This window comes from Jaculus jaculus, chromosome 17, assembly GCF_020740685.1.
Source record: "Jaculus jaculus isolate mJacJac1 chromosome 17, mJacJac1.mat.Y.cur, whole genome shotgun sequence".
Lineage (NCBI taxonomy): Eukaryota > Metazoa > Chordata > Mammalia > Rodentia > Dipodidae > Jaculus > Jaculus jaculus.
In genome coordinates, this window is record NC_059118.1 from 38541307 (window position 1) to 38685485 (window position 144179).

At 38.6% G+C, this 144179-nt stretch overlaps 2 protein-coding genes across 7 annotated transcripts; one reads left to right on the plus strand and one right to left on the minus strand.

The window, feature by feature from the left end:
• Window positions 1-7333: 7333 nt before the first annotated feature.
• On the minus strand, window positions 7334-63821 carry Plscr4 (phospholipid scramblase 4). 6 transcript variants are annotated; one of them, XM_045136990.1, is made up of 11 exons: window positions 63194-63821; window positions 60826-60847; window positions 42408-42435; window positions 40957-41067; window positions 31536-31759; window positions 26561-26603; window positions 25509-25735; window positions 20930-20983; window positions 10963-11124; window positions 9496-9654; window positions 7334-8591 (listed from the first exon to the last, which is right to left on the minus strand). In XM_045136990.1, exons 3-11 carry the CDS (start codon window positions 42412-42414, stop codon window positions 8541-8543), a joined length of 1038 nt encoding a protein of 345 aa, XP_044992925.1. In that variant the 5' UTR covers window positions 42415-42435; window positions 60826-60847; window positions 63194-63821; the 3' UTR covers window positions 7334-8540. The 6 variants fall into 6 exon arrangements, with proteins under 6 accessions (XP_044992925.1, XP_044992924.1, XP_044992927.1 ...); XM_045136989.1 differs by lacking the exon at window positions 60826-60847; XM_045136992.1 differs by lacking the exons at window positions 40957-41067; window positions 60826-60847.
• Window positions 16941-17748, plus strand: LOC101618134 (lymphotoxin-alpha-like). Its single transcript, XM_004663630.2, has 2 exons — window positions 16941-17139; window positions 17348-17748. Exons 1-2 carry the CDS (start codon window positions 16941-16943, stop codon window positions 17746-17748), a joined length of 600 nt encoding a protein of 199 aa, XP_004663687.2.
• Window positions 63822-144179: the final 80358 nt, after the last annotated feature.

The window sequence follows — 144179 nt, forward strand, 5'->3', positions numbered from 1 at the left end:
TGCCAACACACCTCTACCACCACAACATGGCAGGGATCAAATCAAATCTCACAGTCATCACCCTAAATATTCATGGCCTTAATTCACACATCAAGAGACACAAGCTAACAGGGTGGATCAAAAAATTGGACCCCTCAATCTGCTGCCTTCAAGAAACCCACCTTAGTACTAAAGACAGAAACCTTCTCAGGATGAAAGGGTGGAAAACAATATTCCAAGCAAATGGGAATAAGAAACAAGAATGTGTAGCTATATTAATATCAGATAAAATTGACTTCAAACCAAAAACAATCAAAAAAGACAAAGAAGGCTACTTCCTACTTATAAAGGGAACAATCCATCAAGAGGATATTACAATCATAAATCTGTATGCATCAAACACAGGGGCACCACAGTTCATAAAACAAAACCTACTTGACAATGAAACAGAAATAACCACCAATACCATCATAGCTGGGGACTTCAACACACCATTGTCAGTAATAGACAGATCATCCAAACAGAAGCTCAACAGGGAAGTAAGAGAACTCAACAAAACCATAGAGCACTTAGACCTAACAGACACCTACAGAACTTTCCATCTCAAATCCACAGACTACACATTCTTCACAGCAGCCCATGGAACATTCTCTAAAATAGACCATATACTGGGTCACAAAGACTGCCTCCACATATTTAGGAAAATCGACATAATTCCCTGCATGATATCAGATCATAATGCTGTATTCCTAGAACTCAACAACAACAACAAAAAAAAAAACAACAAGAACCCTAACGGCAACTGGAAACTGAATAGCACACTCTTAAATAATAAATGGATAGTGGATGAAATAAAAAATGAAATTGCAAAATTCCTGGAATTGAATGACAATGAGAACACATCATTCCAAAATTTATGGGACACAATGAAGGCAGTCCTCAGGGGAAACTTCATAGCACTCAATGCCTTCAAAAAAAAAGACATAAAGATCCCAAATCAATAGCCTAATCATCCAGCTAAAGGCATTGGAAAAACAAGAAAAATCCAACCCAAAGAGCTCCAGAAGGAAAGAAATAATTAAAATCAGAGCAGAAATTAATGTATTGGAAACCAAGGAAACAATTAAGGCAATTGACAAAACAAAGAGCTGGTTCTTTGAAAAAATAAACAAGATTGACAAACCTCTGGCCAATTTGATCAAGCAAAAAAAGGAGAGACTCCAAATTAACAAAATTCAAAATGAAAAAGGAGAGAGCACAACAGACATATCTGAAATTGGCAGAATCAACAGGACTTATTTCAAAAACCTCTACTCCACAAAACTGGAATATGTGGAGGAGATGGATAAATTTCTGGTTGCATATCATCTACCAAAGCTAAATTAAGAGCAGATTAATCACCTCAATGTACCCATCACACTCATGGAGATTGAAAAAGTCATAAAAAAACAGCCCAAAATGAAGAGTCCAGGACCAGATGGATTCCCAGCCGAATTTTATCAAACCTTCATGGAAGAACTCAAACCAATCTTTCTAAAATTGTGCCACACAATTGAAGAACAGGGAAAGCTACCCAACTCCTTCTATGAAGCTAGTATCACCCTAATCCCAAAACCAGGCAGAGATGCCACAAGAACAGAAAACTACCAGCCTATTTCCCTAATGAACATAGATGCAAAGATCCTGAACAAAATACTCGCAAACTGAACTGGATGCTCTAGATCTCTTCTACTTCTCCAGTGCTGCTTCAATTTCCTATACACCTCACGTTTTAGTAAAAGTGTGTATTTTGCTGAGTTTTTTTGGTCTTTTTTTCCCCCCAGTCTGCTTTGGCATGGTACCTATGCCCCCATCTTAACCAGAAATCTAAAGTATATTCTTATCAGGACATGAATGTATAAGGAAAATCTAGTATACATACATTAATCATAAATCTTTGTAGAAAAAAGAATAATAACTGGTCATTTACCACAAAATGGTGGTATTGGAGAACATTGGGTTAAGCGAAATAAATTAGGCATATAAACACAAACATCATATGTTCTTTATCACGGTGGAAGTACTTTAGATATAGGGATATGGCACACCTTTCTGAGGCAGTGCTTTCTAAAGAAAATGTAAACTGCATTACAATCTGGGGCGAGTAATTTAGGCTTGCTTATGGTATATGGATATAATGGAAATCCAGGGATATTTTCAGAGGGACTGACCTAATTTGGTGATCCTGACATAAATGCATGAAGGAGTGATGGATTTAAGCTAATCACAGGGCTTCTGGAACAGCCTGAGTTCTCTGTTTAAGGAGTGGAAGGTCATTTCTAAAAGATGGTTTCCAAGACTGAATCTGCTGGATGACTTTGACATCAGGCTACAAGTGCCTCCCCCCCAGTAATAAGACTGATTCTCCTATGGCATCAGGGCAAGCATGTCATCCTTGCAAACATTTGTACTGTATATCAGAGGCACATGGATCTATGGTAGTTATGGTACATCTCCTTAAGGTATGTTAGGTAGACTGTGAGCATTAATGTGTGCTTAAAAGTAATTTTAAAAAATTAAGGATAGCCAGAAATAAGCTGTGATTTTCTAGTGCTTAAAATATCAGTATTGATGGGCTGGAGAGATGGCTTAGCGGTTAAGTGCTTGCCTGTGAAGCCTAAGAACCCCAGTTAGAGGCTTGGTTCCCCAGGAGCCACGTTAGCCAGATGCACAAGGGGGCAAAGGCGTGTGGAGTTCGTTTGCAGTGGCTGGAAGCCGTGGCGCACCCATTCTCTCTCTGCCTCTTTCTCTGTCTCTGTCACTCTCAAGTAAATACGAATGAACAAAAAAAAATTAAAAAAAATATCAGTATTGAGACATTGCATTAAAATGTTCTAAATCTTTGAAAAATTCTTGGTGTGTTGGCAGGGAAATAAAGACTAGAGGTTTATACTTTCACTCTGGCTTTACTACTAATTCCCAGGGTAACACTGGCCAGCTGACCTGGACTTTCTTCCTCTGTAGACTAGAAAGCATAGAAGCTTGTCCTTAATGTCCTTTTAAAGTCTAAATCACTTGGATTTATTCATCAGTGTTTAGTACAGACAAATTCTTGCCTGGGAAAATGAGCATGGTTTACTAATGAAATCCATAAGCTGCTGCTGCCCCCTGTTGTATATTGTTTTATTCAGTTATCTCACTTTGGGGTGAAGCTAAAAGACTGGTTAGATATTATTATTATTATTCTAATTTCTACTTTCTAGCATTCTCTATCCACACATTCATGTAAAATTAACAGAACAGATAACATTGTAATTTCTTTGTGTCATGTACTATAATAAAATTAAAGCTCAATTATTATATTTAATGACTATTACCTATAATATCCTGAGTAAATATATTTCAAAAATTGTTCAGTGAACACTTTCCTTATAATCTCATAAAATAACTTTATCTGAGCCTGTTAGAGAAGAGCTTGAGTTATTTTAAATGAATATATTTTGCCTAACAACAATATTAGAAATACAAATCATTTTAAGGCAATTTAGGATTTAATAATATGGCAATTCAACAATAACATGTAATATCAAACAGAAAACACAGAGGACTATTACATAGTGATAATCTACAAGTTTAACATGTCCTTATATTTATGGTATATAATTTCCTCTAAACATACTATACTTTGTGCTATTTTTAAAATTAGGCAACTCCCTTTGTTGGCAAGATGAAAACTCAATAATCTTAACATTCTTTTGCTATAGAAACCCTGGAAAGTATGGCTGAAGAAAACCAGACCCTGATGGCAAAGCATGGACCCTAGGACAGTAAGGAATTCAGCAATAAAAGAACTGAGTGCCTGACTGTGAAGTGAAGGCTGAGATGCTCTCTGGATTCCCAGATGAAGGGAGTCACCAGTCATCATCACCAAAGGCTCCAATTTCCTCCACCATACTGAGGTTGGTGGTTTTATAAAAGAGTCTCCACAATAAAATGAATACCCATAAGAAGACATTCTCTAATGCATAAGGACATGTTCTAAGTGAACATCAACAAAAACTTGGCTTTTGTCATTGTTATGTGCTTCACATAGAAAAATGCAAGAATTCAAAGACTAAAATTTGGCCACATTGTTTAGGAGTTTATATTTAAGACATATACACAATGTGGAAAGCTGCAAGGAGAGGTAGAAGGCAGAAGCATGCCTCTAAGACAACCAAGAGAGGGCAGCTTCCAGCTTGCAACAAGCCATGGCTTTATGGACATATACCTGCCTGACAGATCTGTGCAGACCAGCCAATCTCAGTTTCTTCACCTCTACAATGAAGTGTCATTAAATCTGTAACACAGGCTAGTTGTAAGGATTAAATGGGTAACTTCATGCAGAACTGTATATGGCAAGTAGGAAACATGACAAAGAAGCAGGCTGCTTTTGGCACAGTCAATATTACTATCATCACCATTATCACAGGTGACTGGTCCCATCATGCCACCTACCTCATAGATGAGTTGGTTTTTATCATACATGTACAGAAGCATATCCACCTGGCTTTGAATTAAACCACACACCTTCATCTTAGGTGATTTCATGACTGGTCCTCTTATAGAGAAGTAGGAGTAAGACTGCTAAAGAAATTTAATATACAATCACTAATCTAGCTAATGATGTAGGATGGTTTTAGGATTTCTTTATTTTTATTTTATTTAAAAATTTTATACAGAGGCATGATCACAGCTATGGTACCTCCTCAACTCTCATTACACACTTTTTCAAAGAATTCTCACCACTAGCATTTACATGGACCGGAATAAAGCACTTCTCAATTCATGGTTGAAACCATAATTCTGGAACCTCTGTAGGCCTTTTAATAGCTGAGTTCCACCTGCTCATCTTCACCCCTCTGGGGGCTCATGTGTCAACCACCTTTTACCCAATCTTTCATTTTCCTTTGATCATCATCACATCAGAGAAAGACATTGCTGCACACCCTGTCTCCTTGGGGCTATCATGTCTCCATGAAGTTTTTCTACCCACTTACCTCAGAATATGGCCACAAGAACCCAGGAATATGAATTTTCAAGCAAAAAGTATGTCTCTGTTTTATTCAATAATTATCTTTACGCTATAATAATATATTGACTTGCTCCATTTTCATACCTAGCACAGTGGAATAACAGATTAGAACTGCATTCTTTCAATAAATATCATTGAGCATACTGCAACACTGTCTAGAGTCAGATGTCTCTCTTTGCCTTAGGAAGTTTTCTAGACTTTGTGAGCTGTAAGTATATACTTTTTATCTTTGCATTTTCCTATGCCTGTCAAAAGAATTTAATAGATGTTCAATAAAGTACTGGTTGATGAGATAAAACAGTAGAAAAGTATAGAAGACTTTCACTGGCTACTCTAATCAATATTTTACTAAGTTACTATTCTTTACTTCATGCAGCGAGTATGGAAGGAATGCCTATCACCCCCTTCCTTTAGATGTGCTAAGTGCTGCTTGGTGGCACATTACGCATTCTGGGACCATACTTCAATGTATCATCTGATTTTCTTTTTTCTAAGTTATACAATTTATGAATGAATAGCCTACAGGCATATGTGAGAAAGATTGTGAAGTCACTGGAAAAGTCAAGTTTAAACAGCTTTCACTACCAAACAGATGAACTTGATATTACTTTATTAAATCTAAACCTGTTGGGTTTTATAAGCTTGCATTATTCAGTATGAAGTAAAATTTGAACACTGGACTGAAGAGAAGCCAGCTTCTCCAACAGTGATGACATGCCCTGCCTGGGATTACTCTGCTTGTGATATTCTTTTAAAATTTTTTTTTTGTTTATTTCACTTGTGATATTCTTGAGATCAATGTCTACTTGGGGGAAAATTTATCTAGTAAATTAGTCTAATAACCCATTAGTTTGTACATTTCTGGAAAATCAAAAAATACTTTAAAACTTATCTTTTACAGGCAGTTACAAATTCTAACAGTTTTTATATAAAAATTTAATGACACTGAAATTATACTTAAAATTTATATACATCTTAAATATCTGTAGTAATATCTATAATTTGTTTATATAACAATGCTACTTATTATTACATAATGCCTTAGAAATATAATAGTACTTTATATAAGAAAGCAAAACACTTGAATGAGTTTATTAGATATTAACAAATTACCTCAAATATGACTTTAGAAAAAACATTCAAAATCTTAACCACTACTTCAAATATAAAACAGGATTTTGCCAATAACCATAGTATGTATTTATTTAAAAGCCAAAAAACCATGAAAACATATTGACACACCCAAATTTAAAAAACAAGTCTGTTTGTTTCTTAGTGAACCTGGCCAGTCTTATACAATAAAATACCACTATGCAATGCAAAACATGAATTATATTATAAAATATGACACAAGTTATTATCTTTACAGAAAGAAAAATTTTAACAGTAAGAGACATGTTAATATCACAAAATCTTTAAGCAGGAATGTAAATTACCCTGTCTTACATTAATAGTGTAATGCATGCCTCAGAATGTCAGGATGAGAATAAGTAAAAATAATATGTCATACATGAACTTTCTGACTTTTTATATAAAATATCAGATATTATTATACAACATATATTTGTTTATTATAATTGCATTTTAAAATCATATGTTGTTTAGAATTATTTAGAAGGCAATAGCTAATGGAAGCATTTAAAAATGAATATTACAAATAATCCAGTAAAATGTCTACCATACAAGCATTAGTATAATAAAAAGTGAAGCATCTATCTTTAACCCCCAAAAGGGCTATAAGTGATCTCAGTTTCTCAGAATAACCCCATTTTAGAACACAACCTTTATTCAATATGCCACAGAAGAATATGACATTCTATCTACTGGATGTATTACAAGACCTCAGCTCATATCCAGACAGGAGGCTGAATTGAGGGACCAGACAAACGGAGCACATTCATGCACATAGCCTGCTTACAACACACAAGTACAGTGGGGACCTTCTGATCTCCATAGCTCTTACTCGTAAGCAGCAGAACTTGCAAAAGGAACATGTTTGATGTTTCATTTCTTCTGTGTATAATATTTGTCTGACATTTAAATGAAAAGCAGTAAAGTAGTATTTACTAGTGCCAGAATGTATGCCTTTTGCTTTTATAAACTGTAACACAAAATATCACCTATCAAAATTGAAATGCATGACCCATTTCTTGCCAGTAGAACAGCCTGGTGGAGACAAGAAAGAAAGAAAGAAAGAAAGAAAGAAAGAAAGAAAGAAAGAAAGAAAGAAAGAAAGAAAGAAAGAAAGAAAGAAAGAAAGAAGGAAAGAGGGAGGGAGGGAGGGAGAGAGGTAGCGAGAGAGCGAGCGAGGGAGGGAGGGAAGAAGGAAGGAAGGAAGGAAGGAAGGAAGGAAGGAAGGAAGGAAGGAAGGAAGGAAGGAAGGAAGGGAGGGAGGGAGGGAGGAAGAAATGTTACATGGCAGAAAGCCACCCAATACATGGGCTGGAGACATGGATTAATGGTTAAGGCGCTTGCCTGCCAAGCCTAAGGACCCATGTTTGACTCTCCAGATCCCACAAAAGCACAAAAGTGAGGCAAGTGCAAGGTTGCACATGCCAACTAGGTGGCACAATTGTCTGGAGTTCAATTGCAGTGGCTGAGGCTTGGCATGCCAATCCTCTCTCTCTATCTTTCTCTTCTCTCTCTCTGAAATAAAAAGATGCACTTTGCAATATTACAGGTTTGGCTAAACATATATGTGAGGAATATATGACCAAGACAGACTAGGCATTAAATGTGTTGAGTATATTATGTGTAAATGGACAAGGTTTCTACATAGGCACTGATGCCCTCAGATGTGAGATCTTGTTTAGCTGTGGCCCTGGTTGGATCTTCCCCTGGTAGTCTCATTATGCCCTCACATACATGTAGATCCAAACTGTCCAGGTCATAGAATGAGGAAATAGGCTTTGAAATGTGAAGTGCATGATATAATAGAAATATTTATTTTTAATGAAATCAAAGCTCCCATTGAACATTGTGAACTTTTATAAACTTTTCAGAATGATGTATTTGATACATGTGTGCACCTAGCATTTTCCCTCTACAATTAAAAAAAAAACATTATTTCTTTCTCTCTCTCTACTTTTATGTTCCCAAAGATGAAGAATGACATTCCTCTCACCTGAAGTCAAGTTTGCCTTCTTGACAAAGGGGAGATTATATATACAAGCATGTTAGTATATTCATCATTTCACTATCTGTGGGAGAACCCAGGGGCTCATTTCCCCTATTTCATACTTGTAGTGCTTTAACATTTGCTATGTGATTCTCTGCTAGGTTAAGGGGCTACAGCTTTCAGAATAAACTTCTTGCCTACCATGTAGCCAGTTATTCAATTGGAGAACATGTTATAATTTTTCTTTTTGCACTCACACCATCAGTGTGGCTCTTAGACCAACACAGTAAAAACAATATGTAAACCAAAGACATACACTCGCAAATAATTGGGAGGTGGGGTGACTGTAGGCCCAATGAAAATTTTGCTCATTTTGTTGCTTTGTTGACTCTATCTGGAGTGTGAATGCTGTGAAGTAGATCTTTCAAAATACATGAAATCCTGAAATTGGAAAATGAATACTATTTAGATAGAAATGACAGAGATAATTTCATATAACACATATAATATCATTTATTATCAAGACAATATTATAACCCAGTTAAAATCAATATCAATACATATAATGAAATATTTATATAGACGATCTTTCTGTGAAGCAAGTAAAACTGATAATGTTAGTAGACAATGGGCTTCCCATCTTCAGTATCAATTTACAAAATTTTACTGTTCAAAGAAGGAAAGTTAGATAAATATGAGGATGATAACAAGGAATATACTGACAGGCAATCAGAAAGAGGATAAGCACATCAGCTTTATACTGGTTTTATTATGCCAATAATCGTGGAATAGGTATTTATAAGTAGGGAGAACCATAACTTATAGAAATGATGGCAATTATATCCAACGAATGTCTAATATCTTCCAAGCACCCCTTAATACTTTAATGTAATATATCTATCCATAACCCTAGAACCTATGTTTTTTTTTCTCTCTGATATACATGAGAGAATTAAGTTTCTAAGTGCTAATCATTTTGCAAAACATGTGCCAGGTTTCAAAACAAATTCTTCTACTTTTTTTTTTAAATAATTTTTTTTTATTTATTTATTTGAGAGCGACAGACACAGAGAGAAAGACAGATAGAGGGAGAGAGAGAGAATGGGCGCGCCAGGGCTTCCAGCCTCTGCAAACGAACTCCAGACACGTGTGCCCCCTTGTGCATCTGGCTAACGTGGGACCTGGGGAACCGAGCCTCGAACCGGGGTCCTTAGGCTTCACAGGCAAGCACTTAACCGCTAAGCCATCTCTCCAGCCCTCTTCTACTTTTTTTTAGCGAAGGTGCATAGTTTTCCTCAGAAGAAATAATGCTCTCTATTCTATTAAAAAAAAAAAAAAAACTTACAATGAGAAAGCAAGCTCCAAAAATTGTGGCTTTCATCTTCACATCTAGGTCCAAAGGGAAGTGAATCTCAAAGTGGTCAGCATTTGCCATTGTTGATAATAAGCCATTCCATTTCCTGATTATACTGCCAATGGTGAAAGCCCCATCTAGGGATTTGACCTACAATGCCAAGAATTCAATTTTATGATGACAGAAATTATTAAAGTGCATGTTTCAGTCTTCTTGGAAGCAGTTTTGCTGTGATAACACAATATAATGCAAGAAAGAACATTGCAATTAGACAATTTCAACAACAAAATTATGGCCAAGCAGGATTAATTCTTTTGAAATGTTTTAGTAATTGGGCTGGGATATATCTTAAAATTTTCACACCAGTTCTTTTTATCAATGAATTATTAGGAGACTTCATGAGAGGAGACATGATTTGAATTGATAATCTCTTTCTTATAGTGCAATGATTGGGAAATGGGAAAGAAGTCATTTCCAACAAAGTGAACATCTGCACAAAACCAGAGGACTGTACCAGATGCTGCGTAGCCCCTGTCATAGGAGACTTCATGAAACTAAAGGTCTTCAACATGGACCATGGCACTTGCCATACTAGAAACATCTGTTTTCTGACTCAAATGGCAATCAGAAATGGGAGGGATCACTCATAGCCTGCTCTGGCAATCTGGCTTGCTGACATTTTCTACAAGCCTTTTTTTTTTTTCGAGGTAGGGTCTCACTCTGGCCTACACTGACCTGGAATTCACTACGTAGTCTCAGGGCGGCCTCGCCAGCAATCCTCCTACCTCTGCGTCCCTAGTGCTGGGATTAAAGGCATGCATCACCACACTCGACCTTACAATAGCCTTTTAATAAATGAGTAATGTTTAATTATATAGTGATACAGAATGAGAAAAGTTATTAGGTATCATATGGTATCATATGAAATGGAATTATGATGAGGCTCACTGTATCAGAAAGTTTTAAGAAAGCTCTCAGAATTTCAAAGAATTTCTAATAATTTCCTTGGAAGTCCCTTCAATGAAGAATTTTTCTTTCTTGAGAAAATCTACAATATAGCCCATTATGAGTTTTACCTATGATTCTAGGAATACTCTATATATGCTGGAATTTCCTGGGCATTTGCTTTTAACTCTACCATTCTGGAAGTCACTAAAAAAGAATGATTATTTATATGCAGCCAAGTACAGAATACAATGATGAGATCAGGCTATTTACTCCCAGGAGTTCTAATGTTCTACATAGGTTACTAAGCCTGAAAGTGTTTTGAGGCAAAAAGCTCACATTTTGGGAAATGTAAGCAATCCACTAGCTATAGTATAAAAATCATCTAATCTTAACTGATCAATTCATTCTTCTCCATACAATTTCCTTCATTCACATGAAAAACTGCTTAAAACAAAAACATTTTGAGTTTTGTTAGGGAAAAAGTAGAAACAATATTTTATATGTGTTTACCTCAAAAACAGAGTCTGATCCACAGCCATAGGTTGCACATGGTCCAAGCACCCTCAACACATCCTCTTTCTTCTCATTTTGGATGCTGTAAACTGCCCTGCACAGATTCCAGTGTTCTGAAACAAACCCAATGGTGACACCAGGAGGACACTGCACTTCCAGCTGCAAAAGAAGTCACAGGGGTGAGGATGCTGTACTCATATGTGCTCACATGGGCGCTCTCTTTCCCTCCCTCCCTCCCTCCCTCCCTCCCTCCCTCCCTCCCTCTCTCTCTCTCTCTCTCTCTCTCTCTCTCTCTCTCTCTCTCTCTCTCTCTCTCTCTCCCTTACAAAGGAAACTAACGTTTGGAGGGAAAGACTCCTGTTTACTTTGGAATAAAGAACAAGCTTAACTATTGCTTTAATGTTTGTTATAAGATGCTAGTTGTGCAAGCTCAGTGTTTCAACGCTGTATGTCCAACCTTACCAGCATCCACAGAATCTCCAGGCTATTCTAGAAAGCCCATGGACAGGGCACCCACATAAAGACACGGGGTGTATGTTCCTAGCTATGCTGCAGCAATGTCTCCTGTCTCCCATCTAGGAGTTGCATGTCTTTTGACATAATCCATGAAACAGCCATCAATTAGATTTTTTTGTTTGTTTGTTTTTCAAGTTAGGGTCTCACTCTGGCCCAGGCTGACCTGGAATTCACTGTGTAGTTTCCAAGTGCCTTTGAACTCACAGTGATCCTCCTACCTCTGCCTCCTGGGTGCTGAGATTAAAGGGATGTGTCACCACGCCTGGCCCAATTAAATTTTAATTTGCTAAACCTCAGCCTCAGATATGACAATTAAAACAGAAAACCAAGAAGAAAAGAAGCATTCTGAAAATTGCATGAATATGACTGTTGCATTGATGTGACTGTGTACCACATGTCAGTGGATGCATGAGTGCACACAGCATTTACCTCCACATACATACACTACTATGGAGTGCCTAAGAGTACAGATAGTACTGACCCATAAATACACACACACACACACACACACACACACACATATATATAGAGAGAGAGGGAGAGACAGACAGAGAGAGAGAGCCTAAGACTATAGACAGTACTAAACCCTGTATACATATACACCTATGGAGTTCCAAGTGTTCAGGTAACTACTGAGTACCTAAAAGTGAAGACAGTTCTGAAACCCATATACATACACACCTATGGAGTGCCTAAGAATATAGACAATACTGAACTTTATGTAAATATACCCTTATGGAGCACCTAGGAGTGCAAATAGTACTAAATCTCATATACAAACACACATATGGAGAGGACCTAAGAGTTCTATACTCATAGGCAATCTGTAAGTGAGTATAGAACATGATATCTCTCTCTCTCTCTCAACTGCCACAAGGAATATGAAATATTCAATGTGAGTATTCTAGGAAAAAGGATAATTCACGTCCAAGAATTCATCATGCCACCCAATTTGTAAATTATTTCTGGAATTTGCCATTAATATTTTCAGATTACAATTTTCTGTCAATACCTGAAACCACAAATGGAGGTGAGTGACAAATATGTTTAAAGAATGGAATTTTTGTACATGTAAGCAATGCCAATTAAAAATATTTTAAAAACAATTGCCCACTGTTCTATTTCATTACCTGCACATTATATATTTGTTAAGCATGATCTTCCTTTGTAATAACAAGAGTTATAAATATGAATTATTTGGGGAAAGTTTAGCATGAAAGTCTGTGGATTGCCCTTCTGTCTTCATATGTACTTTCCTAAGAATCTGGAAAATAAATGCTATAGCACATAGGACAGGACCAAGTTAATTACACAGGATAAAAAAGCTAATCCTGAAAAGTTATGAATGACATGGTCCTGTTTTTTATAACTTTTATATTTTAAGTTAATTTAATTTATAAATAATAAATAAGAAACATAAAATTTTACATATTTATGGATATCATGTGATATTAGGTAATTAGTACACTGTATAATTATTAGCTTTCTATAAAATTCTCAAAATGTCAAATTACAGGACTATATAGCAAACTAGTACTTTCCCAGAGTTAGTGAAGAAGAGGAAGAAAGGAGTGTGGCAATAAAGAAAATTCATATGGTTGCAAAACAGTTTTGAATTGACTCTGTGGTAATAAAGCTATGCTACACAAACAAGATGCACACAAAATATATACAAGCATGAACATAAAGATACTGGAAAAAGTCTTGATCAGATCATTAAACAAAATTTGCTTGAGTTTGTTAAGTTTTTAATTCTTAGTCGCCCTATTCCTTTCTGTCCTCTTACAAACTCAAAATGTTGAATTTATAGGCTTTGATTTTTAAACCCAACTTATATCATGAAGAAAAATGCCTAAAATAAAAAAAGTCATCAAGGATAAGAAGTATTCATCTCTAATATAAGGTTTCTATCCACAAAGACAATAGGTGAAAAGTACTGCAAATAGATAACAGAGGAGATGGCTCAGTGGTTAAAAATACTTACTGCACAAAACCATACCTCAAATACCCAGAACCCACTTAAAGTAAGACACCAGTAGTATACTTGTCTGTAATTCCAATGTGTCTATGGCAACAGAAGGTGGAATCAAGAGATTGCCAAAGCTCATCAGCCAGCTAGTAGGCTGTTCACAGGAACAAGCCAACATGGGAGCTACTGTCTCAAACAAGGTAGAAAGCAAGCACCAACACTCTTAGGTTGTGCTCTGACATGTGTTATGGTATTTGTGCACCCATACAGACATGTATACCATAATAATATTGTGAAATTTATTGTCAGTCACCCAAAAGCCAGAGTCATGGGATGAAAGTAAACAACTGCTAAATATCCAACAAAATTAGCTTTTAAAACTAATAGAGAAATAAGAACATTTTAAAAGAAGAACAACTATGGTAATTCATAAACACCAGGGCATTACAAAGCAAAATATTTAAAAGAATCTTATACACAGATGAAGAAGAACAGACCAATTCACGGAAGCACAGGAGAGAGCATTACATGAGAAAACCTGATAAACAAAGGAGAGACAAGAAGGAATTCATCCTGTCTACCACCAGAATACCCACTATACTAACAAGGGAGGCACAAATGACTATCCAGCTAACCAGAACAGCAACCAACAAAATTATGGAATTAGTTAACTCCTCTCAGTAGCAATTTTAAATGCAATTGATCTTAACCCACCATTTAAAAGATACAGAGTAACTAACTGGATTTAAAATAAAATCCAACTCTGTTGCCTCTTATAAATGCACATCACTGGCAAAGCCAACTATCAGTTGAGAGTCAAAGAAAGGAAATCATCTACAAGCAAACAGAAGACAAAATCCCACCTTATAAAGTAGATTTCAATCCAAAACTAATCAGAAGAGAGCCATACTACATGCTAGTAAAGGGAACATACTAACAAATGGACAAATCCAGAAACTATGTAATAATTACAAACATATATGTACTGAATATTGAGCTAACCAACTTCATGAAACAAACATTGAAGGCATGAAGAGTTAGATACATCCTGCTATAAAAATAGATGGAGATATCAATATGCAACTTTCATATCTAGATCAATCTTCAGCACTAAATATCAAAGAAACTGAAAGCTAAATTAATTGGATTTGATAAATTTCTACAGAATTTCACCAAACAAATACAGAATACACATATCCTTAGTGGCCCATTGAACTTAATCTAAAATTAATTAAAGGCAACGAAACAAGCTTTAACAAATATAAAACAATTGAAATAATTCTTTGTATTTAGTCAAATCATAGTAAAATAAAACCAGACATCAACAGCAAGAAAATCCACAGAACGGAGACAAAAACTTGAAGACTGAACAATATACTTAGAATAAACAATGAGTCATTGAAGAAATCAGATAACAACTTAAGAATTTTCTAGAATCAAATAAAAGTGAAAGCTCCACTTGGCAAAATCACTGGGATATAGATGAAACAATTCTAAAAGGAAAGTTTATAGCTATGAGAGCCATCATTAAAAAAAAATTGAATTCCCATATCCCCTGCTCTGGAAGGTACATGCATGGAGTGAGTAGTCCAGAGATCTTGGTTGGTTCCACACTTCCCAGTTCCCTGGTCCCAGCAGCAGCCTTGGACTGCTTGTGGGACTGTGGAAGCAGGACTTTTGCTCTGGTTTCCTGATTGAGTGGCCTCTGGGTAGCCAAATTATTATTCACCTGAGTCAGATGGTGCATGGGCCACTGTAGGAGCTGGCCTCCTCCCCCTGGCCCTCCAGCTTCCTGGCTCCTGGTTCCCTAACCCCTGATCCCAGTGTGCTGAAGACTATGTGCCAGTGGAGTGAGTAGGCCAGGGCTCCCAGTTCCCCACTTCCCAGTTCTCCAGGAACCTTTGAGGTACTAGCAATCTCCCTAATCTGTGAATCTGTGGTTATAACCCCATCATATACCAATTCTCTTCACATTTAAAATAGAACACCCACCGAAGATTCTACAAGAACAAATATCACTTCCCCATCATTAGAATAAAACATTTCCCCAAGATGAGTAGACCACAAACAAAAAAACAAAAGTCAGAAAATAAAAAGATAACCACCAAAGATGTGTAGTGCTACAATGAAAGCATGGAGAAATCAATAGAAACTGAATCCAAAAATAAAAACCAAACAACCAATGTTACCCTGATCAAAAGAATTGCTGAATTGGAAGCAAGCCATCAAAAAACCAGCAATCATGTAAATCAAATTGAGCAGATTCATCTCGTAGAGTAATCAGTTTTTGACACTAGGCATAACTTAATTGAAGAAAACATTAGAAACCTCAAGAGTGATATAAATGAATTGAAGGTAAGTCAACAACTGGATGATCTCAATAACCACTTGAGCTTAATGAAGACTTAATCAAATGCAAGAATGAATTCCAGGAAGCATCAGAAAACCAGAACTTGAATTGAAATTGTACTTCAAAGAAGAAATGGACATAATGCAAAATAACACAACAGGAAACAAAAATGAAACAGAGCTTTTAAAAACCTCTCTACAGTCCCTCACTAACAGAGTTACTCATGTGGAAGACAGAACCTCTGAGCTGGAAGACAATACATAAGGAATTGATCAGGAGGCCAAAAACTTTGCCAAGTTCAAAAATCATGTGAATAGTATGTAAGGGAACAGTGGGACACTCTAAAACAATGAAACACCTAGATAATGGGTCTACCAGAATGAGAGGAAACCCAGCGCAGAGCCGTAGAGAACAGAGTCAACATAATTACTGCAGAAACATTTTCCCAATCTCTCAAAAAAGAGGCCCATCCAGATACAATAAGCTCATGGAACATCAAACAAACAAGATCAAAGATGCACATCATAACGAAACTCTTAACAATGAAAAGAAAGAGAGGGTGATAAAAGCAAGAGAGAAACAACTCACTAAATACAAAGGCAATCCATCAGAATGACCTCAGATTTCACAATGGAAACCCTGAAAGCCAGAAAGGCCTAGAATAGAACACTTCAAAGTCTACAAAAAGATCACTTCCAACTCAAGCTACTGTACCCAGCAAGTGTTCCTTGTAATATATTATGAAAGGAAAATTTTCAATGAAAAAAGTCAACTCTATGATTATATGAACACCAAGGCAAACCTGCAGAGACTACTCCTGAGAATTCTCTACACAGACAAGGCAAATAACCAATGTAAAGAGTCTACAAGAAGATCACAATAACTAAAATAGTCAAGGCCCCCCAAAATTATAAAACGTAAGATAGCACCAAACCCCATAAAGCACTCCATCATGGCAGGGATTAAATTGAACCTCACAGTTATAACCTTGAACATTAATGGTCTTAACTCACCCATCAAAAAACACAAAGTCCAGCCCGACCTAGAACCACCCGCGCCTGCCACACTGCCACTGCCGCTTCCTTTATAAAGGGACCCAGGCTGCCTGTGCCCAAGGGCCCAGCACAGCAGATACTCTCCATGACCCCACCGGGACATCTCTACCTCCTGAGGGTGCATGGCACCCCCCTTTTCTTCCTGGGGTTGCTGCTGGCCCTGCCTCCAGGGAAAGAGGGACTCCCTGGCCTTCGCCTGTCACCCTCAGCTGCCCAGAGGATCCATCAACATCCACAGAAGCATTTTGCCCATGGCACCCTCAAGCCTGCTGCTCACCTTGTTGGTAAACTCCCACCTCCACGGTCCCTAACTCTCCTCCTACCTGACTGACCAGGGACCCAAATGGCCATCCCACCCACCCCTAACCTCCCCTAGCCCTATAGACAGACAGCCCACTCCCATCTTCCCCTTAACAACACCCCAGGAACTCAGTGACCTGGTGACTCAAGTGTGGAGACCTCTTATGCACCTATCCTCATGACCTTTCCTAGGAGACCCCAGCATACCAAAATCACTGAGCTGGAGAGTGAACACAGATCGTGCCTTCCTTCGCCATGGCTTCTCTTTGAACAACAATTCCCTCCTGGTCCCAACCAGTGGCCTTTACTTTGTCTACTCCCAGGTGGTCTTCTCTGGCGAAGGTTGCTCCCCTGCCCCTGTGTTCCTGGCCCACGAGGTCCAGCTCTTCTCCTCCCAGTATCCCTCCCATGTGCCTCTCCTCAGCACCCAGAAGTCAGTGTGCCCGGGGCTACATGGACTGTGGGTGCGCTCGATGTACCAGGGGGCTGTGTTTCTGCTCAGCAAGGGAGACCAGCTGTCCACTCACACGGAATGTGTCTTCCATCTACACTTTAGCCCCAGTTGTGTATTCTTCGGAGCTTTTGCTCTGTAGAACTTGGAAAAATCCAGAAAGGACAAAGAGATTGGTTTCATGGCCTCACCATTTTGCTCTTTTCTGACCATTTTAAGTCACTCCCCCTCTCCTTTGCCCATCCCCATAGTCTCAAGCCTTCCCCACTAGATCTTTCAAAGAAGGAATTCCAGGCACTCCAGGAGCACACTTCCCAGAGCCACTCCAGAAGCTCATCTGAGGAGCTCAAGCCTGCCCAGAAATTTCCTACACAGAGCTTTTTGTCTGGCTTGTGGTCTCTGCGGGGCCAAGACCTGACCTGGACTAAGAGCATACAATGGGGGAGGGAGACAAGCAGGGAAGGGAGACTATTTATGAAGGGAAAGATTAAATTATTTATTTATGGAGGATGGAAAGAGGGGAGCAACAGAAAGGCCCCAGACAAAATGGAGTTAGGTAGCAGCATCTTCCTGGGGCTCACCAGGGAGAGAGAGAAGAGAGTTAGATGACAGACCAAGGGGCACTAGGAACCAACCACGGCTTGATGACACACCCACAAGGAGCCATCTGAACCTTCTATGAAGCCCAAATAAACCTCTTTTCTCTAAAAAAAAAAAAAAAAAAAAAAAAAAACCCAAAAAAAGTAACAGGATGAATCAACAAAGGGTTATTTCTATCTGCTGTCTTCAAGAAATGCTCCTCACCACTAAAGACAGACACCTCCTCTGGGTGAAAGGCTGTAAAATGATATTCCAAGCAAGTGGAAATAAGAAACAAGCAGGTATCACTATATTAATATGTGATAAAATAGACTTCAAACCAAAAGTAAGCAAACAGCACAAAGAAGGCCACATCAAGGGAATGATCCAACAAGAGCACATCACAATCATAAATCTATATGCACCAAACACAGCTGCACCACAGTTAAACAAAACCTACCTGACAACAAAACAGAAATAAATGTAAGCACCATCATAGTTGGAGACTTTAATACTCCACTATCATCAATAGACAGATCAACCAAGCAGAAAATTAACAGGGAAATAAAAGAGCTCAACAACACCACTGATCAACTAGACCTTATGGATGTCTACATAAATTTCCACCCCAACTGTACAGAATACTTATTTCTCTCAGTGGCCCATGTAACTTTCTCCAAAATAGACTATATATTAGGCCATAAAGCATGCCTCTACAAATTCAGGAAAATTGAAGTAACTACCTGCATCATATCTGATCCCAATGCTTTAAACCTAGAAGTTAAGAACAAGAGCCACATTCTGGAGACTGATCAACACATTTTGAAACAATGAATGAGTTGTGGAAGAAATCAAAAAAGAAGCTATAAAATTCCAAAAATTGAATGATAATGAAAACACAGCGTAACAAAACCTAGGGGACACAATGAAATCATCTTAGGGGAAAATTCATAGCACTAAATGCCTTCATGACAAAGATAGAGAGATCTCACATTAATAACCTAACTGCCCACCTAAAGGCATTGTAAAACAAGAAGAATCCAACCATATGAGCTCAAAGATGCAAAAACATGATCAAGATCAGAGCAGAAATTATTGAATAAGAAACTAAGAAAACAATTTTAAAAATTGATGAAATGAAGAACTAGTTCTTTGGAAAAATAAACAAGATTGATAACCCCTAGCCAATTTAATCAAGTAAAAAAAAAAAGAAGATGTCTCAAATTAACAAAATAAGAAATGAAAAAGGAATAGATGTTAAGACCCTATTGCCAAAGACTCCACATACTTGGGCTACAAGGCCACTGAAAAATCCTCCTGGAACTCAGCTGATAACCTCCTCCGTGTAGACCAGCTAACAGAAAGCTGGAAGAAGCCATTCTACATGCAGTTCAATGGGAGAGATAGAAAACACCAGTGAAGATACTCAACAGTGGACTCTGCAAGCATTATATTTGGCCAGCCAGGCCAAATGAGCCAACAGGTGCAATAGTGGCACATCTATCATGGTGGAAACCAACTGCCCTCTAATTGGACTGGAGGCCTGTTCCATAGGAGGGAACACTTTCCTGATACTGTAAACTTAAAACAGGGGTAGTCATGATCCCTAGGGTTGTATCGTCTGCTGTTGTCTGGCTAAATGTATATACTATGTTCATCAAACTGCCCAGTAAGCACTTCTCTTAATGTTCACACCCTTATATTAATGCTACTCTCACTTTTGGTAGAGAATCTTCTCTTTTCAGATGGCAGTGATCTTGGGGTGACTCAGAAGGCATCATTGTGCTAGAAAGAAGTGACAGGAGTGCTCAGTACTACAATATCTCTATCACACCTTCCAAGGCTCAGGGTTTATTGTGGAAGAGGTGGCAGAAAGAATATAAGAGCCAAAGGAAGGGTAGGACTCCTTACAACATGCTCCCCCCAGACACAAAATGGCCTGGATATCCATGATCTCACAGTGCCTGACACTACCTACACAAGACCATCATAATAGGAGGAAAAGATCATGACATCAAAATAAAAGACTGATTGAGATGGGGAGAATGGAGTTTCAAAGGGGAAAGTGGGGGAGGGAGGGTATTACCGTGGAATATATTTTAATGATCATGGAAGTTGCTAAATAAAATATTTGAAAGAAATGAAAAAGGAGAGATCACTACAGACATCAATGAAATTGGAAGAAGCATCAGGGCACACATCCAAAACCTCTACTACACAAAATTAAATAATCTGGAAGAAATGGATAAATTCCTAGACACATACTACCTACCAAACTAAGCTCAGAGAAGATTAATCTCCTAAACAAACATATCACATCCATGGAGATTGAAAAATATTCAAAAACCTCCCCAAAAAGAAAAGTCTAGGACTGGTGACTTCTCAGCCCAATTCTATCAAACCTTCAATGAAGAACTGAAATGATTTTTTCTCAAACTGCTTTGTATAATTGGAGAGCAAGGAACCCTCCCCAATTCCTTTAATGAAGCTACTATCACCCTAATACTAAAACCAGAGATTCAATAAGAAAAGAAAACTATAGGTTTATATCCCTGATGAATTTAGATGCACAGGTCCTGAAGAAAATCCTTGCAAGCCAAATTCAACAGCGTATAAAAAGCTTTATCTACCTTGGTCAAGTAGGCTTCATCCTATGGATGCAGGGATGGTCTAACATATGGATATTGGTCACCGTAATACAATACATAAATAAACTGAACCATTAGAACCACATGATCATCTACCTTTATGCAGAGAAGGCCTTTGACAAAATACAGCACCACTTCATGATCAAAACACTGGAAAGAACAGACATAGAGGGTTTATATTTCAACACAATAAATGTTATATACAAAGCACCCAAAACCCAATAATACTTAATTGGAAAAGACTCAAGAAATTCCCAGTGAGATCAGGAACATGACAGAGGTGCCCACAATCATCACTGCTCATTGGATTAGTACTAGAAATCCTAGCTCACACAAGAAGATAGGGGAAAGAAATATGAGGGATAAAAGTTAGAAAGGAAAAGGTCAAGTTATCCCCATTTGCAGATGACATGATCCTATACATAAATGACCCCACACTCTCCATTTCAAAACTTCTAAAGGTGTTAAATTCCGTCAGTAAAGTGGAAGGATATAAAATCAATGCAAAAATCAGTAGCCTTTCTATATGCAAAGAACAAATATACAGAAATAAATCAGTGAGGCTGTCCCATTTTCAATATCAACAACAAAAAAAAATTAAATACTTGGAATAACACTAACAAAGGATGTGAAGGAACTATATCATGAAAACATAAAAATACTCAAGAAAGAAATAGAGGAGGACTTGAGATGATGGAAAGACCTCCCATGTTCCTGAATAGGTAAAATCAATACTGTGAAAATGGCGATTCTACTGGACATGGTGGCTCACGCCTTTAATCCAGCACTTGGGAGGCAGAGGTAGGAGGATCACCATGAGTTCAAGGCCACCCTAAGACTACATAGTGAGTTCCAGATCAGCCTGGGATTGAGACCCTATCTAGAAAAACCAAAAAAAAAAAAAAGGAAATTCTACTAGAAGCAATAAACAGATTTAATGCAATTAATGCAATATTAATGAAAGTCCTTCACAGAGATAGAAAAAATGTTCTTAAAATTCATATGGAATGGCAGCAGGCCTCATATATCCAAACATATCGTCAGCAAGAGAACACTTCTGGAGGTATCACCTTATCCAGTCTAAAGCTATATTACAAAGCCATAGTAACAAAAACAGCATGGTATTGGAATAAAAACAGAAACATAGACCAATGAAACCGAATTAAGACCCAAACCTTAGGTCAAGTAACTATAGCTACTTGATCTTTGACAAAGGTGCCATTAAAGCAGAGTGATTTCTGTTCAACAAAAGATGATGGACAAATTGGATAGCTATAGGTAGAAGAATTAAATTAGACTCACTCATCTCACCATATACAAAAATCAAGTCCAAATGGATTAAAAACCTTAATATAAGACCTATAACTCTACTGGAAGAAAAAATTGGAGGAACTTCCCACAATATAGGAGTTGGGAAAGACTTTAAACAGAAGCCTAGTAGCCCAGGAAATTAAACAATCTCTCAAACAATGGGATATCATTAAGCTAAAAAGGTTTTGCACAGACAAACATACCATAAACAGAGCCAATAGATTATCCACTGAGTGTGAGAAAATATTCACAAGCTAGACCACTGACAGAAGCCTAATATCTAAAATCTGCAAACTCAAAAATCTAAACAATAAAAAAAAAAAAATCAAACAACACACTCCAAAAATGGTGCAGAGAACTGAATAGGGAGCTCTCAGATGGAGAAATACAAATGGCTAACACACACTTAAGAAAATGTTTAACCTAACCATTAGGGAAATGTAAATTAAAACAACCATGAGATTCCACCTTATTCCAGTCAGGATGGCAATCACTAAAATTTCTAAGAACAACAAATGTTGATGCAGATGGGGGGAAAGAAGAACTCTTCTCCACTGTTGATGGGAATGTAAACTTGTATAACCACTATGGGAATCATTATGGTGATTCCTCAAAAGTGTGAACATAGAGCTACCAACAGACTCAATTATTCCCTACTGGGCATTTATCTGAAGTGCTCCATGCATCACTACAGAGACATTTGCTCAACCATATTTATAGCTGCTCAATTCATTATAGCTAAGAACTGGAATCACCCCAGGTGCTCATCATTGGATGATAAAGTTGTGGTAGATTTACACAATGGAATTCTACTCAGCAGTAAGAAAAACTGATATAATGAAATATGTAGTAAAATGGACAGACTTGGAACAGATCATACTCAGCAAACTCACACAATCACAGAAAGACAAACGCTACATGGTGTCACTTACCTCTGGTTCCTAACCTGGACATGCTGGAGTTTTTGACATACATGATATGCAACTCAAGGCCCAGACAACACAGATGGAAGGGTTTGGGGGGATGGGAAGGAGTGGGAGGAACAAACAGAAATCTAAATCCAAAATGAACTGGTTACCATAAAAACCTTTATCCTTGGAGATAGACTAAATGATATAATCTTCAAAAGGTATGAGGAGGGAGTACCTGAAAAGAACTGCCCTGGAGAGAGTGAGATGAAGCCTAAGCTTAATTTTTTTCCCCTCTGGCTTATAACTCTCAGTACCATAAATTTATTGCTACACATTGAGCTGTTGATTGGAGAGACCTTCAAGGTCTCCAAATCAAGAGAGCTTTCTGTCAAAGCACTTGATTACTCATCTGCGGCAAAAGGTAAGACCCTATTGCTGAAACACCATATGCTGCTGGCACAGAACATGGAGAGACCTGGCTGGAACTCAAAAGAAAGCCAGCGCCCAGACAGCCTGTCTAGTGCTTCAAAGCATTACAAGAGCTACTGTGGGAAAAATGGCCAATAAGGCTCTGCGAAACCAGAGGTCTAAGCTACTTAGCAGCAAACACCCTGACAGGATGTACATGCCAGTGTAATAGTGGCACACAGTCTTGGTGGGTAATCAATAGCTTTCTGATTGCCTAAGAGATCTGTTCAGTATAAAGGAACCTTTATCTGGAATTGGGAACCAGATCAGAATCCTATGGAGACAAAGATGATTCTCTCCAGTGTCAAGCTCTCACTAGTCTCTGGCTAAAAGAGAGGTTATGTACATCAAATTTTCCCTAAATTAATAATGCTTATTCCATTTACACTATTCTAACTTCACTGTCCCTTGGAGAATATGTTCTTTTTCAGAAGGTAGTGAGACCTGAGGAGATAAACTGCCCCTCACACTTTAGCCAACTCAGAGCTGTAAGCACTCCATCCTCTCCTTCTGCCCAAGTGCCCTCTTCTTACAGAGCCAGCTCAGGTTCACTCTCTCCCTAAGGATTGTGATGTATCCCAGAAAGAAAGGCAGTCTTGGAGAGTTGCTCAGGGTGTTGAGGACAAACAGCCCCCTATCTCACATCATTGTGACTGGAGGTATGCCTCATCACATTGGCCCTTACATTTTGGGCTTGTGTTTTAAGTTCTACATCTGTTAGCATATAAGTAGGCAGTTGTTCAATGTGTCTTAGGTGGGGAAGGCCACTGCATTCTGAAAGCTCTCCTAACTAGGATATCTTGCCAGTCTTCCTGATAGGCCTTATTCTAGGACCTAACCCTATATTCTTGGGACAATGTGTGACTTCCTTTTGGTCTCTAGCAGAGGTCTTAGTACTGGGCATTCTCTGCTTGTATGCAGGATGGCACCAGGCATCCTTTATCTTGCCCATTTTCCCCATCTTCTTCTGTTAATCTTGTGTGGTCCAGCCGGCTGCCTGGGGCCTCTCCTTGCCCTATCTATCATGCTGCCCTGTGCAGGATCTGTCCTGTGTGAAGTGTGAGCAACTGAGGACATGGTGAAACAGCTGGCAGGCCCAGGGAGGAAGGCTGACCCAGCTCAGCAAAGGCACCAAACCCACACAATTTGTAAATCTTTGATGATGAGCATTTAAAGGGCACAACCTAATGAAGGTATTGGGGGAATGTCTGGCTGGGAATGTAGGCTAAACATTTTTATTAAAATGCTTCTGTGTTTTTAGTTAAAAGAATACATCCTAGAAACAGACCAAAGTAGAAAGTTACAAAATGTGAACATCATAATTAAATTCATTTCAACTCTTAGTTATTCCATGAGGCATGGTCCTACCCTTTGAAGGCTAAGACCTTCAGTAAACTGTCCAAAGTAAATTATGTACGGGGAATCTCTGGAATTCAGACACTGGTTGGCCTCTTTCTCAACGATTCTTTTCCCAGTAACACTTTCCCTGGACCTGCACAGGTGACGGGACACTGAGGGAACCACCTGTTGGCACATGTGCACTCTCCTTCCAGCTCTGCTGGCTGCACAGACATTCCCATCAGTCAGGTGCTCCATTGGCTTGTTGCACTCCTGCATTTGCAGAAGGGTGTGCGTCATAATGGAGAGTGCAAAGCACCAGAAGTCCTTTCCAGTTCCTAACATGATCTCATCTGGGAACTTGTAGGTACTTGTCCACTTCTGTGAGCTCCTACTAGCAGATACAGCTGACAGAGGTTCAGTGTTGTTCACCAAACAGCCTCAATTTGAACATGGCCCACCAACTAGCAGTTGAAGTGCATGACCACCCCCCGCCATGAAGTTCTGTGTAGTTGACACAACTCAGTTTCCTTCCTCCTCCCTACTCTGTTCTGCTGATGGTCCTTCCTATGCAGATCAGTGAGGAGACAACTAGGCTCTAAAGCGTGGGGTCAGGGTGACTGTGTGAATGGACTTCCACTCTCTACCTCTTGCCTGGCGGATGGGCAGCAACAGCAGCAGCAGGAGTATCGGAAAGGCCTCTGCATGGTCATGACCTCTCGGCCCAGGTAGTCAGTGACACGAAGCACGAAGGGTCTCAGACTGCGATAGCTATTCCTGGTGAAGTTGTCTGTGTCTTCGGTCACAGTGTAAATCATCTGGTCGAGGTTGTTTTTGATGTCATATCTATTATTAGTTTCAAAATGTGTCAACACTGAAAGGAAAGGAGAAAGAGAAAGAAAGAATGAGGACCAGGAGAAATAGCCCTCAAGCATTATTTGATTTAAAAAAAGGAAGAAGTCCTGTTTAGTATTTTCAGTGCTTAATTGGATCTTTTTAAGTTTCAGTGAAATATACAAATGTATTAGAATGCCAAAACCTATTCATGTGTCTTATGAGTATTTGCTAGTATAAAATTATTTCAAAAAGCATGTAAAAGCAAAGGTTAACATAATATTTCTAGAGCATTATAAAAGAGAAAACTTTATAAAATTCTATTACTCTCTTGGCCCCTGTCTGGTCACTGGCTATTGTGCCCTGGGTAATTCACTCCATCATTTGTACTCCTGGCACTCATCTGCAAGGGCAGATGTGGAGAAGGACGAATGGGCAATAGTATAAAGAGCCTGACCAGGTAAGAAGTAAGTCCTTTTTGGGTCTAAAAATTATGGGTCTTTGATATGATATATATATAAATTAAATTACGTAACATAATTTACTTCATCTTTTTTTTTTTTTTTTTTTTTTTTTTGGTTTTTCGAGGTAGGGTCTCACTCTGGCTCAGGCTGACCTGAAATTCACTATGTAGTCTCAGGGTAGCCTCGTACTCTTGGCGATCCTCCTACCTCTGCCTCCCGAGTGCTGGGATTAAAGGTGTGTGCCACCACGCCCGGCTCTACTTCATCATTTTTAAATATAAGAAAATGAAGTATATTCTCTCTTTGAACCACTACAAAATTATCAACAAAAAGGAACTAGATAACAGATAATGAAAATTTCCATCTGATTAAAATACTGAACAGAACAAAATCATACATACATTCCAGAGGCTCAAAATGCTGAAGAACATGTATATTGTCCAACTGTGGGGGCAGAACAGAGTAATTAGGAAACAGAAAAAGTAGAATTAAGTCTAGTTAACATTAAGCTAGAATTAAATCTAATTAACATTAGAAAAGAAAATGATGACATAGACATTTAAATGTGTCAGTCAATACCAAAATACCTCTTTAAAAATGCAGAAACTATCTGCATCTGATCAGGGTCCAGGTAAGGAAAACACTTTCCTTAGTTTCATCTTAAAAATCAAACAGCTGACTTCTAGATAAGAAATTCCCTGTTTGCTGCAAGGATATCATGTAGAGGAAGGTGTGTGTGTGGTAGTTTGAATTCTCCCAATAGATTCAGTTTTAGTATGATAATTGAAAGGATGTCCCCCAATTGATTCAGTTTTTTTTTTTTTTTTTTTTTTTGAGTGACAGTAGAGGATTTTTTTGTTTATCTGGGGGTAAAAAATAGATTCAGTTTTATTAAAGTTTCTTGGATATCCAGTCTCCTTGCTGGAGGAGGTGTCACTGTGGGCAGATCCTGGGGTCTAGCCCTAAGGTGTTTGTTACTGGGAGCTCATGAATTCCAGCCTAAAAAAGTGCTTGGGTTCTGCCTGGCGTTCCTAGGGTATGCTTGCTTTTGCTCACGCTGGTTGCTTTGCTTTCTCTCTGCTTGGATCTGTGAAAAGGGGACAGCTTCTATCATTATGGAACTTCCCCTGAATCTGTGAAAGTCAGGAAATTCCATTCCTCCTATAAACTCTTTGCTCTGAAAGTTTATCCTAGTAACCTGAAGCAGAGTGCAACATACATGCATAAATGCATGCATGCACGTGAGAGAGTATGTGTGCATACAGAAAGATAAGCTGTTTCTACATTAGGCACTCTGAGATGTCCTCCTGAGAGATGTGCTATGATGGGTCAGGAGGGCTTCACATGGAACTCACACAGCAGATGATGCTCTCTATGGTTTAGGAAAAGCAAATGAGCCAGGGTAATCTCATGTGGCCCCTCAATGTTATAGTACTTCCCTAGTACACAATTGCTTCACTTGAGCTAGTAATACCAGGGTCTTGTCCAAGTGCACAGTTAATACATGTAGTAAACTCGTGCAAAGGATTGGAGAAAGGGGAGGTAACATAATTAGATGGCAATCTATGAATAGAAGGGTAAGAAATACCCCTGTGGGAAATCCCATTTTAACTTTAAAGGAGCCACTCTGAAAATAGACAGTTTGAAGGATCATTCTACCAGGAAAAACAGCCTCCCTTATGACAGAATGATCATTATCTACACAATTTGAAATAATTCACATTATTTGACATTTCCTAATCTATAAGCCCAGAACACTGCCTGAAAGATATTTCATCAAAGATTAATTGAATAAATTTAAAAATTCCATGAATATAGGATAAATATGATTAAAAACAAATAGTCATGGATGTATGCTATTAGTTACAAGAGGATATAGAAGAACACATACCATTTTTAGTTAAAATTTTTCATGCATTTAAAACACAGTTCATAAACTGGGCATAGTGGCACACACCTTTAATCCCAGCACTCAGGGGGCAGAGGTAGGTGGATCGCTGTGAATTTGAGGCCACCCTGAGAATACAGAGTGAATTCCAGGTTAGTCTTGGCTAGAGTGAGACCCTACCTTGAAAAACCAAATAATAATAATAATAATAATAATAATAATAATAATACAGTTGAGATGGCCAAATAATATAAGATGTCAAAAAGTGGCTACTAAGGGCTAGAGAGATGGCTCAGAATTTAAAGGTACTTGCTTGTATAATCTGACACCCTGGGTAGATTCCTAAACAGTAAAGCCAGATGCACAAAGTGGTGCATGCATCTGGAGTTTGTTTGCAATGGCAAGAGACCCTAGTGTACTCATTCTCTCTCTCCTTTTCTCTCTCTACCCTTGAAAATAAAAATTGGCTGCTGAGATAGTTTACTGTACCTTTTCTAAAACACCATGACAGCAAAAAAAAATAGAAGTAAAACATAATATTCACTACTTGGTAAAAGTGTCCACTGCAGGGAAAATGGTTCAATCCTGTTAATACAGAAGTTTCCCCGGTAGGAGTTTATGCTATTGAAGAGCAGTAATTTTTTTTTGTTTGTTTGTTTGTTTTTTGACAAACAGGTGGATTCACTGGAAAAAAAAATATTCTAGAAATAATCCTGCTGTGGATTGTTGAGGACTCCTGGAAGTGTTGGCAAAGCATCACAGGATATGCACATGAGATCTCAAATGCTTAGCTGGAAAATGCGTGGCTTAGTCATTCACATTCACAAGTGTTTTTAAACACTGTTTGTAGCTCAGAGCTACTAATACCCATTAATCTATTACCTATAATACTTGAAAACATTCTATCAGGAGAACCTACCTGGGGACAGAACCATTATTATCTACATAATTTAAGAAACATTTAGATTCCTAGACCTTTCCTAAACTGTGACCCCAGAACACTACCCTGTGTACTAAAGTCATTATGGTCATCAAAACTATTAGTCATAAATTCCCACAACACCTTGACAGATTGGCATTGTTAGAATAATCTTATAGAGGACAAAATTCAAGGACTAAGAGTTTAAGGAAGTTGTTTATTGCTGGAAAGGGTTACAGATAAAGTAAAGAATATGTTAGTCTAGCTCCAAACCTATTTTGTTTCTCTATATTAATAAGCTCCTTAAATATCTGAAATGGAAAACAGAACTCATAAAATATGAATTTGAGGGTCCTAAGAGCTCATTGCTGAAGTAGACGTAAAACATATCCAACATGGCTCAGGGTTTGTGGAAAAGGGGGTGGAAGGATAGTAAGAGCCACAGGTTAAAACATCATGCCCAGAGGCATTGTCTTCCCCCCCAAACTGACTGCTGCTCCCACAACAGATACCCCACAACCCAATGGGGAATACCTGCAACCCCATTGAGAGGGCCCCCAGGGGGGTGGGGACAGGCATGACATAAAAGAGGGTACCAGCACATGATGTATCCATAAGAAATATGTTGTTAATAATTATTATTTTTAAAATGTAATTTACCTTATCAGAGTAATAGAAATTGATAAACTTTTTTCATATTTAAATAGAACCACACAATTTTAAAGGGAAAGACATGAATTCCAAGATTTCAAATATCCAGAACAATTTCTGCGTTTTTCATGAAGTACAAAAATAAGGATTGGTTTTCCATTTGTGTGTGTGTGTGCATGTGTGTACATGCATTTGTATGCCATGGTGCATATGTGGAGATCAGAGGACAAATTTGTGTATCAGGCCTCACCTTACACTTTGTTTGAGGCATGTATCTCACTGTTTACTGAAGCATCAGTCAAGCTATCAGGTCTAAACTTTTAGGACATTCTTCTGTTTTCACCTCTCTTCTTGCTGTAGGTGTGCTGGGATTACAGAAGCATACTTTACATAGTTCTGGAGATCCAAATTCAGGTAATTACACTTTCATGTCAAGTGCTTGATCCTCTAAATCTTCTCCCCAGCATAAGAGATGGGGATTTCTAAACTTAATCCACTATAAACATGTGTGAAAGCTTTTAAAATTATGCATACATTTATTCTAACACTATCAGAAAGATAAAGATATTTTATTAAATTTGCCAAAACCACTTCATAAAAAATTGGCTCATAAAATTAAAAGTTTCCTAATGTAACTCTCTTGATTCTCACCTATCAACAATGTGATTGTGTACTCTGCTTTCCAGCATATAGGGTTAACAGGCCTTTATCTTTTCATACAACTGAAGAGAGAAACAGGTCAGCTCCAAGGGCACTTTGATAAGCGCCCAGGAGAAATGGGTTGGGAATGCTTTTGCTAAAAATGTATTTCAACACTTCTGTTTTTCAAGATTCAAATATTTCAGAAAGTTTTCTACCACTAGTTTTGTCTTGTTTACATTAGCAGGGTTCCTTCTTTGTTGAGTGTTCAACATGAGTCTTTAAATAATGCCATTTATATACAAATTTTGTATAATATACCATCTTTTATTCTGGCTCTAGAGTTTACATATATATGAGAATTAGGGAATCACTAGTATAAGAAGGGCTCTATGGAATGTGGCTCTGAGAAACACCTTATATAGATCCTGTTTTGGTGGCAGGGTTAGTTTTCCTCACTAGAAGGGGAAGACAAGCAATGGCTGGGCCTCAGCAACCCCTATGATTAGTGCTTTCTTAGTTTGCTTTTCTTGACATCAACTCTTTACTTCTAAGTGAATGACACAAGCAACATGACACAACTGACATCTAGTTTAGTTATTTTTTCTCTTTTTATGCTTTACACATGCGTTTACGTTCATATCTGGGTGTGTGACTGCGTGTGCATGTGCATGTGTGTGTGTGCATATGGAGGCTTGAGGTTGACACCATGCATCTTTCGCAGTTTCTCTCCATGTTATTTGTTGAAACAGGGTTTTTCAATGAACCCACAGCTCACCAACTTGCCTAGATTAGTCAGCTTATCCTCAAGAGTCCCCATCTCCACCTCCTGAGCTTTAGGATAGCAGGTACGCACTACCTCAGCCAGCATTTACATAGATTCTTGGGATTCACTATGTAGTCTTAAGGTGGCCTTGAACTCATGGTGATCCTCTGACCTCTTTATTTTTTTTGTACTTTTCGAGGTAGAGTCTCACTCATGCTTGTATGCCAAACACTTTACCAACTCCCTCCTAATTCTGATTTTTTTCTAATTTCCCTTAGGAGAACATACTGGATAGCTTAAAGTCAGACCAAATCCTTTGTCAATAACTTGCCCATACTACTACATCCTTAACTCCTTGTTCCACTTCTGAAATAGTGCCACCATCCACACATCACAGAATTTGTCAATTCTGTGACCCACCTCAACTAGTCACTCCACCCAGCCTCTTGTCCCCTGTCCTTGGGACTCCATGGTCTCACACTGCCTAACAACAACTGGGGTTTAAGGAGGTACCTGAGCTAAGCCTTCCAGGCCGGCAGGGCAGTTTAGCATGGGAAGTGGCCCTGGCATCCACATTACTGGAACAGGTTGATGCAGCGCAGGATACTTGCCAGGCTGATAGTGGATAGGATGAGAACCTCCAGCTGGTAGGTTCAAGGGAACTGCACCTGAATGCTGTTGACTGTAGCACCCCATAGGTATGCCTGTAGGAAGATGGACAGCTGGTCCAGTGGGGCCTGTGTTCACAAACAAATCCAAGTGTTATACACATCACAACTTCAGCTATTGGGAGTCAATATGACTTCAACACACACAAAAAGTGGCTCATGCACAATGCTCTAGAGCACTGTGCTCCATTTCCAGCAATGTACTATGGGAATTATTTACATATTAAGTCATTTGATCCTCTTAAACATCAGGAGATAGTCATTCTCATTTCAGAAACATAAATATAAGGTTTAACTCCTGAGGAACATGACAGAATCTCATGAGGTTCTTTTTGAGGGATATAAAATTTTATTGTTTATTGTTTAAACATCATACACATACAGTTAAGGTCTACTTTATTTCAAAGTGGTGTCCTGCCTTTAATTTACCACTTGTTCACTTTTTCATATCCTACCATCCAGATCTCAGTCTGTTTTTCAAACTGGATATCTTTCAGCTTCAGTTTCTTAAGGTCATTTCTTCAGAGTTCTTCAGAGTTGGGATAACATCATCACAATACCCCAGGCATAGTGGTTTCACCAACAACCATTTCCTGCTCATGTTTCTGAAAGTAAGTTCAGGTGTCAGATCTGGTGAGTACCCCCTCCTGACTTAAGGTAGGCACTTTTCCGCTGTATCCTTACAAGGAGCCAGAACATCTCTGTCAGTTCCTGTGTAGACCCCATTCGTGATGGCTCCATTCTCATGACCTGTGAACATCTCCACCATGGGAATGAACTATAGGAAAGAACTGTGGGAACACTGCTTATGGACCTTACAAATAACTTTTCTGAGACTATTAGTGTTAGATGATAAAATCCTTACTTGTATCTTGCCCTGGAGTTAGTTTTACTACCATGAAATCCACTTGCTTAAAACAATAGCTTTTCTCTGTCTTGGCGCTTTGGTGGCCTCAACAGCAAAGATGATCAACACTGATAAAAACTGTTTAGAGATGTTGACTTATCTTAAGCCATACTCTTTCCCAGATTCCTAAGTGGCCTGGTCAAACTCTTGACCCAGAAAAAGTGTGCATGCATGAGGAATGCTGACTATAGCACTGAACACAACTCAGTAACAAATTGCTCACATGAAGGCCACAGATCTGTTGAAGGCCACTGGTGGGTTTAGTGTACGTTTGTGTGTGTGTGTTCTATATCTGCAGAGTCCAGCAGGTCACACCCTACATCCCTTCATTTTACAAATGATTAAGGATTATTCAAAGTCAGAAGTTCTTTGCCTTTCTCCAGGCAATTTTCAACTGATTCATGCATTATTGTCTTTTTAGCTGTTCAATAAAAATGCCAATGAATGGCTACGAGAAAAATCTGCAGCCGCAGAACATCAGAGCAGTGGTAATGGCAGTTGCACCAGGTTTGCCCTCGGTTTAAGCAACTCCAAGGGCCGGCTTCTTTTTCCTCAGGCTCTGCTACTAGAAGCTGCTAGCTCACTCTTGGGTAATTCCAAGGGTTAGTTTTCTATACCTCAAGTTCTGCTTCTAGAAACAGCTTGTGCACTCTTAATGACTTCAAGGGCTAGTTTCTGAAATTGCAGGAATGTGCCCCCATATTGGGCACTCCATAGACCACTGCAAAAAGGCTTTAGGGAGGGGGTGATTTCCACATTAGTCCATAGTACTTATCCTACCACTATTTCTCATATCCCACTATCAATCAGAGATATGATAAATTCTATCTTGGTCATTATACAACAGTTAAAAGTCCTGGGTTTCTTTGAAGAGAAGCATTTCATAATGCATGGAGATAAAAACATGCATAGCTTAACCTTGCTTTCTCTGCATGTCTCCACAATGAAGCACACTCACTGCCCCATTCCTTCTCATAGCACAGTAAGAATCTATTGTGTAGATATACTATTTTCATTCAATTTTTATTTACTTACTTATTTGACAGAGATGAAGAGGGACAGAGAGCATGTGTGTGTTCCAGGGCCTCTACTCACTACAAACCAACTCCAGGCGCATGTGCCACCTTGTGCATCTGGCTTATGTGGGTTCTGGGGAATCGAGTCTTGGTCCTTTGGCTTTGCAGACAAATGCCTTAACAGTTAAGCCATCCCTCCAGCCCTATTTTCATTTTTTAAATTCAGTTGGTGGAGACTTGGATTTCTTTCCTTTTAATATAAAAATACTGCTGTGAACATCCATGTACAAGGTAGATGTTAACATACAGTTTTGATTATTGTCCTAGGAGTAAAATTAACTGAGGTATTTAGTAACTCCATGCTTAACTTTTAAAAATATGTTTTTTTTTTATTTATTTGAGAGAAGAAGAGAGACAGAAAGAAAGTACAAGTGTTCCAGGGACTCTTGCCACTGAAAACAATCTCCAGACACATGTGCCATTTTGTGTGTCTGGCTTTATACAGGTACTGGGGAGATGAACCCTGGGATGTGAGACTTGGCTAACAAGTCCTTTAGCCACTGAGCCATCTGTTCTACCCTACATATTTAACATGTTATAAAACTGTCTTATTGTTTTCTATAAGTGCTTCCTTTTACACTTATGCTTGCAAGACATGAGAGCATTTCCTGTCAATTTGTAGGCTGTTTCCTCTTTCTTAGCCATACCCTTTGACACACATTTTATTTGTATAAATTTCAGTAGTGTTTACTTTTCTTTGGTTGCTTAGACTGCAGCTGTCATAGCTAAGCATCTGTTGCATGCTCTAAAGTTGTGACTATGAACACCTACGTCTTCACAGCTTTATGGTTTCACTTTTACATGTCTAATCTTATTGAGTTAATTTTTGTATACAGTAAGAGAAAGTTTTGGATTAATCCCTATGTATGTTGATATTCTGTTGTCTTCACACCATGTGTTAAAGCCTTTTCCCTTTGAGCTGTCAAAATCAAGCATCCACATGTGATATTTCTGGATATGCCCCATATATCTGTATTTTTGCTGCTTTCACTTTCTGTACCTTCAAAGAAAATTTGTAAAGTGTGAGCTAGGAGTTTATCAGTTAATAACAAGATTGCTTGATTAGTTTATTTGTTTCAAGTTACAACAAAATTGACAAAACATGATACTGAATTTGTAGCTCTGTTCGTGGACTATTACAATTTAACAAAATTTACATTCATTTTTACATTTTTACTTATTTTTGAGAGAGACAGAGAAGAGAAAAGAGACTGAAAGAGAAAGAGAGGACCTCTAGCCACTGCAAATGAACTCCAGATGCATGCACCATCTTGCACATCTGGCTTTCATGGATAATGGAGAATTGAATCTGGACCCTTAGGCTTCACAGGCAAGTCCCTTAACTGCTAAGCCATATTTCCAGACCAAAATTTACTTTTGAAATCTATAAACATTGTGTAGGTTATTTATGATTTAACATTTTCACAGTTTATTTATTTATTTACGAGAGAGAGAGAGAGAGAGAGAGAGAGAGAGAGAGAAAGAGAGAGGGAGAAAGGAAGATATATTGAGAAATAGAGATTGGGTGCACCAGAGCCTGCAGACAAACTCCAGATGCATGTACCACCTTGTGCATCTGGCTTACATGGGTTGAGGGGAATTGAACTTGGGTCCTTTTCAGGCAAGTGCCTTAATCACTAAGCTATCTCTCCAGCCCTCAATATTTTTTTTTTGTAGTTCTCAATATGCAAGTCTTATACTTCTTTTATTAAATTTGTTTCTGATTTTTGGAGTCATTGTTTGTAGAACTCTATGTGTACTTTCTTTTCAGATTATTTAACACTAATGCAGAAAAAAATTTACTTGGATTTCTATATGTTGGTTTTGTACCACACTGCTGAATCTATTTTAATGCTATTTATATGCTTGTGTTTATACTTAATGATTGTGTGTGTACGTGCGCATGTGCCATGTCATCTACAGGTACAGATAGTTTTACTAAATGTTTTCAATCTGTTTGCACTTCTTTTTCTTGCTTAGTTAACCAACATTTTCACTGTAGGGGAAAGAGCATTTCAGGTGAAATAAGCTCAAGACAAAGAAATACAAATATTACTTGTTTTCTCTCATATGTGGAGGCTAGAGGGAAAGGGAAGACATGAAAATCAAAGTACAATGGAGGTATAAGAGAAAGGGACAGAGGGGAAGGAAGGGGACATTGAAGCATAACATAAGGCTGAACATGATCAAAGTACACTGTCCACATTTGTGAAGGTTTCACAATGAAAGGACATTGACAATGCATGTTGGTAAATGTTTTGTTTCTTAATTTTGTTGAGATTTTCAAAGAACCAGCTTTGTTCATTTTTCTTGCTATTAACTTTTCTTTGCATGCATTTTTCCTCTTAACTTTACTACTATTTGCAAAATTGGGTTACTGAGTTGAGACCCTCATTCGTCTCTAATGTCAACATTTATGGCAACAAGGGTTTCATGGTACGTTAGCTACAGCTCATAAATTCTGGCATATTGTGTTCAGCTTTCATTTGTTTCATTTTATTTTCTATTTTCCTTTAAGAAATCTTTATGCTCCTCAGTAACATAAAATAGTGTCCTTCACTTTTCTGACATTTGTGAATTTCTAACTGGATTCCCTTATAGTACTTTTCTGTTGATTTTCACATTATATATTTGGATATGTGTCTTTATTGAGATATGTGTTATAATTTTCATGTGTTATTAAAGGACTGATACTGTTATTATTATGAGATGCCCCTAGTAATAATTTTGTTCTTAAACTCAGTTTTGAGATGCATAGTTATTTCATGAATTCTTTTTGTATCTCATTAATTTTTATCAACCTCTAAGACACTGTTTTGATGTACTGTCTCACAAACTGAAATACAAGTTAATTTAACTACACAAATTTCAATTTTTAACACTAGTCAATTGGATTAAGATAAAAATATAGATTATTTTAAAAGATGTCACTACTGTACTCATCACACTGAGAACTACCTGGTTTGCTACATATGCACAGATCTATACAGATGTGCATAGGCACTACTCACTATGGGTTAAGTAGATAATTGTCACAAATGATTGAAAGCAACTAATTTAAAGAATATTTTATTGCCCACTATAAAGAAGACAAAGACCTTATTCTGGAATGGAGAAAATGTTAAGGCACTGTGATACATAATCACATAAAATTTTGTTTTTATCATGGTTGGTGATCTTTTCAACTTCTTTCTCAAGGGCAAAGCCACCCATATATAGGTTAAACTACAGTTTCCTTCTGAAGGTTTGTCTGTCCCTGTAACATAAATATATGCACATGCATGTATATATCCTGGTAAGCAAAACCCACCTGTCAGTCCAAGAGTTAGATGGTGAGGTTCATACCTCATATACAGGTAAGTATGCTAAGGGAGTAAGACTGCAATCTTGGAAGCCCACTGGAACTGCATAATTCCACAAGTGGTGTTATTTCACCAGTTAACTCAGATTTGGGATCCTATAGCAGGGGGACTATTATCTTTTAAATCAAACATCAACACCACATCTGCTGTTGGGCAAACTGATACCCCTGAAAAATGAGAACAGTCGTATTGGCAGTGATTCTAAAGAAGTCACTCTGAAAAATGAAAAAAAATAAAAATAATAAAAGACTATACTCTCACCCAAAGCTCCTTCCCCCAAAAACAACAACAACAAAAACCTGGATCCTGTACACTATGTTGATCTGGAAGAACCTATTAAACAAAGCTATGGGCTTATTAAAAATGTAGAAAAACAAATATCAAACAATAAACTTACATTCAACTCACTGTTTTAATGGATTAAGAAAATCTTGCTAACTTTGTACTAAACCTGTTGTGTAGGGGCTATTACTATCCTTAATAACACTGGGTAAAATACAGGCACAGAGATTGAATAGCTTGCTGAAGGTCACCAGCCAATACATGGAAGAACTAGACTTTAAATGTTTTGAATGTGAAGGCATTCTTGTGAATCCTCCCTTTGAGAATAGCAGAAACCACTGGATTATAATCTTATCTAAAGTATGTTAATTCTTGCTGGATCAGAAGCAAGGGGTTAAAAAATCAAGGGATTCTGTGGAGTGTTTGGGCTTGGATACTAGCAAAGCATCTATAATCAGAGGCTACTTGAAAATCCTTATGTCCTTCATGGACATCTCCGGTGATAGTTAAAAAGTGGTCTAGAATTACCCTGTGCTGAGAAAATCACTCACCACAAGACAGAGTCAATATTCAGAGCTTCCAGAAGTTCTTTGGACTAAGAAACAGCACAAATAGCCTTTTCTGAAAGCAAATTGGACAGAAGGTCAAATCCCTGTGATGAGGACATTAAAGGAAGAACAGTCTTTGAAGCACAATGGAATGTGGGACATTTGATTACTAATTAAAAGCTCACTCATAAAAGTCATGAATTGTGAAGCTATCTCTCCCAATACTATCTCAAAACCTGGTAACATGATAAACACTCATTGATCTAAGACATATTTACTATACAAGTCTCAAGGACCAGCTGTTGTGATTGTGGCTAGCAACAGAAAGATGGACAAACAACTGTCCTCAAGGCTTCCCACTCTCTGGGAAATGTTTGGGTTTGTCAGAACAAGGAACACTCAAGCTATCTGGTATAGTCACAGGTAGATACACTGTGTATCATGGGATTAAAGAGGAGGAGACTTGGTTTATGTAGACAAGATCCACTAATATATCAATGACAATATATTTCCACAGGGAGGAAAGGTTTTACTAGAACACAGACTGGAACAAGCAGAAGAACAGATGGCTCAGTATTGCAGGGGTGAAGGTGGCCATAATCAAGAAAACCAATGATCACTACTAATGCTAGAGAGGCTGTGGGCAAAGGGGAATTCTGATACACTGTTGGTGAAATTGTAAACTGGTGAAACCACTAAGGAAATCATTGTTGTTCGAAAAGCTAAGGGCACATACCCATAGGACTCAATATCCTATCAGAGATACTTTTACATCTATATTCATTACTGCTCTGTTCATACCAGCTAGGAAATGGAAACAATTTAGGTGTATATTAATTGATGATTATATAATGAAAATGTGGTACCTATACACAACGGAGTTCTACTTTGCTGTAAAGAAAGTTGAAGAAATTTCTACCAAAATGAATGGAACTGGAAAAAATATATACTAACTAAGGTAACTCAAGCCCAGAAAGGCAAAAATGATATGCTATCTCTCATATGCAGATCCTAACATTTAATGTTAATTGGTCTATATGCATACAAGAGGATATCAGAGTAAGGTAAAGGCTAGGACTGGAGACAAGAGAATAGGTGAGGAGAGCAAGAGGTGATGTGGGGGAATGGAGAATACAAAAGGAAATTTCTGGTATGAAAGTGGAAATCAGGCTATGGTGGAATAAAGGTCATAGGGAAGAAAATAGATAGTGGAAAAAGAGAAGGAAAAAGAATTTGTTTGAAAACACTATGTGAAACCTAATTTAGTGTATGCTAGTAAATAAATAAAGCTGACAAAAAATTCTCTCAACTTAAAAAAGTATATAATTAAATTTAAATAAATTAGGGCTGGAGAGATGGCTTAGCAATTAAGGGGCTTGCTTGTGAAGCCTAAGGGCCTAGGTTTGATTCCCCATAACCATGTAACCTAGATGCACATGGTGGTGCATGCATCTGGGGTTCATTTACAGTGGCTGGAAGCCCTGATGGACCCATTCTCTCTCTCTTTCTGTCTCTCACAAATAAAAATAAAATCCTTTAAAAATTAAATAAATTAAGTAAAACTAAGTACTTCAAATACATTAGTTCAAGTTTCCTACTGTGAATGATAAGAACTCAATTTGTGTCCTGAGAATATATGTCTAACCACTGGGTGGCAATTATATGAATTTTTACTATGTTACAATTAGGTGTATACCTTACACTTTATGTTTTCAAACTATCAATCTGTAGTGAATTGACTCAGGTGTCCCCCGTAACTTAGGTGTTCTAAATGCTAGATTCCCAGCTGATGGAGATTTGGGAATTAATCCCTCCGTGAGGCAGTATATTGCTGGGGGTGGGCTTATGGGTGTTATATCCAGTGTCCCCTTGGCAGTATTTGGCATACTCTCCTGTTGCTGTTGTCCATCTGATGTTGGCCAGGAGGTGATGTCTACCCTCTGCTCATGCCATCATTTTCCCCTGCCATCATGGAGCTTCCCCTTGAGTCTGTAAGCCAAACTAAACCTTTATTTTTCCCACAAGCTGCTCTTGGTCAGGTGATTTCTGCCAGCAATGTGAACCTGACTGCAACACCATCTAATTTGGAGGGTGCTCCTACTCTCATCATTTTTTGGAGGGGCCAGAGGCCAAACCCAGAGATTTTCTTTTAGTAGGCAAGACCTTGACCACTGAGCTGAGTTCCCCACCTTTATAATTTTTTGATAGGCCCAAAAATATCTCTATAGAGGAAAAAGGTACATTTTCAGATGAGCAGAACCTGAATTATAACAATGTTTTCTTCCTGGATGTGGCAGAGCTTCTAGTGTAAATTAGCCTCTTGGATCTGGAGAGGTGTAGATAATATAGCGTACACACATTTTTAAAAATTATTTATTTATTTATTTTCAAGCAGAGAGAGATTGAGAGAAGAGAGACAGACACAGAGAAAATGGGCATGCTAGGGCCTCTATCCACTGCAAATGAACTCCAGACGCATGTGCCCCTTGTGCATCTGGCTTATGTGGGCCCTGGAGAACTGAACCTGGGTCCTTTGGCTTTGCAGACAAATGCCTTAGCCACTAGGCCATCTCTCCAACCCTATGTATATTTTTGAGTCCATTATATATATCCTAGATATCAAACCCTTGTCAGGACTATTGAAGTTTTGTGGCAGGAAAACTTTTCCTTCTCAATCACACCTTTCCTCAAATCCTTGGCAAGGTCAGACAGAGCCATCGTCTGCACTCCCACAACATTTTCTCATGATTCACACAGAGCACAGGGACAATGAACACAACATTGACTCCATGATCCTCACAGAACACAGGAACAGTGATCACAACATTGGCTCCATGATCCACACAGAAACTAGGGACCATGAACACCACATTGACTCCATGATCTACACAGAACATAGGGATGATACAACTATTTAAACATCTTCCTTTTTCAATAGATAGTGTACCCTGTGAAGACAGAAATACTTTCTGACATCATTATCTATGTGTCCCCCTATACTTATTTGTTTAATCAGTTAACTTAAAAGGTAACTTTAAGCATCACTATGGTTTTCTGGAGCAGGACATTTCTTTATGAATAGGTACCTCACCTGGTAGGTAATGAGAAATGTAGTCAGGAGGGGCTTCAGGCTCTGTGTATGTAGATTTTATTTGATTTGCCATTGCATTTATAGGGTGCCCAGGTGTTGTGGGGACTATACCTTAAGAGATAAAGAGGAGAGAGAACTCACAAAGAAAGTGATTATATACTCATAAACTGAACTTACTTTTTTCTGAATTATATGTATTAAGGCATGTAATCAATGTCAAGTATGCTCATACTTCTTAGGAAAAGCATATTAACTTACTAAAGAATTCTAATCTGAACATAGTTTTAAAGATAAACAAAGGAATGGCATGATACTGATGCTTTAGACGTGGCTCAGTTGATGCACAAGCCTGAGGACCTGAGTGCAATCCCAGCACCCACGCACAAAAGCAGACATGGCCACTCATGTGTGTAACCCCCTTCTGATTAAGACAGAGACGGGAGGATCCCTGGGTCTCATTGGTCAGCCAGCCTAACTGAAGCACTGCCAGCTCTAGTCTCAGTGAAAGACTAGCTCCATGGACTAAGGTGGAGGCATGACAGAAGAGACATCCAGCGTCTACCTCAGGCTTCTTCATATACATGCATGGGTGAAGGGGGCTGCGTCTGTACACCCCATACATATTCGTTAGTTCCCATCCTCACACACAATGAGAAATTACATTGTGTTTATGATCACTGTGTGAGCTTGGGCACTAGTGCTTTAGCTAACTCTTCCCACATAGGAAATCTCTGGCAACAGTGAAGATTCTTTCTCATACTGTGATAAAGCAAATATAGCCATCTTTGATTTTTCGTTACTTTTGGAAATGTCGAATCTAGGTAAATTGAAAACATTGAATGGCAAATACTCAGTAACTTGAAGGCTAATGTAATCACATCCATCTCAAAGAAGATTCAATTCACTCCACATCTACAGTGACTCATATTCTTGCTATGAATGTGAACCTGATTGCAGTGTTAGGTGACTGCTGCTAGATAGTATTAAGGTAGATCTTCATGACATTACACCTTATGCTCTAAGAGATTAGAGGGATTCTTAACTCAATGTAATGAAATTTCTGAATTTCTGAAAATCTGGATGACTTTTCTCTGAGACAAAACAAAAGTTCCATAACTATGGTGTTTCCCTCTTTCTACCATGTATAGAACAGTGCAGAGTTTTGATTTGGCTTGGCTCTGTCCTGGCCAGGTAATCCATTTCCTTGCCTCTTCACTGTTGCCACTTTTCTTTACACATGTGCTCTCCCAGCAGACACTTAGTAATTGTTCAGTGCACACGTGCAAACATGAGAAATCTTCAATCATTTTATCACAAAGATAGCGTGTTCATATAACATATGTATAAAAATCCAGATGCTAATTAATGTCAAAATGAAATACTTTTCAAAGAAAACAATCATATAATTAACATGTGAAAATAAAATATTTTTTAAATTCATAAAAATATACCTGACATTTTGATGGTTTCCAATTATACCTGAAAGAGAAAATATTTCATACATTTATATGTATACCATATATGTATGACTATATATATGTATGTATATTATTTATTGACATACATGACAAATTGGATTAATGTTTTAGCTGTCAGGTACTTTAAATCTCTCATATAGAAGGCACTACTTCATAGGCCAACAGAATATCAAGACAACAGACTCTGTGTTGCAATTCATCTTATAGTGCAGTGAGATCTGTAGTGGTCATCCAGATGGAGCAGATCCTGGGAGGAATTAGAAGTGGTCACAGGCTGGGTTGGAATCTCACTTCTAGGATATTGTGAGAAAGATGGTAGAAGAAACATAAGAACTAATAGCAGGAACCATGAGTTCAACTTGGGGCATGTTATATTTAATAAAAGGACAAAGGAAGATAAATTTTTAATGGGAAATGTGCATATGTGAACATTGTACTCCAGAAAAGGGAACTAGAGATTGAGATGAAATGTGAAATAAGTGTATGATGGAGGAAATGAAAGAGGGAAAGAGAGAGAGGGAGAGAGAGAGAGAGAATTGGTGCCCCAGAGCCTTTCAGCCGCTGTGAATGAATTCCAGATGTATGGGCATGTGTGGCATTGCATGCTTGCATCACTTGCAACTGGCTATACCTGGGATCTGGAGGACTTCCCCAGGAGTTATTAAGCTTTGCAGGCAAGTGCCTTAATTGTCAAGTCATCTGTCCATCCCTGAGTACTTTTTACTTCTTTAACAACATTTGTCCCATGTGTAAATGGCTGACCCTGCTAGAAGTAAGCACCACCAGGCACAGTTAGCAATACTACAGTATATAAGTTTTTTGAGAGAGAGAGAGAAAGAGGGAGGGAGGGAAAGACAGACATAAGAGAGAGAGAGTAAGTGCACCAGGGCCTTCAGCTACTGCAAAATCTCAAGATGCATGTGTCACCATGTGCATCTGACTTCATGTGGGCACTAGGGAAACAAACCCAAGTCCTTAGCCTTTGCAGGCAAGTGCCTTAAACACTAAGTCATATCTCCAGCCCAATATTACTGTTTTTATTAAATGAAATTGAAAGCATGTTTAGTGGCCATCAGTGATAACCTGCTTAAATTCTGATCTCTTTATACAATGTAATAGTATATTACAACGGTCTATAGCCACATGTATTGATAATGATGAATCTCGAAATTCCCATGCTGAGCAGAAAAAGCAAGGGAGGGCTGGAGATATGGCTTAGAAGTTGAGGTGCATACCTGCCAAGCATAAGGACCCATGTTCAACACCCCAGGTCCCAAGTAAGTCCGATGTACAAGTTGATGCAAGTGGGCAAGGTTGCACCTGCACACAAGGTGGCACACACATCTGGAGTTGAATTGCAATTAATGCAGGCCCTGACACACCAATTCTCTCTCTGTGTCTCTCTCATACAATAAAAGAAAAGAATCAAGTGATTGAAAACTAGAGACAGTATGATTCCACTTAAGAATTCTCAGTAGGAGCCAGGTGTGGTGGCACACGCCTTTAATCCCAGCACTTGAGAGGCAGGGGTAGGAGGATCAACGTGAGTTCGAGGCCACCCTGAGACTCCATAGTGAATTCCAGGTCAGCCTAAGCTAGAGTGAGACCCTACCTCGAAAAACCAAAAAAAAAAAAAAAAAAGGGCTGGAGAGATGGCTTAGCGGTTAAGCGCTTGCCTGTGAAGCCTACGGACCCCGGTTCGAGGCTTGGTTCCCCAGGTCCCACGTTAGCCAGATGCACAAGGGGGCGCACGTGTCTGGAGTTCGTTTGCAGAGGCTGGAAGCCCTGGCGCGCCCATTCTCTACCTCTCCCTCTATCTGTCTTTCTCTCTGTGTCTGTCTCTCTCAAATAAATAAACAAATAAATATTTTTAAAAAAAAAAGAATGCTCAGTAGGAAGTCTACACAAAAAACTTTCTGTTAGATAGATAGATGATGGATAGATAGATAGGTAGTTATATATGTATGTAAACTTTGTTTGAAGGTAATAAAAAATATGGAAAATGGTTCCATAAGGGATAGAAGTGATAAGGGGCAAGTGTTTGGCAGAGGTCTTCGAAAAGCGCTAAGCTCCTATCCAAAGTTCTTGTTCTGTGAGATTGATAAAAACAGGGGGATACGTTGTCCTTAGTATTTAAAGGGTACATATAGGTTTGGGATGTGTATTTATATGCATGGCACTATTTTACATCATCTGACAATTATGCATGTTGAGTATAGCTTTCTGTTAATTATTGGTCTGTTGTTTATTACTATGGATAGTTGAGAACTATCAAAGAAAAAAATCAATTAGAGCAGAATACATGCATGTTTGTTTAAATGAGTTCAGACTTTCTGTCATCTACCTGTCCATCAATCCATCCATCCTTCTATCTGTCCATCTATCCATACATCCATCCATCCACCCACTTGAGTATGCATCACCTACCCATATTTCACAGTAATAAGCTATATGGTACAGCACTTAAGTGTTACATATTCATAACTGATAAATCTAGGGGAAAACAGATATTGATATTTTGCTTTCAAAATAAAATTGAAGAAAAAGGGTTCTGAACCTGATGCAATATTTCTGGGTACTGGCATCAAAATCTGCACTTTCATCAGAGCCCCAGGTGATTCTTACCTGAGACACTCCTGATGCTGACATATACATGATAAACTACTCCATTCTCCTATCTTTCCCAGTTAATTTATCTGTAACTTTTGAGACAGGGTGGCTACTAAATGCTATATAGCAGCATATGACAGCCTATACATACATGACCCAGGTCTGCCCCTGAGTTAGGGAATAATGATGATTAGGCTATTTTCATGTAATTTTGTGTATCACTGGCATGCTGATGGTCAGATTAACCAAGGACTATTGTGAAGACAGACAATTCTATTTGGACAGTGTCTGTCACAGAGGAAATCTCTGGTTAACCTTTATTTGTACTATCAATTTACTGGAAACAAATGCTAATGGATGAAGAACTGAGGCTCAATGTACAACTATAGAAATACTGTCTAAAAGACTCTGCCTGGGGGCAGGGAGGAGGAAAATGATGGTACCAACACATGATGCATCCATACAAAATTTCTATTCAAGCCGGGCGTGGTGTCGCACGCCTTTAATCCCAGCACTCGGGAGGCAGAGGTAGGAGGATCTCTGAGAGTTTGAGGCCACCCTGAGACTACATAGTGAATTCCAGTTCAGCCTGAGCCAGAGTGAGACCCTACCTTGAAAAACCAAAAAAAAAAAAAAAAGTTTCTATTCAATTAAAAAAATACTCTGCTGTTTATCCCTTCCACATGTCCTGTGGAGCAACTGTGCATCAAAGTCTTGAACAGACTGTGCCTAATCCCTCGAGTGAGGCAAGCTCTAGCAAACATACTTTAAATGCCTTGTTTTTATGAGGCAAAGGAACTACAAAAGAAGAAAATGCAGACATTGCTAGAGGGCTTTTATCTATTTGTGGACAAATGGATGAGAAATGAGTCAGAACACAGCCTCATTGTTCCAGGATTTATGTATCTTGCAATAGATTTTTTTTTTTTTTAACAGGCTCTTGCTGTGTGATCTAGGCTTACCTGGAACACACTGTGTAGCCCAGGCCTCAAACAGAGGTCCTCTTACCTTAACCTCCAAATTACAGGATTACAGCTATGAACCATATAGAATGTGGTGGATCTTGTGGCTTCCTTTTCTCTCTGCTCTACCATGACTCAAGATTGAATACACATGAGTTTGTAAGAAGTACACAGAAGAAATAGCTAAATAAACCATCCCTTTTCTGGTTAGACAACTAAGATGCCTGGAAAATGGGCAAACAGGTAGGACATTCTGCAGGGACAGAAGCTTGAGAAAACTCCCACATGAAGCTGTTTATGAACTCTGGCTCTTTCGTGAGGCTTCAGACACCAATCTGACTCTAAGAAACAGTGTCTAACAAAAACAATGAGCTGCAGAATGTGAACAAAGTAGAAGTCTGAGACTGAGCACTGGGTGTGTTCACATAGTTATACTTGAATATCCTGGCAAAAACTGGAAATGACTCTGGCACAAAAATCTTGATGATACATAGAAGGCTGGTAAAAATGCATGGATACAACCCAACTGGGTGAAATTCCTGTCAAAATGGTTAGCAAATCAACTCTATTTGTGGCAGTCAAAGAAATCTTAGGGTCTGCTAAAATCATAGTCAAATTCCAAGAATATAACATAAAATAATGAAAATGTCAATTCCTAGAAAATATCAGAAGATGTAAACATCACAATCACATAGATACTGAAATTACCTAAAAAATAATACAAAACAGTTACATTTAAGGGACAGAGGAAACTTTAAAGTCTCTGCAAAGAAAAAAAAGAACAAAGGAGCAAATGTAAATTTTAGAACTGAAAATATAATAATTTAAATATAACTCCATGAGCTCAATCAACAAATGGAGATGATATGGAAAAAGTTACTAGCTTGATGACAAATCAGTAAGAATAAGCCAATCTGAAGAACGGAAAGACAAATTAAAGAAAAAATGAACTCAGCCAAGAAAGCAGCTCAATTACAGAATGGAAAAATGTATGCTCAGCATGATGAGGTCCTGGGGTTGATCCCCAGCACTGAAACGATCAAAATTCCCTACACAAGTTCCTAGGAAAAGCCACTACAAACTGACTTGTTAAGAAATAGGACCAGTTGAATGAAATAGCAGCAAGAGAGTGAATCAGTACTTAACACCTTTGCCACACAGAGAAACTATGCACAAAGGCCCTCAATGATGACAAAGTGTTCAATTAAAGAATGAAAGTTGACAGGACTTCCAGGTAAGATGGCTGCATAACAGTTATACCAAATCAGCCTAGGGAGGGATCTAAGCAAAACCACAGCAACATACGCTTTTCTACTGAAAAGTGAAGGTGTACTGGTTTTTATCGGCCACAGCGGAGAAGCAGGAGAAACCAAGATCTACCAGAAAGGAGGAAACTGTCTAGCATCCCATGGAAGCACTTGCAGCCTGCACAGATCCACGCCCGCCCAGCAGAGACCAAACAAGGGGATTTTCCAGCCTCCTCAAACCTAAAGGGGAGACAACAGAGATCACCGAAGGAGCTGCTGAATGGGATACAGGTGGGATGAGCTGAGTAGTTCACCAGTACAACTCCAGGCTTTTTGCACTCTTTCATCCCCCAACCATCAGACCCACAAACCTCCTGAGAATGCATTAATTCCCATGACAGGGCATCCTGCACAGCTGATCAAGGTATCAGCTCCACAGCAGAACACATAAGGATCGAGGTGGGCACTCAGCATTGGCGAGATTGGAAGCCATCCCAAAAGGTAATGAGGCCAACTGACAAAACTACAGGTACATAGGCCTCCATTGGAAGTGCTAATCTCTCCTTCCATGTTAGGGCAGGTTATGGGTTACATTTTTGTGTTGTTTTTCTTTTTTGTTTTTTAACCATTTTCAATTAAGCTGTATTTGGGAGTTGAATATTGTTGCCTTTGAAGTTTTCGGATTCATAGGGACTTTGTCTTTTTCTTCTGTTATTATTGGGCAGGGTCTGACTCAGACCCAGGCTGACCTGGAACCCATTTCAGAACAGAAATCTAAACCTCTCAGGAGACAGAATTAAGGGTGTAGAGCAACACACACCCTTAGGGATTTTGGCTTTATGAGGTTATCTGTTTCAATTACCACATTTGCATACTCTGTGCTGGGTTTTGTTGAATGTGTATATTTCTCAGTTGAATTTTAGAATTTTGCCAGTAAATTGCTCCACCCAACTCACTAGGGTACTTGAATCATGGGCAAACTCAACACCTAGGATTACTTCTGCGGTTGGATTGGAGTACAAGAGCTACACTCAGCACCTTAAACTCCTACTCCGAAGGTAAATAAAGTTGGATTTCCAAGTTAAGAGCACTGAAGATCATTATTAGAAAACCCAAGCATCTAATAAAAAATCTCTATAATACAAGCAACACAAAGAATCAAGGCAATAAATCCCTGCCAAAAATTATAAATCCATCAGAAATGACCTCCAATGAGACTGTTTTAGATGAAATGCCTAACAAAGTTTTTTTTAAAAAAGATTTTATTTATACTCAAAGGAATCAAAAAAGGGCTGGAGAAATGTCTTAGCAGTTAAGTGCTTGCCTGTGAAGCCTAAGGACCCCGGTTCAAGGTTCCATTCCCCAAGGCCCACATTATCCATATGCACAAGGAGGGACACATATCTGGAGTTCATTTACAGTGGCTGGAAGCCCTGGTGTGCCCATTCTCTCCCTCTCTCTCCTCTCTCTCTCTCTCTCTCACACACACACTCAAATAAATAAATAAAATAAGCAAACCAAAAAAAAAAAAAAAAAAAAGGAATTAAAGAAGAAAACAATAGAATTAAAGAAGAAAACAAACTCCTGACAGAATTGTAAGAGAACACAGGAAGCCAGCTTAGTGAAATAAGGAGGTCATTATAAGACATGACTAAGGAAATAGAAATATTGAAGAAAAAACAGGCATAAATTCCAGCATTGAAAAACACAGAAAAAAAACAAACAAAAACAAAAAAAAAACCCTCTGTGGAAAGTCTCACCATACAATGGACAAAGAATAGAGCAGAATAGCTCAACTAGAAGACCAGATGTCAGATCTAATACAGTCCAAAAAAGAGAAAGATAAGCTAATAGTAAGTTATGAATGGGAATTTCAAGATATTCAGGACACTATGAAAAGATCAAACATAGGAATTCAGGGTATAGTAGAAGAAGGTGAATTTCAATCCAAAGGCATAGTAGGCATTTTCAACAAAATCATAGAGGAAAATCTCCTCCAAATTGGTAAAGAAATACCAATGCATATACAGGGAGCTTTTAGAGCATGAAACAGACAAAACCTGGAAAGAACCTCTCTTACCATGTTATAATTAAACTAGTAAACACACAAACCAAAGAATATATATTGGAGGCAGTTAAAGAGAAAAAGCAAGTCACCTATAAAGGCAAGCCCTTCAGGATCAGAGTAGATTACTCAAGATAAGCTTTAAAAGCCAAAAAGGCTTGAAATAATGTACTCCAAGTTCTGAAAAATAGCAACTGTCAACCAAGATTATTTTATCCCACAAAGCTATCTATCCAAATTGAAGGAAAAATAAAGACATTACACAACAAAAACAGGCTAAAGGAATTTATGACAACCAAGCCAGCTCCACAGAAAATACTTGAAGGAATCCTTCACATTGAAGAGAAAGCAAAACACACACATGAGAAAACAGGAAAAAATAAACCATACTAAAGTTACAGTTGAAATAAGAGAGTAAAGGGAAGCTAGGAAGCACTACAAAACAATAAGAATGACAAGAATAAACACATACCTTTCAATAATAACTCTTAATATCAATGACCTCAATCCCCCAAGCAAAAGAAACAGGTTTGTAGACTGGATGAAAAGGCAAGATCCTGCTGTTTGTTGTCTCCAAGAAACTCAGCTTTCAATAAAAGATTGACACTGTCTCAGGGTGAAAGGATGGGAAACAGTATTTCAAGAAAATGGGCCAAGGAAACAAGCAGTGGTTGCTATCCTAGTATCTGACAGGATAGACTTCCAACTAACATTAGTGAGGAATGATATAGAAGGTCATGTTATACTGATCAAAGGAACACTCCAACAGGAGGATATTATAATCCTAAACATGTATGCACCTAAAATGGGGGCTCCCGATTTCATCAAACAATCACTATTAGACTTAAGGTCACGGATAACATAAAATGTAATTGTATTGGGTGACTTCAATACCTCTCTCTCATCTATTGACAAGTCATCATGGCAAAAAATAGAGACATTGGTATTAAACAATGTCATGGAATCAGTGGATCTAACAGATATCTACAGAACATTCCATCAAAATGCTGCAGAAAATACATTTTTCTCAGCAGCACATGGAATATTCTCCAAAATAGACTATATATTAGGACACAAAGCAAATTTTAGACGATACTAGGAAATGGAAAGACATCCCATGTTCTTGGATTAGAAGAATCAATATAGTGAAAATGTCAATCTTACCAAAAGCAATTTACACATTTAATGCAATATCCATTAAAATTCCAATGACATTCTTCATGGAAATAGAAAAAACAATCCTAAAATTCTTTTGGAAGCACAAAAGAACCTCGAAAAGCCAAAACAATTTTGAGCAAGAAAAATAAGGTGATGAGCCAGGCATAGTGGCATATGCCTTTAATCCCAGCACTTGGGAGGCAGAGATAGGAGGATCACCATGAATTTGAGGGCAGCGTAAGACAACATAGTGGAGTCCAGGTCAGCATGAGCTGGAGACCCCACTTCGAACAACCAAAATAAATAAATAAATAAAACAAAATAAAATAAAATAAATAAAAATTAAAAAAAATAATAAGGCTGATAGTATCAATATACCCAATTTTAAGCTATATTACAAAGCCATAGTAACAAAAACAGCATGGTACTGACACAAAAGCAGACAGGTAAGATCAACAGAACAGAATAGAGGACCCAGATGTTAATCCAGGCAGCTACAGCCATCTGAGTTTTGACAAAACCTGCCAAAAATATTCATTGGAGAAAAAAAGCCTCTTTAACAAGTCGTGCTAGGAAACCTGTATGTCTATATGTAGAAGGATGAAAATAGAACCTTGTCTTTCTTGAGGCACAAGACTCAATTCCAGCTGGATCAGGGACCTTAATATCAGACCTGGAATTCTGGAACTATTAGAGGAAAAGGTAGAGGAAAGCCTTCAACATATTGGCATACGTAATGACTTTATGAATATAACTCAAATTGCTCAGGAAATGAATCCACCAATTAACCCCTGGGATATTATGAAATTAAAAGCTTTTGTACAGCAAAGGAACACTGTGAATAGAATATAGAGACAGCCTAAAGAATGGGAGAAAAATCTGCCAGCTATACATCTGACCAATGATTAATATCCAGAATATACAAAGAACTCAAAAAACAAAACAATACGAAATCAAACAACCCAATTAAAAAATGGGCTATGGAACTAAATAGAGAGTTCTCAAAAGGAAAAATATAGATGACATACAAACATCTAAAGAGGTGTTCTACATTCTTAGCCATCAGGGAAATACAAATTATAACTACTTTGAGATTCCGTCTCACTCCTGTCAGAATGGCTATCATCAAGAAAATAAATGATGATAAGTGTTGGCAATGATGCAGAAAATGGGAAACCCTTCTTGTTGTTGGGAATGTAATCTGGTACAGCCACTGTGGAAATCAGTGTAGAGGACCTTGAGATACCTGAAAATAGATTTACAATAAGACCCAGATATAGCACTCCTAGGCATATATCCTACATGACTCTTCTCACTACCTTAGAGATACTTGCACAACCATGTTTATTCAAGGACCTTCCACCTCAGTGAAATTTCTAGGAGTTCAATGGTGTTGGGCATGCAGAAATATTCCTTCTAAGGTGAAGAATAAGTTGTTGCATTTGGCCCCTCCTACCACTAGGAAAGAAGAAAATCTAGTGGGCCTATTTGGATTTTGGAAACAGCACATTCCTCCCTTGGGTGTCTTACTCCATCCCGGGTACCAAGTGACTCAGAAAGCTACTAGTTTTCAGTGGGGCCCAGAAAAAGAGAAGGCTCTTCAACAGATGCAGGCTGCTGTGGAGGCTACTCTGCCGTTTGGGCCATATAATCCAACAGATCCAATGGTACTTGAGGTTTCAGTGGCAGACAAGGATGGCCCCCATTGGAGGCCCTTGGGATTTTGGAGCAAGGCCCTGCCATCATCTTCAATTATTCTCCCTTTGAGAGACAGCTCTTTGCCTGCTATTGGGCGTTAGTGGAAAATGAACGTTTGACAATGGGCCATCAAGTAACTCTGTGACCTGAGCTGCCCATTATGAGCTGGGTGTTATCTGATCCACCAGGCCATAAAGTTGGACATACACAGCAGCAGTCCATCATTATTGGAAGTGGTATATACGTGATCAGCTCGAGAAGGCCCTGAAGGTATGTAAGTTACATGAGGAAGTTGCCCAAATGCCTATTGGTTGCTACTCTTGTTGTAATGCCTTCTGTCCCCAAGCATGCACCTATGGCACCATGGGGTGTGCCCTATGATCAACTGACTGAGAAGGAAAGGACTGGGGCATGGTTTACAGATAGTTTATCACGTTATGCAGGCACCTCCCAGATGTGGACAGCTGCAGCATTTCAGCCCCTTTCTGGGACAACTCTGAAGGACTGTGGTGAAGGGAAGTCTTCACAATGGGCAGAACTTTGGACAGTGCACATAGTTGTGCATTTTACTTGGAAAGAAAAATGGCCAGATGTGGAGTTATACACTGATTCATGGGCTGTGGCCAATAGTTTGGCTGGATGGTCTGGGACTTGGAAGGAGCACAATTGGAAAATTGGTGAGAAGAACATTTGGGGAAGATGTGGCTACAACTCTCTGAGTGGACAAAGAATGATATAAAGATACTTGTGTCCAATGTTAATGCTCATCTGAAGGTGACCTCATTGGCCATTGGAGGATGACTTTAATAATCAAGTAGATAAGTTGACCCATTTTGTGGATAGTGGTCAACCTCTTTCATCAGCCACCCCTGTCATTGTCCAGTGGGCCCAAGAACAAAGTGGTCATGGTGGCAGAGATGCAGGACCCAACAGCATGGAATTCCACTAACTAAGGCTGACCTGGCTAAGGCTACTGCTGAGTGCCAAATTTGCCAGCAGCAAAGACCAGCTCTGAGCCCCCGATATGGTAGTATTCCTTGGGGTGACCAGCCAGCAACCTGGTGGCAGGTTGACTACATTGGATCACTTCTGTCATGGAAAGGGAAGCATTTTGTCCTTATAGGCATACACACATATTCTGGGTATGCATTTGCTTTTCCTGTACATAGTGCTTCTACCAAAACTACAATCCATCCATGGGCTTACAGAATGCCTTATCCACCATCATGGCATGCCACACAGCATTGCTTCTGACCAAGGAACCCATTTCAATGCCAAGGAAGTAAGACAGTGGGCGATGATCATGGAATTCACTGGGCTTACCATGTGCCCTACCATCCTGAAGAAGCTGGCTTTATAGAATAGTGGAATGGCTTTTTAAAGAAACAGCTACAGGGCCAACTAGGTGACAATAGCTTGGAGTGCTGGGGCAGTGTCCTCCAGCTGGCTCTATATGCTCTGAATCAGCATCCTATATATGGTACTGTTTCTCCTATAGCCCAGGTTCATGGGTCCAGGAATCAAGGGGTGGAAATGGGAATGGTTCCACTTACCATCATCACTCCAAGTGACCCATTAGCTAAATTTTTGCTTCCTATTCCCACAACCTTACGCTCTGCTGGCCTATAAGTGTTGGTTCCAGAGGAGGGAGTGCTTTTGCCAGGAGACACGAAGAACATTCCATTGAACTGGAAGCTAAGACTTCCTCCTGGTCACTTTGGGTTCCTAATGCCCTTGAGTGAACAGGCTGAGAAAGAAGTTACAGTGATAGCAGGAGTGATTGATCCAGATTATGAGGGGAAAATTGGACTGCTCCTCCACAGTGAAGGTAAGGAAAAGTATATCTGGAGTTCAGGAGATCCTTTAAAGCAATTTTTTAGTGTTACCATGCCCTGTTATCAAAGTCAATGGACGATTGTAACAGCCCAATAGAAGTAGTGTGATAAATGGCCAGATCCTTCAGGAATGAAGGTATGGGTCACCCCTCCAGGTAAAGAACCAAGACCTGCTGAGGTGCTTGCTGAAGGTGGAGGAAATACAGAATGGGTAGTAGTAAAAGGCAGTTACAAATACCAGCTAAGGCCACGTGACCAATTACAGAAATGAGGATTGTAATTACAATGTTTCTACCCTACGCTGATACAGAGTGTTTGTACATATCTACACCAATATTAAGATTATATCACTAGCTAACTGTTGAATTTATATTAGACCGATTATATTAGAGACTAAGCTTTGTGTTGGGGGAAGATTTTGCAGTTCTGGTTTGTATGTGGGATAGTTATACATGTTAGGTGGAATTATGTGCTTGTTACTCTTTTCATTTGGAAATTAAGTATGATGTAAGGATATATGATTTGGTGCCAAGTTGACAAGGGGTGGACTTGTGATAGTTAAGGTGATGTCAACTTGATCTGTTTAATAATCCACAGATATCCCTTTTGGGTGGGTCTCGAAGGTTGCTTCCAGGAAGGATCAACTAAAGGAGGAAGTCCTTCCCCCAGAGTGAGCCCTTCCCCCAGAGCGGGTGTCCCCACTCAGAGGGGGACTTCATATAAGGAAGCTCTGGGTGAAAAGTGCCCTTCCTTCCACTTGGCTGCCAGAGCTGCTTGCTGCCTTCCAGCGTGGATTGAAGACCAGCATAGACTGAAGAGCAGCATAAAGAGAAGACCCGCATGGATTGAAACTCAGGGCTCCTTAGGAAGCCTCCAGGCCTTCTGGTGCCATCTGCCATGCCGGATCAGGACTTCTGAGTCATCTGGCCAGGTGGACTGAGCAGCTACCAGGTTCTGTGATTCTTGGGCCTGCAACTGCTGTTGGACTACTGTAAGCTAATCCAATAAATTCCCTTTTTAAACTAATTCATTCTAGCAGTTCTGTTTCTCTAGAGAACCCTGCCTAACACATGGATGGATCTAGAAAGGACTATACGAAGTAAATTAACCCAGGCCCAGAAAGCCAAACAATGCATGTTCTTTCTCACATGTGCAGCATAGCTACAAATGTGTAGACTTGTGTGTGAGCTGGAACCAGTGAGGGAGGAGAAGGAGGGACTTAAGAGTATAGGTATTGTATTTATTTATATATATAAGTAGAAGAACAGATGACATGGAGTGGAATGGCCTAATCAAGACCAGGAGTAGAGACTGAGTAAAAAAGGGTAGATGGGAGGGTCTATCAAAATTCAAGATATTATGAATAAGACATATATAAATTTACTTTTTTGGATAATGGTACATTCAGAAGCCATAGATTGTTACTAAAAAAAATATTCAGAGCCAGAGATGGGATACCTTCTAGTGAAAAAAAATGGACAGTGGAAACCTCAACTTTGGCCAGACAGGCCAATTGACTGAATGGGTGCAATAGTGACATGTCTGCACTGGGGGAAACCAACTGCTCTTTAATTGGACTGGAGGCCCGCTCTATAGGAGGGAATACATGCCTAGTACTGAAAACCAGATCAAAAGCCTATGGCAGGGTAGGTCATGAATCTTAGGGGTAAAAAGCCTGCTCTTGTCAGGTAAAATGCATATAATATGCTCACCAAACTGCCCAGTAAGCTCTGCACTTAATATCCATATTCATATATTACTGCTACTCTCAATTTTGGTTAGAAAAGCTTCTCTTTTCACATAGGGGTGACCACTGGGAAGATCTCAAAGGAAACACAGTGCTGAGAAGAAGCGATGGAGGAGTACTCAGTAATGAAACATCTCTAACACACCCTCCAAGGCTCAGGTCCATTGCAGAAGTGGTGGCAGAAAGAATGTAAGGGCCAAAGGAAGGGTACGACTCCTTACAATGCAACTGTCCAGACAGAAATTGACCTTGATATCCAGACCTCGCAGTGCCTAGCAGTACCTTCATAAAACCCTCATAATAGGAGAAAAAGATGATGACATTAATATAAAAGAGAGACTAATGGAGAGTGGGAGGGGATATGATGAAGAGTGGAGTTGTGAAGGGGAAAGTGGGGGACAGAAAGGAATTATGGTTTATTGTCTGTAAGGATAGAAGTTGTCAATAATGAAATTATACATTAAAAAATAAGATTGAATGTTGGGCTAGGAGATGATTAATGGTTCTTGTTTGCAAAGGCCACTGGCCTGCGGTAAATTACCCAGCACCCATGTAATGTGCTACAACTGGGAGCATCCCATCTCACAAAGTGGGGCATAGACACCCTGAGATTGTCCTAGGACCTCCACTTGTGTGTGTGTCTGCGTGCATGCAAAATAAATAAGTAAAATAAGTAGGTTTTCTTAAAAGGAACAAATGATAATCTTCTTCAAGCTCTGCCAGAAATAACAGTGAATGCTTCCCAATTAACTTTGTCAAAACAACGTGATTCTGATATCATAGTCACACAAAGACACCACAAAAAAGGACAGGAATTTATACATAAAAATCCTCAACAAAATACTAGGAACTGAATCCAGGAATCTAAAAGGACACTACATTATGACCAGATATACTTTATCTTAATTACAAAACAGCTTGTATTAAATAGTCAACCAATGCACCATAGTTCTAAGTAAAAAACTAAAATTCATGTTATCTCAATACATTGGAGAAAAAGCATTTGGTAGAATCTAATGCTATTTACTGATTTAAACAAAGTCAAACACTTATCAATTTAGAAAAGGAAAGAACCTTTCATATACTAGTCCAAGGCCTCATGAAGCGCTCCACAGCTAGCATCATATTGACTAAGAAAAATGCTACCCCTAAGAGCAGACATACCACAGACTATGCACCATCTCCACCTCCATGCAGGTTTGCACTGCAGGGCCCTGCTATCACAATTATTTTGGGAAAAAGAGGGGAAGCATCTGCACTAGAAATGAAAATGTTAATTTCTACATTCCATGTAAAGCTTAAAGGTTTTTGAGTTAGCCATTACTAATGGACAAGCTCAGCAAGATGACCAACAAGAGGCCTTGAAACCACAACAGACAGCAAGAACAATCACAGAGACATTACCCATGAATGTTTTCTAAAATCTCTTGGGTAAACCTAAATAATTATTTCCCTTTATATCAAATTCCAAAAGAGCTTTAAAATATGCTGCAATATTTGGCTTCAAGTGACACATTCTCCTGGTCAGAGAAAGAATATAGACTGGAAACAGCGATAACTATAAAACTGGTGGTATGGCCACAGCAAAAGTGCCTGACAGTGAAAAATAGTTACTAGTGGATTTATACATGCCTCAGGATGCTTACTATCTTACGTAATCTAGGATATTATAGCATAGTTTTTCAATTTATGAAAACTAGGAGAGAACATTTCAAAATACAAATAACATTTCCTTTTAAATTATCTATAAAACATACAGTATAGTCTGAATTTTAAAAAGCCAACAGAAACAAAGCTGATATGCTCTCTTTCATAGTGAATTCATAGCTAAGTAGTCCTTCAAGTTCACCAAAGACAAAAGTTCAATTATATGGAGTTAGACAGTGTGGGCTCATTTCCCCAGTACCCACAATAATGACAGATGAACAAGTAACCATGCATTTGGAGTTAAATAAGTAAATAAATATACTTTAAAAGTTCAAGTACAATTCTCTTTATTGGTTTTAAGCTGTTTCCTTGAATCCTGTGATGTGTTGTTTAGCTTTAAGGGTTTCAGTGAAAAGAGGATTTAATATGAACAGATTAAGGGCCAGTGACTGAGAATTCAGTCATCCCTCTTCAGAAATGTGCTGTTCCAAGGGCTGGAATTAGAGAAACTTCTCAAAGCAGGTAGCAGTGACAGAGTCCCACACTGTGGCAATCACATATGTAGTAACTATTTTTTGGAGATGGATTAAATCTCTCATGAGAACAACACATGTAGCATGTATTCACATAGCTGTGTTTGCATCAACTCACGCAAACAAGAAATTTGGGATTGGTTTATAATGAAAAACTAAAAATGTTGAAAAAAAATCTAATTTGTTTTGTAGTGTGTCTTTTATCACTTATTCCTTATTTTATTCACACCATGAATCCTTCCAGTGAAAAAGTGAATTGTAGACTAGTTCTTTCTCTCATCTATCTATCTATCTATCTATCTATCTATCTATCTATCTATCCATCCATCCATCCATCCATCCATCCATCCATCCATATATAAATATAGATATGAGATATATACCTCATATATATATAAATATATATACACATACATATATATATATATACATATGTATCTATACATACATGTGTGTGTGTGTGTGTGTGTGTGTGTGTGTGTGTATGAGAGATTATACTCTCTATCCCCTCAACCTTGCTCTTGCTCTGGGGGCCCTACTCAGTGGGGTTATGGTATTTACTGTGGATCATGAAGGCCTCAGTCAGTCCCTGTGAGATAGAAGGGAACCAGCCTTAGGTACTCCTACTCTGTGGCTCTTAAATCTTTACACCTCTCTTCTGCAATGTTCCTTGGGCCACGGCAGCTCTTCTTCTTTCTGAAGTCTGAGTTTCTTGATCATGAGATTCTGACTTGGTTTCTAATACCAGATATACATTCTCTCCCACTGAGCAGGCCTCATGCCTAATAGTTGGTTACCATGGGGGCTGTGTGCCACTTGCACAGGGTGTTCTTGACTAGGTGGTTGATTTTGTATTATATGGGGTCCCCTACTTATTCATGCTATTGGTGACTGTTGTCCTCCAGCACCTTCCATAGGTCTTCCAGCACGATTAGGGCTAACCAGTTGGAAGCTAGTTTCCATTTCAGTTCTAGCATGATATTTGGATGGTGGCACCTGTAATCCCACTGCTGGGGTGGTAGGGATGTTGAACCCTGGGTATCACAGTCTAGCCAAATTGGTGAGCTCTCAGCTCACTGAGAATCACTGCCTCAAGAAATAAAGTGAAGAGCGACTGAGGACAATGTTGGTCTCTGGCCACATATACATGTGCATACACATGCACGAGCACCCACCCATGTGTCCACACACAAACATGCATACATGCACACACATTAGACACACATACACATGCCTTCCCCACAAAAAAGAATGGTGTTAGAAATCTCTCTCATCCAAGAGAATAAACACTATAAGGATGAATTTAGTATGTCTGGTAAAATGTGTAGTGTGACTATTTCTATTTTTGTACTTTTAAGAAGTTAAACTCTTTAGACAATATTTTATACTTTATTCACTATTATAAAACTGTAATAAGGGCTGGAGAGATGGCTTAGTGGTTAAGCACTTGTCTGTGAAGCCTAAGGACCCTAGTTTAAGGCTCGATTCTCCAGGACCCACATTAGCCAGATGCACAAGGGGGCGCACGCATCTGGAGTTCATTTGCAGTGGCTAGAGACCCTGGGATGCCCATTCTCTCTCTCTTTCTATGCCTCTCTCTCTCTCTCTCTCTGCCTCTTTCTCTCTCTGTCTGTCACTCTCAAATAAATTAAAAAAAAAAAAAACTTAAAAAGAAACTCAATAGTTAAGTGTTTTCCATGCAAACATAACAAACATTGGACCTGAGATGCCTGAGTTCAATTACCCAGAATCCATTAAAAACTGGATAAAACTATGCATATCTGAATCTCCAGGCCTATGATCTGAGACCATGGAGTTGCCAGGGCACACAAAAACAGCTCCAGAATAAGTCAGAAGCTCTGCCTTCAGAAAAAACGCAGATAAGGAATGGATGGTGACACCTGAGGTTCTCCTTTGGCCTCCACATGCACAAGGGATGTCACATCTGCACATGCACATATATACACCACACATCATAGCCATTGATACTCAAGAATGAGAAAAAGGGAAGGTTCCCCCCCCCAAAAAAAAAGGAAGAAAAAAGAAAGAAAGAAAGAAACTTTCCAAGAAAAAAATAATGAAGAGAAGATTTGGAACAGCTTCTGGAAAGATACTACATATCTTCTATAGTGTATGTTAAGTAAGATAGCACATCTCTCCATAATGGATAATAACTAGGATGCTACATATCTTCTATAGTGTATGATAATAAAGAAACAAGGAAGCTGGGTGTGGTGGAGCATGCCTTTAATTCCAGTACTCAGGAGGCAGAGGTAGGAGGATCACCATTATTTCGAGGCCACCCTGAGACTACATAATGCATTTCAGGTCAGCATGAGCTAGAGTGAAACCCTACCTCGAAACATAAAAAATAAAAAATAAAGAAAGAAACCAGGAGGAAGCATATAACATACCAGCCATAGACACTCTCAATTTTCCCATTATAATATCAGGTTTTTTAAAATATTTATTTATTTGCGAGCAACAGACACACACACACACACACACACACAGAGAGAGAGAGAGAGAGAGAGAGAGAGAGAATGGGTGCACCAGGGCTTCCAGCCACTGAAAACGAACTCTAGACAGGTACGCCCCTTTGTGCATCCAGCTAACTTGGGTCCTGGGGAATCAAGCCTCGAACCGGGGTCCTTAGGCTTCACAGGCAAGCGCTTAACCGCTAAGCCATCTCTCCGGCCCCAGTTTTTCTTTTTTTAACATGCATACATTATAGAAATATGTAATAAACCACAAATATCCAAAATAGTGTAGTTCATTCAGAATTCCACATTGTTTATGTTACTGCATATACACTTGTGTGTATATATCTGTTTTACCTGCTTGGTTCTGTTTATATGTTTGGGCTTATTTCCATGTTCAAACACTTACCAAATGTTTGTGTTTAGTCCTCCTTTGAATGCAGCATAAATTAAACATCCAAAATAAGGTTTCAGAAATGCTTACTGAACTACAAAGTCTCCTGCGATGAACATCTTTGATACAGACAGTCTTTGACAGAGACTTTTACTTTGTATATTTTTGAGGGCAATTTGCAGGTCTGTTTCCAATAAATGCACAAACATTTGATATTATCAATAGCCATCCCCTTATAGAACTTTTTGGCCTACGCACATCTCTATTGAAAGCTTGAAGATTCACATTTCCTTTATCCTTCCATCAGCACCATCAACTGGCTCAAGATTAGCTCAACAGGCAAACTTGATGCCTTACTTTAAATTGCATTTTTTTTTCAATAACCAGTGTGGCTGAGAGTATTTGCATATGATTTGCATGCATTTATCTTGCTTTGAATTCATCATCAATGGTGTTGGTAATTTGAAAGGCCATCAATCCACATTCTAGGTATATTAGCAAAACTATCATTTTTTTTGTTGATGTTTCTTGCTTGTATCTAGTTTTGCATTTATGTCTTAGTAAAATTACATTCTTAAATGGACTGAGATTTGCATATAATGTTCTTCCCATACTTTATATTTTCTTTTAGGCTTCATGAATTTAGAGTCAAATCAGTAAGACTACATTTGGAATTAACAAAAAGTAAAACTTCCAGTCCTATTATGAGTTTATACAAATAAATACCACATGGTCTATGCATGGTTAATATTAAATGTTATTTCTTCCTCCCCTTCTGATTTAAAATGTCTGCATATCAAATGTCATACTGCTTTCATTCTTCAATCTAACTTCCTCACTTTCCTTGGAATGTCTGGTAGTATATGTGTTCAACTATTTTTTAATGCCTTATAATACTATTTTCTTAATTATGAACATTATTTTATGAACAAATTGTGTGTTAGATCCATTCTCATACTGCTACCCTGTCTTATATCTCTTCTTCCCCACCCTGATTCCATGTAGGGTCCTGCTCAGTAGGGTTGTTGGTATTCTAAATTTCCATAACTTTAATTGAAATGTGACCACAATTCCCTCATATAAGCTTAATAGCCACTTAAAAAACATCAGTTAGGGTTCTACTTAATTTAAACATTATTTGATGAAAAAGATATTTCTGTTTAAGAAAATGTTACATATTTTCTTGTATTCTAACATGTAGCAAAATTTAAATTTTTGAAGCTTTTTATCTTTTAAAAATATGTTTTTAAACTTGGTGTTATTGTATGCAAATTAAAGTTTGTTTTCTTTCAGCATATTTTCTAGTTTATATATGGTGGGTCCTTTAATGATTGGTATAAAAAAATGTGATTCAACTGGAAACAGCAGAATTTTCTTATTCTTCCTGTGAGCTTATCAGTCAAAGTGTGTACCTGCATTATAGAAGTGAAAATGTATCCTTTTTTCTAAGAAAAATGTTGTTCTGCTCTGGCTGGTGTTACTGATGTACACATCATCTACGGTAATATGTTACAAAATTTAATGGGAATACCTAATCTTGCAATTGGCCATGACAGCAGTCTGGGAGATGGGTGGTTATCTGTTTACTTCTTCTGCAGTGCATGCACTTAACATCCTAAATCCGTGTTCTTAGACTTACCTTGTGAACCAAACCCTATGGAAGAATATAGACATCTGTATTTATACTACTGAATCCATTTTTAAAATGCAACATAAAAACAGAACTAAACTATGGATCTTAGGAGGAAAGTCACAAAAAATAAAATAAAATAAAGAAAGAAAGAGAAAGAAAAAGTAAAAAGAATCGTAAGTAGTGAAAGGATAATGTCTTGCCAGGGAATTTTGTAAAAATATATCAGAAAACCCTTTTGGCTGCGAATGGCCTGGCCCTGAGCACGGCATGGAAGAGTGAGAGGCCACAGGAACCCTCAGGTGGACCCTGGCTCCTGGGAGAGATGCAAAGTCCTAGGGGGGCCTCAGTCCTGCGCACTGCTCTTGACCACGGGCAGCACAACCCCTGCCCAGCGCTGGGAACCTCCACGAATGGCGAGACTCCAGCAACAAACTTGCGCAACCACCTGCGGATGTGGATGTGGATGTGGCGCGGGCTTGGTGAGCCTGGAGCCGGCCTCTGCACCGCGCACGCCACGGGACACCGAGCCCCTCGTGCCCACGGGACACCGAGAAGACGCGCACACTTCCACCCAGGACAGCGAGCCCGTCGTGCTCCTACCTGTGACCGTCGAGACACCCAGAGGCTGGAGACCTTCCTCCCCACCCAGGACACCGAGCCCCCCCATCCCCTCAGTCACGCAGTTAGACTGAGGTCCCCGCATCCCCACCTGAGAGCCGAGACCCGCGCGCCCTGTCCAGCCCCGCTCACCTGCACCCGATGCCGCCACAGCCTTGCTCAGAGTCCTGGATCGAAGGTGGTGGTTCCCAGTTCTGGACACAACCTGGCCAGCTCCCAGAAGGGCGGGGCGCGCTGAAGTTCCCCAAATCCAAACCCAGGAGGAGGGAAAGTGAAAGCAAGTAGTCCCCGCTCAAATGTCAGTGCAGAGCCCTCAGAGGCAGCCCGCCGCTGCCTCAGGTGGATGGGGCCGCCCAGGGCGGGAGAAAGCCTTGCTGCCTGGTGGCTGCGTGAGAGAGGAAAACAAACAAAACCAAAAAAAGCAGCCCTCCCAGGGCCACATCTGCTCCCCAGCCCTGAGCTGGAGAACAGGCCCTGGCACTCCAGGGCTGGCTGCAGGCTTGATTTGTTTTCCACAGGGCTGAAGGAGCCAATTTGATCTGGAACTGAGGGAGAAAGGAGAAAGAAAAGAGAGAAAGGGGGAAATGGAAGCAGGCCTCCTGCTGCTCTCTACACTGAGAAAGAGCCTTGCTAGGCACAACATTTCTGTCAAACTAAAGAAGGTTCAGCTCTTCTGGGGCTCCTGGGGAGACTGCCACAAGCAGTCAGGAAGTGGGAGAGCTCAAAAGCCCCCTGACGGAATTACATTTGGACAGAACCATGTTTGAACGCTGAAGAGTCTTGGCACTGCTCCACTCTGGGAGTTTACTTGGGAAAGGCATGTGGGAGTGGAGTTCGGGGATTTTCCATTTTCTTTTGTATGCATGTGATTTGCTAGCATTTGTGTCAGATTTAACAATTAATATTGTACTACTCAGTAATCATTGCCCATATACAGAAATGTCACTTTATTAAAAGTGCTTAACAAAGAAGCTGACACCAAAGCCATAGTGAAATGCAGTAAAAAAAAAAAAAAAAAAAAAAAAAAAAAATTAGCTTTATTTTAAGTTTGCAAGAGGGGCCAAAATATTGAGCTCATGAATATAAATATCTATAGTACCCCATGAATAATGCAAAAAATTTAAGATCAAAGCATATATAGTAAAACATTGTTTTAGCTACAAAACATATATCTGAAAGTAATCACATACCCCAACGCAGTCTTTGAATGGCTGGAAAATGACTAAAACTCAAGTCTTTGTGAATTTCATGAACTGGTGATCCCGATCTGAACACTTCCAGGATGACAAACACGGTTGCTACGTTGATCCTTAGTGCTCTTCAGCAGTGCCACGTTAAAACTAGATAATCATGTGCATAATTCCCTGTACTTTACTTTGTCTTACAAATCCACCTAATTGTCAATGCCCCTGAGACTGGCAATAAGTATGTATGTGCACATATGTGGTTGGTCCTAGGGATCCAACCAGGAATAGCATAGGTGGGTCATACAGTAGATCTATTTTTAGCATTTTTTAGGAACTTCCACACTGATTTTCATAGTGGCTGCACCAATTTACATTCTTACCAGTAATGTCTAAGCATCCTTTTCCCCCCACATCCTAACCAGCATTCATTGTCGTTGGTTTTCTTAATGATAGCCATTTTGACTGGAGTGAGATGGACTCTCAAAGCAGTTTTGACTTTGCACTTCCATGGTGGCTAAGGATGTTAAACATTTTTTAAAAAATATTTACTAACCATTTGTAGTTCTTTTATAAGCTGTTTATTCTATAGCTCATTTATTACTTGGATTATACTTTTAGTGTTGAATTGTTTCAGCTCTTTATGTAGATATTGATCCTCAGCCAGATATATAGTTAACAGTGATTTCTTTCCTGTTCTGTAGAGTTGCTCTTTACACTGGTGATTGGTTCTTTTGGTATGCATTAGCATTTAATATCATATAATCCCATTTGTCAATTATTAGGTTTATTTCCTGTGCTATTAGATTTATTTGATGAAAATCCATTATGCCTACATCTTATGTAATAATTTATTTATATTTTACTCTAGCATTTTCAGTTTCAGTTCTCATATTAAAATCTTTGATTTGGTTTTAAATTGTTTTTTGTTCAGGGTGAGAGATATGGATCTATTCTTGTTCTTCACCTGTGGAAATCCATTTTCTTCCCTACTGTTTATTGAAGAGTCTCTGGCCCCTAGCCCAAGAGTATGTGTTTGATATCTTTCTTGAAAATTAGTGGATCTATTCATGTGAGTTTACTTTTGAGCCTTCTATTCTTGACTGTTTTTTGCTGGTCATGTTTCTATGGCTCTGTAATACAACTTGAAAAATGCAATAAATAGAAATTGGTATGGTGATACTCAGCACTGTTCTTTCTGGTAAGTTTTATTTTGTATATTCCTGGGCTATTGTTCTACCATATGAGTTTTAGAATTGCATTTTCTAGTTCTGCAAAGAATTTTATTGAAACATTAGTGGGCATTTTGTTGAATGTATAGATTGGTTTTGGTAAGAGAGCCATTTAAAATATACTAATTCTGCTAATACATGAGTATGAGAGTTCCTTCAGTCTTCTAGGGTATTCTTCAACATATTAATATTGGGTTTTAAAGTTTCATTCTATAGCTCTTTCACTTTCTTAGTTATGTTTATTCCTAAGTGATTTTTAAAACATTTAATTTTTTTATTTATTTGAGAGAGAGAGAGAGAGGGAGAGGGAGGGAGGGAAAGGGAATGTGAATATGCAGAGCTCCCAGCCACTGCAAATGAACTCCAGATGCATGCACCATCTTGTGTCTTATGTGGGTCCAGGTGTGGATCCTTTGGCTTTTCAAGCAAGTGCCTTAAACACTAAGCAATCTCCTGAGCACCCTAAGTATTTTTTTTGATTTTTCATATTTTTAATTAATTAATATTTTATTAACAACATCCATGATTGCAAATTATATCCCATGGTAATTCCTTCCCTCCCACCACTTTCCCCTTTGAGACTCCACGGTGCATCCTATCCTCTCCCCATCCCCCTCTCAATAAGTCTCTCTTCTTTTTTTATTTAATTATCTTTTCCTGCTATTATGATGGTCTTGTGTAGGTAGTGTCAGGCACTGTGAGGTCATGAATATCCAGCCCATTTGGTGTCTAGAGGAGCAAGTTGTAAAGAGTCCTACCCTTCCTTTGTCTCTTACATTCTTTCGGCCACCTCTTCCTCAATGGATCCTGAGCCTTGGAAGGTGTGATAAGATATTGCACTTCTGAACATTCCTCTGTCACTTCTTTCTAGCACCATGATGCCTTCTGAGTCATTCCAAGGTCACTGCCATCTGAAAAGAGAAGGTTCTCCAGCCTAAATGTCCCTCAACTGATGAGTGGATAATGAAGATTTGGCACATTTATACAATGGAGTTCTACTCAGCAGTAAAGAAAAATGAAGTTATGAAATTTGCAGAAAAATGGATGGACCTGGAAAGGATTATACTAAGTGAGGTAACCCAGGCCCAGAAAGCCAAGCACCACATGTTCTCTCTCATATGTGGATACTAGCTACAGATGACTGGGCTCTGCGTGAGAATGAAAATACTTAGTAGCAGAGGCCAGTAAGTTAAAAAGGAGACATAAAGGGCAGAGAAAGGAAGGGAGGAGGATACTTAATAGGTTGATATTGTATATATGTAAGTACAATGATTGTGATGGGGAGGTAATATGATGGAGAATGGAATTTCAAAGGGGAAAGTGTGGGGGGTGGGGAGGGAGGGAATTACCATGGGATTTTTTTAAAAATCATGGAAAATGCTAATAAAAATTTTAAAAATTAAAAAAAAAAAGGGAAGGTTCTCTACCAAAAGTGAGAGTAGCATTAATTTATGGGTATGAACATTAAGAGAAGTGCTTACTGGGCAGTTTGAAGAGCGTAGTATATACATTTAGCCAGACAGCTGCAGATATTATGCCCCTAGGGCTCATGACTACCCCTGTTGTAGGTTTTCAGTATCAAAAATGTATTCCCTCTCATGGAGTGGGTCTCCAGTCCAATTAGAGAACAGTTGGTTTCCTCCATGACATATTTGCCACTATTGCACCTGTTGGCTCATTTGGCCTGGATGGCCAAATATAATCCTTTCAGTGTCCACTGTTGAGTATCTTCATTAGTGATTTCTCTTTCTCCCATTGAACTGCATGCAGATTGGCTTCTTCCAGCTTTCTGTCAGCTGGTCTACATGGAGGAGGTTATCAGCTCAGTTCCAGCAGGATTTCTCAGTGGCCTTGCAGTGCAAGTATGGAGAGTCTTCAGCAAATGGGTCTTACCATGTATTCCTGGTGGAAATCAAGGGGCTTGGCAATGGCCTGTAATGTTTTGGTGCATCCAGGATCTCCCTGTCTAAGATTTCACTGGAAAGGTATCCCATTCCCGGCACTGAAAATTTTCTAATAATAATCTACAGCTCCTGAGTATTCCATTGTCTAAAACTGTAGTTTTCCATCTGATTCATTTATACCCTCTTAGATTTTGATTAGCCCTCCTTCCATCTTTCCTTTACTCAATCTCTTCCCCTGACCTCACGTAGGCCTTTTTACCCACATTAATCTATTCTTCTACTCACAATACATACAATACCATCCTTTTAAGTACCCCCCCTCCCTTCCTTTCTATTACCTTTTTGTCTCCTTTCTAGCTTACTGGCCTCAGCTACTGAGTTTTCTTCCTACTCACACAGAAATTCAATAACATATTGCAAGGATCCACATATGAGAGAGAACATGTGATGTTTGGCTTTCTGAGCCTGGGTTACCTCACTTAGTATAATTCTTTCCAGATCCATCCATTTTCCTGCAAAGTTCACAACTACATTTTTCTTTAAAGCTGAGTAGAATTCTATTGTGTAAATGTGTCCTATCTTCATTATCCACTCATCAGTTGAGTGACATCTAAGCTGTTCAATTTCCCAGCTCTTGTGAATAGAGCAGCAATCAACATGGTTGAGCAAGTATCTCTAAGGTAATGAGATGAGTCCTTAGGATATATGCCTAAGACTGCTATAGTTGGGTCATATGGTAGATCTATTTTTAGCTGTCTTAGGAACCTCCACACTGATTTCCACATTGGATGGACCAGAATGCATTCCCACCAACAGTGTAGAAGTGTTCCTCTTTTTCCATATCCGCATTTATGGTCATTTGTTTTCATCATGATAGTTAATCTGATAGGAGTGAGATGGAATCTCAATGTAGTTTACATCTGCATTTCCCTGATGACTAGGGATGTAGAACAGTTTTAGATATTTATATGCCATCTGTTTTTATTCTTTTAAGAACTCTCTATTTAGTTCCATAGCCAATTTTAATTGGGTTGTTTGATTTCTTATTATTTAATTTTTTGAGTTCTTTGTATATCCTAGATATTAATCCTCTATCAGATGAGTAGGGCAAAGATTTTTTTTTTCCCATTCTGTAGACTGCCTGTTTGCTTTATTCACGGTGTCTTTTGTCATACAAAATCTTTGTAATTTCATGAAGTCCCAGTGGTTACCCGTGGTTTCATTGCCTGAGCAATTGGGGTTATATTCACAAAGTCTTTGCCAACACCAATATGTTGAAAGGTTTCACCTACTTTTTCTTCTAGCAGTTTCAGAGTTTCAGGTCTGATAATAAGGTTTTTAATCCATTTGGACTTCATTCTTGTGCATGGAGAGAGAGAAGAATCTATTTTCATCCTTCTACAGATACATAGCCAGTTTTCACAGCACCATTTGCTAAAGAGGCTGTCTTTTCTCCAATGAGTATTTTTGGCATTTTTGTTGAACATGAGGTAGCTACCCAGATTACATCTGGGTGCTCTATTCTGTTCCATTGATCTACATGTCTGCTTTTGTTCCAGTACCATGTTGTTTTTGTTACTATGGCTCTGTAGCATAGGATAAAGTCAGATATGGTGATACCACCAGCATTATTTTTGTTGATCAATATTGTTTTATATATCCAAGATTTTTTGTGCTTCCAAATGAACTTTTGGATTTTTTTTTTTATTTCCGTGAAGAATGCCACTGGGATTTTGATGGGGATTGCATTAAATGTGTAGATTATTTTTAGTAAGATTGCCATTTTCACAATATTGTTTCTTCCGATTCAAGAACAAGGGATGTCTTTCCATTTCCCAGTGTCTTCTTGCTTGAGTATTTTAAAGTTTTCGTTGTGGAGGTTCTTCACTTCCTTAGGTTTATTGCAAGGCACTTTTTTTTTGATGCAATTATGAATAGGAGTACTTCTCTTATCTCAACCTCTGTGTGTTTGTTGTTAGCTGTAGAAAAGCTACTGACTTCTGTGTGTTTATTTTGTATCCTACTATCTGACTGTAGGCATTTATCAGCTCTAACAGTCTTTAGGGTCCTTTATGGATAGAATCATGTCATCTGCAAATAATGATAACTTGACCTCTTCCTTTCCAATTTGTAACCCTTATTATGTGTCTTTTGCCTTATTGCTATGGCTAATATTTCCACTATTATATTCAATAAAAGTGGGGACAATAGTCACCCTTGTCTTGTTCCTGATTTTAGTGGAAAAGATTTAAGTTTTTCCCCCTTTGGTAATATGTTGGCTGTAGGCTTGTCATGAGTAGCCTTAATTATGTTGAGATATGTTCCTTCTCTTCCCAGTCTCGGTAGGACTTTTATCATGAAGGGATGTTGGATTTCGTCGAATGCTTTCTCTGCATCTACTGAGATGAATATGTGATTTTTGTCCTTCAGTCCATTTATATAATACATTACATTTATCAATTTGTGTATGTTGAACTATCCCTGCATCTCTGGGATAAAGCCTATTTGGTCGGGGCGAATTATCTTTCTGCTATATTCTTGTATTCTGTTTGCCAATATTTTGTTGAGAATTTTAGCATCTATGTGAGGAAAATTATAATTTTCTTTTTTTGTTCTATCTTTACCTGGTTTTATATCAGGGTGATGCTGGCTTTGTTGCAAGAGTTTGGTATGATTCCTTCTTTTTCTATTTGATGGAAAAGTTTAAAAAGCATTTGTGTTAGTTCTTCCCTGAAGGTCTGGTAAGAGTCACCAGTGAATCCATCTGGGCCTGGACTTTTTTTTAGTTGGGAGATTTTTGATAACTGCTTGGATCTCCATACTTGTTATAGGTCAATTTAAGTGATTATTCTCATCTTGGTTTAAATTATGTAGGTCATATAAATCAAGGAAATCATCCATTTCTTTCAGATTTTAAAACTTAGTGAGTATATGTTCTTATAGTATGTTCCTATGACTTTTTGAATTTCTCTAGTACCTGTTGTGAAGCTGCATTTTTCATTTCTAATTTTATTAATTTTTGTCTCTTTTCTCTTTCTTTTGGTCATATTTTCTAAGGGTTTATCAATCTTGCTTATCATTTCAAAGAACCAACTCTTTGTTTCATTGATTGTTTATTTGTTGCTATTTCATTAATTTCTGCCCTAATATTTATTATTTCTTCCCTTCTACTAATTTTTGGTTTGCCTTGTTCTTCTTTTTCCAAGGTTTCAAGGTGAAGCATTAGGTTGTTTACTTGAGACATTTCTAATTTCTTAATATAGACAATTAAACCCATAAACTTCCCTCTTAGTACTGCCTTAATTGTATCCCAAAAGCTTTGGTATGTTGTGTTCTCATTATCATTTGAATCTATGAATTTTTTTGATTTCCTTCTTGATTTCTTCATTGACCCATTCATCATTTAGTAGTGTGTTGTTTAGTTTCCATGATTTTGTGTATGTTCTATAGCTTTTTTTTTTTTTTTGCTATTGATTTGTACTTTGATTCCATTGTGGTCAGATAGAATTATTTCAATTTTCCTGTATTTGTTAAGATTTGCTTTGTGTCCTAATATATGGTCTATTTTAGAGAATGTTCCATGTGCTGTGGAAAAGAATGTATATTTGCAACATTTGGATGAAATGTCCTTTATATATCTGTTAGGTCCATTTCTTATATGACCTCATTTAATCCAGATGCCTCTTTGTTTATTTTTTGCTGAGATGACCTATCAATTGATGACAGTGTGGTGTTGAAGTCACCCACTACAGCTGTGTTGGTGTTATCTGTGACCTTAGTTCTAATAGAGTTTGTAATGTCCTCCTGTTGGAGTGTGCCTTTTAATCAATATAAAGTGAACTTCCTTATTTTTACGAACTAATGTTGGACTGAAGTCTACCTTGTCAGATATTAGGATAGCTACCCCTGCTTGTTTTCTAAGCCCATTTGCTTGAAACACTGTTTTCCAACATCTCACCCTAAGATAGTGTCCATCCTTTGTAGAAATGTGAATTTCTTGGTGGGAACATGTTAAAGGATCCTGCTTTTTATACAATATGCAAACTTATGTCTTTTGGTTGGGGCATTGATCATTGCTATTAAGAGATATTATTGAAAGATGTATATTTCTTTGGCCATTTTTTGTAGTTCTTCCTATTTTACCTTTGCTTTATTATGTTAACTCATATTTGAATATGGTTTGTTTTTTCCAGGTTCCTTATACATGTGTTTTTCTGTTTCTTCAGCAGGGAGGATTCTTTCAAGTATTTTCTGCAGAGCTGGTTTTGTCTTCAAATATTACTTTAGCCTATTTTTTTGTTTTGTTTTGTTTTTGTATAGAGTAACCTTGTTTGGCAGTTGTTATCTTTCAGAACTTGGAATGCTTACTATGCCTTTAGAGTGAAATACTTCTCCTTCTCTCCTACCCTGAATTCTTATGTTTATTCTTTTCATAGTGTCCAGAAATCTTGAAATTCCCATTCATTCTTTCCTATTAGCTTGTCTTTCTACTTTTGGACTGTATTAGAACTTCCACCTGGTCTTCTAGTTTAGATATTCTGTCCTCTCCTTCATCCATTCTACTAGTGAGACATTCTACCAAGTTTTTTTATTTTGTTGACCATGATCTTCATTGCCAGTAATTCTGACTGCATTTTCTTTATAATTTCTATTTCCTTACTTATGTCTTTATTGACCTCTTTATTTCAGCCAATTGGTTTCCTGTGTCTTCTTTGATTTCCTCTTTCATTCCTTTGATTTCCTCTTTGATTTCTTTGAGAATATTTATAAGCATTCTTTTGAAATCTTTCTCATGCATTTCCTCTAACTCATTCTCACTGGAGGTCATTTTTGATGCATTAATACTTTTTGTTGGATTTATATTGTCTTGATTTTTGGTGTTTCTTGTGTTATAATGCACATATTTTTACATCTTGGATTAATTTAATGCTTGCATTTTCTAATTAGCTGCAGTATTATAAGAGGTATCAATCAATCTAATGTTACATATCTTCAGGGTAGGAGCTTAAGGTGGTAGTGTGGCTCTTAAGATTCTGAGAGAATCTACAAAAGTGACCCTAGATGTTGGGTTTGCCTGCTATGATAGTATTCAAGTAGGTTGTTTGGAACAAAATATAGGCAGATTCCAAAATTTAACTAAACAATATACACATTCAATTAAAAAATAGCACAGAGTATTTATAGTGTAGGTACTATGACAACCAGATCCTCCAACAAAATCACAGTCCCTTAGGATGTGTGTTGCCCCACACCCTTAATCCTGTCAATACCTTAGGAGACTAAAATTTCTGGTCTGTTGAGGGTTCAAAATCAGGTTGTGACCAAGTGAGACCCTTCCCTAATGAACAACAGAAGAATAAACAAAGGCACTACAAATCAGGAAGAAACAAATGACAAGCACAAAATATAGCTTATTTAAGAACGGCAAATCTGACAATCCACCAGATTTAACATATAATTTATCCGATATGGAAGGCGGAATTAGCACTTCTGAATCATGCCTATATACTAGGCTTATTTGGCAGGTACTGACCTGGTGTAATCTCAGTTACCTTTTGGGATGATTTTAGTCTCAGTTTTGCTGCTCTCCTGCTTATGTCCCTCTTTGCTGTGCTGTGGGTTCAAGTAGGCTGGGTGGGTTTCTGGATAGCTGCTCTGGTCACCAGCTCTGGATACTATGAGCTCTCTTTCCCAGGTCTTTTGTCCTTGCTGGCACTTGAGCTGGCAGTGGGGGAGGGGAGGCTGTGTTCAGTGGCTCTACTTCTTTCACTGGTTCACGTGATCCTCCACCTCATGAGCTGTTCCTCCTTTGGTCACTGTGGTCCTCCCTTAACATTTCTTGCGTTTGTGAGGAGGAGCTTTGGTGTGGATGGAAAATCCCCTCACCTGGCTTTTCCTTTGGCTAAAGCCAACCCTTGCAGTTTGGTCCCTTCAGACCTGGTTCTGCCACTGCTGGAGCTTCTTTTGCCTGCCTATGTGGGCTCTAGATGCTCTGGATCTTTCCTACTTCTCTGCTGCAGTTGGTAACTTCTTTTATACCTCTCACTTTTTAGTAGAACAGCATATTTTGGTGTTTTTTTTTCCCCTCCCTTAGACTGATTGGACGTGGTTCCTACGCCACCATCTTAGCTGGAAAACTCTTTTTTTAAAAAAAAAAATATTGTAAATAGGGTATTCCCCTATTGTCTTTCTTGGAAAGTTTGTTAGGTGAATATAGAAAGCCTAAACTTTTTTAAATATAAATTTTTTATTTTACTACAATCCTGAAGGTGTTTGCAAATCCTCATCATTTTCTACTGGATTCTTGATGGCCTCCTAAATATAGTATCATACTAACTGAAAGGAGTGATAACTTGACTTATTCCTTTACTATTTGTATTCTATTTCCTTGTGTTTTATTACTGATGTAACCAAATCTTGAACACTATACAGAATGAAAATAATAAGAAGGTCACCTTTGTCTCATTCCAGACTTTAGAAGAAAGGTTGTTTTTTTTTTTTTTTTCCCTACATAGTATAATGTTGGCTGTAGGTTGGTTATATCACCATTATTATGTTGAAATATGTTTCTTCTATTTCTTATTTCTTCAACACTAATAACATAAAGGGATGATGAACTTTGAAAAGATCTTTTTGTGCATCTATGGAGATAATACTGTCATTTCTTTTGTCTTTTATTTCTTTTATCTGTGTTGAACCAATCTTTCATCCCAGACATAAAACCAATTTGGTCATGGAGAAGCAACATAGAAAGCTAGGAAAACTATAGTGACATAGGGAGGGGAAAGAGGCCATAAAAATGGGGTCTGGTTAAAACTTCTTGGCAGTTGAAAAGAGAATTTTAGCAAAATGAATAATTACTGCTTAACTAGTTTGAATAACATGTTTTCCTTGATTTCTTTCTTTGAGAATTCATTATTGGCATAATAAAGGCTACTGATTCTGTTTTAACAAATAATGGTTTTAACCAGTGGGAAAACATATATAAGAGCAGAATATTTAAGAAATCTATTAATGTAGTAAGTATATGTTTTGTCAAGCAAAACAAAGTCTTTATCAGCTGTAAAAGATATAATGTAACATTTAATTATAACTTAATAATAAGTTTTAAGTTCCTTCTTGTTACCCATTTTGTGAACATTAGTAGACTAATCTCTATGAGGTCTATTATTTGTTGTTACAGAATCAGGCACTTTGTAAACATTTTAAGAATAGAATTATATTTATGAAAACTTGAATTTTGACCTTAGAACTTTAACATACTTAATAGTACACTTGTGGTAGTTTCATTCAGGTGTTCCCCCATACACTTAAGTGTTCTGAATACTAGATTTACAGCTGATGGAAATTTGGGAATTAATGCTTCCTGGAACAGTGCATTGTTGGAGTCAGGCTTATGGCTATTATATCCAGTTTCCCCTTGCCAGTGTTTGGCACACTCTTTTGTTGCTGTTGTCTATCTGATGTTGGAGAGGAGGTAATCACCCTCTGCTCATGTAATCATTTCCCATTGCCATCGTGGATCGTCCTCTCAAGTCTGTAGCCTTTTTTTCCACAAGATGCTTTTGGTCAGGTGATTTCTGCCAGTAATGTGAACTTGACTAAAACAGTAAAGTTGGTACCAGAGGAGTGGGATGGCTGATAGACTGTGTGGCTTTGGCCTTTTACAGCTGATTTTCAAGAGGAATGGGAAAGGATTGGAATCTTGGCTAAAAGATGCCTTGCAGTTCTGTCAGTGGAGCTTGATGGGCTATTCTGGTCAGAGTTGAAAGTCTTGAATGCAATAAGAACTACGGACTGTGAGGCTTGTCTTGTGAGGGTGAGAAACATCTTTGCCTGACTGGAGTAGGAGCAGTTTGTGTGAGAGGCTTGCCTGTGTCCTGAGAATTTGTGCATGATTGTATTGCATAGTAATGGACTGGTGTGATCAGTGGCATATGGCACAGAAATGAAATCTTTGGGCAGAAGCTGCTGCCCATTCAGCTGGAATTATATGGGAGATTACAAACTTTGAGATATGGCCAGCTGACCTACATTGGAGAAACAGGAAAAATACAGACTCTTTTGAAGGAGCTTTAATGGTCAAGAAGTGTCCCATTCTCCAAAGTCTGGTTTACTCACTCCCTTCCCCAGATGAACAACTTGGCACCCCACCTGGTACTGTGCAGTATAAGAAACGCAGAAAGCTGGACATGGTGGCACATGCCTTTAATTCTAGCACTCAGGAGGCAGAGGTAGGAGGATCACTGAGAGTTCGAGGCCACCCTGAGACTACATAGTTAATTCCAGGTCAATCTGGACCAGAGTGAGACCCTACCTCGAAAAACAAAAGCAAACAAAAAAAATTCAGAAAAGAGAAGGTCATTGAATTTGCAGCATGGTCTTTGTTTTGTAAATGGCCATGGGCAGTGGGAAGCAGGTTTGCTGCATTACCTGCATGTAGACCTGATGGAGCTGTCAGAATGGATCATGTGTTGCAGCGGAGACCCAATGTAGATGATGGGACCACAAGACTGTTGCTTAGGATAGCTGTCCACCACAGATGAAGTTTTCCAGAACTGTGAGTAGCCCAGCAGCAGGGGCAGGATTGGAACTCCAGAGTCTTATTCCTGGTTAGAATTATCAGACTTGGAGAAATGTCACTAGCTAGAGTTGTTGGACTTGGAGCTAAATAGTTTGATGTTTGCCCTCTTTAAATCGTGTATTGGTTGAATATTTCTTTGCTATGCCTAATGTCACCTTTTGCAGTGTAAATGTTTATTCTGTGCCATTATGGGTTTTTGTTGGGGGGGGGGGCATTGTTTTTGGTATTGTGGCTCAGTTAAAAGACTCTGGACTATGAAGATATTTGAACATCATTGGGAGTGATAAAAACTATTGGTACTTTTAAATTTGGATGAATGCATTGTATTGTACATCAGGTATGGTTATCAGTTTATGGGGGTCAGGGGCAGAATGTGGTGGTTTGAATCAGGTGTGCCCCATAATCTTAGCTGTTGTGAATGCTAAGTTCCCAGCTCATGGAAATTGGGAATTAATGCCTCCTGGAGGCAGTGTATTGTTGGGTGTTGGGAGCCAGTTTATGGGTATGATAGCCTGTTTCCCCATGCCAGTGATTGGCCCGCTCTCTTGTTTCTGTTGTCCACCTCACAACGTTGAGGAAGTGGTGTCCATCCTCTGCTCATGCCATTGTTTTCCCCTGCGATGGATAGAGCTTCCCTTCAAGACTGTAAGCCAAAATAAACCCCCTTTATTCCCACAAGTTGCTCTTGGTCAGGTGCTTTCTGCCAGCAATGTGAACCTGACTGCAACAATACTCATGTTATCTTTTTGCTTAACTTTTAAATATATCTCAGTGAGAAATTTATTAACTTTTTTACAACCCTTTTAGTTTATCAGCACACATTATATATTATATATCCCTACACAGGACCAGACCTCTGGGCAGAAGGCAGTGGCTTTTTTCCTTTTAATGTTACCAGATACAAGGGAAATTGAGTCTGTATTTTATTGACCTCCAACCTTCATGACTATCTTTTAGAAGTGGAGAGAGACCCCCAAGTTCTTTTGGGAGATGGATGCCTGATTGGCATCTGACTTCTTTAGGCTGAAGTAGAACAAAGGAAAAAGAATTGATGTCTCTGTTCTTGTTAACTTTTAGGCATTGGAGAATAATCCAAGGGGACAGAGATACATGGAATTAGGAGGTTATAAGACCCTCTGAGGTAGATTGATAGAACTGTAAATATCAAGAGGGACATTTACATTAATTTTATACTTTTTACTTTTATGTCACACTTAGATAAACTTTAAATAAACAGACAAAACTAGTTAAAACATAACTCGATTTTCTTTCTTTTATATTACTACATAAGGATATAATTTGTATGTAAGCAACACATGTTGGTACCATCCTTTCCCTCCTCCCTGCCCTTTTTCTGAAAAGACCTTTTTCATTGGGGATGCAGGTCAATCTTGTGGGGATTGTGGGTCATGCATTATGGGGGCAGCAGTCAGTTATGGGAGAGAGGTAATTGTCTCTGTGCAAAATGTCCCAACTTATGTCTCTAACCCCCCTCTTTTGAAAAATTCCCTGGACCATGCTGGGAGCATTTTAAATCTACTTCAATGATGGGCAGGTAGGAGCATCTAGATGTCTGGTTGGGTAGGTGTTGAGTGTCCTCAGTATCTTTCTCTATCACCCTTGTTCTGATATCAACTTAACTAAGAGAGCAGTGTTCTTGCTTATTTCTCCAAGTCCTCTGTGGTTTGAGTTGGGGCCAGGGTGGAATGCACTGGGTCATTTATCTCCTCAAGTCAAGTTCCCATCTGAAAAACAGAAGCAGATTCTCCAATGCAGAGTGAAGTCAGCACCAGTCAAATGGGATAACCATTATTAATTTAGAGAGAATTAAAAGGGTTTAGATACTTTTTTTTTTTTTTTTTTTTTGATTTTTGAGGTAGGGTCTCACTCTAGCCCAGGCTGACCTGTAATATACGGTGTAGTCTCAGGGTGGCCTCGAACTCACGGTGATCCTCCTACCTCTGCCTCCCAAGTGCTGGGATTAAAGGTGTGTGCCACCACTCCCGGCTCTAGATACTTTTATCGTCTAAGATTAGTGGGAGCTTGAGAATGGAAAGCAGAATCATTATCTGGATATGATTCTGACTTTTTCCCAATTCCTCATATGGTTTCCATTCCATTGAGCAGATCTGTTAACCAACCCAAGAGTAGTTGGACCCATTCATTGTTTGCAAGTGTGTTGTTTAGTCTCCAGGAGTTGGTGGAGCTCTTGATGTGTCTCTTATTGTTAAATTCTATCTTAAGGCATTGCAATATGACATGATGCAGGAAGTTACTTCAATTTTCCTGACTTTATGAAGTCATGCTTTATGGTATAATATATGGTCAATTTGGGAGAAGGTTCCATGGTCTGCTGAGATTGTGCATTCTGGAGAGTTAGGGTGGAAAGTTCTGTAGATATTCTTTAGGCCTTGTTGTTTTATGATTTTATTCAACTCTATTATCTCCCTGTTGATTTTCTGCTTGGATGATCTGTCTATTGATGATAGTTTAAAGTATTGAAATCTTCAACCATGATGGTGTTGGTGTTTTTTTCTGTTTTATTGTTTAGTAGATTTTGTTTTATAAACTGTGGTACCCCTGTGTTTGGGGCATGTATACTTATGATTGTGATGTGTTCATGTTGGATTATTCCTTTGATGAGTAAGAAATGGCCGCCTTTGTCCTTTTTGATTACTTTTGGTTTGAAGTCTATTTTATCTATTTAATGTTGAAATACCCAGTTTTTATTTCCACTTGCTTGGAATATCATTTTCCAACCTTTCACCCTTAGGAGGTGTAGCAGACAGCTTCAAGATTGCTGAGATAAACTTCCAGACCAGGCACAGTTATGGAGGAAGGGATTTATTGAAGCTTACAGATCCAGCGAAAGTTCCATAATGGCAAAAGAAGCTAGCCTGCCTTCACAGGCCCAAACAGAGATAAAGAAGTACAAGCCAAAAGGTCAAAAGCCACAGCACACTTCAGGAACTCCTGCTAGACACACTTTGCATATCTTTAGATTGAAATTGGAAACCCACAGCCACACCTTAAGATCACCCAGTGATATTGCCTCCAGCCAGGTGGCTATAGATGCAAACTACAAATAAACAACTGACTATATTGGGGGCCATCTATTCTATTCAAACCACCATGTATGTTTATGATTGTGATGTGTTCATGTTGGATCATTTCCTTGATGAGTAAGAAATGGCCTTCTTTGTCCTTTTTGATTGCTTTTGGTTTGAAGTCTATTTTGTCAGATATTAATGATAAAATACCCAGTTTTTATTTCCACTTGCTTGGAATATCATTTTCTAACATTTCACCCATAGGAGGTGACTATCTTTAGTGGTGAGGTGGGTTTCTTGAAGATAGCAGATAGAAGGGTGTAGTTCTTTTGATCTATCCAGATAGCCTGTGTCTTTTGATAGGTGAGTTAATATCATTAATATTTAAAGTTACTACTGTGAGGTTTCTATCAATCCCTGCCACAATGATGTGTTTTATGTGGTTGGGTGCTTACTTGTGTTATGTACTGTTTGGAGCCTGGTCTATTTTGGTTATTGTGATCTTCTTGTTGGCTCCTGAGATTCATTGTTTGACTATTCAGTGTGGAGTAGTCCCTCAAGTATTCCCTGCAGGTGTGGCTTTGTATTCATAAAATTATGGAGTTGAATTTTTTTTTCAGAATTTTTTTTCTTTCCCTGTCTATTATACAGGATACTTTTACTGGAGAAAACAGCTTGGGTTGGGAGCCTTAGGTTTTCAAATTTTGAAGTGTTCTATTCCAGGTCCTTTTGGCTTTCAGGGTTTCCATTCAGAAATCTGATGTTATTCTAATGGAATTGCCTTTGTATATTGTGAATTGCTTCTCTCTTGCTGCTTTTAACACAGTTTTTGTTTGTTTGTTTGTTTGTTTCATTGTTAAGGGTTTTAATTATGATGTGTCTTGGAGAGTTTCTTTTTTTGGTCCTGCCTGTTTGGTGTTTTGTGGGCTTCTTATATCTGGATGGGCCTCTCTTTTGCAAGATTTGGAAAATTTCATTCAATAATTTTGTTGAGTATGTTTTGTATACCCCTGGTCTGGATTTTCTCTCCTTCTGGTATACCCATGATCTGGATGTTTGGTCATTTTAGTTTCCCGTAGTTCCCTCTTATTCTAGTCACTTGATTTTTTGAACTTATCAATGTTTTTGACATCCAGACCAATTTCTTCTGTCTTATCTTCCAGGTCAGAAGCTGTCTTCTGCATAAGTAACTCTATTGGTGAGTGGTTCTAGTGAGGTCTTCATAAATTCTATTTGATTTTTGTTTTCTTTGTGTTGTTTTGTATAATCTCTTTTTTGATGCATGATTTCAATTCAAATTTTGATTTCCTTGAGGCTTCTTGTAGTTCATTCTTGCATTTGATCAAGTCTTCATTAAGCTTAATCAACTGGTTGTTGAGGTCTTCCATTTTTTGACCTACCTTCAATTTGTTCATATGTCTTTGGAGGGTTCTAATGCTTTCTTACATAAAGTTAAGCCTACTGTCAAAAGCTGAATGCTCTAAGAGACCAATCTGTTCAATTTCATTAATATGGTTGTTGGTTCTTTGATAGTTTGCTTCAAATTCAGCAATTTCTTTTTTATCATGGTCTCATTGGTTGTTGTGTTTTCATTTGGGAATGAATTTCTATTGATTTCTCTATTACTTCATTGGAGGCTTCTGTAGTAGGACAAGGCATCCTTGATGGAGCCCTCCAGGACATAGAGCAGTGCAGGCAACCTAGACTAGGGAGCTGGGTGGAGCCCTGATACAGTGGCCTACTCACTCTAGAGGGTTGTGGCCACCCTCACACTGATGTGCAAGGAATTCAGACCCAGGCTATGGAAGAAGCCCAGAAATGGGTCTGGCCTACTCACTCCAGACTGCTGTGCCCACCCACACACTGACTATGCAAGGAACTAAGACCCAGGTAGTGGGGAGGGGACTAGAAATGGGTACAACCTACTCACTCTAGACCACTGTGCCCACACACACACACTGACTATGCAAGGAACTCAGACGTTGATTTTCTTTTTTTTTTTTTTTTAATTTTTTATTTATTTATTTGAGAGCGACGGACATAGAGAGAAAGACAGATAGAGGGAGAGAGAGAATGGGCGCGCCAGGGCTTCCAGCCTCTGCGAACGAACTCCAGACGCATGCACCCCCTTGTGCATCTGGCTAATGTGGGACCTGGAGAACCGAGCCTCGAACCGGGGTCCTTAGGCTTCACAGGCAAGCGCTTAACCGCTAAGCCATCTCTCCAGCCCTTGATTTTCTTAATGTAAGGAATGTGTAAGAGGAAAACAACACCAGAATTGATCTATACAGACAGACTGTTTATTGAGAAGTGCAGTGAGGCTGCAGAAGCCTTCCCATGGGATGAAGGCTGAGCCCTTGAGTCAGGCTGGGGTTCAAACTTATAAGGAGCATCCTAAGAAAACCAGACTGAACCACTTTCCGGTCCAAGGGAAGTAGATAAGGAACTGAAGTTATTTGTGTCCTGACTCAGAATTAGCTTTTAAGCAAAACTGTCTACGGAGGATATCTCACCAAATGGTTTCTGAGCTAATCAGAGGAGTTGTCGGACTTGTAGAGACTGAATGCCTCTGCTACTTCTTTATGGCCTTCTAATCTTAGGGATAGTTATTAACACTTTAGGTCTCTCTAGTTTTTAGGGAAGACTATTAACCCTTCAGATATTGACTCAGTTTTTCCAGTTGTCAAAGTTTAACATAGTAGGAAACCTATCTATGCCTGAATTTTAACCTTGATGTGAGGCATGCCAATATAAATAAATGTACTTACTTATTACAAATTAAGTTTGAATTATATATACAATTAAGGCAAGAGAACATACTTTCATGAGTGCTAAACTCATTAGTCAAGAGGTGGATTATGTTAATTCAGTTAACACACTTTATTCACTTTTCACACATGTTAATTAAGCCAGGTTCCTTTTTCCCTTTATCCTCTCAACTACCCTAGCCTCTTGGCTTTAGCCCCTTTGCAAACCCACCCCCCCAGTACTCACATGGGACTGCACTTGGGACATCCAGGGTCAGGCCTTGCTCCTCTCCCTTCCAGGCTGCAGAGGTGTCCCAGGGGCTGCTTCTTCTCATGGTGGGTATCAACACAGAGAGAGATGTGGAGTCTATCTCTCTGAGTTGAGTGACAATTTTCTGAGTTTTAACTGGGGTTTTTAATACCCATTTTTTCCTCAGTCATCCTGGCTACTGATAGCCACCTAAGGGTTAGCTCATTTGCATATAAGCTCCCAGAAGGTCTCTGGTCACTCTCTGGTTTTGGCCCCTGGTTGCCATAGTGACCTTGTCACTACTGCTGAGTGAGTGCCCCATTTTTACTTCTAACTATCGTTCTTAACACATGCAGAGAAACAACTTTTTATGTTAACCCAGTTTACGTTAACTAATTAATTAAGTGAAAACACACTTTATAATTGTAATTTTGATGGTCCCTTTCTGTATTTTATCATTTCCATTATGATTATAAAAGTTTAGAAATCCACCTTAAAGCCACAGAAGCTGTGGCTCAACAGAACACACTTATATTATATCTTAACAATTATAAATATAGGCAAACAATGGCAACAATTTTGTATTTTGTTGGTAAAATCAAATTAATGACTTCTTTAAATATTTAAGTCATAATAAATGTTCAGAAGGCATTGTTTGAAGCAGGATTAAGGTTTGTTACATAAACATGACTATTGTTATAGTAAGCATGAACAACCATAAGATCAAAAGTACAGGAGTAAATTATTTTATTTTTATATGTAGTAAGCATGTATTTAGCAATTTAACATCATTTGAAATTGCATCTATAAACATCATAACACTTAATGACCATAAGCAACTAATCCTAAATTTACTTACATATAAAGGCAGACAACATGAAGCATAGAATACATAACATAACATGACTGACCAGTATTAGACAAAACAAAGAACAACAAACAGCATTAGAAAGAGACATCCCAGTTCAAGATTTTAGTTATACTTTAAATTGAGAGTCTGCATGTCTAATATAGTCTTTCCTCAGGTATCCTATCAATTATTTTAATGTAAAGCAGTTGAGCCATCTTCCTTAAGTTTTCTAATGTGTTTAAAAACAGCAGTTTCAGTAACCTAAAATGTGCCTCTGGTCCTATACTTTTAACTTGCTTGAGGTTTTTCCAACCTAAAATATTTTTTTGTTAAAAAATACTTTATTAATGATTGACAATGGGGACATAGACAACATAATGGGCATAAAACATGAAAATTATGCTTAATACCACATTTTTGTAGCTACTTTTGTTCACTGATCTTTTTTGACTTATTTTATTTGAGAGAGAGGGAGAAAGAACCTGCTGTATGTGTATAGAGAAAATGGTTGTGACAAGACCCTTAGCTGTTAGAAATGAACTCCAAGACACACGTGCCACTTTGTGCATCTGGCTTATGTGGGTCCTGAGGAATTGAACCTGTGTCCCTTGGCTCTGCAGGCAAGTGGCTTAACCACTAAGTCGCCTCTCTAGCCCATCCTAAGGATCTTGATGTTTCATAAAGTCAAGGAAAAAAAAAGGAGACCAGAGACCTCTTCTCAGGACTTTAAAGGCTATTAATTATGGTTAAAACTTCTAAGATAATTCTTTTTTCTTCTGTTTTCTTATTAGATATGAACATATTTACTATGTAAACAACACATGTTGGTAACATCATTTCCCTCCTCCATGCCCCTTTTCTGAAGAGGTCTTCCTCATTGGGCATGCAGGTCAATCCCATGGGAATTGAGGGTCATGCATTATGGGGTGGGCAATGCCTCTGTGCAAAAGGTCCCAACTTGTGGCTCTAATAATATTTCTACCTACTTTTTGGCAAAATTCCCTGAGCCATGCTGGGAGCATTTTATGTCTACTTCAGTGATGGGCACTTAGGAGCCTCTGGTTCTCTGGTTCTAGTTTTGAGGGTAAGTTTCATTATGTTAAGAAAATGTAGCAGAGCAAAAAGTAGGCATTACATCTTGTCACTAGCTGGGAGGTGGTACCAAGGGCTAATTGGCAAGTGAACATCCAGTAGGGCTGGACTAAGGCAGCCTTCCCATAGTCTTAGTATATCCTTCTAGGGGAGTTGTTGCCAGTTCTACAGACAATGTAGTATTAATTCTTCCTGGGAAAGTTGGAGAGTGAAACACTATGGGATGTGATGGTGGTAGGATAGCTGTTTCTAAGGGTGGGAAGGCTAATTCCTCAGGCAAACTAAAACTAACAGAATCTGAGAGCTTAATGCCCTAACTTCATCTGGACCTTTCCACATATCTCCATCCTAAGTTACAGAATCCCATTATTTTTTAATCAGTGCCCTTACTTTAACTTATGACATTCCTTGAGATTGGAACTTGAACTCACATTATAAGTCAGTTTATATTGCAGTGAGGGCTTGGGTCTGGTTTTCTATAGCTTAAGTCCTATGGCTGGAGAAAAGTCTCTTCCAGGACACTCTTAGAAACATTCAAATCATTTATGTGTATCTTGAGCTTGGCATATTCATCTCTGATCCTATTCTTTTACTTTATTACTTTATCCAGAAATGCTAGAAGCCACTGGCCAGCATCTTTTTTCAGTTCCCAAATAAACTAAAAAATTTTGTATACAGAGTCAATAAATTCTTTGCTTCTAACAAGAGTGACTCAAGATTGTCAAATACACCACTCTTGAATAGTTCTTTAAAATATTCAAAAATGAAATTAAACATAATAAACAAAGTAAATAATTCATACCATGGATTACCAGTGTTCTCACTACAGGGAAGTCTTTAGTAGCACTAGAATTAGAGTACCAGATCACACCATAAACATGAGAGTGAGCTGGCTACTGAATACCCAGCAGGACTAGATTGATAAACTTCAAGGTCTTCCCAGCAGTAGCATATGTCCTCCAACAAGGGACTATCTCTCAAAGGGTCTACAAGTTGGTGATTGAGTATGAATTTAATCATAAACACATGAGGGCTTTGGGGGACATTTCATATTCAAAGTTTCACAGAGAATAAAGTGGCACAGGCCTTTAATGCCAGCAGTCGGGAGGCCATCCTGTGACTACTTAGTGAATTTCAGGTCAGCCTAATCTAAAGTGAGACCCTACCTCACAAAACATAAATAAATAAATAAATAAAATAAAATAACCTACATAGATTTAACTACACAAATAGTTGGTCCTAGCAAAAGATTAACAATATTGATCAACTCTTGTGCAAGTTAATGAGAAGGAAGGGAGAAGACCCAAATTAATAAAAGCAAGCTGTTACAGTAAGACTCCAATGAAATTCAGAAGCTCTAAGGGAATACTTTGAAAACTTATACTATAATAAACTAGAAAATTTAGAGGAAATTGGTAAATATCTAAGTGCATACAGCCTACTAAAATAAAAGTTAGAATATATGAGCAACCTAAACAGATCACTAACAAAGCAAGAAAATTGAAACAGTAATTAAATATTCTCCCACAAAGAAGACCCCCTGGCCAGATGGATTTACTTCTGAATGCTACCAAACCTTCAAGGAAGACTCAACATTAACACTTTTCAAAATGTTCCACAGAAAATAGAAATGGAAGGAACATTCCCAGTTGCAGTCTATAAAGACAGCATAACTCTTTATACCAAAATTGGATGAAAATAAAACAAAAAGAAAACTATAACTCCTAAATTAACATAAATGCAAAAGTCCTCAACAAAACACTTCCAAACCAAATACAAGAGCACATTAAAAAGATCCTACATCACCACCACATTTGTTTCATTGCTGGAATGCAAGGTTGGTTCAACATGTGCAAATCAATAAAGGTAATACATCATATTATTAGACTTCAATACAAGATCATATCTATCAATGCAGAAATGGATTTGTTTTCAAAATTTAATGTCTTCACAGAACTCTTATTTTAAAAGACTACAGCCATACTCTGGGGAATGTCTTACTTTCCTTTTACAATCCTGTCATTCTCCTGACATGCATGATTAAAGTACATATCAAAATATCAGGTCTGGAGGGATTGCTTAGCAGTTAAGATGTCTACCTGCAAAGACGAAGGACCCAGGTTTGTTTCCCCAGTACCCACATAAGGCAGATGCATATGGAGGCTCATATGTCTAGAGTTTGTTTGCAGTGGCTGCAGTCCCTGTGGTGCTCACATTCTCTCTATCTGTCTCTGTTTCTCAAATAATAACATTAAATAAAATATTTTTAAAAATCCCATATGTGTATACAGTTTCTCAAAGTCAATACTTAGTTGTTTTTTTTTTAAATGGGACAAAGTTTACATTTCATTTCTTTTCTGCAATTTTTCATATACTGTAGTGTTGAAAAAAAGGGAGTGATTTTGAAAACATATGTGTCTACAAGTGTAATTTATAAACTTTTAAGGATGTAAACTTATTTTTGCTGTCTATTTCAAAGTGACTTTGATACATAAATGAAAGTTAGTTGCATCTCCAAAAAGATGCTAGTAAAGAATAAAAAAGAATGATGGAACTGTTTGAAGAACATCTGGAACTCATACAAGCTATATAAATATTTCCTCAAGAAGCAGCACAAAAGAATTAATTCACAAGAAAAAAAATCTCTCTGTTTAAAGTGAAATTTTATTAAATAAATGAGTTTTCTTTTTAAATCAAAAATAATCCTGTGGTTTAGAGAACATAACAAAGTGCTTTCTATGCAAGTATGAGTATCTGAGTTCAGATTCCCAGCACCCAGGTAAAAAGTAGACACTGTAACCAACATCTCTAATTCCAGTGAATATATATCTATGGAAAGTTGGAAGGAAGAGGTGAGAGAATACTTGTGGGACGGCTAATGTAGCAAACACAACAGTGAACAATGAGACACTATTCCTCAAACAAGTTAGAAGCGAGGGTCTACATTTGAGGTTTTCCTTTGACTTCTACATTCATGCTGTGACATACATGCATTTGTTCTCTCTCTTTTTCTCTCTCTATGCTTTTCTCTCACACAGACAATAATACTATTTAGATACAGAAATGATATATAGATAGTGGAAACCCAATATGATAGAGAGGTTTCATATTAGATTTTTGTTGTTTCTTTTAAACATATTTGTTGTGGTTGTTTGGGTTCATTTTGTTGAGTTAGTATCTCCTATAAAACCCATAATGGCCTTTAACTTGTAATTCTACTGCTTTGTGTCAGAAGTGCTGGTAATTCAAAGCTTCATCACTCCTGGCTCAATATGACAGTATTGAGAGATGTCATCTTTAGGTAGCAAATTAAGTAATGAAGTCTCTGTGACCTCATAAAAGATTTTGAAGAGGGTAGCCTTCCCTTTAGCTATGTAAAGATGTGGGAATAAGTAGTCATTTGTGAGCAGGATAGAAGCAAGCATTTATCAGACATTCAGTTTGGTACTGTTCTTGTACTTCCCTTCCTCCAGGATTATAAATTATAAAGTGCTATTGTTTTTGATTTGCCTAATCTAAGGTAATTTTTTTAAGTAGTAGCAGTAGTGGACAAAAAAGATAAATCCAGGCTGGAGTTATGGCTTAAGTGGTTAAGGCCTTTGCCTGCAAAGCCAGAGGAACCAGGTTTGATTCTCCTGGACCCATGTTAGCCAGGTGTACAAGGGGGCAAACACATCTGGAGTTCATCTACAATGGCTGGAGGCCCTGGCATGCCCATTATCTCTCTCTCCTTCTTTCACTGTCAAATAAATAAATAAATAAAAATAAAATCCATTTTTTAAAAAAGATAAATGAAACATGCATATGTATATATATGCTACATTCACTAGATGTATTCATAAAGGCATGGAGTAAAAGGGAAACACACAGTACTGTTATAAACCTACACTATATGGATTGAGGTGTAGCAAGAATAAGAAAAGTATGCTTTTGAGAATAAAGTAAGCTGGTCCTACTTATAGTGGCAGTAAGACCCGAATCAAGGTATTTCTTGAATTTATAACTTTCGTCTAATTGGTATTATGGCATATTATTCAAAAAGAAAAGAACCATAAAATCACTATTTAAAAAGGTGTGCTTTGTTCTTTGAAATTTAATTTTGTTATGTTTCCTGGCATAGTACTAAGTACAGCCCAGTGACAGAAAATATTACATCTCCTTAATTATCTATGGCTTTATTGATATAATTAATCCTGACCACTATTATTATACTGAGCAGAGAAGAGGGTATCTTTTTTTGTACATATTGGATAACTTTTCTCATTATCTCTTCATTTGGGGCCTGCTTTAAGTTGATGGATATATGTATTTATGGAATATGTCAAATATTTTTATTTATACTTAATTCATTAATGGTTTGGCTGTCTCATCATCATTTATTTTTGTATTCTTTCAAAAAGGCCATAATTCTAGATGGAATCCCACATTATTTTGAGGAACTAGGAAATGATAGACTTTGGCATTCCTTAAATCAAAGAGAGAAGGAAATGCTTATTGAAGTAAGGAAAGTAAGTTATTGGTATATTTGACTGTAGAGGTACCAAGTAATAAAGAGGCTGTGACTAGAAAAGACACAGGATGACATAAAGTGTCACTATATTTTTGGTTCAAATGGGCAAGGCTTCATCCTATGTTGGCAGCAAAACCCAGCAACACTGTGTACAAATTTGTACAAATTTTGTAGCATGGGAGATGCAATGCTGAGGGGTTTGTGTCATCTTGATCCTTGGTTTTTTTTTTATACATTTTTTTAAATTTTTATTTATTTATTTGAGAGCGACAGACACAGAGAGAAAGACAGATAGAGGGAGAGAGAGAGAATGGGCCCGCCAGGGCCTCCAGCCTCTGCATACGAACTCCAGACGCGTGCGCCCCCTTGTGCATCTGGCTAACATGGGACCTGGGGAACCGAGCCTCGAACCGGGGTCCTTAGGCTTCACAGGCAAGTGCTTAACCACTAAGCCATCTCTCCAGCCCTTGATCCTTGGTTTTAGAGAGCTGCTGAAGCTGAACATTGTGAGGTGGGTCAGAGGTCATGCAAACAGATATGAGAGACCATTACATGAACTGATGAAAATATAACTTGAGTTAGAATGGAGACACCCAAGATACTAAAGATGCTAGGACCATGGGACATCAGCTGAGAAAAGCTGTAGTCACAGAGTAAAGCCAGCCCATCAGATTTGGAGAAGCAAGACTAAGCAAGCCCTTTGACACTCAGCTGATGTTATTACAGTTTCCAGGTGCTGGACATGTAGCTACAGGTTTTAATATCTGAACTGCAGTGTTTCAGTCTTACTTTGGTCCAGCCTTTCCCTGCTATGATCCCATTCATCTCAATTGGAATGGGAATATTTACTGTGTGTCATTATATGTTAGGAGTATATATCTTGACTTTTGGTTTTATAGGGGGCTCATAGTTAAAAGATTGCCTTGTGTGTCAGAGTTGATTTTAACCTTTTCAATAGTATTTAGACAGTTAAGGTCTATGGGGACTTTTGAAGTTTGATTGAATACATTTTGCATTATGAGATAATAATGAATTTATGGGGGCCAGGAGTGGGGTGTTATGGTTTGAATGTCTTCCATAGGCTTATGTGTTTGATCATTTAATCCTCAACTGGTGGTACTGTTTGGGGAGGTTTTGGAACTTTTGGGAGGTGGAGATTTGCTTAAGGAAGTAGGTCACTGGGTGGGCCTTGAAGTTTTATATCCTGTTCCCCCTCTTCATGACTCTTGAGGCAGTGTGACCAACCCAACTCATGCTGGATGCTATGCATTCTCCACCAAAACTGAATGTATTTCTTTGAAACTGTAAGGCATAATAAAACCTGTCCTTCCTTAAGCTGCTTCTTTCCAGGTATGTCATCACAGTCATTAGTAAGTAACTTCTACTTTATTATTTTCTTTCAATTATGAGAATGTATCAATGAAGAAAGTATTATGAAGCCGGGTGTGGTGGTACAAATCTGTAATCCCAGAGCTAGAGAGAATAAGGCAAGTGAGTTTTACATTTGAGGCCAGCTAGGACAAGAGAGTTTCATGCTAGCCTGAGTAACAGGGAGGCCCTATATCAAAAACCAAAAATGAAAAAGACCAAAAAAAAAAAAAAAGTGGAACTGGATCATGATAAATTACTAATGGTGGGTTACTGAGCCCAAAATTGTAGAAGGGTGGAGACTTTGCAGTCACCCGAGTTCCATTCTTCAGCTCTATGTGCTATGTCTCCTCAATCACTGCGCAATGGAAGCTTCAGGTTTCATGTTGACCATAGTCTGGATAACTGAGCCCCAGATGGTTAGGCTGCTGGAGAACCTGAGACAAGTGTTCACACATGAAAAATGAGAGGAAACTGAAGCATTGGCAAAGGCTTTATCAAGAGGTTATATTTTCTTAGTCTAGCAACACCAGCATTTTTCTGTGATCACTGGACATAAAGATCATATCCCTCACTCAGATGTCTTTCAGTGGTTATCACCTATCTTTCTGAAAACACTATAATTTTCTTACATAAAATTATTTTATTTACTCTTAAATTGATTTTCTCTCAAGAAATATTATTTATACCAGACACAGAAAATGGAAAAACAAGTACAAAAGGCAAATGTTAGAAATAACAGAGCCAATGCTAGAAATAGGAAATGGATGGTGAATTCATGAAGATGATTTATTATTCTTTTATTGAGACCATAATTTCGATGGATAAATCATATGCTGGTCTCATCTTTTCTCTCCTCCCTGACCCCTTTGCAGAGGGGGCCATCCTCAGTGGGATCACTGGTTATTCCTCATGGGGTTGTGGGCTATGTATTATGGGAGCATCAGTCAGTTACTGGGGGAGGCAATGCCTATGGCATGACATCCCAACCCGTGTCTCTTAAAATCTTTCTGCTCCCTCTTCCACAAAATTCCCTGAGCCTTGTTGGGTATGTTTTAAGTCAACTTCCATGATGAGCTATCAAGAGCCTCTGGATTTTTGCTTTGGTATGTGTTGAGTATCCTCAGTATCTGTCTCCTTCACCCTGGTGTTGATTGTCAGGTTCATCATGAAAGCAGCACTCTTGCTCTTCTCCCCACTTCCTCTGTGGTTTCCCCCATGCCTTGACGGAGATGCAAGGGATAAACATCTCCTCGTGTCTCGCTACCTTCTGAAAAAGAAAAGCAGATCATTCGATGGAGAATGAAGTCAGCATAGGTTAAAATTGGATAAGCATTATTAATTTTGGGAGAGTTTGAGGGTTTACATTTTAATTAATATTTTAAAATATAAGAAATATAGGTGATACTTTTAGATGGGGAGAGTAAAGATAAAAAGACTAATAATTTCACAATTAATGTGTTAATTTTACATGTAAACCTTCTTTTAGAAATATATTAAAATGCTTTTTAAATCTAAGGGGTAAAATAAATACCTAAGAAGAGTCAAGGAACATATAGAAAGTTCAATTTTAAATATAATTCACAGTAACAGAGCCAAATAATATTATTTTGCAATGACTCAATTACAACTTTTTATAAGCAATGCCCACTAACTTTCAAAACCTGATTTGCTTGCCAACCATTCATTGCTTTATACTCACAAATATTGGGCAATTTTCCAGTATTTTGCAAATCTATTTCATACTCAATCTTGATAGCATAACATTTTCTATGTGGTGCAATTGTTTTTCATTTTACATTTGAGACAGGGTTGTATTTGTAACCCTAGCTTGCCTGGTTCTAGTTATGTAGTTCAGTGTGACTCAAAATTATATAAATCCCCAGCCATAACCTTATGAATAGTGGGAAAATATGTGTGAACAACCACAATTGGCTTGCAATGAGTTTTATATTCCATTTAAATTTTTATTTATGAGAGAGAGAGAGAAAGAAACAGAACAGGCATGTCATAACCTCTAGCCAGTGCAAACAAGTTCCAGATATGTGCATCACCTTGTGCATCTGGCTTTACATGGGTACTGGGGAATCAAACCTAGGTCCTTTTTGCTTTGCCAGCAAGCACCTTAACTACAAAGCCATCTCCTCTAGTCCTAATTTTACATTCTTCAGACATAAATTTACTTGGAACAGGTTTGTATATAAGCCTTAAACATAAATAATACAAAATCACAATTGAAAATTAACTTTGATCCAGGCACAATGGCCCACATCTTTAATCCCAGCACTCAGGAGGCAGAGGTAAAAAGATTTCTGTAGGTTCAAGGCCAGCCTGAGACTTCACAGTGAGGTCCAGGTTAGTCTGGGCTAGAGTGAGACCCTACCTCAAAAACAATTACAACAAAAATTTATTCTGATTATTGTTCATAAATTTTCATAATCCACTTGCACATACTATTTTTTTCTTTATTATTATTATTAACAACATATTCTATATGGATGCATCATGTGCTAATACCCTCTTTTCCTCATCTTTGCGCCCATTTCACTGGGACCCATACTCAGTGGAGTTGCAAGTATTTCCTATGGGGTTGTTATGCGTAGTGGGAGCAAGAGTGACAAACAGTATATGCCTTCTGTGTTCCTTCTGTGCTACAGTTCCCTCTATGGCAATATTGTTTGCATATCATTTTTCTGATCAAGTTTATGTTGCTGTCTGGGTTTAGAGCTCAATGGGTTGGTGTGACAGGGAAACTCTATTCATTCCCACTCATTTTATATATTTAGTCAGATATCTTCCTTCAATTTCTCCTGCCCTTTAATCTTGTTAAGTTCATAAGGAAAATGCTCAGTGTTTTCTCAGATTTGAAAACAATTCATAAAAATTCATGCTATGAAAATTCAAACAGTACTGAAGGATGGGTGTTTGTTCACCAGGCAAAGACCCAAAGAATCAGATTCAACCATGAACATGAAACACAGATGAAAGTTTAACTCACCCTTTATGTCAAGATCACATTTGTTAATTCCAAACCAAACAAATTATGGGTATGGTGGTACACACCTATCATTCCTTATATTAGACACTTTACTCTTTGTGACTGAGTACCTGACCACAAGTAGCTGAAAGAAGGAAGGGCTTATTTTGGCTCACAGTTCCATGGCCTACTTTCCATCACAGCAAGGAAGGCATGACAGCACTATAATAAATGATATGAAGTCTTCTGTTTCAATGATATGCCAGACATCCTCTGGCCTCAGTGTCTCTGTGAAACCATGGAGAAAGATGTTGTGAGTCTCTTGATCTTGTATATTTCATGCCTACAAAACCATTATCATATGAACAGTGTGGCCAATTTCTGTAGCCTACCTGAAATGGAGTTGTCCTTGGATAAAAGCTGTTTTTCTAAATTGCTGGATCTGTGGAAACACTTATATAGGCAGCTGTTTTTGAGCAAGGAACCCCTTCTGCATCTTTGTTAATGATTTCTTCCTTTGAAAGCCAAGTCTGAGCTTCAAAGGGTGGAGTCTTGCCATCAGTATAACTTTTCTGTTGTTACAGTGAAGACAGCAAGGCCCCTAGTTCATGCTGTTACTCTCTTCAGTCTCTGTGCCAGTGATAGCTGCGTTGCCAGGTTCAGTCTTCTTGTCAGGAGCTTTAAATTTGCTCACAAACCTTTCCTCTCTTAAACTTCACTTTTTTCACATCTTTTGCTCACTTTCACTATAGATCTGAACAAAGCAGAGACTGTTTTGAAATTTCCTCACCAAACAAATTAGTCCATTCTATGTTAATTTAAATTCTATCTTACTCAAGTTCTAAGAACACAGACAGAATGCACCCACATTCTCTGCCAGAACATGCCACAAACTTCCTCTAGCCTGGTTCCCAGTAGAATCCTTGCTCCCCTCTTAAACCTCATGGACTAGGCACAACTGCCTGTGTTTATCTCAGCATTATGGTTTTCCAAGCTTCCTGTTAACAGAAGGGCTCCTTAAGCTCTGCTTAAAGCATTATATGTCTTCTCTAGCCCAGAGAAGCCAAAATAATCTACTTCTTTCCCAAAAATAAGTTCCACAGGTCACAGTCACAGCCCCAGCTCTTGGTACCAATTTTTAGTCTTGTGTTCACAAACAGCAGATAAAGGAAGGAAGATTTTACTTTGGCTTACAGTTTCAAAGAGATATTTTTTATCATAGTAGGGAAGACATGGCCATAAGGAGCAGAAGGCTGGCTGGTCCCATTGCATTCAGTGAGAAAGCAGAGGGCTGACAGGTTATAAAACCTTAAAGCCCATCTCCAATGACCCTCTGATTCCAGAAAGGCTCCAATTACTATTGCTTTCTCAACCTCCCAGAACAGTGCCACCAGCCAGAGACCAAGTATCCAGACACTTGAGCTTATGGGTGACATATTAAAACCACAACCTCCCTCTAATTTACAGAATTGAAGCAAGAGGGTTACAAGTTTGAAGTTAGCCTAAAGAACTTAGCTAGCAATATAGTCTGGTCACCTCCATCTAAGTTAACTAAACTATACCAGACATCCCATCTTCTTGGCCACACATGCCTTTGTAGATTAAAAATGTGCACCAGACAACTGCCTCCTTTCTTTCTTCTTGTCCACACTGGCCTTTCCATAGCTATGACTTTGAAATGTTCAGCTCTTATATCTTTGTATCATCAACTCTTATTTTGGCTCCTGACCCTTTTGCCAAAATTTAGGCTTACTGCTCCCATCTAAAATGAGACATTATTTTCATTATTTTCTAACCTACCATCTGGTAATTTTTCTACTCTTCTCAACACCAAAACAATAAACATTTATTCTATTTGCCATTGATTTTCAACAACTTAAAATATTAATTTCTTGATATACTATGGAGATGCTACTGCTATAGTATATTAATGACATACACTTTATGGGATCCTGTTTTTATTGTTTTAGTTTTTCTGGTGTTATTCTAACTTTTCTTGGGAAGAAATCAACAAACATGTATTTACTCCAGAAAGGATGCCAATGACAGATAAAAGAAATCATTCTACCCAAATCTAGCTTGGTAAACTAATGGCTTTAATTAGGGTAATTTACAGGAACATGGACAACTTACAAATGACTATACCACCACAGCAGTATTTCCCTCTTCCTCAGCAATTGTTAACTACTTATATATCCTCAGCTAGGAAGAGGATGGAATGCACCTGGTAATCCATCCTTGTCCAGAGAAGAGCATGTTACTGGTTCCAATCATATGACAGTCACATATGAGTAATTATAGCTGCTCTGATTTCATGATAGCAATGATTAGCCCATGCCCGCATAACAAAGTTCCATATCACTCTGGGTTTCCACTCCTATTATCACACCCGCCTGATTTTCATATTTATACAAAATGTTTTGCTTTAATTACATATCCTTCCCACACAATTCTTAAATACCATTTCTTCCTAGGATACATTACTTCACTAAGATTTGCTGAGTATCTTTGTAATGTTTTCAATGATTACTGACATGTTCAAAATTCCTAAACTCCTCTCTACAAGTAGACTCCTGACCTCAAGTGCATCATTCCAGTTGATCAGCCTACTGGTCATTCCCATCTGGGTGCTACATGGCATCCCAAATTCAACAGGTTCACAAAATCCTCATTTTACCTCAGATGTTTTCTCGTATATTCTCTGTCTTGATGGGCAGTACCATCCTCTTCCTTAAAAATTCTTTTTTATTTTATTTCACTAGCCTATTTCTAATCAATTGTTTGGGGAAATATATCTCACTGACTAAATATTTCTGAAATACTTTCTACTTTACACCCTTAATATTGCTAAAGTACTCAAACTGTCTGTATTCTATTTATGGTCATAATAATGTAACCAGACACACCTATAATCACATAAACCTTCTTTCACTCATTTGGTGACACTGATAGGATGCCATCTCTGGGCCCTCTGTCACCTTATGACCCATCACCCCCTAAGCCTGAATTCATCAGAACACAACTATGAGTGAACTCCCCATGCAAGATGATATTTGCCATTTCTCTTCCTCAGCTCATGCCATCTCCTTTTTTAATGGACATTTGGGGTATCTTTTGGAGTATTAGAGCATCTCTTGGCCTTGGGTGGGTAGTAACTCAGGACCTCAGGTACTGGATGGTCAAAGTTTCCACTGAGTCAGTGGTCTTCTGAGTTCTTATGAAACACAGAGACCAAAGGATAAAATTTAGAAAGATCTAATTATGGAGCTTACAGTATTGAGGTTAAGAAGAAGAAAGAATACAGATCCCTGCCCAAGAGGAGGCAGGACTGTGGCTCCCAGAAAATGAGAAAGCACCTTTAGAGATCCAGATTGAAGTCTTTTAAGGAAATTTCAGCCTCATGCCAGGTTTCTAGGTAGAGGATCTGATTTCCTATGGAAAAGCAATCTTTCCAAGAATCTTAATCCCCCAGCAGGGTGTAAACTTATCTTTTCTAGGAAAGGGAAACTCCTTTAGGAAAGATAAGGAAAGGCTAAAGTCTTCTCACTTTTCAGATCTAGGGCAAAGGACTTTATAGGCTCAAAGGCTTCTACTTTTTGTGCTGTCATCCCTAAACACTCATGCATTCAGAACTTCATCCCATTGGGGATTTCATTCCATCTCTTTACCTGGACACTCCATCTTCAGTCTTGGCTGACTGTACTCACAAAGCTTCCCTACCCTCTTCTCCCTGCGGCTTCCTTTATGTCCAGTGATTTACATAATTCTGGTGTCTCCACCACAGCTTTTCCTTGTTAGCGTTCTGACTCAGCACATTGCATTTAAGTTGAAGGTTCAAGTCTGTTTTCCGTCACATGGACACAAAGATGTGTTTGTGTTAGCCCCTGTGTGATCCCAATTGTTAGCATAGTGGCTGACACATGGATGGATTCAGCATAAGCTTCATAAATGGGTGCATGCATCCTGTCTTTTAACTAGAATGCTTAAGTAGCTATTGAGAGCTAAATGGGTACTGGCATAGTCCCTATGACCAGAAACATATTGTTTGCTTAAACATTTTATCTTCACATTGTTTTAATAATATTGATGTCAAAGAAAATTTAAAGTCATCCTAAAAACAAACAACATGGGCTGGAGAGATGGCTTAGCGGTTAAGCGCTTGCCTATGAAGCCTAAGGACCCCAGTTCGAGGCTTGGTTCCCCAGGTCCCACGTTAGCCAGATGCACAAGGAGGCGCACGCATCTGGAATTCGTTTGCAGAGGTTGGAAGCCCTGGTGCGCCCATTCTCTCTCTCCCTCTATCTGTCTTTCTCTCTGTATCTGTCACTCTCAAATAAATAAACAAATAAACAAATAAAAATTTAAAAAAAACAAACAACACGTTGACAAAATATTTGTTAAATTGTTTCAGTGTCAATGATTATAATTATTTTCTCCATTACTATGCTACAAGTCCAAAGATGGGATTAAGACCATTTTTGCATTTAACTATGTGTACATATACCTGTTCCTTTATCCTGAAGTAGTTTTGCAAACAAAATTAGAATGTTCTTGGCCATAACAAAAATAGATAAATATTATTATGCTTATTGGAAAATTAGCCATGTCTAGGCATGTTTGAATAATAGTACATAATAAGAACACTTAGTTTTCATTTAGTATTTTCTGTGGTCGCCTAAGCCTGTACCAAGTTTTAAATGATTACCTGAGATAACTGACTTGAATAAATCAATATATGAGGAAGATTTGTATTAGTAAGGAAAATTACAACCCATATATTTAAAAGTAGTTCTAAAAGAAGAACATTTTTGAATAAGATTTCTAAGAAGTATTTTGTATGAATCTCACCACTAATACAATCAGTTCTAGGATTACTGTTTGATTCCTATTTTGAATATTTCAGAACAAAAAGTACACTTACTTTCTCATACTAGGCAGGGCTTACATAATGCTTTGCCTATTAAGAAGTTTAGGATTATCCCTCCTACTATCTCCTATTGCTATTGTCCACCTTATGTTGGACAGGATGTGATGTCCACTCTATGTTCATCCATCATTTTCCTCTCCATCATGGAGGTTCCCCTCAAGTCTATAATCCAAAATAAACCCTTTTTCCCCAAAGCTGCTCCTGCTCAGGTGAATTCTTCCAGCAGTGTGAACCTGAATGAAACATCAATGGTCAGTGGATCCTATCTTACTGTTAGCTCTATATACCCACAGAGATTTTACATGATCATCTAAGTGTATTAGAAGTATTCCATTCCTAGTTTATTGCCACATTTACCCTTGATTATTTTTATCTACACCAACCATATTATTTAAAAAGTCAGAAAAATTGATGCAAAATCATGTTACAAAATTTTGTTTTCAATATGAATAGTTGTGTGGGATTTAGTATATTCAAAATATTGTGCAGCCGTTACCAGTGAGCATTACAAACAGACAGAGAGCACACAATAGGCTGGCATTCTCGCCAGACTTTGCCTTCTCCTATGTTCCTGGCCTGTCAGCTTCCCAATTCCATTTCCATGTGTTTTCCTGACCTTTTCTCCTGTTTTTCACTTACCACTTGCTTCTTCCCTAGAAGACTAGATGGTTTTCTAGACCAGGCCAGCTGGCTCTCTCAGGATGGTCTTCTAGACCAAGTTCACTGGCTCTCTTGTGGTTCACTTCTTCTTCACTTCTTCAGTAGGATGATCCCTAGGAGAAGACCACCCCCAGGCTCAACCAGATGAGTGCTTTATATACTTGCTTCCTAATTTTGTTTGTTGGACTCAGTGTTTGATAATCTATAGTAACTTGGTGAATTTGGAATTTGTCTTGAAAGTGAAGGAAATGCAGGAAATGTTTAAAGGAGAATTTTGAGCCTCAGTTTAGAAGCTGGGCATGTCTACAAATTTCTGCAAAGCTGCACATGGAAACAGGAAGCAGTGCCTAGTAAGGCATATGTGGCTCCTGACTAGGTGACTCCCCAAAGATCCAAATGGATGGTGGAACTGACTAGGAGTATCCCCTAAAATCCTCAAAGATCCATATTGAGATCCTCAGCATGAGACACTGAGTAGGGGACTCCCTAAAGATTCAGATGAATGGTCTGATACACGGAGTTCATTTTGAAGAGGGGGAGAGTCCAGAGGATCCTTCTTGTTTTGCCACTTTGGTAGGGACATTGCTAACATTAAATGGGCAGCTAAGAATATATGCTAGGACTCCTGTAGTGCACAGAGTAGTCTTGCTGGTGATCTTCATAACTTCAAATGCCTAAGAGGGAACATGAAAAAGAAATACATATCAAGTTCTTAATGAGTCTAACAAGTTGATCACTTTATGTCCTATCCCCTCTTTGCTTTGAGGCTGCCTTTAGCTGTACACCTGCCCTAACCAGTGTCATGGGCAGTCACCTCTGACATGGCCTGCTGGCCAAGTTCTTCATAGCGAACAGAATCTGAGGAGGAGAGTCTGAGACCTCTCAGCTCACGATGAACTGAGTGAGTAGACTGAGGCCAGCCATGCTTGAGGTGCTTCCCTAGCTGTGGAAAAGCATTCAAGTTTTAGACCAGCCAGTAAAAAAGAGACTTCAAAATCCAGAACTAGATTTCACCTACTGCTTTGCAAGTCATTGACAGAAAGGTGTCTTTGAGGTTACCAAAGCTCCTTATGCCTTTATTTCTCCTCACTGTAAAAAAGAGGGCTGTCCTGGAGGTTTGCTGTGGATTTAAATGCACTTAAAAATACAAAATATGGGACTGCAGAGACGGCTTAGCGGTTAGGGTGCTTGCTTGCAAAGCCAAACTACCCAGGTCCAATTACCCAGTACCCACATAAAACCAGATGCAAAAGGTGTCACATGCATCTGGAAGTCATTTGCAGTGGCTGAAGGCACATACATAAAGACATTAAAAAATACAAAATGAGTTCAAAAAGATCTACTTGCAGTTTAGTAATATGTTAGTTTTTTGCAGAAGTCTCCATCACTGATAACCTGTCTTGGAATAGAAAGGGCAGAGGCCACAATAATCCTACTTGCTTGTTTCTTTCTGATAAAATGAGAGGAAGAACCACTTGTGACCATTACATTCAGTGAGGTAAGCCATTCAGAGAAAGAGCATGTGCTCTTATTGGACATACCCCAAATAGCTACAATTGGATGCAGACAGTGGCCTGTTCACCAGGGGCTGGAGAAAGTGGCAAAGGGGAGCTACTCTTTGACAGAATTTCAGATTTGCAGGGTGAATGTCAGAGAGCTCTGCTATATAAAATTGTGGCTGTTGTTAACAGTTTAATAGTATTTAAAAGTTTTGAATATAGACCTTGTATTAACATTTCTTACCACAGTTATTTTTGCAGCAATTACTATTATTATTATTTTTTAGTTTGTAATTCCTACTGTTGTTTTCCCAAACTAACTTACTTAGTAATGTTACTTATGGTATAGGCTCAAGGATATACCTTCCTAATGCAAGAGCAATTCACAGGCAGAGAGTTAAAATTAATGTTTTTGTTTTTGCAGTATCTTAGGACAAAGCCCTTGGAGATGGCACTACACACTAGCAGAACTTACTATCCCTCCTGGTGCACTCATTTCTTAGTAGAATAAGGATAGCAGTAGTAGTCTAGCTCAAGGAATAGATATTTAGAATATTGGTGCCAGTTTCATAAGGATGTGATGGGAAACCAGCTCTCAAGCATATACAGACAATGTAGGAAGTTGTCAGGCCACCCAGAAAGGTGCCACAGACAAGAACTAGCAACCCTGTTTCTCTGTAAAATGAATAAATACTATATATTCTTAAAAATGATTCAAATGTATGTAATTTAAATCCATCTATCTATGAGGACCAAAGAGTAATGGTGAACATTACCATGAAGTGTAGATTATTAAGAAAATATAATGCATATTATATGTGATCCTTATCTTAAATATGCAATTCTATTTAAATAATAAGAATACTTTTTCTGAGTGGCCTTTTATAGTGAACCTAAACTCACTAGTAGCTCATAACTGGGAATGAGGTATGAAATTGACAGCCAAGAGAACAAAGGAATAAGATATTCAAAAAATTTAATTAATGTACTTATTTGTCTAAAATTAATAGCAAGATTTTAAAGTGACATTTTGTACATTCTTATTTTACTGAATTCTGTTATTCATAACCTCATAAAAGTAATTTCACACATAACTGGCATGTGTTTTTGGTACTCAAATGGACTTTGAATTTGTGTGCTCTCTTCTTCCCTTCCTTCTCTCTCTTTCTCTTTTCTTCCTCCCTCCTTCCTCTTCCTCTCTGTTTACCTCCCTTACTTTTCTTTCTCTACCCCTCCTCCTTTCCTTCCTCCCTTGCTGTTTAGAATGATAGCCAGGTCCTTGTGCATACTAAGCCACCACCCACCACTCAACTGTATCCCTGGTTCTTCTTGTGGTCAAATTCAACAGTTGCTAGTTAATGGAGATAGGATTCAGACTGTCTATCCCATATTCCCATGTTTGTAATTTCCAACCAATTAGTTAGAAAACATCGATTTGCTTCCATCTTTGAAGTGGTATGAAGAACACCTGGCTACAGCAGGCTTCATGAGCTTAGGAGTTGTGCAGTGGCAGTGGTCCTCTACATATAGGTTAATGTGTTCTTGTCTTAATCTTAATTTTTTTTTGAAACAAAGGACTTCATTTTCATTTCTCAGGGACCAACAAATTATGTAGCCAGTTCTGTTTCTATATGAGATCTAGACAGTTCTTTCAATGTCTGTATGTTGGACATCAATTTAAGATCTTCAGATCAACTAGAAAAGCTTAGGATTGCTCCTTTGCTTTGTCATTACTTAAAACAACAACACCTCTTAGATTTCCATTTCTCCTTCCCAGGAGTGCACTCATATGATGCTGAAGTGCTGTTCCCCATGTCCTGGCTCCTGGAGCTCTCTGAGGACACCCACTGGTGCTTCTGTAGAGGTCTAAAAACCTCTTCATTTGGCTTGTACAAACAACAGGAAGCAATGTGACTTCCTCTAATTTTCAAAGATATGCTTTTCCCCTTATTAGAATTCATCTCCAAAATGACAAAGTATGAGGTTGGCAGAGAGAAGAAAGGACACAAAAGGGAGAGAAGGAGTGAGAGGAATAGGGTAGGGATAGGAGGTGGAGAGGAAGAGAAGTAGAACAGCATTCAGTGTCAATAGATGAGATATCTTGTCTAGAAAGGTTGCATTACTCTTCCATTGCGTTCTAAAGAAATCTCATTTAAGCTGGGCATGGTGGCGCATGCCTTTAATCCCAGCACTCGGGAGGCAGAGGTAGGAGGATTGCCATGAGCTCAAGGCCACCCTGAGACTCCATAGTGAATTCCAGGTCAGGGGCTAGAGTGAGACCCTACCTCAAGAAACCAAAAAAAAAAAAAAAAAAGAAAAAAAAGAAATCTCATTTAAATCTCTTTCATTGTCCTTACTACCAAGTAGACATTAAAAAGTAGACATAAAATGTGGTCCTTCATTTAGGTTAAGTAGAGAAATATTGCCCAAGTCATACTTTTATCCTCAGACTACAAATATTTTAGAAAATTTTGATGTAGTATTTGGAGAAGTTCAATGCAGTGGATTGACAAAGTTTCCCTGTTAACAGCCTTTGGCATTTATATACATTCCCATCAAAATTATGTGACTTTCAGGGAATTTCATGAAAACTTTCCCTAACTAAAGTTTAATGAAACTCTAAAATGAATGTCTAAGTGCTTCATTCTCTAAAAGCAATGTTTCCAATTAGTTTCTTCTTCTGGGTTTTATTTTACCAGTGCAATTTAACTAACATTTTAGCTAAAGAGAAAGAGAGCTATTGATTAAATTGATGTCTTAGCATAAGATAAAATGAAACACTATGAGAATAAATCCTCTTTCAGTAGCATTTGACAAAGGCCCTGCTAACTAGCCAGCTGCAAATGTGCTCTACAGGCAGTGGGATCATATGGTTCTTTCTGCCCTCTCTTTTCCTTAGGCATTTGATTTTATTTTTCCAATATCATGAAACTTACCTGTTACATAAACATGTTTTTGAAAGTCTTAACATGATTAAGACCATCATCTTCCAGAAGAGGAATGCTTTCCCCAAATAGTTACAGTTTTCAAAAACAATAAGACTGACATTCAAACTAATAACAATAATTTTAAAAGAAATTATAATTCTAATTTTATCTCAATTTTCTCAGGGAACTGTAATTGTCTCTCTTCCATGAGATGTGACAGAGTTAGCTAGCATAGGTGCTCAAGGGCCAATTGCAAATATCTCTTCTCAAGTTTGCATTCATATGTAATAACCACTGTTAGATGTCTATCTCTTCTATGAGGTGTGACAGAGCTAACTAGTATAGGTGCTCAAGGGACAATTACAAATACCTCTTCTCAAGTTTGCATTCATATGTAATAACCACTGTTACATGTTATATTACAGAACAAAAATATTGTCAGTAAAATACTAACAAATGAAGAAAGTGCATGAAAAATTAGGAAAAGGAGGTTTAAGTGGTTTAAATCAGATGTTGCATATAAACTTATGGGACTCCAGTTCAGTTCCCCAGGGCCCATGTAAGACAGGTGCCCAATCTAGAGTTCGTTTGCAGTGGCTGAATGTCCTGATATGCCCATTCTCCCTTTCTCTCTCTCTCTCTCACTCTTTCATTGTCTCTCCCTCAAATAAGTAAATAAAATAAAAGAAAAATAAAAGAAAGAACATATGTGAACATATGTGAACTGATCATGAATGGTATTCATAAACTAGGGTCACAAAGACATTACATTTCTTCTGCTCATTTGGAGTTGACATTCCCATGATTTTCCCTGGTCAAGGAATTGTAACTGCATTTCTGGACAGAATTATAAGGATCACTCTTGCAAGTTGCTGCTTCTCCTTCCTTTTTTCTATTTTTTTTTATGCCTTAACCTTTTGGAAGCATGGTTCAGAATGAGCTCCAACATGTGACCTTGAGTGAGTTTGATGAGCAAATGTGTCCTGATGACCTGTTCTGGCAAATAGTATAATGAAGTAATGATTATTTATTCTCATAGGCCACTAAGACATTAGGGTTACAGGTATCTACAGCAGAACATGCCCTTCCCTGTTTGCCAGTCTGTTCATATGATTCACATGGTCTAATAAGATAATCTGCTTCTCCCCTTAGATGCCATTTTTGGTCTCCTGTCTGTAACAGTCCATGTAAGTCCTGTCTTACCCACTTATGTCACTTAATGGATCACATAGGAATTTGAGTCTTTTCTGTATCCTCTACTGAGGATAATTATACTTGACTGGGAGCATATGGAAGGCTAAAATATCCATTGAATTCCCAAAATAAATTACAAACAACTTGAAAACCAGTTTAAAATGACAACATATATTATTCTATTAAGTTTTTATCACAGTAATTGGAAGACTTTCATTCATGTTGGGAAAATAATAGAAAGCATGGGTCATTTGAGAACTGAAAGAGAGAAAAAAAGATATAGTGCAGTCTGGATCTATGTTTTGTGTGTGTGACTGTTACTAAGGAGACATGAACAAATGTCTCATCACCCTAGATTAGCCATTGGTAGTAGACCAAAGAAAGGAACCTATCTAGGGAAGCCTGGTGAACCAAGGGGTTTATTGTGGTTACTTTCAGGACCATGGGGGAGGGGTTACTTACAGCAGGCTGAGTGACAGCTCATGAAAGCTGCATCACTGGGATTCTCTGCCTAACTTGAAGGCAACTCCATCAAATCTTGCCCTTTCCTGCTTATGTAGGTGAGAACTGACGGTGAGAATAATTTTATGAGTTCTCTTCTCTCCAGAAGGAAAATGTTCAATCCAGAGGAAAGGGCTTTGTAATAAACTGCTAGTTTAAAGGATACTTGTTCTTATCTCTAATCAAGTCATGCTAAATTATAGGAAGGTAATAACAAATGATTATTTTTTAATTTTTTTGACAGCTTCTATAATTATAGATAATTAGCCATGATAATTCCCTCTCCTCCCCCACTTTCCCCTTCATAACTCCACTCTCCATCATATCCCCTCCCACTCTCCATTAGTGTCTCTTTAATTTTAATGTCATCATCTCTTTCTCCTATTATGAGGGTCTTGTGAATGTATTGCTAGGCACTGCGAGGTCATGGATATTGAGGCCAATTTCTGTTTGTAGAGTTGCATTATAAGGTGTGGTACCCTTCCTTTGGCTCTTACATTCTTTCTGCCAGCTCTTCTCAATGGGCCCTGAGCCTTGGAGGGTGTGATATAGATGTTTCCGTGCCGGACACTCCTCCATCACATCTTCTCAGTGTTATGGTACCTTTTGGGTCATCTAGTGGTCATCGCCATCTGCAAAGAGTAGTTTCTGTAATCAAAAGTGAGAGTAGCATTAATATTTGAATATGAATATTAAGTGTAGTGATTTGAGGGAAATTTGGTGAGAATAATTTATGAATTTAGCCAAAAAAGCACAGGTTTTTTACCCCTAAGGCTCATGACCTCCCCTGTCATAGGCTTTTGATTAGGTTTTAAATACCAGGCATGTATTCCCTCCTATAGAACAGGACTCTAGTTCAATTAGAGAACAGTTGGTTTCTCTTAGAGCAGACATGCCACTATTACACCCATTTAGTCATTTGGCCTATCTAGCCAAACTTGAGGCTTCTGGTGTCCACTGTTTTCACCACTGATGACTTCTGTCTTCTATAGGGGTTCCAGCTTTCAGTTGGCTGGTCTACAAGGAGAAGGTTTTTACCTCAGCATCAGCTTGATTTTCCAGTGATCTTGCCACCCAGGCATGTGAAGTCTTTAGCAGGAGTGTCTTACCATCTGTAACTCATGGGAAATCAAGGGCCTTAGCAATTGCCTGTGATGTTTTGGAGGCAACAGGGATCTCCCTGCCCAACAAGTCACTGGAAGGCATCCCATTCTTGGCACTGAAAATTTTCTAGTAGCATTCTATGGCTTCTGGATGTGCTATTATCAAAACACATAGCCCATCCCATGTCTTATTCAGAATATTTTGAATTGTGATTGATCCTTCACCCAACACTTCTCTTAACCAATCTCTTCCCCTGGCCTCACTTAGGCCATTCCCCTCCCTGTAATCTGTTCTTCTACTTACATATATACAATACCACCCCCTTTAGTCCTTCCCTCTCCTCCCTCCCTTATAGCCTTTTTTCTATCTTACTGGCCTCTGCTACCAATTTTTGGTTCCAGCACATGCATAAGTCTATACATTTGCAGCTAGGATCCACATATGAGAGAGAACATACAATGTTAGGCTTTCTGGGCTTGGGTTACCTCACTTAGTATAATCCTTTCCAGATCCATCCATTTCTGTGCAAATTTCATTTTTCTTTAAAGCTGAATAGAATGCCATTGTGTAAATGTACCACATCTTTATTATCCATTCATCTGTTGAGGGACATCTAGGCTGGTTCCATTTCCTAGCTATTGTGAATAGAGCAGCAATAAACATGGTTGTGCAAGTATCTCTAAAGTAGTGAGATGAATCATTAGGATATATGCCTATATCATTAGGATATAGAGGTGTGCTATAGCTGGGCCATATGGCAAATCTACTTTTAGCTGTATCAAGAACCTCCACACTGATTTCCACAATGGCTGTAGTAGATTACATTCCCAATAGTGTACAAGTGTTCATCTTTTTCTGCATCCTTGCCAACATTTATCATTGTTTTCTTGATGGTAGCCATTCGGACAGGAATGAGATGGAATCTCAAAGTAGTTTTAATTTGCATTTCCCTGATGACTAAGTATGTAGAACACTTTTTTAGATGTTTATGCACCATCTGTAATTCTTCCTTTGAGAACTCTTTGTTTAGTTCCATAGCCCATTTTTTATTTGGGTTGGCTGATTTACTGTTTTGTTTTTTGAGTTTTGGTATATTCTGGATATTAATCCTCTGTCAGATCTATAGCTGGAAAAGGTTTTCTCCCATTCAGTAGGGTGTCTTTTTTGATGGATTTACAGTGTCCTTTGTTGTACAAAAGCTTTGTTATTTCATGGGATCCCAGTGGTTGATTAGTGGTTTTATTTCCTGAGCAATTGGGGTTATATTCAGCAAGTCATTGCCTATGCCAATATGCTGAAGAGGTTCCCCTTCCCTTTCCTCTAGTAGTTCCAGAGTTCCAGGTCTAATATTACAGTCCCTGAACCATTTGTACTTCATTCTTTTGCATGGAGAAAGACAAGGATTTATTTTCATTCTTCTACATATAGATACCCAATTTTCCAGTTCCACTCGTTGAAGAGGCTGTCTTTTATCCAATGAATATTTTGGGCATTTTTGACAAAATTAGATGGTTGTAGCTTCCTTGATTAACATCTGGGTCTTCTATTTTGTTCCATTGATCTATGCGTATGTCTGTGTGCCAGTACCATGGTGTTTTGTTACTATGGCTTTGTAATGTAGCTTAAAATAGAGTATGGTGATACCACCAGTCCTATTTTTGTTGCTCAACATTGTTTTGGCTATTTGAGGTTTTTTGTTTATTTGTTTTGTGCTTCCAAAAGAACTTTATGATTGTTTTTTCTCTTTCTGTGATGAATGTCATTGGAATTTTAATGGGGGTTGCATTAAATGTGCTGCTTGCTTTTGGTAACATTGACATTTTCGCAATATTGATTCTTTCAGTCGAAGACCATGGGATGTCTTTCCATTTCCTAGTGTCTTCTGCAAGTTCTCACTTCTTTGATTTCTTAGAATATAGACAAAATCATTTTTTAAAAAATATTTGTCAGACCCAGACGTACTGGTACATGCCTTTAACCCCAGCACTTGGGAGGCAGAGGTAAGAGAATTGCCATGAGTTCAAGGCCACCCTGAGACTCCATAGTGAACTCCAGGTCAGCCTGGGCTAGGCTAGAGTAAAACACTACCTCAAAAAAACAAAAAAAGAAAAATTGTCAGGCATTACATCTAAAATAATCTCATTGATTGATATTTCTGATGGGTTAATATTTTCTGGTGTGATTGTACTGTCTTGATGTTTTGTGTTTCTTTTGTATTATAATATTGCTATATTTGCATCCTGAGTTGATTTGATGCTTGGGTTTTCCCATAATTATCTGTGGTGCTTTTAGATTTGGAAATCTAACTTTCTGTACCTTCAGAGTAGCAGTTTAAGCTGTCAAGTATAGCTATTATACTCCAATCAAACAGCATAAGTAATCCGGGTGTTGAGTTTGTCTGCTATTCAAGTATTCTAGTGGGCTAGGTGGAGCAATTTACTGGCAATTGCTAAAATTTAACTGAGTAGTATACACATTCAATAAATATCAACACAGAGTATTCAAGTGTGGGGATTGAAACAAACAGATAACCTTATAAAGCCCAAATCCCTAAAGGTGTGTGATGCTCTATACACTTTTCCTGTCAGGTGCCAATGGGAGCTGAATGCATTCTCTGGAAGTTGTGGTGCTGTTATTTGGGGGATGGGAGAGTGCAGGAAGCCTGGACTTGTACTAGAACTGCTCAGGGGTCCCACCCGTGTCCCCTTCAGCAGCTCCTCCTCTAGTCTCTCCTGTCTCCCCTTCAGGGTTCTTGACTTTGCAAGGAGGCTAATGAGGTTGGAAAATCCCCTTGTTTGGTCTCTGCTCCTACAACTGGGTGCAGATTGGGCACACACATCCATAAGGATCCATGTAGATCAGGTCCAGATCCAAAAGTGCCTAGGTAGGATTCTGGCCAGTTTCCTCCTTTCTGATAGATCTGAGACTTTCCTGTTTCTCCACTATGGCCAATAAAAACCTATACACCTTTACTTTTTTGGACAAAGAGTGAATTTTGTTGTGGTTTTGCTTAAATCCCTCCCTAGGTTGGATTTGTATGACTCTTATGCAGGCATCTTACCCATAATTCTAATGATAAATTATTATTTCTTCATTTTACTTTGACACAAATATTCCCTGGAAAGAAAACTTTTAAAAATATATTATGTAGTTCATATTTTGTTTATTTCTTCTTGTTACTTGGATCACACTTAGGACCTCAATCATGTTAATTAAGCAACTGCTCTGCCACTGTGCCGTATCCCAAACCTTTAGATCTACTTTAAATAAATTGCTCAAATGAATTTATCAATGTCTAATTGTATTTTGAAATATTTAATTTAATTTATTTATTTGAGAAAGAAAGAGGCAGAGAGAATGAGGGAGAGAGGGAGAGAGAGAGAAAGAAAGAGAGAGATGAACAGAGAGAGAATGGGTGCAGCAGGGGTCTCAGCCACCGCAAACAATCTCCAGATGCATGTGCCACCTTGTGTATCTGGCTTATGTGAGTCCTGTGGAATTGAACCTAGGTCGTTTGATTTTGCAGGCAAGCACCTTAACTGCTAAGACATATCTCCAGCTCTCCTAGACATGTTTTTAAATAAACATCTGGGTATGGCCACACACGTCTGTGACCTTAGTCCACTGGGCAGCAGAAACTGAAGAATCACTGGAGGTCATGTGAAAATGACAAGCTCTGGGACTAGGAAGAAACTAGCTTAAGAGTGGGAGAAGAGTGGTTAGAACACTGCACTAATGTTCTGCTCTGGTTGCTACAGGTGAGCACAGCCCCTGTATGTGAGCACATGGAGTGACATGTAGGGCCATACACATGCATACATACACCACACACATACAAATGCACTCAAGAAAGAAAAATAATAGTGTGATTTATGTATCTTTTAAATTTCATGATAAGAAGAATATGTTTTAGAATTATAGTTAAGGTGAACGAAGTTCTCTCTCTCTCTCTCTTCCCTTTCTCTCCCTCTCTCTCAAATAAATAAACAAATAAATGTAAATAAATGAAATAAATGTTTTGCTTTTTCTTTGATGATAACTGAAGCTCCCAGAAAAATGTTAATAAAAGGAAGCTGCATCTATGTTACAGATTCTATAATTCCAAGTGATTGAACTTCATGGTTATGGAAATTTGAAATGCTGCAAACCAGAACCCAATTATCTTGGACTATTTTTAGTATTTTTAAAAGCCATTCATTGCGCACTCCTATGTCTAATCTGCTATACTTGTAACTATCAAAATTTTAAAATGTATTTTAACAAACTAATAACTCCCACCAATCTAAAATCCAAGAGTTCCATCAGATAGCATGTGAGGTACATAATGCAGATTTTGTTCTTGTAACCCATCTATGATGTACGCAGAAATGTACTTGAAAAGTTTCTTGATTTGTAACTTTTTCATTCTCTTACTATAAAAATTAGAGGTTATAGACTAGAGAGATGGCTTAGTGGTTAAAATACTTGCCTATGAAGACTACAGGTTTGATTCCCAAGAGCACATGTAAGCCAGCTACATATGGTAATGCATGCATCTGGAGTTTGTATGCAGTGGCTAGAGGCCCTGGCACACCCATTCTTTCTCTCATACACTGCCTAATAGATAAATAAATAATTACAAAAGTTTTTTTTTTTCTTTTTAAAATGAGAGGTTGTATAATAGGAGAAGTGGAGAAAAGACTGGAGCACAAGCATGGTTACAATTGTTTTGTACTTTTCTTTGCAAGTAGAGATGGTGTGTTAGAGAATTCCTGACCTCTCCTAGTTCCCTCATTTACTTTTCAGTGCCCTGGGATGAAAACTTGATCTAGAGAGTTAGAAGGAAACATGGGCTGTTAGTAGCTCAATCCTGTTTCTCTGGAGACATAGGCCCCCTTGTAGTGTACACATATCACTAGCTGCTATATGAAGTAAGTTGTACACTGGCTGGCCTCTAGAAGACATGACTGTAGTTTCTCACCTTCACCTAAATATGCAAATGTGAGGATAATTCTGCTGTTGATACAAAACAAAACCACACAGTATAAATAGCTTCATTAGGATAAATATGACATTTGCATCATCCTTTTGTCTATTTCTCAGGGGACTTCACAGGCAAAGGACAGTAATGATATAATGGCATCTCTCCATAGGCCAACAACATCAATAAACTTTCCCTTAGACCACCACAAAGCTGTCAAGTGAAGAAAATGGTACCATCTTTCCCTGATTTCTATGTCCAGGCATATATTAAATAAAAAGTACAAATTACATGTAGACACATATGTAAAATCATAACAATTATAATAGGTGGGATAATAAACAAGTTATTCAAGGAAATGAAGTACATAACAACAGTCCCAGAGTAATTTTCTTAGCTGATTAAAACTACTTAACTATTTGAGGCTTCAATAAAGCATTGCCACATGCTCTACTGTGCCTCTCTCAGGCTAGTAGGTCACATGTGAAGAGAGATGTCTAGTGCCCATTCAGCATGCCCTCCCCTAGTAAAATCATTGTCTTGATTTGGTTCTGCCCATGCTCATGTTTATCTGATATGCTTTATACAATCAAAAATTAAGTTTCCTCAGTGTAGTTGAACCTGCCAATAAATATCCTTTTATATAAAATCTGAAAATAGATATTTTAATAAAAGAAACTGAACTCAATTTGAGTGGTGGCTGTGAGAGGAATGATCTGGGTAATAATGATGAATGAATGAATGAATGAATGAATGAATGAAATGAAGCACACCCCTGTCATTCATGACATAGGCATTGTAGATGTTTTGGTTTTATAATAGTTGCTCATTCTTTGTTCCTGCTTACAAGACTGTCAAATGATGAGTGTTGATGATAGAAAATCTTCTTATTTACGGGTGTTAAAACAAATAAACAGAACAATTTAGAGCATTCAAAAAATAGAAACTGAGGTTTAAAAGCTTTAGTGTACATGCCCAGTAAAGGAATAACTGGGTCTGTTGGTAACTCTATAGTCAGCTTTTTTAGGAGTCACCATATTGCTTTCCAAACTGGTTATACCATCTTAAATTTCCATCAACAGTGGATGAGGGTTCCTATTTCTCATCCACACCAGCATTTATTTTCATTTGATTTTTTGATGTTGGCTGTCCATACTGGGGTAAGGTGAAATCTCTTAGTTGTTTTAATTTGCCTTTCCTCATGATTAGGAATGATGAACATTTTCTTAAGTGTGTGTGTTTGCCATTTGTATTTCATCCTCTGTGAACTGCCTGTCCAGCTCTTTGTTCCATTTTGTGAGTGGGTTGTTTGACTATTTATTGTTTATGTTTTGGAGTTCTTTGTAAATTCTAGAGATTAGACCTCTGTCAGTTGGATAATCAGCAACTCTTTTATCCCATTCTGTGGGTAATCTATTGGCTTTGCTTATTGTCTGTTAAGAAGCTCTTCAGCTTCATATGATCCCATTGGTTGAGTGACTGTTTAAGATCATGAGCTACTGGGTTTTTTTTCTATTCCCATATCATGGAAAGTTCTTCCTATATTTTCTTCCAAGAGTAGCTGAGTTTCTAGTCTTATATTGAGGTCTTTGATCTATTTGGATTTAAGTGTTGTGCATGGCGAGATGTGTGGATCAAGTTTCAATTTCCTGAATGCGGTTATCCAATTTTTCCAGCATCATTTATTGAAAATGCTGTTTTTTTTTTCAAGCCTATATTGTTAAGGCCTTTGTCAAATATCGAGTAGCCGTAGTTGGTTGACCCAAAGTCTGGGTCCTCAATTCTATTTCATTGGTCTATACTTCTGTTTTTATGTCAGTACCATGCTGTTTTTATTACTATGGCTTTGTAACATAGCTTTAGATCAGGTATGGTGATGCCTACAGACATATTTCTTATGCTGAGGATATGCTCGGATATCCAAGGCCTTCTGCCTTTCCATATGAAATCTGATATCATTTTTTCTATCTCTGTGAAGAACAATGTTGGGATTTTAATTGGAAGAGCATTAAATCTGTATATTGCCTTTGGTAGGATTGCCATCTTCACAATGTTAATTCTGCCTATCCAGGAGCATGGGAGGTCATTCCATTTTATCAAGTCCTCCTCAATATTTTTTTTTGAGTGTTTTTATGGTTTCATTGTATAGATCTTTCACTTCCTTGGTTAACATTATTCCAAGGTATTTTATTTTATTTTTTGTTGCTTTTGAAAATGGGACAATGTCCTTCATTTCTTTCCCTATATCTTTGTCACTTGAATCTAGAAAGGCTAGTGATTTTTGTGCATTGATTTTGTATCCTGCTACTTTGCTATAGGAGTTATATCACCTTCAAGAGTTTTGGGATGAAGACTCTCGGGTCTCTTACATATACAATCATGTCATCAGTGAATAGAGCTAACCTAACTTCTTCCTTTCCAAATTGTATCCATTTTATTTCTTTCTCCTGTCTTATTGCTTGAGCTAGGACTTCCAGTACTATATTGAAGAACAGAGGTGAGAGTGGACAACCCTGTCTTGTTCCTGATCTTAATGGGAATTCCTCCAGTTTCTCTCCATTAAAAATTATTTGGGTATTAGGAGCTTTGTATATTTCCTTTATTATGTTATGAATCAACCATGCCAATTCTTTTCAATGTTTTGATCATAAAGTGATGTTGTATTTTTTTCAAAGGCCTTTTTTGCATTTATTGAAATGACCATGTGGTTTTTGTGTTTAACCTTTTTTTATGTAGTATATTACATTGTGATGTGTTGTTGGATTCAGTTTGCGAGGATTTTGTTCAGGATCTTTGCATCTAAGTTCATCAGGGAAATAGGCTGGTAGTTTTCTTTTCTTGTGGCATCTCTGCCTGGTTTTGGAATTAGGATGATTCTAGCTTCATAGAAGGAGTTGGAGAGCTTTCCCTGTTCTCCAATTTGAAGAAAAAATGGTTGAGCCTGGAACAAATCATTCTCAGTGAACTTACCCAATCACAGAAAGATAATCACCACATAGTCTCACTCATCCATAGCACCTAACCTGAATCTACCCAAGGTGCTGACATACCCAGCAAGCACCTCGAGGACTAGACAATAGAGTGGGTGGGGATGGAGGTGAGGGTAAGGGAAGGGGTGGGGGACACAAATCTCAACCCAAACAGCAATGGTAACATACAATTCTACATCCTAAAAGACAGACCAAATGGTTGAACCTTCACCAGCCCTTAGAGGGAACACCTGAGTCACAACGTACTGGAGAAGGTATGGTGAAGACTGACCTTAATCTTCTAGCACTTCTCTCTCTCTCTATCACTCTTTCTCTCTCTCTTCTCTCTAATTTGTTTATATTAGTTATCTTTTTCTTCCTTCTCTCAGTGAGCACTGATCTGTAATTCCCAATACCAGCATGTGGCTCTCATCCACAATGAGCTTTTGATCAGAGAGACCTACAAGGTTTCCTAAAAGAAATACAGATTTATGTCAGAATACTTGATGAGCCACCAAAGATAGTGGTAAGACCCTACTGCTGAAGACACCATATGTGGTTGACAAGTAAAATGGAATGACATGGCTGGAAGCTGGAAGAGAATCAGTCATCAGACAGTCAGTGTGTCTAGTGCCAGAAGGTGCTACATGGGCGACTAGGGGAAAATGACCAATATCTGTCCAAGCAACTCATGGTCTAATCTACTTAGCAGCAAATAACCTGTTGTGATGCTCACACAAGTGCAATAGTCATGCACAACCATGGTGGGAAACCAACTGCTCTTGATTTGGCTAACTGATCAACAAGACCCATAGCCCGAGCTAGGAAACAACTCAGAACCATATCCAAACATGAGCCCACTCTCCATTATCAAGCTACCACCAATTGTGGGCTACAAGAGGGTCTGCATCTATTAAACTCTCTATAAAAAAAATAAGGTTATCCCATTTGTTTGGTGCTAACTTTACTCTCCATTGGAGAATCTCTTCTCCTTTTCAGATAGATGTAGATCCTAAGGAGAGAACCACCCCATCATACTTCAAAAGGGCCCCAGCTGAAACTAAGAATAATTGGCAAAACAGGAAAAGGTGCTGTTTTCTTGGTGAACCAGGTACCAGCACAAGGGTGAAGGAGATCAACACAGAGAACAATCAACTCCTACCAAATCAGATATCCAAAGACACAGAGGCTCCCAACACCTCATCACTGAAGCAGACTTAAAATGAACCCAACATCCTCAGGAAAATTTTGCTGAAGAGAGGAAAGAATGTCAGAGCCACCCACAAGTTGGGTCATGATATGCAGAGACATTTCTTCTACCCATAACTATGGGTTAACTCCACAATTCATGACCCATATGCCTCAATAAGGAGTGGCCATGGGGAGGGTGTGACATGGATGAGCTTAACAATGGTGCCAATTTGACTGTATTCACTGAGTACAAAACTAAATAATAAAAAATACATAAATTATAAAAATAAAATAATTAAAAAAGTAGAAACTGAATTTTAATTTTCATTAATTAAAACATGATATAAAAGATGGTACACTGAAATATTTAGATGTCTGTTGGGCCCTGAAAGGCCCAGGTGTGAGGCCTAGTGGAACTTCCAGAACCTAGCTAAAGTTTGGTGACCTGTCTCTGGCCAGCTATGACTCAGCAAGATGCCTAATGGCTTCTGGCCTGCTACTTCCGTGTGGTAATTGTAATTACCATTTCAATAGTTAAAGTTTACTATTGGCCCTTACTTCTTCCCCCACCCTAAAATCCCCACCTTCATCCCCAACATGATATAGACAACTGCTCAGAGTAATAAAGCGAATTGTTTCTGCGAGTTCCTGTATTGAAAAGACTCCTTAGTGTGGTTTTTCTCTGGTGGCCAGGAGAGGTTTCTGAGTCGTCAGACGTTCATCATCCTTCTTCAACCCCTAGGGAGGAACCAGCAGGCCTGGTCCTTCCCTTGGCACTACCTGACCGGGAAGGAGCCCCGCAGATGTCTGTTGTGGGGAGAAACAGAGGGTCTGTAGCTATTATTACTTTTTCTTGATTCCCATTCTAACTTTGGGTTCATCTCTTAAACAGTTTTTTCATGTTGCACAAGAAAGTAGAGCAGGTACTCAATATTTTTCTAAAATATTTTATTCTTGTTTATTTTCTGCCTATATTACCTCTAGCAGTATATGCTAAGGAAACAAGCATATTTAATGAAAGGGAGCCATGCACTAGGGCTTCCTCCACTCACAGGCACATTTTCACACGTATGGTGGGTGGGCTATGGTTGTTAAGGCTTTAGGCAGCAATGATTTTACAAAGAAAACAATCATTCTAATTTTCTCTGTTCTCCCCATCAGCTCTTCTTATATAGGTAACAGATCCTCACATTGTTTATTTTCTAAATTTGTTCTACTTAGACCTAGATTTTGACAAAAACCTAGCAAATAATAGTCACTGGCTTGTTAACTAAGACAGTTGAAATAACGTGCTTTTGAAATGATCAAGAAAGTTATGGTTTCACTAATTATCCCAAGATAATTTTTCTTTGCCTGGACACAAAATAGTACTATCCTATTAATTTATTGACTAATAAATGTAATAAGATTAATAAAATATAATAAATGTAAACATTTTCAAAGGAACTGAAATTCCATAGTATAACATCATATATGTATCTCACACAGAAAACATAATGTAGGTAACATTTTAAATGATTTCCAGCAACAACAATTCCAAAGTGGAACATTATTTTAATTTTAATGATGATGACATAACATTCTTTCCTCTGCTCTTGAAAGCCTATTTTTGTGAATACAAATAATGTTATTTTATTTAAATATTTTTTATTAGATATGGACATATTAGTATATAAACAAGACATGTTGGTAGCATCCTTTGCCTCCACCCTGCCCCTTTTTTGAGGAGGCATTCTTTATTGGGGATGCAGGTCAACCCCACAGACATTGTGGTTCATGCATTAGGGTTAGGTAACTATTCAGTTATGGGGAAGAGGCAATGTCTGCACAAAAGTTCCCAACTTGTGGCTCTAAAAATCTTTCTGCCCTCTCTTCTGTAAAATTTCCTGGGCCATTCTGGGAGCATTTAAAGTCTACTTTAGTGATGGGCACTTAGGAGCATCTATATGTGTGGTATGGTAGGTGATGAGTGTCTTCAGTATCTTTATCTATCACCTTTGTGCAGAATTCTTGCTCATTTCCCTAATTCCTCTGCAGTTTGAGATGGGGCCAGGTAGAGCATGCTGGGTCGTTTATCTCAAGTTTAGTTCCCAACTGAAAAAAAAAAAAAAAAAGAAGAAGCAGATTCTCCAATGGAGAGTGAAGTCAGCACCAGTTAAATGGGATAACCATTATTAAGGTTAGAGAGAATTAAAGGGGTTTAGACACTTTTATAGTCTAGGGTTAGTGGCAACTTCACAGTGGAAAGTAGAATCATTATCTGGATATGATTCTGGCTTGTTTTCTACTTCCAGATATGGTTTCCTTTCCACTGAGCAGATCTGTTAGCCAATCATGTTACCCATCATGGCTGTGTGACACTATTTTTTTTTCTTGGTGAATGATAGTTTATTGAGAACATGAGATAACTTGTAAGCCTGTGTGACTCAGTAGCTGCTATGTCACCAAAAAGATCCCTCCCCCCCACCAGCATGAGTGATTACTCATGAAAGCTACACTGATTGAGTTTTGCCTTCAGTTGGACATCTACCTGTGAAGGACTCTCACACCTCTCAAGATTTCATGCACTTGGGGAGCAGGAGGAGGCTGGGAAAGACTAGAATTCTAGGCCAGAGTCTACACACCATCACTATGACCATGGACCTATTGTCATCCGCCTCTTACATACTCTCATGTGCAACTGGTGAGCAGCAAGGAAAAACAACAAGTCCTAGGTGAGGGTCTGGAGAGTACCACCAGTACCACAGCACTAATTATCACTGTTTTTCTTTGTTTATTACACTGCCATTACTATAGAGCCAAATGATTCTGTATGTAGTTCACTACAGCAGTCTCTGTTCCATCATGGCCAATGGTCATGGTTTGCCTTGAGAAAATTGTTAACTCACTATAACATATATGCCATACTAACTTATGTTGGTTAATTTTTTGACTGTCAACTCAATTGGATTAATGAGACTTATGAACCATCCCTCTATATTTTGATGGCATTTCCAGAGACAATTAGGATATAAGTATTCTGGCCTAATTAATGGATTTCTCTCTGGATGGATTTATAATATAATAGCATTTGGAAGGTGGTGGAATGTAGAAGGGAGACCTAATTGTAGGAAGTGGATCATTGGGGGCATTTCTTGGGGACCTTATCTTTTCCTGACCTCTTCTTGTATACACCTTTCTATCTGCTTTTTGTCCATCATGAATTGATAACCTTCTCCACCACAGGTTCTCACCATCAAGATATCATCTCCATTACCATGAGGTCAAACAACTACAGATTGAACCCTCTGAAATTGTGAACCAAAACAATTCTTCCCCACTTCATGTTGCTGGGGGAAGTATTTTATCACAGTAATAGAAAGTAACTGATACAACTTGCTAATAACCTTGGTGAACACCAAACAGATGAAGAAAATTCACCACTATCCATCATGTAGTCTGGGGGTAATTCAAATATTGACTCAAAAGAACAAATCCAAAACTATTACAGGAAATCAAGATACTAGATAGAAATGACTATGGGCATTTGAAAAAGTAAAGTAAGAGAGTGAAAAGTATGGATGACTGCAAAATAGAGATGAAAGATGAATCTCCATGACCAGTGCTGCTTTTATGCCAAATAAGGCAGAAAAGGCAACGGAAGGTACACAATCCTGTACTGCCTGGAACTTTTTTAAAATTAGTTACATATATAGTGTGTATAGAACCATGATGGTACCATTGTTCACATTCTCCATGTCATCCCCCGTGCCAAGGATTATGGATTTTGCACTGTGGGGGTGGCCTTCAGTTATAGGGGAGAGGCAATGTCTCTGTGCATAATGACCCAACTTATAACTCTAAAAATCTTTCTGCCCCCTCTTCCACGAATTTCCCTGAGCCATGTTAGGTTCATTTTAGGTCTATTTAAGTGACAGGAAGTCTTAGGAATCTCTGTGTCTCTGGTTATCTAATTTGATATGAGTTGAGTGTTTTCTGTGTCTGTCTCCTTCACCCTTGTGCTGGTAACAGGTTCACTGAGAAAGCATCTTTTGCTCACTACCTCACTAGCTCTATGGCTTTAGCTGGTGCTCGGGGGAGTGTGATGGGCTGATTCTCTCCTCAGGTTTTGTATACATCTGAAAAAGAGAAGCAAATTCTCCAAAGGAGTGTTAAGTCAGTGCAAAATACATGGATACCTATCATTGTTTTAGAGAGAATTTAATAGGTAGGCCCTCTTGTGGCCCACTATTGGTGGGAGCTTGATATTTGAGAGAAGACTCATTTTTGGATATGGTTCCGACTTGTTTCCCCATTACAAGTATGGGTTCCATTCCACTGAGTGGGTCTGTTAGCCAATTCAAGAGCAGTTGGTAACCCACCATGGCTATGTGCCACTATTGCACTTGTGTGAGCATTATGTCAGGTTGTTTGTTTCTGAGTTAGACTTTGAGTTGCTTCAACAGATGTTGCCCATTTTCCCCCAGTAGCTCATAACTAGATGGGCTAATTATCTGAGGATTGGCTCTCTTCCAGGTTACAACCAGGTCTCTCCATGGTCCATGCCAACAGTGTTTGATGTCTTCAGCAGTAGGGTCTTACCATTAACCTCTGGTGGGTAATCAAGTGCTCTGACAGAAGTCTGTCTTGTTTGTTTTGGGAGAACTAGTAGGTCTCTCTGATCAACAGCTCATTGTGTATATAAATGATATCCTGGTAAAGGAAATTACAGGGCAGCACCAAGGGACAAGAAAAAGACAGTGAAGAAAGATAAACAGGAGAAATTTAAGGTTAGTTTAGTTTTTTTTTTTTTTCCCCTCACCCTCTCCAGGGCCCTTTGATTCAGGTGCTCCTGCTAAGGTCCTCTTGAGGGTTCCACCTTTTAGTCTTACTTCTAGGATACAGGTTTCTATGGTACCAGATCAATTGGAGTTCAGTTTTGTGTCTCCCCCAAACCTTTCCCCTCTCTGTTGTCCATGCTTCCAGATGCTATTCAGGTATGTCAGAAACTTGGGCTGATCCAGGTTAGGAACTACAGATGAGTGAGACTGTGAGATGGTTGTCTTTCTGTGGTTGCATGAGTTCACTTAGAATGAGCTATTCCAAGTTCAACCATTTTTCAACAAAATTCATTGTTTCTTTCTTTCTTTTTTTTTTTTTTTTTTTTTTACTACTGAGTGGAATTCCATTGTGTAGACACACCACATCTTGGTTATCCATTCATCCAAATGATGAACACCTGGGTTGATTACAGTTTTTAGCTATTATGAATTAAGCAGCTATAAACATGGTTGAACAAATCTCTGTGAACTGATATGTGGAGTTTTTAGGGTAAATGCCCAGTAAGAGAATAACAGGGTCTGTTGGTAATTCTATATTCATCCTTTTCAGGAGTCTCCATATTGATTTCCATAGTGGCTGTATCAGAAAAGCCTATGTTTTAGCCATCATTTCAGGCCAGTTTCTGGCAGTGTTGCTTATTAGACAAACAGGTAGAAGGTAATTGGAAGAACTGAATGAAGCAGAATTAAATTCTTTTTATAAGCAGGGCTAAACCATGTGGAAAGTTGGGGAGATCCATGGAGCAAAATGGAGTGATTTGAAACACCAAACCAAAAGCAGCTTATTGGAGGATAGGGTTTATTTTGGCTTACAGACTCAATGATGGCTGGGGGAAACAATGACATGAGCAAGAGCTGTACATCACCTCCTGGCTAACATCAGGTGCACAACAGCAGTAGGAGAGTGTGTCAAACACTGGCAAAGCAAAGCTGGCTATAACACCCATAAGCCCACTCCCAACAACACACCTCCAGGATGTTCCAGTTTCCCAATTACTGTCACCTAGGAACCCAGCATTCAGAATACACAAATTAATGGAGACACCTAATTGAAACCACCACATTCTGCCCCTGGCCTCCATAAAATGATATAACTCACCATGATGTAAAAAGCAATGTATTCAATCCAACTTTAAATGTCCCCATAGTTTTTATAAATCCCAATACTGATCAAACATTCCATAGTCCAAGGTCTGTTAACTGAGCCCTCAACCCCCCACCCTAAAAGCATAATGATACAGAATAAACATTTACACTCTAAAAGATGAGATTAGGCATAGCAAACAAAGAATGAACCAATACAAGATTTTAAAACAAAGAGGGCAAACCTCAATTTCTGTAACTTCTAGTCCAACAACTGTAACCACTGAAAAGTCTCTGGAATTCCAATTCCACCTCTCCAGCTTGGCTGCTCATAGTCTAAGGTAAACTCCATCTTATACAAGCAGCTCTCTTTGGCAGCCATTCCATAGTCCTGACATCTCCATTAGGTCTCCTTGAAAACCCAGTATTCATACTCTGATTCCATTGGGTCTCCATGCAGGGCCTTCAACAACCCTGCTTCACTTTGCCCATGGACATTTCTAAAATGCAAAAACCCGATGCACATCCCATGACCCTTTCTTTCTTGCATTGATTATACTTCATAGTACCAGGTAAGCTACCAAATTTTAATCCCGGGGGAAATAAAGCTGACTTGGAAGCACAGAACTCTCATTATTTCAGGCCCCTTAATTTCAAGTGTCAATATTCTCAAATAATTGCAGCTGAATAGGCAGCAATTTTGGCCCAATGACTTAATTTCTTTGTTTTCCATATCCATCTACTCATACCAGTCCATTTACATGCAATGCAACTTTGCACAAGTTGGTGATACCAACTTCAATTGGGACCCCAGCAGGAATAAGAGGAAATCTCTTGTAGAGTTTATCTCATAATGGGACCTCAGTACCTTGAAGTTTTCCAGAAAAAAAAAAACAACAAAAACTCAACTTCCAAACACATGAAGTAACATACCACCCCTCACTTTTGTTTCTGTACCTCTTGATTTCTTTTCTTTTTCCTTAATTTCTTTCTTTTTCTTTTTCTTTTTTTTTTCAATGTAGTGTCTCACTGTAGCTCCGGCTGACCTAGAATTCAGTATGTAGTCTTAGGGTGGACTTGAACTCATGACGGTCCTCTTATCTCAGCCTCCCAAGTGCTGGGATTAAAGGTGTGTACCACTACACCCGGCTCTACACCCCTGAATTTCTATGTTAGCATACATAATAACCAAATATCACACAGACATGAAACAATCACAGAACACTGTAGTTACAATATATCCTCTGCAGCCAGCATTAAATAATGTTGATGGGGATTTGTGGCAAGTTGAGTGACCTTGTGCAAAACACTTAGCTTTTGCTTACTCTTCTGTATAATGAGAAATATTATAGTATATATATATATATATATATATATATATATATATATATATAAATATTATATTATATTATATCTACTTTATAGATTTGTTATAAGAATCAAAGTAATGCAGTTCTTCCAGTAAAGATGGTGGCGTAGGTACCTCACCAAAGCAGCCTAGGGGGGAAAAGGACCAAAAAAACTCAGCAAAATACAAACTTTTACTAAAAAGTGAGGTGTATAGGAAATTGAAGTGGCAGCGGAGAAGTAGAAGAGATCCAGAGCATCCAGAGCCCACACAGGCAGGCAAAAGCAGCTCCAGCAGCTCGGCCAAGCGCTGCGATGGCGGTGCACCAGAAAGCCTCCACGCTCGGATTCAGCCACAGGAAAAGCCAAGTGCGGGAGCTTCCACTCACACCTGTGCTCTCCACAGCTCAGGAAATGTGAAGGGAGAGCAGAAGTGAGCAATGGAGGAGCAGACCGTGAGGTAGAAGAACACGTGGACCAGTGAGAGAACCAGAGCAGCTGCGGCTCCCCCCCTACCCCACCGCCTGAGCCTAGCTCCTGTGAACAGAGCAGTGGTCCCAGGACCTAGCCACGCCAACTTGAGCCAACAGCGGGACCCAAGCAGGAGCAGAGTTTGGCAGCAACATCAGTGGCTCCAGCACCAGTAACGGCAGCCCCAGCAGTAGCAGCTCCAGTTGCGGCAGCACCGGCAGACCCAGCAACAGCAGACCAAGGAGCGGCAGCATTGGCAGACTCAGCAGCAGCAGCTTCAGTGGCAGCAGTGGCAGGGGACACAGCAGCAGCAGCTTCAGCAGCAGTGGTGGCTCCAGCAGTGGCAGCTACAGCAGCAGCAGAGGCAGCAGCAGCGGTGGGTCCAGTACCAGCAGCTTCAGCAGCAGTGGCTACCGACCCAGCAGGGGCAGCTTGAGCAGCAGCAGTCCCAGCAGCAGGGGTGCTGATCTGCAGGGCCACACTTGCCAGGCTTGGTTTGCCCCACAGGAAAAGCCAGTGCCCAGCTCCAGAAATCAGAACAGCAGCCCGAAGACACAGGCAGCAACTTGACTGAGACGAAAATCATCCAATGTAACTGGGATTGCACCAGGGAAGGGTCTCACTTGGTCGCCAGCTGACTTGGATCCCTCAACAGACCAGAAATCTTACCCTCTTTGTTGATAGAGATCTGGTCATTATAATAACTACTCTTGCATACATACTTGGGGCTGTTTTCAATTGAATATGTACAGTGTTTAGTTAAATTTTAGAATCTAACTGTATTTTATTCCACTCAGCCTGCTTGAATACTCCTATAGCAGGGAAACTCAACCACTAAGAACATCTTTGTAGATACTCTGAGAGTCTTAAGAGCCACACCTAACACGTTAAGCTCCTACCCTGAAAATATATTACATCAAATCAATTGATACAGCTAAGAATACCCAGCTAGCTAGAAAATCCAAGCATTAACTTAATCCAAGATGCAAAAATATATACATTATAACACAAGAAACACTAAAAAGCAAGACGATATAAATCCACCTAAAAGTATTAATGCATCAGAAATGTCCTCCAGTGAGAATGAGTTAGAGGAAATGCTTGAGAAAAAGTTCAAAAGAATGATTATAAATATGTTCAAAGAGGTCAAAGAACAAATCAAAAGAATCAAAGAGGAAATCAAAGGAATCAAAGAAGATGGAGGACACCAGTTTAATGAAATAAAGAAGGCAATACAAGACATAAATAAGGAAATAGAAATAATAAAGAAAAACCAGTCAGAATTACTAGAAATGAAGAACACAGTTAATGAAATAAAAAACTCTGTAGAAAATCTCACCAGTAGGATGGATGAGGGAGAGGACAGAATATCTAAGCTAGAAGACCAGGTGGCAGATCTAATACAGTCCAACAAAGAGAAAGACAAACTTATAGAAAAGTATCAGTGGGAATTTCAAGATATTTGGGACACTATGAAAAGATACAATATAAGAATTCAGGGCATAGTAGAAGGAGAAGAATTCCACTCCAAAGGCATAGTAGGCATCTTCAACAAATTCATAGAAGAAAACTTTCCCCAATGTGGAAAGAGGTGCCAATGCAGGTACAGGAAGCCTTTAGAACCCCAGCCAGACAAAACCTGGAAAGAATCTCTCCTCGCCATATTATAATCAAACTTCCAAACACACACACCAAAGAAAAAATATTGAAAGCAGTTAGAGGGAAAAATCAAGTTACCTATAAAAGCAAGCCCATCAAGATTACAGCAGATTATTCAACACAAACTTTAAAAGCCAGAAGGGCTTGGAGTGATATATTCCAAGTTCTGAAAGATTACAACTGTCAACCAAGGTTACTTTATCCAGCAAAGTTATCCATTCAAATAGACGGAGAAATAAGGATATTCCATGACAAAAGCAGGTTAAAGGAATATTTGAAGACAAAACCAGCTCTACAGAAATTACTTGATAGAATACTCCATGCTTAAGAAAAGGAAAAGCACACATATAAGGAACCTAGAAAAAACAAGCAATACTCAAATACTAGTGAATACAAAAGAGTACAGGTAGAACTGGAACCACAAAAAAAAAAAAAATGGCAAACATAAATATACACCTTTCAATAATATCTCTTAATATCAACGGCATCAATGCCCCAACAAAAAGGCATAGGTTTTCAGACTGGGTTAAAAAGCAGGATCCTACAATTTGTTGTCTCCAAGAAACTCACCTTTCTACAGAGGATAGACATTATCTTAGGGTGAAAGGTTGGAAGACGGTGTTTCAAGAAAATGGGCCTAGAAAAAATGCAGGGGTTGCTATCCTAATATCAGACAAGGTAGACTTTAGTCCAACGTTAGTCAAGAAAGATAAGGAAGGTCACTTTATATTGATTAAGGGCACACTCCAACAGGAGGACATTACAATCCTAAACATATATGCACCTAACATGGGGGCTCCCAAATTCGTCAAACAAACACTATTAGAACTAAGGTCACAGATAACACCAAACACAGTGGTTGTGGGTGACTTTAACACCCCACTCTCATCAATTGACAGGTCATCCCGGGAAAAAATAAACAGAGAGGCAACTGGACTAAATGAGGTCATAGAAGGAATGGACTTAACAGATATATACAGGACATTCCATCCAAAGGCTACAGAATATACATTCTTTTCAGCAGCACATGGAACATTCTCTAAAATAGACCATATAATAGGACACAAATCAAATCTTAACAAATTCAGGAAAATTGAAATAATTTCTTGCATTCTATCTGACCATAATGGAATTAAACTACAAATCAGTAGCAAGAAAGGCTATAGAGCATACACAAAATCATGGAAACTAAACAATACACTACTAAATGATGAATGGGTCAATGAAGAAATCAAGAAGGAAATCAAAAAATTTATAGAGTCAAATGACAATGAGAAAACAACATACCAAAATCTCTAGGACACAATGAAGGAAGTTCTAACAGGTAAATTTATAACTTTAAGTGCCTATATTAAGAAGTTAGAAAGCTCGCAAGTAAACGACCTAATGCTTCACCTTAAAGCCTTGAAAAAAGAAGAACAAGGCAAACCAAAAATCAGTAGACAGGAAGAAATAATAAAGATTAGGGCAGAAATTAATGAAATAGAAACAAAAAGAACAATCCAAAGAATTAATGAAACAAAGAGTTGGTTCTTTGAAAGGATAAACAAGATTGATAAACCCTTAGCAAATCTGACCAAAAGAAAGAAAGAAGAAACACAAATTAATAAAATCAAAGATGAACAAGGTAACGTCACAACAGATTCCAGAGATATTCAAAAAATCATAGGGACAAACTATAAAAGCATATACTCAACAAAGTATGAAAATCTGAAAGAAATGGATGATTTCCTTGATCTATATGACCTACCTAAATTAAATCAAAATGAGATTAATCAATTAAATAGACCTATAACAAACATGGAGATCTGAACAGTTATCAATAATCTCCCAACTAAAAAAAGCCCAGGCCCTGATGGATTCACTGCTGAATTTTACCAGACTTTTAAGGAAGAGCTAACACCATTGCTTCTTAAGCTTCTCCAGGAAATAGGAAAAGAAGGAATTCTACCAAACTCCTTCTATGAGGCCAGCATCACACTGATACCAAAACCAGGCAAAGATAGAACAAAAAAAGAAAATTACAGACCATTCTCCCTCATGAACATAGATGCAAAAATTCTCAACAAAATATTGGCAAACAGCATACAAGAGTATATCAAAAAGATCATTCACCCTGACCAAGTATGCTTTATCCCAGAGATGCAGGGATGGTTCAACATAAGCAAATCTATAAATGTAATACATTACATAAATGGGTTGAAGGACAAAAATCAAATGATCATCTCATTAGACGCAGAGAAAGCATTTGACAAAATCCAACATCCCTTCATGATAAAAGTCCTACAGAGACTGGGAATATAAGGAACATATCTCAATATAATAAAGGCTATTTATGACAAGCCTACAGCCAACATATTACTACATGGGGAAATATTGAAAGCTTTTCCACTAAAATCAGGAACAAGACAAGGGTGTTCACTGTCCCCACTTTTATTTAATATAGTTTTGGTAGTCTTAGCCATAGCAATAAGGCAAGAGATACACATAAAAGGGATACAAATTGTAAAGGAAGAGATCAAGTTATCATTATTTGCAGATGACATGATTCTATACATAAAGGACCCTAAAGACTCTACAAGCAAACTGTTAGAGCTGATCAAAACCTACAGCAATGTAGCAGGATACAAAATAAATACACAGAAATCAGTAGCCTTCCTACATGCTAACAACAAACACACAGAGGTTGAAATCAGAGAATCAGTCCCATTCACAATTGCATCAAAAAAAATAAAGTACCTTGGTATAAACCTAACCAACGAAGTAAAGAATCTCTACAATGAGAACTTTAAAACACTCATGCAAGAAATTGCAGAGGACACTAGAAAGTGGAGAAACATCCCTTGTTCCTGGATTGGAAGAATCAATATTGTCAAAATGGCAATCTTACCTAAAGCAATCTACACTTTTAATGCAATCCCTATCAAAATTCCAAAGGCTTTCTTCATAGAAATAGAAAAAACACTCCAAAATTTCATTTGGAATCACAAAAAGCCTCGAATATCTAAAATAATACTGAGCAACAAAAATGAGGCTGGTGGTATCACCATACCTGATTTTAACTTTTACTACAGAGCCATAGTAACAAAAACAGCATGGTACTGGCACAAAAACAGACATTTAGATCAGCGTAACAGAATAGAGGACCCAGATGTAAGCTCAAGTAGCTATAGCCACCTGATATTCGAAAAAATGCCAAAAATACTCATTGGAGAAGAGACAGCCTCTTCAGTAAATGGTGTTTTGAAAACTGCATATATATCTGCAGAAGGATGAAAATAGACTTTTCTCTCTCGCCATGCACAAGAATTAAGTCCAAATGGATTAAAAACCTTAACATCAAACCTGAAAGTCTGAAACTGCTAGAGCAAAAAGTAGGGGAAACCCTTCAACATATTGGTCTTGGCAAAGACTTTCTGAATACAACCCCAATTGCTCAGGCAATAAAACCACAGATTAATCACTGGGACCTCATGAAATTACAAAGATTTTTCCCTGCAAAGGACACAGTGAAAAAAGCAAAGAGGCAACCCACAGTATGGGAAAAAAATCTTTGCCAGCTATATATCTGATAGAGGATTAATAGCTAGGATATACAAAGAACTCAAAAAGTTAAATAATAACGAATCAAACAAGCCAATCAAAAAAATGGGCTATGGAACTAAATAGAGAGTTCTCAAAGGAAGAAATATGAATGGCATATAAGCATCTAAAAAAATGTTCTACATCACTAGTCATCAGGGAAATGCAGATTAAAACTACATTGAGATTCCATCTCACTCTTGTCAGATTGGCCACCATCATGAAAACTAATGATCATAAATGTTGGTGGGGATGTGGAAAAAGAGGAACCCATCTACACTGCTGGTGGGAATGCAATCTGGTCCAGCCATTGTGGAAAACAGTGTGGAGGTTCCTAAAACAGCTAAAGATTGATCTACCATATGACCCAGCTATAGCACTCCTAGGCATATATCCAAAGGACTCATCTCATTTCCTTAGAAGTACGTGCTCAACCATGTTTGTTGCTGCTCAATTTATAATAGCTGGGAAATGGAACCAGCCTAGATATCCCTCAACAGATGAGTGGATAATGAAGATGTGGCACATTTATACAATGGAGTTCTACTCAGCAGTAAAGAAAAATGAAGTTATGAAATTTGCAGAAGAATGGATGGACCTGGAAAGGATTATACTAAGTGAGGTAACCCAGGCCCAGAAAGCCAAGCGCCACATGTTCTCTCTTATATTTGGATCCTAGCTACAGATGATTGGGCTTCTGCGTGAGAATGAAAATACTTAGTAGAAGAGGCCAGTAAGTTAAAAAGGAGACATAAAGGGCAGAGAAAGGAAGGGAGGAGGATACTTAATAGGTTTATATTGTATATATGTAATTACAATGATTTTAATGGGGAGATAATATGATGGAGAATGGAATTTCAAATGGGAAAGTGTGGGGGTGGGTAGGGAGGGAATTTCCATGGGATATATTTTATAATCATGGAAAATGTTAATGAAAATTAAAAAAAAAAAGAATCAAAGTAATGCATGGAGAGTACTTAGAACTATAACTAAACCTGGAACATAGGCCACACTAAGAAAAGGTGGCTGATATGCTGGCATCACCATTATTACAGGCTTTGTTCACATTATCCTGCCTATATCTTGATTAGGTTAGTGTTCCACCAAATGTACCCAGAGTCATCTGTCTGGTTTGGAATTTTCATTACTGAAGTGAACATAGAAACTACATGTCATCTCAAAAGTAGATAATATTACATGCCTAGATTATTTGTAGAGGAAAGGCAGAACTAAGATGTGTGGAAAAAATTAATGATCAACCATTAAAGGCAATATAATATGTGTTCCTTGAATTGGCTATTTAATTTTTGTTTATATGAAGCTACTATAATTTTCAATGTAAATCATTTGCTTCATAAACATTTCAAGTTTATATGTTTATTTACATATTTCAGTTTCCTAGAATCAAAAATAATGTAGCATATATAGATGTATCTCTAAATCTGTCATAAGATCCACACATGGTTGAGTAAATTGAATAGTATATTTTTACCTCAGAGAGGATGTGTCTTTGCATTTGTAGCGGTGAATACCCACTACAACTCCACTCTGGTCAATTGGGAAGACAGACTTAGGACAAACTACATTACTAGGTTTCTTTTAGAATATTAAGACTCTCTAGTTCTTCTTCACCTAACTATTACTTATATGAGTCATTTCTTCCAAGAGCTTTCATGCTTATTTTCTCTCCAGTGCTCTGTACTAAGATGGAAGGCAGGAAGGAAAGAAGCATGGACTCCTCAGGACCCCATCTGCTTATGACCTCCCAATGACCTACATTTTTGTCTCTGGAATTGATATCTCTCTCCTGATTTCCTTGTGCAATCCATGTTCCATGTATGGACAAGATGACTAATTGCTTTTGTTTATAGCAATATTTCTTTTTTATTGGGAGAGAGTTTTGTTTTTTGAAGAGAGAGACAGAGAAGGATGGATGCCCCAGGGCCCCCTGCTGCTGCAACGGGGTACTGGGGAGTTGAACCCAGACTGTCAGGATTTACAAGCAAGGGCCTTTAACCACTGAAGCATCTCTCCAGAACCCCCAATTTTTTCTGTTTTCCCCTTTTTATTGACAGCTTCCATACTTACAAACAATAAACAATGATAATTCCTTCTCCTCCTCCACTTTCCCCTTCACAAATCCACACTCCATCATATCCCCTCCCTCTCTCCATTAGTCTCTCTTTTATTTAGATGTCATCAACTTTTCCTCCTATTATGAGGGTCTTGTGAAGATAATGCTAAGCACTGTGAGGTCATGGAAATCAAAGCCAATTTCTGTCTGGCTGACTTCATTGTAAGCAGTCCTACCTTTCCTTTGGCTCCTCATTCTATCCTCCACTGTTGGGCTCTGAAATGCCCAGATGTGAGGCCTAGTGGAACTTCCTGAGCCTAGCTAAAGTTTGGCAGCCTGTCTCTGGCCAGCTATGACTCAGCAAGATGCTTAATGGCTTCTGGCCTGCTACCTCCATGTGTTAATTGTAATTACCATTTCAATAGTTAAAGTTTATTATTGGCCCTTACCTCTGCCCCCATCCTAAAATCTCCACCTTCATCCCCAACATGATATAGGCAACTGCTCAGAGTAATAAAGCGAGTTGTTCCTGCATTGAAAAGACTCCCGACTCAGTGTGGTTTTTCACCAGTGGCCAGGAGAGGTTTCTGAGTGGTCAGACATTCATCATCCTTCTCAACCCCTAGGGAGGAACCAGCAGGCCTGGCCCTTCCCTTGGCACTACCTGTGCGGGAAGGAGCCCCGCATCTGGCACCTAACGTGTGGCTCTGGGACCCCGACAGACTAGTGCACCCCCTGAGAGGCAGTCATTGAGGAGGTAATTGGTGTGTGCGGGTGAGTGTACCCTCATGAGCTATGAGGCAGTCTTCATATTTAGTGCACTAAACTTTGCCTCTGTAACCTGTACTTACTTGTGGACATCTCTTCGTTCCCTTTCTCTTCACCTTCACCTTCGGTTCGCCGACAGCTTTTGTATTTCTAAAGGCTTGTGCTTCTCTCTCTATCTTTGCTTAGGCCTGTGAAGGCAGGCCAGCTTTATCTGCCATTATGGAACTTCCCTGGATCTGTAAGCTTCAGCAAATATTCCTTCCTCCATAACTGTACCTGGTCTGGAAGTTTATCTCAGCAAACCTAAAGCTGTCTGATGAGCTGAGATGAACCTGACCATGTGGATGTTAATCTTTTGGAAACTTTGTTTTAAAGAAATAGACATAAACTTGATGCTTACAACTAAATGTGTCTTCTGGAGTGGTAAGCCAAATTTTATGGACTATTCAGATAAAAGTTTAAAAATATTAATTACAGACAACATTAAACTTCGAGGCTTAGCTTATAAACTTTCTAAGAGGAAAGAAAGACTACAGAGAACCTCGTTGGAACTGGGCTACTGGCATAAGGGCTGCCTACATCCTGCTGCCCAGGCCCCAAGAGTTTAATCAAGGTTAAATTTTTAATAGACTGATATGCTTAGCTAGAGATATTAAATTAAAAAAATTTAAGATTTATTTTTTCTTTGTTTTGGTTTTTCGAGGTAGAATTTCACTCTAGCCCAGGCTGACCTGAAAATCCCTATAAAACCTCAGGGTGGCCTAAAACTCATGGTAATCCTCCTACCTCTGCCTCCCGAGTGCTGGGATTAAAGGTGTACACCACCACGCCTGGCTGAGATTTAAGATTTTATTCTAAAAAACCTCAAGCAAGTTAAAATTACAAACACTGAGACTAATTTTTGGTTATGGGTTATGATGGTTCAGTTTACATTGTTTTAGTCTCTCCTTGCTATGCCTTATACCAGTTAAAAATGTTTACTCTGTGCCTTTATATATCAGAAGTGTTTAACTTGTTTAATTTTACAAATCTCAATATCTTAAATTGGTCAAGACTGTGGGGACCTTTAAAATTAAACTAAGTACAATTTATAATATATGATAGTTATAAATCCATTGAGAGCCAGGGACGGAATTTGGTAACTTAAATAGATGGCCCCCCTCCTGGCAGCTTGTGCCCAACCTTCCCCTACTGGAAAATGGTGGGCAATCTACTTCCTGGGAGACTGCCACGTGGCCCCCTTGGACTGACCCAGGTAGGGACAGGGGAGATGTCTGCCATCTCGTGGTGACTGGGCTAACTGAACTTTTCCCACGCCTACTGGGCCTTGGCACATGCCAGAAAAAAAAAAAAATCTAAACATGCCATTAGTCTTATACTTCAGTGTTTCGCCACTGTCAAGCTGCCTAATCAAATTAAAACAGATAATGGCCCCTGCTTCCTAAGCAAGGCCTTTGTAGATTTTCTCCAGACCTGAAAAACCTCACATTCCGCATTCCATACAACCCCTGGGGCCAAGCTATCATCAAAAGATATAATCAAACTCTCAAGTCTCAAAAAAAAGGGGGGGGGATTCTTACCCCCACACAATCAACTAAAAAAGGCCTTATTTACCCTAAATATTTTTGAATTTTTCTAGCAATTTATAATGTGTGATGGTTATAAATCTATTAGACTCCAGGGGCAAAATGTGGTAATTTAAATAAATGGCCCCCAAGATATTCAATTGTTTATCTTAAGGTGTGATGGTGGGTTTCAGATTTCAATCTAAAGATATACAAAGTGTGCCTAACAGGAGTTCCTAAAGTGTGCTGTGGCTTTTGGCTTTAGGCTTATACTTTTAACATCTAACTATCCTTCATACTCACAGCTTTAAAGTAGCTCCTGAGAAAGTTCAAACTGTACCTCCCTTTAAGATCTTGGACTTGATCCTTACCATAGATACATACATAGTTACCTGTTAGATGCTCTATATACTAGGGTTAAAAGTTAAAAATCGGGGGCTGGGGAAATGGCTTAGCAGTTAAGGCGTTTGCCTGTGAAGCTTAAGGACCACAGTTTGATTCCCCAGGTCCCATGTAAACCAGGTGCACAAGGGGAGGGGCATGAGTCTGGAGTTCATTTGCAGTGGCTGGAGGCCCTGGCATGTCCATTCTGTCTCTCTCTCAAATAAATATACATTTATTAAAAAAAAAAAAGTTAAAACTCGGGCTGGAGAGATGGCTTAGCGGTTCAGCGCTTGCCTGTGAAGCCTAAGGACCCCGGTTCGAGGCTCGGTTCCCCAGGTCCCACGTTAGCCAGATGCACAAGGGGGCGCACGTGTCTGGAGTTCATTTGCAGAGGCTGGAAGCCCTGGCGCACCCATTCTCTCTCTCTCTCCCTCTATCTGTCTTTCTCTCTGTCTCTGTCGCTCTCAAATAAATAAATAAAAAAATTTTTAATTCATATATAAAATAAATAAAAAATTAAATAAAAAAATTTTTAAATCATGTAGATTTTCAATGGATTTGTGTTACTTCTAAAAAGTATTTAATAACAACTAACATCATTGGGAAAATGCATTTAAGAGATATTTGGCACAATGATAATATTTCCTTAGATCTGATTCAGTTATATTCAGAGATTTTGTCTGTACAAAATAATCATTTTACTTTTGATGAAGCTAAAGCTGCTGATGTCTTAATATCTACTTTTAAGTCTGCCTTGCCTGGATGGAATGCTCTCACTTCTTGGATAGGAAGCTTTACTGCTATAGGTGTTTGTCTCTTGCTCATTCTGTGTCTGCTGCCCATACTTGTTAAAAGCCTTTATGGATATCCATACAGAAGTACATGGATACAGCTATGACCTGACCCCAGCTTCCTGAGACATTATCTTAAAGCCCCTACAGAGGCTGATAGTCAAAGATGGGTAAGATTCTCTTGAGTTAGGTCAACATAAGACAGGGTATGAATTGTGGAATTCATGTACCGATGAAGGGTAAGGCCTAAATATCATAGAGAACAACCTAAGACAGACACAGTCTTTCTGCACCGAAGCCCAGAGGGGCCCGGTTCATAAAAAAAAATAATGAATAAAAAAGAGGGAATTTTCAGGAGCCATTTTGTCCGGACTTGTATCCATAGCTCTGGGCTTTCAGCAGCAACACTTTAGCAAAACTATAGCAAGGCTTTAGAAACTATAGCACCTACAGTAAGCAAGATTATGTATATTCAGTTTCAGGAAGCCATTCTGGCAGCAAGACTTGAACACCTACATGTAAACAAGATTATACACATTCAGTGTTACTGATAAGAGCTAGCCATTCCTTAATATTTATGTTTATATTACTAAGATCAAAGGGTTTGTTTGTTTCCCAACCTTAGGATAATCTTTTATACTGAGTAGTAATTAAAGTACAAAAACTCTGTAACAGAAAGGAATTTTTTGATAGAAACTTGTGTGAAGCTCATAAAATTTTTGTCCATGGAAAAACTTTATAAAAAGAAAAAGACCCATTTGGGTACCAGTGAGAGACCTAAAATATTTGTCCCAATAAGGGGACACTGACAATCACTTCTAGCAAGTGTCCCACCCCTGAGGACTGTTCCTAAAATTGTCCTTCACCCTGCTAAACTAAATAACTCCCTCCCTTGTGGAGGATTGCTGGCTTTGCCTCAAATCTGGGCCTCTCCAGCTAATTACAGTATAGTTGTCCATACGACCTTAAAAAAACTGCTCAGCCACCTTCCCCATCCCCATCCAACTTTTCCCAATGTTTCCTCTGAGCATTTGGGTCCTGCCTTCCCCTCATAATTCCAGTATAGATGTGAGATACATTCATCCTTCCTTCTGTACTTTTAACACAACTGAGCCCAGTGCTCAACACTGCCCGCCTTCTGGAATGGCTTATATTTGTGGAGGTGAGATGGCCTATGACTTTCTGCCCACCGATTGGACAGGCCTTGTGCCCCAGCCACCTTAATCCCAGATGTAGATATCATTCCTGGAAGCTAGATTCCCTGGCTAAGGTAGTCCTGCAAAACAGGAGGGGACCTACTAACATCCAAAAAGGGAGGCGTATGTTCTATGTTTGTTTTTACAGGAAAAATGCCGCTTTTATGCCAATAAATCGGGAATCGCCCAGGACAAGATTAAGAGGCTCCAGGAGGACTTGGAGAGGAGGGGATGGGACTCCCAGGACAACCTGCTGCGGACGGGCCTACATGACTTCTTACCCTACCTCCTCCCTCTACCTGGACCCCTCCCCCTCCTTCCCCTTCTCCTCCTCACTGTCGGGCCTTGTGTAATTAACAAAATTACACAATTTATTCACCAGTGGCTAGAGGCAATAAAATTTCATCAGGTCAAGATATCACAGGCTGGCAACTCAGGAATTAAGTTCCTCAGATGACCCACTGCCACCTCCCCTGCCCTCCATGTGACCAATGACAGGTAAGATCCCCAGAGGGGGACAACCTAAGACAGGCCATGGAGTGGCCTCTCATTGAGCTAAACACCTGGTACTCAGTAACGGGTAAGATCCCCAGAGGGGGACAACCTAAGACAGGCCATGGAGTGGCTTCTCATTGAGCTAAACACCTGGTACTCAGTGATGGGTAAGATCCCCAGAGGGGGACAACCTAAGACAGGGGCCACGGTGACTAATGCTCTTACAAAACCAAAAGGGGGAGATGTTGGGTTCTGAAAGGCCCAGGCATGAGGCCTAGTGAAACTTCCTGAGCCTAGCTAAAGTTTGGCGACCTGTCTCTGGCCAGCTAGGACTCAGCAAGATGCCTAATGGCTTCTGGCCTGCCACTTCCGCATGTTAATTGTAATTACCATTTCAATAGTTAAAATTTACTATTGGCCCTTCCCTCTGCTCCCATCCTAAAATCCCTGCCTTCATCTCCAACATGATATAGGCAACTGCTCAGAGTAATAAAGCGAGTTGTTTCTGCGAGTTCCTGCATTGAAAAGACTCCCAACTCAGTGTGATTTTTTCTCCGGTGGTGAGAGGTTTCTGAGTCATCCGACATATATCATCCTTCTCAACCCCTAGGGAGGAACCAGCAGGCCTGGTCCTTCCCTCGGCACTACATGACCAGGAAGGAGCCCCGCACTCCACCTCTTCTATGACAGAACCTGGGCCTTGGAAGGTGTGATAGAGATGTTTCAGTGTTGAACACTCCTCTGTCACATCTTCTCAGCACTATGGTGCCTCTTGGGTTATCCCAGTGGTCACTGCCATCTGAAAAGAGAAGCTTCTGGAACCAAAAGTGAGAGTAGCATTAATATATGGATATGAACATTAAGAAAAGTACTTACAGGGCAGTTTGGTGAACATAATATATGCATTTAGCCAGACAAGAGCAGGTGTTACACTACTAATGCTCAAGACCTCCCCCATCATGGGCTTTTGGTTAGATTTTCAGTACCAGACCTATATTCCCTCTCACAGAGTGGGTCTCCAATCTAATTATAGAACAATTGGTTTCCCCCATAACAGATATGCTACTATTGTACCCATTGGCTAATTTGGCCTGAGTGGCCAAACTTGAGGCTTGCAGTGGCCATTGTTTTCAACACTGCTGGCTTCTGTCCCATAAGGCTGTATGCAGTGCAGCTTTCTTTAGCTTTCTGTCAGCTAGTCTACCAGGAGAAGGTTTTCAGCTCAGCCTCAGTTTAATTTCTCGGTGACCTTGCAGCCCAGGCATGTGGAGTCTTATAGGAGCTATAGGGTCTTATTATAGCAGTAATTATAGTCTTATTATAGTCTTATTGTAGCAGTAATTCTTGTTTTGCTTCATGCTATAATTAAATATGTATTTATGTTTGCTGAAGAATAATGTACTCTTCTGCTCATCTTTCATTACTCTTAAATACATAGGAGAATATCTTGCAAATATCAGGACTTTTGCTTATTCCATCATTCAATCCTTCAACAAATATTCATTCAGCATCTCAGATGGCCACTGCTCTTGGCTCAGGTATATGCTAAGAAATAATGAATTTTTTACTTGAGACATTGTAAATCTTTGTAAAAATCATGTAATTAATGAGTGGCAAACCCAGAGGCTTATGTGACTGCTCACACCATTTATCAGTATGCCATGTTGGTTTTATGAGAAAAAAACCAAGATGTTCAGGGTGACTTGAAAGGGAAAGACTCACAATGAGAAAGGAGGCTACTGAGGTCAGGACTTCCCCTTCTTTTCAGGTCCAGTGAGAAGTGAATGTCAAGAGGTCAGCATCTGCCATGCCCTTTCAATTCAGCACTTAAAAAAAAGAAAGAAAGAAAGAAAGAAAGAAAGAAAGAAAGAAAGAAAGAAAGAAAGAAAGAAAGAAAGAAAGAGAAAAGAAAAGAAAACTGAGTTAGGAAGATAAGAATATGACTTTACAGTGCCAAAAACTGCTCAAGTTTGTTTTCTTTTCCAGGTTGGAAGCCTACACTGAGATATTATAAATAGGGTGCTGGAAATGAGTAAGTATTTCCTACATTAGTTTGGAAATGGCTATCCAGAAGGGTTAGGTAGCTTCAGAGTCATTCACAGCTATGCTGGGAAATACAATTCTCAGTCTATGGCTCTAAGGTTTAAATCAGGCCTCAGGAAGAGCTTCTTGCAAAAGGCATGATATGAATTGATACCTAAACTTCTTTGCTCAGTGTGGAAAAATTCATGGGGAGACACTCATCTAGTTCAAGAGCAACAAGGAAAAGCATTGAGATAAGAGACTTTGAGAAAAAAAAAAACCTCCATGAGTCCCTTGAGCTTTTGTGGACTACATTGACTCTATCCTCTTGAGAAATTCAGGAACTCCGAAGGACCTCTGTCTCTAAAAGGGGTCCAGACTGCTGTTGTGGGGGAAACAGCCTTATGTCATTTGGTCATGGAAATTATACTCCTTTCCATGAACTTATTTACCTGCATTTAATATTTCCTACATCAGGTGTTTAATTTCCATAATCACTATCTAATTATAGAATGAAGTACAGTGAGAAATGATAAAAGTTCAATGATTCTTTTATTATTGTTGTTATTATTACTATTATTAAGTAGAAACTTTGTATGGGCATGTCATGTGTTGGTTCCATCATTTCCCTTTTCCCTGTCCCCATTCCACTGACGGCCCTCCACAGTGGTCTTGTGGGTTATGAGTTGTATGAGCAGCAGTCACTTATGGCGGGGGGGGGGGGGGGGGGAGGCTGAGGCCATGCCTCTGGGTATTCCCACCCACTTTGTGGCTCGTATAATCTTTCCACCCCTACTTCCTCAAAATTCCCTGACCCATTGTGTGTGTACTTTGAGTCTACTTTAGTGTTGAGCTCTCTGCAGCTTCTGGATTTCTGCTTTGGTGCATTTTGAGTATCATCATTGTCTGTCTCAATCACCCTGATGCTGGTCGTGAGGCTTGCCATGGAAGCAGCACTCTTGCTTGTCTCTTCAATTCCTCTGTGATTTCACCTGGGCCCTGGCTGATGTGAGAGATGTGGTTCATCTCCTCTGTTCTCTCTGCCTTCTGAAAAAGAAACAGATTCCGCCCCCAGAGAGATGCTTTCCTAAATCTACCTCAAAAGTTCAATAATTGTTGATGACATGTAAGACATCCATACAGGTTTTATAAGAAATCTGAGAATGTATCTGCAGTACCTGAGATAATAATAAAAAAATTTCATATGAGAATTTCTACAATATGACCCATTATACATTTTATCAGTGTTTTCATTGCCATTTTTCTTTTTTTTTTAATTTTTAAATTTTTATTAACATTTTCCATGATTATAAAAAAAGTATACCTTGGTAATTCCCTCCCTCCCCCCTGACACTTTCCCCTTTGAAATTCCATTCTCCATCATATTGCCTCCCCATCTCAATCATTGTACTTACATATATACAATATCAACCTATTAAGTACCCTCCTCCCTTCCTCTCTCTTCCCTTATGTCTCCTTTTTAACTTACTGGCCTCTGCTACTAAGTATTTTTCTTCTCACGCAGAAGCCCAATCATCTGTAGCTAGGATCCACATATGAGAGAGAACATGTGGTGCTTTCATTGCCATTTTTCTAAATATGAAAAGTTTCTATCCTAGAAATAGAAGTTTGAATAATCTCAAGAGTGATCTATATTTGAGTAGAGTGTTGGGTGATTTGAGTGCTCAGAAAATCTTTATACAATGTGGTTAATTACATACTGTAAAACATAAATTCAAATACTAGATTGGACTATTTTTTTCTTAGAAATTTAATTTTTTCAACTCTTTTTTTCAATAATAAAGGGGATTACATACTGGAAAAACACCAGGCACTGACAATCATTTGAAAAATTAATTCATACCAGCTTCTATCATTGTAAAGTATTCATTTTATAACTGATTCTGGAAACCTAATCTGTTGGTGGAATAGCCTGTAGGAGGCCCACCACATAGCAGGGAAGTATTCTCTCTGTTTTTTTTTAAGTATTTTTATTTATTTATTTTAATTTTATATATTTATTTAATTGAGGAAGGAGAGATAGATAGATAGATAGAGAGAGAGAGAGAGAGAGAGAGAATGGACATGCCAGGGCCTCCTGCCACTGAAAATAAACTCCAGATACATGTACCATTTTGAGCATTTGACTGTACATGGGTACTGGTGAACTGAACCCATACTGTTCAGGCTTTGCAAGCAAGTGCCTCTAACCACTTAGCCATCTCTCCAGCCCAGGGAAATCTTTTCTATGGCTCATATGATAGAACAGTTTTAGCTTCAGGACTAATAGCAGCTTGGACTCTATTATAACACATTCCAAAGTTTTACCTGATTGTCACCGGACAGGAGGCCAGATCCAGGGACCTGGAGTAAATGAATAAGGGGACAGAAGATGTTATGATGTGATCTAGATCTGAAGCAGTCCATATCTCCAAAGCCAGTCTTTAGAGCCTCTGAACAGATGGAACCTCTTAAGAGAGGTGTAGCTAATATTAGAATACAAGCTTTGGGGCTTACATGCTTCTATTATTGGTCATTTTTATTATTAGCCAAGATAAGGCCTGTGCAGGGGCAGGTGCTGTGGAGAGCTTGGCTGTTAGGGTGGGCTGGCCAACTTTTCCCAGGGGCTGAGGAGAGGAGAGGCCTAGTGCAGACTGCACGTTTCTTCCCTTCACAAAGAAGAGTACCAGGCCAGATTCAGGAAGTTTGAATTCTACTTGCCCATAATTACTTCATTTCAATTTTCTGCTGGATTTTTTTCTCTATATATGAAAGAAAGGTGAAGGGTGGGCACATGAAGAAAATAAGTCTAGGGAGACCTGACTAGATGATATCTAAAAATTGTTATCAATCTAAAACTAATGATCAGCTGATTCATAGATTAAAGTTGATTTTTTTGTTTGTTTGTTCTTTTGATGTAGGATCTCATGATAACGCAGGCTGACCTGGAACTCACTCTGTAGTCTCAGGCTTGTCTCAAACTCACAGCAGTCCTTCTACTTCAGCTTCCCTAGTGTTGTGATTAAAGGTGTGCACCACCATGCCTAGTGATAAAGTTGGTTTTCAAAGGACAACGTTTTCTCAGAATCTCCAAAGTCAAAATCAATGTAAATAAGGCACTGGATACTCAAAACTGCAAATGTGCCCTCATTAAAGCAGTGGTGACCACTCATGCAGACTTGCGCAATCTCAAAATGCTGAGAAGCATGCAGCTCCCTGACTTATAGAGAATACACCAATAGACATAGGAATAGATGGATTAAAGCAGTTTAGCATTATAAAAGACACTGATGAGCTGGTGGTTGGGGCTCACCCCTGTCCTTAGCACTTGAGAGGCTGAGGCAGGAAGTTTGCCAAAAGCTAAAGGCCAGTCTGGGCTACATAGCAAAACAAAACTATGTCTCACAAAACAAAACAAAAAAGAATAAAGAAAGGGGAAACAATGAAAGAAAAGCTAATGAGGGCCGAGGTATAGTTTAACTGGTCAAGCACTTACTCAGCATGTGCAATGTTCTGGATCCAGTTACTAGTACACCATCTCACATTACAATATGTTTTACAAAAAATAAGCTTAATTCTTAAAATTATCTTTTTAATATGGAATTAATTACAATGTAGTAGTTTATCAACTGAAATGAACTTGCCTATTTACACCAGATTGGATAGAAAGTATAAACTGTCTGATGAGAAAAGCAGTTTGCTGTAATTTCACTATAAAAGACAAAAGCAGTTGCCTATAATATCAGAAAAAGTCCATTTGTCTAAAAATATAGAAAAAAAACCTGTGATAGCTGTAATGTTTACATAGATTGTTCCTGGTTTGAGTCTGACAAACCCATGTAGACTAAGTGCTGTTGTTTGGATCTTCTGTGTCCCCAGAAGTCCCTCTCTGAAAGGTTTGGTCCCCAGGTGGGCACTAGTGGGAGTCCTGGAAATATTAGAGGTGGTGAGCTGCTGCATGGAAAATACCTCCACATTGGAAGTAGTGACCATTAGTTCCCAAGACCTGAGACCTCAGGTGCCCCCTGTATGAAATGACATCTGATATCTCCTGGCCACATAGGACATAGAGTACATAGATGGTAAAAGGTTAAGGAATAATGAGCCCCATCAAGGTGTTTCTCTGTAAGTAAGCCCTCACCCTAAGGCTGAGGGAGAAGCATCTGCGGGGATAATCTCCACATAGTGAGCCCTACTGAAAGTGTGGCTCTGGGGTCTTCATACTCCAGGAGAGGGTCAAGGAGCTCCTTGAATTGGCCATGGCCATGAGGAAGTTGTCATTCCGGATGTGATGAAAATTCTCAGTGGTGCAGTTGCAATGGGGTCCCCACAGCTAAGGGAGGAACATTCCAGCAGTACTCTTGACACAGGAAGACCCAGGGGCTCCATGTTCCTGTAAATAACCCCTTCATGCTCTGTAAGTGACCGCAAGTGTCATTGAATTGGCGTTGGTACAATCTACTTTGGTCTGCCATCTGGGCCCCATCTGGATGTTTTCTCTGATCCCCAGGGGGAAAACGTCTGGTGACAAGAGCACTGGCAGCTAGGGCTCCACAAGCACTTAATTCCCCCCTCCCCTCTCTGGCAGGAGAAGGGCTGCTTCAGGTTGGAGGGAAGAAATGTCAAAAAGAGGGTGAAATGGCTTGGGCTCAGCCATTTCTGAGTTCATATGCAAGGATTTTAGGACCAGCTCTAATCACAGCCTGAAGAGGCTCCTTTCCTGTCTCGGTACTGTATGTACTTTAAATACTTGTTGAAGTCAAAGAAAATAAAGGATTTGTGAAATAGATTTAGTCATAGATGTTAAAATTAGTAAAGTTAAAAGCAATCACATCCTTTATTACAGGATGGGATATAGAAGGCAATTTAGGCTTAAAGCAGATTTTGTATGAAAACACAATGAATGAGGTGGAACAAAAGCATGTCTTAAAAGGCCACTAAAATGATTTTTCTGTCTCTTGAAAGTTTTAAAAGCCTAGGACTAAAAAGTAAATAGGAACATCCTTTCCTTGGTAAAATGTTCATTGTCAAGTAAAATATTCTCAACAAATATAGATGTAGAAAATCTTTAGTAAAACACTGTGGCCACAGAGTTATGTTTTAATGTTTTATTTATTTATTTACATAGAGTTGAGCGGGAGTGATGGGTGCACTAGGGCCTCTTTCCACTGCAAATGAACTGCAGATGCCTGTGCCACTTTGTGCAGCTGACTTTAAATGAGTGCTGGGAAATCAAAACTAGGCTGTCAGGCTTTCTAAGCAAGCATGTTTAACCACAGAGCCATCTCCCTCTGGCCTTCCTCAATGTTCTTTTACTTGTTTAAGTCACTGGCAAAGTCAGGTTCCAGAGGCATTTATTTATGGTGCATTGGTAACAATTCCTGAGAAACCCTAGAGGTTCATATATTCTAATAGAAGATGAAGATTGGGTAAGTGCCCATACTTATAGTCACAAAACATTTCAAGTAAATGGTGTCAACATAGCTAACATACACTCAGTGGTTGCTGTGTGCCAGGAACCATATTACACATCAACCATTCTCTTAACTACCCAATAAGGAGGGATATATCACCAGTAATAGCTATAGATGATTAAAACATCAAGAGGTTTAGAAATATGTTCATGGCTGCAGAACTACTCAGAGATAAAGCCAGTTTCTCCTTCCTTGTTTTCTCTACTTTAAAAATATTTTATTTTTATTTATTTATTTGTTTGGCAGAGAAAGAGGAAGGGAGGGAAGGAGGAAGAGGGAAGGGAGAGAGAAGGAGAGAATGGGCACACCAGGGCCTCTAGCCACTACAAATGAACTCCAGATGTATGTACCCCCTTGTGCATCTGGCTGACATGGGTCCTGGGGAATTGAACCTAGGTCCTTTGGCTTTGCAAGCATAAAGGCCTTAATTGTAAGCCCTTCCTCCAACCCTGTTTTCTCTATTTTTAAACTCATAACTTATAAAACAGAAAAGTGAACTCAGATTTTCTATCATTTAGCCTCTTTCACAACCAAAAAACCTTGAGAAACATTTTTAACTTATACAATCTTAAAATAGTGAATTTTAAAATTATATAATTGTGAAAGAAATGGAAATAAGGAAATCAAATTCTCAAGGACAAATTATTGCATTTATCTAGAAGTATTACAAAAAAGACTTTCTAAATGTACTAATGGTCTTGACTTTTGACATAATTAGGGTCTTTATCATATTGTATTATTTTATGCATTTTATGGTTATTTTACACAGACAGTGTTTGTTATGGTAAATTCCAATTACTGATAAAAATTTATGCCTTTTAGATATCAATTCTATAAAACTGGGCCTATAGTCTTAATTTATAAGATTAACAAGTTATGGAATTACAAAGAAGAATGTGGGAATACTTGGTTGATGATATGGGAAGATAAGTGCTGGATTATATAAACTTTTAATTTTAATGAGTTTAGAGAGTTTTCCCAAACTGCAAAGGCCAGGAGTTGCAGAGCAGTTTTAGCACTATCTTTGTCTTAATTTCTATAGGTACATGTCTTAAATTGTACAACATTTGGCTCAACGATATGCCCATTTTCTCAGTTTCTGACCTAGGAGTCAGGGTCACCCCGTGTTTCTATGGAAGGGAAAGAAGTATCATCTCTTGGAAAAGAATCTCATGGACTTACCTTGAAGACATATGTGCTTAGAAGGTACCTTTAAAAAATAACTTACACAGGGCTAGAGAGATTGCATAGTGGTTAAAGCACTTGCTTGCAAAGCCTGAGGGCCCCAGCTAGATTCTCCTGGCCCCACCTAAGCCAGATGCATTTGGAATTTGTTTGCAGTGGTTGGAGACCTTGGCATACCCATTCTTTATCATTTCCTTTTTCTCTCCCTCTCTCTGTCTCTAATAAATAAATTTCTAAAAAATTAAAAGAAAAAATAACTTAGACAATATGTGTTTTGAAGGGCTAAAATAGCTGGTGAAAGTTAGGTGTGTTGTGAGAAGTCAAATGGTATAGATACATGGTGACCTCATCATTCAGTATTGAGCTTTGTCCCCTTCATTTTGATCACTGTACTTCAAAGCAAAAAAATGCCAATTATCATTGAGACCTTGCATCACCTAATTTTCTGCTTTCTGTCAAGTAGGTATCATGAACATGTTAGAAGTTAGCCTACATCCTTTACGAAGGTGGAATTCATCCACT

What these genes read in the sequence shown, in the direction of transcription:
- LOC101618134 (XM_004663630.2), top strand. Translation starts at nt 16,941, where the DNA reads ATGACCCCACCGGGACATCTCTACCTCCTGAGGGTGCATGGCACCCCC. An exon ending in GCCTGCTGCTCACCTTGTTG is followed by an intron (nt 17,140 to 17,347) that starts GTAAACTCCCAC and finishes GACCTTTCCTAG; the next exon opens with GAGACCCCAGCATACCAAAA.
- Plscr4 (XM_045136989.1), bottom strand. An exon ending in GCCCATCCGCCAGGCAAGAG is followed by an intron (nt 20,984 to 25,508) that starts GTAGAGAGTGGA and finishes TGTTCTTTCCAG; the next exon opens with TGTTTTGATCATGAAGTGGT. An exon ending in GATCAGACTCTGTTTTTGAG is followed by an intron (nt 9,655 to 10,962) that starts GTAAACACATAT and finishes TTGGCATTGTAG; the next exon opens with GTCAAATCCCTAGATGGGGC.